The 123,505-nt window shown below is 36.5% G+C and overlaps 2 protein-coding genes across 7 annotated transcripts in view; both read right to left on the minus strand.

The window, feature by feature from the left end:
* Nucleotides 1-29,501: 29,501 nt before the first annotated feature.
* On the minus strand, nucleotides 29,502-119,641 carry LOC102683710 (solute carrier organic anion transporter family member 3A1-like). Its single transcript, XM_069187272.1, has 11 exons — nucleotides 119,025-119,641; nucleotides 118,366-118,607; nucleotides 116,945-117,398; nucleotides 68,768-68,866; nucleotides 66,844-67,107; nucleotides 63,138-63,302; nucleotides 61,544-61,742; nucleotides 50,333-50,471; nucleotides 38,376-38,551; nucleotides 33,448-33,512; nucleotides 29,502-32,790 (listed from the first exon to the last, which is right to left on the minus strand). The coding sequence occupies exons 2-11, from the start codon at nucleotides 118,498-118,500 to the stop codon at nucleotides 32,411-32,413; spliced, it is 2,076 nt and encodes a 691-aa protein (XP_069043373.1). The 5' UTR covers nucleotides 118,501-118,607; nucleotides 119,025-119,641; the 3' UTR covers nucleotides 29,502-32,410.
* Nucleotides 119,642-122,578: 2,937 nt separating this feature from the next.
* Nucleotides 122,579-123,505, minus strand: part of LOC102683910 (solute carrier organic anion transporter family member 4C1) — a 22,929-nt gene continuing 22,002 nt past the window's right edge. For all 6 annotated transcript variants that reach the window (XR_001480625.2, XR_001480623.2, XR_011189093.1 and 3 more), the window contains one exon: nucleotides 122,579-123,505. This exon is cut by the window's right edge. The gene's annotated coding sequence lies outside the window, so the exon portion shown is untranslated.

The following is a 123,505-nucleotide window of genomic DNA, read 5'->3' on the forward strand; positions in this document are numbered from 1 at the left end:
GTGGTTTAGAATTTAATCTAATACTATTCTAAATATATAGAGACATTACTCAGAAATACCTATTTCCGGGCATAATATTGCATGCTACAGTTTGTAATTACAAAATGTATCATTTGTAATTGCTTTACAAAATCATGTATACAATACATTTTGTGCCTAGTTATTCCCAAGGTTGCCAAGCAACATTACCTCATATATTCTACATAATTCTTAACTTCTGAATGAATTTTTTTCACCAAAGCAGTCTCATCTTCTTAGCTGGTCTACAATTTAGTGCCCCAATTCCTTTTTCTTGAATGTAACTAACCTAGAAGAACACAGCAAACACAAACTTTCTTGGTGTTGAAAATGATTTAAAAAATTCAAGACAGTAGGGCAAGAGGCCAAAAAGGCATCACAATAATTGTGGCAGAAGAAAGACTGGCAGTGGTTCAGCCACCTACTGTAGCTTTAGTTGAGCCTGACAACCTGGCCGGCACACTCTCCAGGAGGTGTAGTGAGTAGAGCCAAAACACTTCGTTAAGACTCACCTGAAGATAGAGCGAGACACAAGCACCAAAAGCCATCTGCTGTAGGTATGTAAATTAACAAAAGAACAAACTAGCAAAAATGCAGAACATACAAGTTTAATTTCAAGTAAAATATTGCTAAAAGGTAATGGTAAAAACCTGATTTTCTAGGCCTGGTGTAAACTGTGTAGAATTTGTTTTGTACTGTGTTTAGACATGGTACTGTCTTTTACATTAGTGAATTAAGAAAGATGAGCACTGTATACTTTTGTTTTGTTTTTAATATTTTGGCTCCTTTAATTGTGAAAAGCCCTACAGAAACAGCAGCAGAATTACCATCTTGTAGCCTGATCATATCAGAACTCAAAAGCTAATCAAGGCTGAGCTGATGAGAATTGGGATGAGACATTGTAAAAGAGTGCTGCTGAAGGGTGGTGCTGTACATGTTGTTGGTGGATCAGTAGCTTGCTTTCCTATAAATCACATTTTCCAAACCAACACCCCAATTATGGGGTCAGAGACACTGTGGTGTAACACCTGTCTGACTAAATACTAACTTGTATTTAACATCAACATTAGTTGGTTTTGTATAATCCAGTCTAATTAAGGTTTCCCCTGGTGCTACTGGTGTATAATGCTCACTTTAAGCCTAGCAGCCACTCACAGATCTTTATGCTTTACCAGCCGCGTTGAGTGGTTTATATGCAGGCATCCCCAAAGCCACATTGCCACAAGTAGGGATCTCCCATACAATGTGATGATGTGATTAAGCGTTACTTTGTTTTACCACAGTGATTTTTTTTTGTTTTGATACCAACAGGATGCAGCTTTCATAAGCCTCCAGGTTTATTTCCAAAGCACCGTGAGATTCAACATAACATGGTTTGATTCTTCTAAGTAGTCTATATCTAGCAGCACTGCTCTGATTTAATGTGAAATTTGCATCCGAAAGATTTATCTCTATAAGAAACCAACAGTATTAAAACAAAATCTACATTCTCTTTCAAGATGTTATTAGTATGTGAAAATCTTTCCGAAATGTTGCATCCTCTATGGCCCTTGAAGTAATTAGTATATTTATATTTACTGTTGGTTCTTCAGTATATCGATGAAGGCTGAAAAAAGCTTTGTTTTTTAGCTATGGCTAATTTAAGTACAACCTGTGCACCTCTGAATACAACACTTATAATGGGTTATTTCTAAGAACATGCATGGTAGGTTTGTGATTTACCATGGTTTTCCAAGCTTATACATACAGTAGTGTAACTCACAGGCTTCCCATGCATCAGTTTGCTTTTATCTTGATTGCACTGTGATTGATAACCCCTTCCTGTACTTTCCCCTGGGCACACCCAGATAAAGTACAGAGAAAAAGTAAAAGGGAAAATATTGTTGAATTAAACAAAATGCAGACATTCTGAAAAATAGTTATAAAATGTAGAGTAGTTTACAAAGCATGGTTAACTTACAGGCAACTGAACCAATGAAACAATGAACAAATGACACACAAACACACACAGCAGAATCCATAATTCTCAAATTTATATGAAAATTAGCTCCTAAAGGAAGTATATATTTTACGTAAAATATTTTAAAACAGTTTATTTCGTTCAAACCTGACTATCAACCTGTGGAGTTAAATTCATTGTTGATGCATTGATGCATAGAATATAAAGAAACAAGCTTTATTAGGCTTTTTGAAATGAATTTAAATTGAGGGGAAATTAAGGCTGGGCAGTGGGACAGTGGTTAACAGTGCTTCCTTACAGCAATGGGGCTTGGGGTTCAATTCCTGGGATGTTTTCTGCTTGGAAATCATATGTTCTCTCCGTGTTTGTGTACATTCCCTTTGGGTGCTAAGGTTCCTCCCACAGTTTTTCTCTATCAAAATAAACTGTATTTCCAATACAACATCTCACAATAGCAAACATTCTTACAATCAGTAAACCAGGTATGAACCTAATCATGCAATAAAAACTTTCAGAATGTGGTGATTGTCCATTATTAATCTTTGCAAGTGGATGATGGAACTGAAGAGTCCCTCCAAGCCCTTCCACTTGCTTTTGTCCATTAGTACAGGGCCCCCTGTCCTTTCCAGTGCTCCCTTGCCCTAGAGAAACCCCATTTGGCGACGTCCCCATATCCTCTCCTCCAGCCCCCTCAATCCCCATTCTGCGTTGTGCTGGATGAGAGTGTTCCTCGCGTTTCACAGGCCTTGTTTTGTTAGGGACAGCAGCAGATATACCGTTAGGTTAACGGACTTCTGAGAAAATTGGCCCCGGTGTGAGTGTGTGTGTGTGTATTTGTGTCTGTGTGTGCCTTGAGATTGAGTGTCTACCCATCCAGGGTGTATCCTGCCTTGTGCAGATTGCTTGTTGGGATAGACTTCAGCATTCCTGCCAACCTGTATTGGATGAAACATTTAGAAAATGGATGGTTGAATACTGAGGATAAGTTATTTGGTCACATGAGCAAAAATAAAATCTTTACAGTAGGGACTAATAAGCCCCAGGCAAAGGCAGGAGTGGGATACATTATACAGAACCTTGATAAGGACATGACAAAGGAAAGCGCAAATCTAATCAATACAGCTTTTGAGACAAATGAATGAGCAAGATAAAGGCAAATTACTCATTCCAATAGAAATCTGATTTGATGGGACTTTTTTTTTTTACTGGAAATACTGTTGAAAAAACATTACAAGTCTTAAGTGTGTATACGTTTTGTCATCATCAATTTCATATTGATCTTTAAAAAAAAGAAACATTGGCATAAACATTCACTTAAGCAAAAAATAAGAACTCTTTCAGTCTATGTTTGGGCTAGGCATTGTATCCTAAACATTACATATGACCTTGTAAATAAAACTTACAAGCAAATAACTTTTAATAATAAGGGTTATTATTGCAGTGATGCATTTTGTGAATGGAGGAACATGCTTTGGAAATGACTCCTATAAACATTACTTTTACAAGATAGACTAGTTAATACGGTATATGTTTGTTTGAGGCTGGTTTAATAAAGTCAATCCATCCATCTTCTACCCGTTTTATCCAAAACAGAGTTGCAGGGGACCTGGAGCCTATCCTGGAAGGCAACAGGTGCAAGACAGGATAAACCTTGGATGGGATACCAGTCCATCTCAGAACATACAGACACAAACATGCATAGACTTCCGCCTATCCAATGTTCCCAGCTAATTAACCTTCTAGTACATGTACTGTATGTCTTTGGACTGTGGGAGAATGGAATGCCTGAAGGAAACTCATGCTTAAATAGGGAGAACATACAAACTCGGCTCACTAATGCATATTTGCAAGTTAACATTTCAAACTGTTGTATGCATCTTTGTTTAGCTTACTATTGTTATATAAGGTTGTACCCATTATGCAATTTGTTTAAAATTAATTTCAGTTTTATTTTTTTAGCACTGAACAGGTTAATAGAAAAGATATCTGCTAAATCATCCTTCAGTCATCAGTCAAAGACATGGTGCGAAAAGTAAGAACATTACTGAAATGAAGCAAATACAATCAATCTGACAGGCTTGAAATCTAGTTGAATCCAATAAGTAACAAGCTGGTAGGAGTTGTAACTGTTTCAGTGTTGCTCAGATTCAATAAAAACATGGTTTTTATTGCTGTTCTATGTTTGATTCAAGGGATTTTCTTGTCTCCAAATGCGGCTGTTAAGAACATTAGACGTCTTAAAAATCAAAGTATGCCATTTTTTCCATTTGGCCCTTTTGCTTGCTAGAATCTAATCGATTTAAGATCCAATCTAGCAATTTCTATAAATGTCTTTTTTCAGCTGAGCCTGTTATTCAGTACATTCTTTTTCTATTTTTGAATCTTGGTCCTGTTGTGCAGTCTGCAGAGAGCTCTCTGCACCTTTTTACTTTTCCTTAATTTCTACATTAAACCAGGCCGTTTATTATATATTATGAATTAATTGGTTTAGAGATGAATGCATTTTAAACCTTGAACTTTTTGTTTCTGAAGTAAGCATACTATTTAGTATGAGCTTGTTTTACTGACTCTAGATCCAGTCGTTCCTAGCTTTTTGTAAGCTCTGCCTTTTTCCTGCATAATTTTCTTTTGTGGAAAAAAAATGTAGGTTTCTAAGTATGTTGTGCAAATAAATGTTTGTTCGTTAAGAAAACGGCCCCAAGCAGTGCTAATTGCTCAGCTGTTTCAGTAGAAAATGTATATGTCCTTATCGCCTTTTACGGATACATAAACAGGAAGAAAGATAAGTATAAAAGAATCCGTCCATTACAAATGACAAATAAATTGATTTAAAAGTACTTACACTATGTATTTTCTATAACATAGGACATAATGGAATGTGTTCCTTGAGAAGTCTCATTTTGTCCATCTGTTGCCGTCAGGAACATTTCAAACCATGTTGATGTGTGGGAGAGTGCAGAGTGGGAGGAGTCGCGCGAGCACTGCTAAAAAGTCAACACGCCTAACTGAGGGACGGATGCACTGGTGTGACCAAAAATAACCCAAAAAGCGTGAAACCAAAATAAAGGTGTACCGCCGTGCATCGCGACCTCCAGGCTGGGCTTACCCTATTTAACGGGGTCCAGCCCGAGAAAAAGAAGAACCGCTACAGTAGCACAGCGGCGACCGGACTGGACTTACCCAATGTACCGGTGTCCAGTCTGGTACAGCAGGGCACGTAAGGCAGAAACACAACAAAAACGTGAAAAAAGGTGTGCCTGCCACAGTGAAAATACATGACCGAACAGACAAAAAGAAAAGACAAAGCAAAATAACACCTTACGCAGGTACAATTCCCTCAGAAACTGTCGGTGTAAACATATTAAGTAGGAATGGCCCTACTTGTCTCTTCGGGGCATGTCCAGTGTGCCTTTATAGGACCTGTACAGCTGCAGCTCATCATCTAGAAGCCAGGACAGCTGGGACTCCAAAGGTGAGGCTCCGCCTCCACACTGGGAACATCGCCGCATCATGCCACAATGTCTAACTGTAAAAAGCATGACAAAAGTTGAAAACATCCTTCCAAGTAGGCAAATATATATCCTAAAGTGAAATTCAGAGTTTTTGCACACAGCTTGCTTGATGCTAAATTTCTTGAACACAGGCTTGCAAGCAGATACTTATCATAGTGGCAGTTTCATCACAGCATTGTCCACAAGAAATGATTAACCTGAGTAAAGTATTATTAAATCACATAGAATAATGTCTGTGAATCTGAGCATGCACTTCTGCAAGAAATTCTTCATGTCTATCCAGTGCATTGATCTCATATCATAGGTAGAAGCTTAGTTTGTCATGCTGTGGAAGACTCTCCTTTTCATCTCCCACATTATTTTTTTATGCTTTTTCCATCGCAAAACAATCGCTCACAAGATGTCGTTGTCGTGTAGAATGTTATTACAAAACATCAAGTGATACCAGTTTGAATTGATTTTTGTTCTTGGCAGACTCTTATCCCAATTCTGTAGATTTAATAGCCATACACCGTGAAACCATGTTAAGACTGTGGGGTTGTTAAAAAGACTGTGCCTGTTGAAGCAGCCAGAAGAATATCATGTATTGTATCATCTATTTCATGTAATGGTTCCAAAACTGAAAGTTGATATTAACACTGTTAGAAGTCTGATATTGAGATGTTGCTTCCCTGCAGCACATCATCCCCAGTAATAAGAGCCCATCAGATGTTTTTTTTTTAAAATCTTAACATACTCCGCTTCTAGAGGTGCCAAACATGAGTACTGTATTAGATCAGGTTTGAAGCTGCGTCAGCCTGCGTAGGCTGCAAAGGAACAAGTAATAGGTTTATTCCATGCTGAAAAAAAGAAGGGAGAAAAAACAACATTTCGGCCATGGATCCTTCTTCAGGTGTAGAAAAACAAAACAGACACCTGAAGAAGGCTCCTAGGCCGAAACGTTGTGTTTTTTCCTCTCTTCTTTTTTTCAGCATGGAATAAACCTATTACTTGTTCATTAGTACTGTATGTTGTACTCCTGTAAGTCTTTTCCTCAGAGTGAAGTCCAGATTTGTTTTACGTTTTAATGAGAGTGAGTCTGTGTTGACAGTATCATCAACATCTTCACTTGCTTAAGGTCTAAAATTTCAGGAAATGTCTTTAATGCAGCCTGGCTAACTGCATGGAAGACAATGGCAAGGTAAAATCAAAGTTTTATGAGGTATTGTTTTTTCCATGGCGTCTGGAATGCACTTATTATTAAAATAATTAAGGAAACAGTACCAAAAGCTAAATCATCATACATTAAATACATAGGGTGTTATTTTTATTCAAATTAATTATAGTCATGTCTTCACATGGTTAGAGTCATTACAAAGAGCTGACAGCATCACTGAAGATTTGTTATTAATGAAGTAGTATTTAATCCCCTCACATAAGCCTTATTTTTGGAATTTCATGCCTTCAAAATAAGTGCCAAAAGATCCTTTACTCCAGCTTATTTTCCATTTAAATAGAAAAAATTTAGAAAGTTAAAAGGGTGTGTATTAGGAGGGTAGATTGATGAAAGTTAATGTTTTGCATTCTTCATAGGGAAACACCAAGATAAGACTTGACTTACATATTTAAAATTTTTAGGGGATTAAATAAGGATTGCTTGTTAGTTCAAAATGGAACATAAATGGAAACTTGCTGAAAGTATATTTTCGACTGATAATACTTTTTTTAAATAGATAATTATTAATGCATGGAATAAATTACTAGGCCACATTGAGGAGTCAAACATGATGTGATCTTTCAAAATTAAACTTGACGTTATAATAGAATCTCTAACTGTATATGTAAAAAGACAAGCTGTTATGGGATCAATGCCCTGTTCCCATCATGCAGTGTTCCTATATTCTTTGCTCTTAAATTTATCCTCAATCGTGTGGTTGCTGTTTACATGTGTGCCTTTCAAGAGCTTGGCTTTCACTGCAGCTGAGGATAAAGGATCTTTTTAAAAATATTTAACTATAGCTAGTAGCACTGATTTCCGTAACTGAACTATGTAATGATATATAATGTGAAAAAGCTTTGCTTTTTTATAATATTATAAATCCTTAGATTAACAATTGGTTAAAAGGCTAAAACAATTGGTGTGTTTTTCAGTTTATTTTAACAAAATATTTCACCTTTGTGGGGAAGAGGGAATAACTGGAGATTAATTATGAGTTTGCATTAACACATCACTTTGATCCCAGGCCATAAAATGGAACAGAGTACATGTTATATATTTGCCTCATTTCATTGGGGAATAACAAAAACAACAACTTTATTTAATTCACTTTAAAATAGATTTATCTTTAGCAATTTTGTTTACAGCATTTGCCTGAGAGTATATAGTCCACTGATATGAGATTTTGCATCTTACTTTTGTAATGTTAATTCCTTAATTAGTTCCTTGCACTTACACAGAACACTGGACACTCCATTCAAAACATGTTACAGGTAATGGGGACCCCTCCACAACCACCGATGTGCTGCTAAAGTTTGAAGTTAATGCAGATGCTTTAACTGCAGTTGTAGATCTACAGTTGATTCTGAAGTTAAGTACAGTTAAGTTCTTTGTTGTCATGTCATGACATTTACCAAACCGCTTTCTACCATACGGTGTCGTGGGAAACTGCAGCCTACCCAGCAAGCAACAAGTGCAAGGCAGGGTAAACCCTGGATGGGACGCCAGTCCATCAACTTCATGGAACTGGCTGCTGGCTACAGAATTTTTTAGTTTTTCCATACAAATTTTAAATCTATCACAACATAAAGCAAAATAAAACAATTCACACTCTGACTTCTTCAACGGATGAAAGAAAATTGGATACTACATGATTTTCAGTCATGTCAACAGTATTTCCACAAACTCCTGAGTGTTCAGGTAAGCACAAAAACCTAAACATGCCACTTAAAATTCCCTTCCATTATACCCATATAATTCAGCAGCAGAAGATTGAATACATTAGCATAGGAGAATACAAAAAAGAAATATAAATTCTTTAGGAAGCAGTTTGTGCTCTGGTCTTTAACATTGTCCTGCTAGAGCAAACAATTTTAAAAATACTAGATTTATTAAAAAATGCCTTGCCAGCTGATCTTTATTCCTTCCTTAACTAAATCTTTTTTCCTTTCCCTTATTCTCTGTGCATACCTTGGTAGGCACCGCAGTGTCATGGACTGCAGCTAGTCATCACTGCAAATAATCTGACTGTAAAACTGCCAGGTGGTGCAGTGAGTCCTTCAAGTACAGCAGCTCTGTGCGATTGTCAGACAAATCAAGATAGTCTTAAATATTTATTAAGGGCATCTTTATATTCCCTTACTCTCTGAGCGATCTGGAGATTGTTGGTCTTGTGTTCTTTTACATTCTAATAAACTTTATTTTATATAGTGCCTTTAAAGGTGGGTTCTCAAAGCACTTGACAGAATGACAACAACAATAAAAATAATACACAAGATATGCACGATGAGAACACAGTAGGAGCAGAGGGGTAAAGAACAGAACCCGTTAAGTAAAGGTTCTTCTAAAGAAGGTTTTGAGTTTGGATTTGAAGGAGATTAAAGAAGGTGACTTCAGAGCTTTAGGACATAACAGGAGAAGGTTGTGTCACCCATAGAGTGTAGATGGGTTTGGGGGACAGTTAGGAGACCAGAATTAGAAGAGCAAAGGTTGAGAGGTGGGACAATAGTAACTCAGATAGGTACTGAGGTGCAAAGCCATGCACCTAGATGATGGCCATGCAGAGCCTCATAGGTACATGCATATGTAAACTATTATACATTTTTTTATTCTTACACAAAATACTGCTATTTACACTTTTCAGTTTAGAAAACTGCTATCACTGTACTTGACAGTTTTCACTTGAGTTTACAGAAGCCATTATTTGCATGTTCAGCGTAATGTTTCTGATCTCACATAGGACTGTCTTGCACCTTGATGGTTGGATTGTCTCCTCGTAGTGGCGGGTAATGGGAATGGGCTGCACCTTGATGCATAAAGAAACAGAGACCAAAATCTGTTTGTGGTCTAAAACTTGCTTTATGGCTTTGGAGCAATTTGCAACCATTTTTATGGTCTACGGCAACAAATGCCACTTTGAGGTGTTACGGAAAATGAAACTGTCAATAAAACGAGTTAGCTCACAGCTCGATAGTCACTCTGTTTTCATTTTTTTTTAAACTTCAGCTGTGTTTGATCACAAAATCACTTAAAGATGTCAACATTTTGCTTTTTGGTAAATGTGATTTGTGCATTTTTTACAACCTTCACTTTATTATTAAAATGTCTGCTTATTTTTGACACAAATTTTCAGATGTCATTAACTTTGCAAACATACTGTCTTCAAACCACTGGCATTTTAAAGATTTTGATTTGTGTTTTTTTTACTTTTATGTATTATCTATGCAGTATTATGACATGCTAATTTAATGTTTTTTTAGGAAAATGCAATTGTTTTCTAATGCTACCTTTTTAAGGCTATACTGGCGACTCATGTGGTTAAATTCATAACAATAAGTGCTGGGAATAAAAGAGTAGAAATTTATTCCCATTTATTCCCAAGGGCGAAAAAAAAGAGGAAGGGAAGTGTTTTTCTAGGCTGTGAAACTTGCATGTGAATATTAACTATGGAGATTCGTCCTTGCAAACCAGTTATGAGCCCTGTTTTTCACTGTAACAACATAAAAAATATTTTTATCCTCACAACTTGCATGTTTTATTTATTAGAAATTACTAGGAATCAGATGTCAACTACAGTTGTAGTAGACAGCAATCATCTAGATGCAATTATTTACACCACTGTTTTGCAACAAATGATATAAACATATTTTGAGTGGTGTATACCTCAGCAATATAATTTAATATTATAATATAAACAAGTTCAGTTGTTTTGATAGTTTATAATCATTCAATGAAATTCCTTGTTTTCCAAGAATTTCCATGAAACCAGGCACATTAAACAAATGAGGTCAGGAGTTTTGAAGTGCACTCTAGATGGTTGCATATGTAGCTTTTTTTAAAGCTCTCACTTTATTTACTTCCTTTACTACATTACTTTACTTTAATGTTTTTTCGCAATATTGAACAACCGATTTTTGGGCTCATGTCAGCAGGCCTTGCTCTTGCACAGGGAAGATGAAGGCTGTACACATATCCCCAGAAACTTGTCAGTGTCACTAGTTTCCTGTGCTTTGCTATCCTTCCAGTGTCTCTCTCTCTGGGGCTATATATTTCTGGGTCTCTCATTCATCTTCGCTCAGCATTGATGTTCAGATGTCCTGAGACCCGCCTAGCATCCAGGTTGCCCCACGTCCGCTGCCTGAGGGCATTGTTTTCTATACGACTCTGGGACTGCTGAGCTCGGGCTAATTCCCCGTTCCGCCGTTATGCATATTGGTCTTTTTCCGCTCTCCTCCCTCTCCACGGTTCGTCCCTTCTGACATCCATGACAGAATGCTGAGCCTCCTACTGACCCCGCGAGTGACGCCTTTTGTTTTTCCGCAGTTTTTTTTTTCTCTGGGCTTTTTTGTTTCTCAACTCTCCTATTCATATCGCGGGATGCTTTTTCTGACTCCTGTGCCTGTGAGCGGGCTGCGGTCTGGCTTTCCTCAGGTTGTCTTTCCAGCATCCGTGATTGAATGTTAAGCTGGCCCTCCTATCCTCATTGCTGGATATCACTCTGGTCATCTGTGCCTGTAAGCAGGCCGTGTGCCTGGCTTTCCTCGGGTTGTCCACTCCGATATCAGTGATAGGGTGGTGAGCCTTTTTTCCTCTACCTTTCTAATTGCTGGATATCACCTTCCTGACATCTGTGTCTGTGAGCGAGCCTTGTCCACTCTGATATCAGTGATAGAATGTGAACGTGTCTTTTGCCCAGTCTGCGGTATTTTTCCCGGGCTTTTGTGTTTTTATTTTTGTTTTTTTGCTTGATGTTTTGATTTTTTTTCACTTCCTAGTTTCCCCTTCTCTCTGACAACCCTGACCCCTGTGTTGTGGAACTCTTGGTTCCTATCTGTTAATTGGGGTTTGTTACCCTGGTCTCCCAGGTTTATTTATGTTGTTGTTTGTGCTTGTGTACTTGTCTTTTTTTTTTGTTTTAAGTCTCCGGAGCTCTACCTGACCCCCCTTCCTCTACCCAATAAAGGTTTATACCCTGGAGGAGGGGGCAGCTTTCAGCTGTAGACTCCCGGAGGTTTCCTTTCAGTTAAATGAGGGTTTTCCTCCCCCCAGTGGTGTGCTGCTCACTTATTTGTATGGGCGTCAAGAGCCGACCCATGAAGGGGGGGGTACTGTCCTGCCTCTCCACGGTTTGTCCCTTCAGACAACTGTGACAGTCAGCCTGCCTGTCTCTCGTTCACGTTGTAAGTCCATCGCACCAACAAGAGAGTTTAATTTGAGCTCTTAGGGTAAATTATTCATATTTCATTGGTCATTGTGTTAGCAATTCAGAAAATGTTTAATGCTTGATTTAAAGGTTAATTCCCTTCAGTTCAGGGGCAACTTTAAAGTTCTCTCCTCAATGCTTCAGTGCCTTGGGGAAATGTGATTAGCAGCTTTATCTTAAATTTTCTTTAAGAATCTGTATCAATTCAAAATCTGTTAAAAGACATCCCTAGCAAGGTATTTGTTTGGTAGCTTCTTTGGATAACAGATGCTGAATCTGATACAGAGATTATACTGTGTTATTTCCACTATAATTTACATAAATCACACTTTTCCTCTCTATTAACCAGAATAACATAAAGCCCTTAGAAATTGTATCAAACCTCTTAATTAGCACAAATGTGCAGAATTCTCATCACAATAAGTTTGTTTTATTCATGTGTATAGAGATGATACTGTAGTTACAATAACACAATTTTAGTCTGTGTCTTTAATGCAAATTAAATACCATTAATTAATGTGCTGTATTTATGTATGGAAGAGAGATATACAACACATCCCTGTACACAGAATCAGAGGTTTCAGAACAGGTATATTATATATTTTCCAGTACATATTTCAATTTAATTAAGGCATAAAGGCAGCAAAGAACACCTGGTCTGAGACATAGCACCCAGCCCCCATCTAAATTGATTGCCTAGTTACATTTGAAAGTGTATGCTTACTCTCAAAGAAGATGCAGCCAAATTGTCAACTAATGTTACTGCTAATTTGTGTGATAAATCTGGTTTATGTTCACAAGACCATGTAAAGATAAACTAACCGGATGGTGCTAACCATTAACCAGATGGCAGAGAAAATGATAATGATAATTTTACTGTTTACTGCGTAAGATTGAACTGTGATGCTATCTATTTTAAGAAGTAAATCACAGTGCATACATACTTTAAAAAAAAAAATCTCAATTAGTTTTTCTTTTTCCATTGACGCTGCTTTTAAAAGTTTTTTTTTCTAAATGCTGGAAAATTAGGTTAAGAGGTAACAGGTTTAAACATAAAATGTTGTAATGTAAACATTTGTGTTCTCTTTCTTCTTTTTTTCAGCATGGAATAAACCTATTACTTGTTCCTTCGTAATGTAAACAATGTTTGACAAAATCACATTGTTTCTAAGCAGATGAGACTATGGCTTATGAAATGATTGAATTCATGAATAAGAATGAACAAAAAAGTCTCTGATAAAAGTAGTGAAAGTCAAGTAAACTTTTTTACACATTTTACATAGAACTAAGCTAGTATTAGGCACTGCGGGGTCATAGTCCGTTGTAAGTGAGTTGTATTTCCATATTTATGCAGATTTTAACTCTAGAATTTGTTTTAAATCTGTCAGGCAGAGTTTGTTACTTTGTTACTCTTTTTTGTTTGGATGTATTTTTTTAGTGATCAGAGGTTACCCTCTTTTAGTATCCTTTTAGAGGGCAGGAAGTCCTGTGGGGGACAATTTAGTTTTTCAAAGCAGTCTAGTGTATGCTTATAAAGATTTCAGTGCACTGCTGAGTGTATTGATGTGGTCAACCTTAAAAACCCTGTTGGACAGTAAACATTAGCTTGTACTAATTTGGATTTTTTTTTGTCTTGGGTTCGGCTGCTTAAAACATCTTTGTCTGGTATGCTACCATCTGTTTATTTCTCCATCACCAAACTAACACATAGACAATGAAAGAAACCACATGACCTCAGTCTGTACTCCCTGCAACAATATTATATAGTGGGATACTAGAGTTCAATATTTATTGATTGTACATTTTATTAATTAATGCTGGCAAATTCATTGTTATTTTAATTTGTTTCACCTACTGAACATTTAAGCAAATGAAGCTCAAATTTTGTTTATGTGGTGTATTGAATATAAACCAGAATATTAAATTTGAAACTGTAGAAAAAATAATCAATAGGCCAGATCACCAGAGAGTTGGAAGAAATGTTTTAATTAAATGTGTAATTTAATGTAAAATAATTTTAGAACATCTTACAAACCAAGCACTTCCTGTTTAAATTGTTTCTATGAAAGCAATATTAGTACCATAAACAATTGTGGGTATAAACTGTATTGCAAAAGATATATTTCAAAATATCTTCTCCTGAACACAGAGTATAATAATTAGGTATATGTAGCAGGAACCATGTTACCTTGACTAATCATCACAGTACTGAAAGTTGAGAAGAAAAACTACAGTATGTGAATTGACTATATTACTATTATACCTTTGATACATGTGTGCTAAAAATAGCATTAGCCCAAGTATAAGCATATGATTTTAACCAATAGATTCAGCTTTCTATTTCAGTTCTATAGTGCTTAATTTTGTTTTTCAAAATATATACTTTTCATATCAGGTCTCCAAACTAACAGTGATTAACCTACAGACAACAGTGAATAACAGTTCATGATGCTGTAAGTGAAAATATTCTTGTCATCGCAAAAATGAAAGCAAGAACTATCTTTGACTTCCTAATAAGAAACTTGGAACTTGCTTTATGTCTACCACAGCAGTTGCTCACAGAATATACCATATATATTTTTGCTTAGGTTTTCAAAAATCAGTAGTGTCTTCAGCTTTTGAAGAGTTGTTTGTAAGAGTTTTTAAACTCTTTATTGTGAAGAGTAAAGGCTTTCTCAAACCTTGTTTCTTCCTTGAACACTGAAGTGAAACACTCAGCATCTAGTGTCAGGAACAAAAGTAATAATCTTTTGTATTCCTAATTTTTTTTTTTAGAAAAAAAGGCCTCTCTTCTGCTGCAACATAAGGTATTGCAGACTAGATTCTCAGCAGTTTCACAAAGCTAGTAATAAAAGCTACTGGCGCTACAAAACCTTATTGTACAGTATGTTACATCAACAGGACTCCCACTTAATTTCCATGCCAAATCCGAAGTTATTTTGGAAGTGTTCAGCAGGATATGCATTATTAGCAAAACTGTTTTATGAACATCTCCTAATGAACTGGAGTTCGGAAAATACGCTAAATTTATTTTTTATCCTGAGCCATCTATGAACAGGTTATGAGGCTGATTTGCCGCAGCATATATTAAGTGGCTCAAGTATCCCGAACACATTCGAAACTCACAATGAGCATAATAATATTACAGAAGCGCTGGAGCTGCCAGCGCCCGCAGTTTTGTTCATTTGAGACCCTTTATATACCAAGCCTACTATCCATCTCACAAATGCGAGAATTCTAACGCATTCCACACGAACCCTTATTCCCACGCGCTCGCATTCCACGCATTCCCACATATCCACGCGCACCCGCTTCCACAAACGCTCACGCCGTAAGTGATTAGCCTATCACCTTTCCTTGCCTTCGCTAATTTAGTTCCCCTCTTCTCTGCTCATTATTGTGGTTAATCTCCCTGAGTTACTGTAGTTCCCCTATTTCTCCAACGCCTTTCTTTTAAAGATGGTTACTGAGCGTGCCTGTTTCCTGGTTTTTCGGATTTGTTTGCCTCGTTCTACTGCCCTCTACCGGTTTTTGGACTTTTGCTCGAGCTTTGGGGGGGATTTGGGATGTTTGCCTAGTGTTTTTGGACCTTGCTTCAGAGTTGGCGATTTCCCGTTCAGCCCAGTACACGGCCTTTTTACTCTGCCATTCCTGACAAGAATGCGCAATTCTAAACACTACACTAGTGATCTCCTCAATTACCTGATCATCTCCCAATTTCTATTGGCAGTGATTTGAGGCTTTAAATGGCACCTTATGGAAGATCAGCTGTAATATGTCTTGTCTGACATGGCCTGCCACTGTGGTAAATGTATATTCATGGCAGTGGGACGTATGGCATCTCATTGTACAGTACATCACTACATAATTCAACAGTTTTTATTGGCCAAAATGCTTTGGTACCACTGTAAAAGGTGTATAGGTGTTTTAAGTGTTGGAGTCTGTTTGAATGCTGCACAACCACTCTCTCACAAAGAAACTGAAGTCACCAAGTAATTTTAAAATGTCAACTTCAGAGTAACTTCTTCACAGCTGTGAAGAGAATGCAGTCTGCAAGGTATTAGATCCAGGGTACAGGACTGGTAAAACTGCACACCCCTAAATATAATTAGATTTCTTTGTTTAACTCTACACTTTTCTTTTCATCATTATCATGAAGCAGAAAAAAAGTTCACTGGCTGGGCTGCATAAAAGGTCATTTCGGTGACATTTGCCGGTGTAAATGTATAAAAAGTCCCACTGATCGTGGTAATGGGGAATTGGTTCTGAGGATTAGATGAAGAATCAAACCCAAAGAGAATTCCCATTTTTAAAATACTTAAGACATTGCCTTGATTTTTTTTTTTGTCTGGCAGGGAGATTGAGTGGCATCATTAATGCTCTGGTCTCGTGTTCCAAGGTGAAACTAGTTATGATTAATGGTAATAATGAAACGAAGGAATGTATTCACGTCCCGTCAGAAGGTAGAAATAACTCACTGCAGGTGTCCACTTTCTCATGTAGTGATCTTAATAGACTTGCACTAATCATTAGGTCGCTTGTATGCTGAATTTTAATTTATCTGTCTGCGCAAAAGTATGCTCAACTTACTCAATGCAGCATTCACTGACATACTGTACTCACAGTTACAGACCTTAAAATGTCATTAAAGCCAATTTGTCATTTTTTATTGATTTAAAGAAACTGTTGGGCAAAACTCTTTCTTTTATGTTTAATGTTTAAACTTTTCAAACGTTTTTCATTCTTTTGTGACTGTTTGCAGTCATCTTAATCTGTTTTGTGAAGAACATCAATAGCCCGTGCACGAGTATTCTTTTCATGTCCAATGCCATTTTGATATGGAAACCAAAGCTCTCTGTTGACTGAAATGGCAATTACAGCTCGTCACCTTAAGAAATCACTATTTCGAATTCGTAGTTGCTTTCACATAATAATGATCCTTTATATAAATAAAGGATGAATCTCAAATAAACCTCGTATGTCAACTTTTTAAGCTAATGCAAATTTAGTTGTAGCTTAACATCACAAGAAATCAAATACAACCTGTTTCAAGCCATATTTTATTCACAGATGTATTCATTGAACTTGGAGCTGAGTGGCAACAGTGGTAACAACCACATCACCGTTGCCCTTTAGAAGTCTTTATCTCTATTATTTTACTTAAACTTGTATATAATCTTTTCCTTTCAAAAATTAACATATTACAAATAAAAGCTTTACTAATGCAGTTTTCAATCAGGGTGTTTAAACAACTATGTTGGAAAAATAACACCTGAGGAAAGTTGGTACCATTTGTTTCGTTTTCTAGTACTGCAATGAGTAAAAAGAATGTTTGCAAGCTTAAATCATGCATGAAAGAGAGACATACAGTACTACTTGATGAACATGCAAGGTCCAAATTAAAACTTGCTGTAGGCCAGTAAGAATTTCCTCAAAGTTGCTTACTACAATCCTACATAATTCAATTCTAAATTCCCTCCAAAACTTCTTATGCATGCTTCATTTAAACTGGCAGTTCCAAACTATTTAATCAAAACCTACTCTATGGGGCACAGCATGTCACTGAAATAACCAACTCAGAAATCAAGAATTGTAGACTAATTGATTGGTTCTAACAACATCTAACTCAATTTCACATTATGACAAATTGTGCTTCATTAATGAAAAATCCACATGTTCTCTTCATCTTGGAATAAGTATTTTAAATTGATTTAATTTAGCTCACTAGTCATGTATACAGTACAGTATGTTATATATTTAGGTATGTATAGACATCGCTTTCATTTGATATGTGAGATTTTAACAAGAGATTTTGATAAGGTATGAGAAGGTATAAGACATATTTAATATTAAATGTATAAAAATGTTTAATATACATTACATTTGAAAATAGTGAAGTCAATTATTAAAAAGTGAAAGGTAGCCAGACACTCCCTAGATCAGACTGTTCCTCCAACCTGAGCAGCTGGCAAGCAGGAAGCAGGAAACAGGTGAGGAGATGCCACGGTGAGGCCAAAAGCACTGAAAGGGTTCGTTAGTGGTGGTGATGGGGGTAAAATTCAATAGATTAACAATATCCCGCTCAGCCCACAATAGGGGGTCGTAGGAAACTGGAAACACTTTGGTATACTGTATATGCAAAGTGTTATATCTGATGCAAAACCAACATAGAACATCACTCAATCAACACCATCTGTACTGTGAGGCATGCTGTTATACTGTACATCTGCTTTCCATCAACAGTTACTGGAAAGCTTGTAAAGACTAATGTGAACATAGATGGAGCAAACTACTGGTACAGTAAATCTTAAAGGAAGTCCTGCTTCACACCTAAAACTGGGACATAAATTCACCTTTCAGCAGGACAATTATCTAAAGCACATTCAATGTCCTTGAGTATCCCAGTCAAAGTTATGACTTGTAATCTATTGAGCATATTTGGAAAGATATGAAAACTGCTGCTCATGAGCTATCCCCAAGTAACTTGAGAGAGCTTGAACAAAATGAACAGAATCGGGCAAATGGGAAAGTGACACCAAGCCAGTGAGCAATATTTGTAGAGACTTACTAAAAAGATTTGTGGATGTAATTGTTTCCATAGATGCATCCATAAAAAGTTGAGCTCATATGTCTATTTAAGCATCACCAATCACACAACAATACAAACATCCTGACCATTTTCTCTGAAAATCCAATTAACAAATTGAACATACTGTACTTGTACTTGCAACAATATCCTAAATCCCAATAGAGTAATTAAATGTAAGTTGCATTCTACAAAAAAAGTCATCATAAACTACATTGAGCAATAATCAATAGTTTACAACAATGCTCACGCTTACCAAAATTTAAATTTGATCTTAATTGGTCAAATGGCCTAACACATATAAATGATCATTCTAGAATTCTATTATGCATTGATGTGCATATTGCATGCCGAGCCACACAATATAGGACTATCAGTATCATTATCAGCAGACTGTAATTTACAACAATCATGTTCATTTCTTAATAAACTGGAAATAAATTAAGAAGTTAAGGACATGTATTAAAAATGTGTTTGTGTGAAAAATCTGGGGTAGATTTTTCGCTTTTAATGCATATTCCATTCCACAGCCGAGTTAATGGAACACTAAGATTATTATGACCAGTAGGAAGGATTTAGTCAAATCCTGCTATTGTGCTGTATATTCACACACATTAAACATGTTTTTTTTCTGTTTAAAAGCAGTTTTCTTAGTACAATTTCACATGGATAGGAAAGGATTCTGCCATCAATGGGCACCAAGAAATACAGAGCTTGAAGAATGTTTCAGGTTGATTTGTGTTTTTCTCACAATTAGTCATATGCTGTGCAACACGTTTGCAGCTGCTTAATTGAATATTGAATTACTGGTTTCTTAATTAGTGCCTAGCTTGTTTTCATGGAAGTCCCTTGTGTGTTCTGTGATTTACCTTCGCAAACCCTGTCATTAAGCCTGCTGTATTAGTCAGTGTCTGTATATCCTCAGCTTTCACATCAATAGGTCATATTTCACATCTTGTTTGTTGGTCTTAAAGATGTGTGATTATCTATAAGTAATATTTCAATAATGTTTGCCACCTTGGTAAATAGTAGTTTTCTCCAGAGCATCTCACAAAAGCTGTGGGGGGCTTCATGAGGTAAGCACCTGTCTTGATTTCATTATGTGAGTATGTAACAACATTATTTTATCATTATAATTAAGAGCAACGAAAATTAAATCCCACCGTTTTCTTTCTAGCAGTGTTTAAAATTGTAATTTCTCTTTTCTAAGAAAAAGATAAGAGTAAACCTGAAATTATTCCTCCATAAGCAAGAATCTAATTAGTGCTTCTAGTTTCAAAGGTCATTACTTAATGCATTGCTAATAACACTATCCCCTTTCAGTTCTAAAGAAACAAAATGCAGAAGAATGAAGTCTCATGTGGCTTCACCAGTAATGATATACTTACATCTGCAGCACAGTTTGAGCCCTTTAGTCCACACATCACCATAAAGTATCAAGCCTGTCTATGTCATTCACCAGCTGTGATCAGTCTTTTCTCCAAAGGGTGGCACAACCCATTGTTTTGTGGATTTGAACCTGTCATGGTATCCTTTATATTCTACAAATCAGCAGCCCAATTTACTTGTTACTAGCCCCTGTATTACCTGCCCTCCTTCTGTGAGGTGTAGAATGTTAAAATAGGCAGACAGCTGAATTGCACAGAAAATATACAGGATAAGTATTTGAAAGTATCTAGTATGTCTTTGGGCATCATGTATGAGGGTTATAGCAGGAAGTCAAGTTCAAATTCAGTTTGAGTTAACATTCCAAATTCAAAGGTTTGATAAGAAATTTGCACGTTAGAAATTTAAAATAAAACATAGCTTTGTGACACTGTCTTCTTTTGTCAGTATCATCACGCACATCAGTGCACGAAAGTTATGGGATTTACACATTCATTCCAAGAGCAGGTCAAAGGTGGGAATATAGTGGCTCAGATGGCTTAATAAAAGAAAAATACATGGCAAAAGAAAGAACTTTATTAAAAAGATTTTAAAAGAGCTGATATAAATATTTTTTGCATTTTGCATTTTTACACAGCAAAATAAATTAAGTGTCTCAGAGATAAGAATACAGAAGTAAAAATACAAATGGCTAAAAAATGAATCTTTTACTCATATTTACTAAGGAAACCATTGATGACATAGCTCTAAATGAGCTAAGACATATTTCTGAATTGAATAGGAAAGAAGAGGCAGAAGTACTGTATTTCAGCTACTAGGAGCACTTAAAATAAGCAAATCTCCAGGGCTCTACCAATTGTATATAATAACATAAGATGTTATTCATAGGCTGTTAGTACAACTCTTCCAGCAGTCACTCAAGACAAGGGGTAAAACCCAGACTGGAAAATTGCTAATATAGCCCCCATTCATGAAAACAATGAGGAAATCGAACATAATGATTATAGATCAGTATATCTTATTGCTATTCCATGGAAATACTATTCCATTAAAGACATATAATTAGAAGTACACTAAGAAGTACAGGATTATCTGTATGGCAAAATGAGGCTACGGGTTAATCAGCATGGATTTTTAAAAGAAATCTAGGTAGAATCCTTTGAACAAGTAACAGCTGCGCAGGGTGCAAACCATATGATCTGTTTAATTTACTGTAATTTCACAAGCCTTTAAATTATGTTACTCATAAAAGATTAATGTTAATGCATGTCTTTGGACTGGGAAATTGTCAATTTCTGAGTGCTCAAATTTATGTCATGTAATTAGTGGTGTGCCACAGAGATCTGTCAGTGGTCTTAATCTGGTATAGTTACTGAACTAGTTATTAGATTATACCAAAATAGGAAAATTGGCAAGCACTGTAGAAGCTGATAAGGAAAATCACAATATTTAAACAACGTCAAGACTGACAAAAGACCTGGAAGATAATATTTAATTTAAAGTTCAGGATTTTATGTGCGGGTAGCAAAAACATTACCTACAGATATAAGGTGAAAAACACTGATTTACAGTATATGAAAGACCTTAATGTCTATGTGAATATATTGTTTTTGTCTTCTCCAGACAATATGGAAGAAAGGTAAATAGAATGTTGGGATATACAGTATAGTTTAAAAGTGTGGAATTCAAATCAAGAAATGTAATGTTAAAATTGTACAATACACTATGACCATGAAGACTTCAATCAGAATGTTGTACACAATTCATTAACATTACAACATTTAAAGATATTTCTGTCCTATTCTGACAGGTTAATTAATAATAATTATAATTATTGTGTTTATATAACATGCATATAACATCCCACATTTTTTTCAAACTGCTTCACATATATGAGGAGACCCAATTCAAGCAGCACAGGACTGTGACCACCTGGGTGATGTCATTATGCAACAGCAGCACAGATCATGTGAAAAAAATGGAAAAACTTTTTCACCCACTGAATTAAGTGGCAACATTAATTAGGCCAGATTACGAAAGACCAGGGTGCTAATTTAGCTAGAACATGCAGGTACCCATATATTTACAAACGGTGCCCATAACCTTGGTCTAACACATTCTACAGTACAACACCTAGCACAGCACCAAGTAACCCATTGCGATGTTGCTTTTTGGTCCACCAACAAAATATATAGCAGCAACCTGATTTTCCTTGTACCAGAAATCCTGACTACTGACAAAGTCTAATCTTGCTCAGGTTCTGATATTTGGCAATGCTAGAATGTCATCGTTCAACTCGAAAATTTAGTATTGACAAGAGAAGAACATGAGAGGACCTGATTCTCTCTGAAATTTTCACAATCTTCAAAGGCATTGAGAGTCAACCCAATACAGTTCTTGAGAATTCATGATGAAACATGAGGCAACGGGCAGCTGTGGAAACTAGAAAAAAAGGGTATTAAAACACAGAACAAGATGCCCTATTTATAAACAAAAGGATTGTTTAAGACTGAAACACAGTGGGAGAAAGGAAAAAAAATCAACTTTTCCTCATAAAAAAGTCCAAATCTAGCTCCCTCTTTGGGGCACTAAGTGCACATACTGTACAAACCTTGCAACCACTATAAATACTTACTCTAAGTTATTCCAGAAAAAATGAAAACAAGAAAAACAGATTTGCAAACCTTTCAAACAAAAAAAAGCAAGTAACCTGTCTCTGCAACACCCTTTTAAATCCCGAGAAGGATACCCAACGTGGCTTTGACAGCAAATGAGCTGTCAATTATCCCTTTGTCTCTCTGCAAATACTGTATAGTCCCCTGCTTGCAAAAGGGGAAATAATATTATAATATTTGAAAGAGACTGGATTATAAAGGGTAGAGGCTTCTAAAGACTCTAGGCCCAAAGTATACTCCCACTATAGCCCAGCCCCAACTTTTGTCACACCAATAACAAAGATGAAGTAGATATCCTTGCTTCCTTCATGACATGTTTGAATATGATCCCCAGATCACATAGCTTATAGCAAGCAAACAAACTAGATGAGTAGAATTACCCTCATTTGTGTTCTTCCTTATTGTCTTTCAAAATAGCCTTTATATTTCTGTAGTACATTATGGTGGGTCTAACTGGTATATACAGTATGGGCATTAATTGTTAAATCGAACAATCATTTAAAGCACAAATGTAGCATTTATTCTTAAACCATAGAAGTACAGTCTCATTTTTTTGCAATTTGTTATTTTATTATTGTCTATGATTCCGCCGTGTAAATGTCAGCTGTTGAAGAATTAATGGCATGCCCCTCTACAGATAGCAAGACAGTTATGTGCAATGTTTTGTCTTGGCTGAAAAGCACTTGGAGCAGAATGTGTTCTGACCTCTGGAGCACTGGAAGAGGGCCTTTAGAAGAAAGCTGTCATTTTACAAGACAGCTAAAGAGATAAAAGATACATTAAATCCTTCCTAGAAACACTAGATACATTTTGTAGTATACTGTAGCTACACAGAAAGGTACACTTACAGTGTATATTTTATCTTCAAATTTAAAGTATCTGAACTACCCTTCCCTATTCTGTATGAATACTGTACACTACTTGTCCTGGAAGGTCAAAAGCTCCTAAGAGCTGATTCTACAGCACCCTGATGTATTGCAACTTTTGAGCACCACGGTCCTCTACACAAGGTTTTATGTCTGATAAACAGAAGTTCTACATGTACTGTACATCTCTAGAACTGCTAATTACAGATTGAACACTTTGTTGACATCCTATGTTTTTTTGTTAGATAAGATATGCTTATTTTCATAAGCAATTCAAATAATAATTCTACAAAATAGGAGCACAGACAATATTTTTGATTGGCAACTGATTAGAAGCCAAGACCAGGACCCATAGTGACTGAATTAGCCACCCTACACACCATGTGAAGTACCTCTTGAGCTACAGTATCTTAGCAACAAACAACAGTCATTCATCTACAGTAATTCTTTTAACTATTTTTGGTGTACAACTGTTTAAATAGGCTGTTCTTCAATAAAACAACTTATTGAACATTTTTGTGGTGCCAAGAAGATTTTTAGTTATGCTTTATTTCAATTATTTCTATTGCATATTTCCCTTCCCTCTCATAAGCGTCACATTTCAGCAGATATTATGTTCTTTGTCAAGATATCATTTTATTTTGTTTGAAATGCTGATGACAGAATTACAATTCAATTTCAGATTTTAAAGCTATAAAGATGTATATATGAAACATGTTTTCACATTTTTTCCCTTAAACTTAATAAAGTCATATTTAAAGTATTATGTTAGGGCGGGAAAAATAGCTGAACACTATGCAGGTTTTAAAAGAGAAAAATCTGGAGGCAAAAACAAGTCCAATGAAGAGGTATGCAAAATCATAGTCAAACAGGTGCTTAGGTCGTCACGAGAGTCACAAAAGGCTTTCCAGTCAGGGAAAGTTGCTAGGAGGCAAGAGCTCAGGCAGAGGAATACTTCTCTAATACTGAGAATGGAATGTTGTGTGGAGAGGGTTGAAATAGTAAAGGAAGGCGTGTGGTGAAGTAGTAGGTTAATTGCTGCTGGCTGGATCCGTAACAATTAAAGTATTGAAATTGTACGAGCAGAGACTTCCCTTAAAAAGTCTGTTACTCAACGTACTCAATTTACCGTTATTTTATCAAGTTTAATGTACTTTTTTCTTATCAACTGATCAATATATACTGAAATAAGAGTTTTGAATAATACACGTGAACTGAATACCATGAAGATATTTGTCAATGGACATCCACCAGAATTTCTTTTCATAATTGCAGTGGCATACTAATCAGTCTGTGGCTTTTGAACTTTATCTTTGAGGTGGATTACCTGATTAAATTCTGATTGGACATTGCTCTGGATTAAGATCAATTCTTAGAATTAGTAATTCTGTTACTGGTGCAAACTTTGAAAACTTGTTTGCAGTGTAAAGACCTGAGTATGCTACAGTACAGTATATGGGTAGTGTGTAAAAGATTACAAGAAAGGGTCTTCAGATACACTCTAAACAAAAAAGAAACATATTAGACAAGGTTTAAACCTTAATTAAACCTTCTTTAATTATTATAATTTTCTACATGTGGTATACATATACCACAGTATATACTGAGAGATTACTGAAAATTATTATTGGAACCTACAGTTATAGCATTTGTTACATTTAAATGCTTCTTAGTCTTTAAGAGAAACATGGTAAATACAATATATAAAATTCACTGCTTTTTACATTTTTTAATCAACTGTTTATTTTATACTGTAAATGCACATTTACATAACTCTAAGATTATTTTTTCACTTTTACTCACCATGGGAAGGAAAAAAGAATTCAAATTCATTTTATGGCTTCTCAGTATATGTAACAGGTGTGGTTTCTACAAGTTATAATAGGATTTGCGTATTGCTGCCTGGCAGGTTAATGTTCACAGTCCTATCCATGGTTTTGTGTAGAATTAATATTGAGAATGCATATGGGTTAATTATCTCTTTTCTAGCCTCCTCTGAGTACCTGTAATTAAAAGTCCACCCTTTGGCTCTGTATCTCTTTCTATTTCAAATAATGATAGAAGTTATGCATTGCGTATCAGAATAAAATTAAAATGACAGTAATTCATATGATTTGATTAGCTAAAAAGACTATCTGTAAATCCTTCATGCTTCTGTTTTTTTTTGGGTTTAGCTGTTTATATTGTAAATTCCATACTGCTTATATTATAGTTAAATATCATTTACAATTCTGGTATAATGCATAATATAATTCCACAATTTCTATTGAGTGTCTATATGGAGATAAAAGCACACTAAACCGGATAATTAGTGTATAAAGCAGAACCTTCATTTCAATAGGCAGAAACGAACAATTCACACTCTTTCCCACACAATACAATTAGAAGAACAAGATGTGTCATGTGTCCCATGTACAGTATATTTGGGTAGCTTAAACTCAAGCATATTTCAGCATCTTAAAGTACAGGAGCACTCCCTGTACTGTCCATGCAATGTGTGTAATTACAGCTTGTTGGATACACCACATAATATTCCAATATGTTCAGAGATACCTGTAGACACACTTGAGTTGATTAAGACAAGGAGTTGAAAGTTAGAAAGCAGAAAAGTGAGCACATATACAGGTTTACTCACTTTGAATGTTGCATTTATTGTAAATAAGATGACTATGAAAGCACCAGAGTCACCCATTTTGTTATATTTATTATTTTTATTTAAGGACTAGGAAGGATATCATTTGGTAATGTCTTTGATTAAAGAAAAAAGACATTGCTTTTCAGTAATAATGAGCATTTAAATGAGGTAGTGAAGAACACGTGTTAACACAGACAATGCTAACAATACAGTCACAATTTGCTTAACTATAAAAATACAATACCATTTATTTTGAAAATGTAAACTGCATGTGGTTGTTTTATGCAGAATATTTGGTCTGTGAAATGTTTTTTTTCTGGGACAAAGGATTCATAGTGCCTTTACCTAGAAAAACAGCCTCCACTGCCCTCTGCTGGAAGTGTCGTCTCTGTCCATTACATTCTGTTTGTTGTGTGATTGTAAATTTACTGTATAGCTGTGGGAGAGGCTTTAGTGCTTTGATTTAATCAGAACTGTCAGGTTTAATAAGTGCATCATGTAGAAGCACACTACTCTACACACAGGGCGTATCTGATTTATTGGTAATTAGACTTCATCTTTATTAAACAGGCATTTTTTAATTAACATGAAATATGCAGTAAACAGCGTCTTGTGTTTCGGTAGTTTTGTTTTTATTAAATTCTACCTTCCATTGTAAAATATTTAATTTATACTGTATGTCAAAATATTACCTTTATAAATGTAATAACTGCCAATAGGTTGATGTAATTGTAAAATCTATCTTCAAAAGTATTGTGATGTGAGAAAACTAGATTTTTGTAGAAGTTGTATTGCATATTGTGAAATATTCAAAACCATAAAATTAGGCATATGTTTAAAATTGTACACAACAATTTGTAGTGAGATGCAATCTTGTGTGTTTTAGAATTTGTAAAAAAAAACAGCTTAATCTCATTCCTTTAACATGAACTAAAGCATCTCGCAAAAGACCGTATGGTTTTGTTTTGGTATGGTAACTATATTTGTGTGCACTACATACAGTATATACCCCAAAGTTAAACAATAAAGGACTCCTTCAAACTGACACTGTGACTACAAGAAGCCAGGAAGAAACTCGGTCAAGGCTGGAGAAAATCATTTCCCACTGCCTTTAGCAGACCTACAATACTGTGCAAATGTTTTATGTTCAGTTTTATAAATTCTCTCTGATTTTTTCCAATGACATAACCATCCAAAATACTCTGCTAAGACAGTCAAAAGGTATCTAGAAACCTTCGGAGGACTCTGGTGTGAGGGGCCATGTGGGATTTCTATCAGATGTACACTCATGAAATATTTTATATTTGTCCTATTTCAGTTGTGCACTGGAACAATAGTGAATAACAGACCTATTTTATAACACCTACTTGCACTTTGTTCACTTCATGTCTTTTATTTCATTGCAATAAACCAAACATCTGCACAATTCCATGGACGTTCTTCTGTTGTGATAGACATAGAACTGGATAAAGATGCCTGTAGCTGGGTAGGTTCATATGTGAACAGTGTAATTTTTGATTGGCTGTACAATAGTTACCCCTATAATAATAAGCCCTAGAGCTTGCAACGCATCTACATACTTTCTGGATTTTCAGTACAGGATGGATCAGTCCTCTATCTAATTTATCGGTCTACTGTTGATGCTTGAAGATCTGACAAGCGCTTTAGTTTTACTTAAATAATTTATTATGTTTGAATATGAGCTTCTTATACAGTATATAATCCATATAGTACGATTTTTGTTCATTTTTTTACCTTTCTCAAAAAATAAGAAACTGTTAATTAAACAACAACAAACACATGCACAGAGTTTATGCATGTGTTCATCATGTCTCTCATGTCAGCTCAAAAAGTGAGACGAATTTATTTTGACATTAGCAATTTGGTATTCCGCCCAAAATTGCAGCATAAAAAAAAAACTGGTAAGTCACAAACAAATTCTCACACCGTTTTGCATGTTACCCTCCTGCTAGTATTGCACATACATTTTTGATACACTTTTTCAGCATCTAGTTATTGATAAAGCGTCCTGAAAAAGCTATAGTATGGGTTAACTGAGTGTATAATAATTGTATGTTAAATAGAAAGATGTGATCCATCATCGTGCAATCCAGTTATTAAAAAAAAACCAATGACTCGAACCGGAAGCATAAAATGTGGTTTAGATTTGCCAGGCTTGAAATGTGCACAAAATGACATTAACTAGAATCATCATTAATATTTAAACGTTTCTGCGTGGATCATGTCTTTGAACTGAGTCAATTAAAGTGCACTGAATGTGTAGATTTGTTCACTTGTGACAGACCTTTATAGAGGCATGAAATTGTTAATAATGGCTAATGCTGAAGTTTATTCAATGCTTCAAGTCTTGTCTTAAATCTCATCAGAAATACTTTTACATCTCCTGAACTGCTTTGGCCCAACTCATTGGTGCAATGTTAAATGTAGTCAAAGAAACAGAAAAACATGTTTGCCTCTGTGGAATATTTTGCAGGAATTTTCCAAAGTCTTGAAATAATAATGAAGAGTATACAGAATAATTAATATTAATTAATTCCACTGGGTGTAAAAAAGAAGCCTTTGGCAAACAAAATGTTGTCATCAGGATTAAGTTTTGCAATTTGCAAATTGTAGGTAGGCGAGAGTTATGATTTAAATTAATCTGAATCATTAGAAAGGTCATCTTAATAACAACAACAGTAATAATTTCTGCCTGGAGATTCTCTGTTCTCCTCGTGTTAATGTTGGTTTCCTCCAGGTGCTCTGGTTTCCTCCCACAATCCAAAAATATACCGGTACGTTAATTTGGGAATTTGGGAAAATTGGCACTAATGTGAGTGTGTATTTCTGTGTCTTTGTTTGCCTGCAATGGACTGGCGTCCTGCCCAGGGTGTATCCTGCCTTATGTCCATTGCTTGCTGGGGTAGACACCTGCTCACCCCACGACCTTGAATTGGAAGCAGTGGATGGATGGATTATTATAATCTGGATTTTCTCCAGCACCTTTGATAGTACATCATTTTATGTTTTGAGTCTGTAACATTGTTTTCAAAACACTGAGACAAACAATATCCCTACACCACAAATTCAAAGAAACTAATTTTATTCTTTGATACTTGGGTACATATTTTGTTAGAAATATGATATAACATTATTAATATGCGTATTGAACTACATATTCACCTTCATAAATGGGAGCTGACAAAATCTTTCTCCACCAAACAGTTTTCCACCAAAGAGTGGGATTCTACAGGACTTTTACCTTCATACTGTGTTATCAAAAGTGTGGCGTAAGGTTACTCACCCAGAAAAAGAGATCTCCATCAGTACAAACCATTATTCTGTTTTCACTGAACACATGCCTTCAGGCTTTCTCCACTTTGTTCCACATTAAAAGGGAAACAACTTTCACGTTTACATGATTAATATCCATTGATTTGCACACAGAAGCACACGACAAAACCAAAGGTTTTGCTGCATCTTCGAAACAGCAAACTGTCATGTTTAATTCATTACAATGCTACATTTCACATTGACAATACAAACTATAGCAGAGCTACAGTCTTTTATCCACTGATCTTAAAACACGCAGATGCAAAATATAAAATCGACCACAGGAATATAACAGAATTAAACTGTAAACAGATGGTAATGCCTTCCTGTAGGCATTCACATTATACAATATATTCTCCAATACAATGAAGTAAAATAATGCACTGTATTTCCACAGGCAATGGAAGTAACGTTATTGTACTTGTAAACATATCTTTAGTAATTGTAAAAATGAGAATAAATTCATTATCCTCAATATTGCTAAAAATGTCTTATTTCAAAACATTTTCATGTGTTTCATGACTTTCAAAACAGTTTATCATTCCACATACTGTACACAATATCAAAAGTCATCAGCTTTGTTTACCATGTAATTAAAAGTGCCTGTTGTTAAACTATTGCAGTGCATGGATTTCCACTCAGCCAAGCTTTGCGATAAATAAAGCAAACCTTAAAATATCTAGAAATGACATTAGAATATGTCAGCAGGGGCTGTGTTGAGCTAAATATCATGGTGAGTCACGCATCTCAAAAGAAGTGCTCCCTGACAGATGTTTTTACAGCAGCATGTGTCTAATTTCCGATTAGTCGTAGGTGGTAAGTGGTCATGATAGGACATTTAGCCATTGTTGTTGTACTCTGCATGATTCTATTAGGTGTTATTTGCCAGACTAAGAAGTACATTCACATCCTAGTTGTACAATTGTTTATACCTCTTATAAAGAGTTTGGTGTGCTTTGAACATCTTAAAATGCACTCAATGTACAGTATAACACCTGTATGTTACAGCCATTCTGTTACTGTAGCTCACAATTTGTACAAAATTAAGCTTTGCTTGCACATGACTTGTCAACAGCATTTAATAATCAACAGAGTAGAAAGTTATCTGACAACTGCAAACCAGTCTCACCAGAACAAAGAATCTATACCAACAAGCAATTGTAATCAATTGATATTGGAATTCCACTCTGGAGACAGATTTACAGTATATAGCTGATTTATGTGTTTAATAATCAATGTATTAATTCCCTGTAAAGGAATATAGGAATGCACACAGTATATAATCAGCTCCTTAACATTAGTTTCTTTTTTTTTTTCTTTTATAGAAAAGTGTAATGATCAACCTTCCATTTCCAATGTGCAATCAAGGACACTGTTGAAACTAAAAAGCTGTTGCATACATGGAATACACAGCACCTTTTGTTTCTTTTTGGGTTTTGCTCATGTTTATGTATACTATTAATATACAGTACTATTACTTACATACTTGTAGTGACAATAACATGGAAATGCAAACAGAAAAACAAATAAAATTAGAGTTTTACAGTACTTCAAGATTACAATATGATTGGCATGTATTTCATGTTTTGATGGCATTTACTTGATTGTAAATAAACATTTCCCCTCTTTCTTCTTATGAAAAAATAAGCTGATACAAATAAATTACTACACCTCTGAGTAACGGATTTGCCAAATAATCATGATGGGTTTTAAGTAGGAAATGTGAAACACTTCAACATGCAAGCATACAGTTAGTGTTGCTTATGGGATCTCTACGCATTTAGACATTCCTGACAGTGCTGACACATAGATTTGGTCAGCCTCTGAATGGTGCTGTAAGATGTCACACAATTCTGTCAGCTGGTAGTTGTCTGCTTTTGATGGTGTTGCAACTTGGTCCCACAAGTGTTGTACTGGACTCAGATCAGGAGAAAGATTCACCAACTATAGGATTCCAAACATTCTTCTCTGATGTACTGCCAATATAATATAATAACACAATAGTGGCCTTGGATTTTTCAACTGGAATATCAATTCTTATGAGCCGGCTTGCAGAAATGGTTTGATTCAAGACCTTTGTCAATATATCACTGAGTAGTAAGGTTGCACCCCACCTACACCAAAGGTGTATTCAGTGAATAAAACATTTCAGAATACTCTTTGCTTCCACCTCAGATTTTATCTGGCCCATAGAATACATTTAATTCCTCAATTGCTCCTGTAACTGTAATTGTAATGTTTCTCCTGAATGTCCTCCAATAATTTTAGTGCAGATTAAATTAAAAATCATTTTATGTACATGACAATCTGCAGCCACTCTGATAATGTGTGTGTGTTACTGGAATGTCTCGTGCTGTAGTCATTGAAATTTGAAAACAATTAAGCAGATGGATCAGACAGGCTTGTGTGGTGACCTACTGCTTTCCATGATGTAGCCTGTCCCTCACAAATCTGATTTCATTGATTCTGTCTACTGACTGTTGGGACAGGACATCTTATTTTCTAGACAGCTACTGACAGAAACCTACATCATTCTGACAGGAATAAGGCTAAATTTTATGCTAAAGTAGGAGATGATAGTACAGTATATTGTACTGCTCTTATGTTAAATAGAATACTATTTTTAATAATGTCTGTTTATGCAGATTGTAATCAACTCATTACAGCACATTTGGCTTTAATGAGCACTTACAGTTACTTACTTAGTTTTTCTGAAATCACATGGCTTGAAATAATTATTTCTTGAGAAAAATCGCGAAACCTATCTGCCAATGAACTATTGGTGGAAAACTGTTGCATCTTCATTGTGCAACAGTATACATTGATATACACATTATCAATGATATGCCTTTTAGTCCCACACAGATGCTTTTAGTGTGAGGAATATGTTATCATGAGTATCAAAAGAAATTCTCTAAGAAAGTCTTTGGACTAAATTCCAGTCACAGATGGAATTTACCGAACTCAGAGAATCCCTTCAGTGTTCATTTTTTACTACGTTATTGTCCAAATTTGGTATAGTTCAATGTTCTATCTCATTTTCAAAGGACAGACTCTATGTTCTCACACATTTCATTGTCTCCTAGGTGGTAAATAAATGTAGTCCTTGCGGCAGCTGATTTTGTAGCTCCTACTGTGTCCAATGCCAAGGTAGACGCAAACAATTCTGTGGGAGTCAGTTTTTCAGTGCTGTCCTCGTCTCCCTGAAGATATTTCTTGGGGTTGCTTTTAATGCATTGACCAGCCATTGTCATCAGAATGAAAGCTGCAGTCTTCAGTCCCACACAGATGCTGAAGTAGAGATATCTGTATGTTTCGTTGTTGTACACAGAGCAAGTTCTACGCTTCCCACAGGATTCTGACCACACAAGGCAGGTGGAGTCAATTGCTGCACCAAACACTAGAGGCATTGGGATAAAGGCTGTGGGAAAATAAAGATGAGATTAAGAAATGTGAGAAAGGCAATCTATTCTTAACCACACCACTGACTAAACTACTGGTAATCTTCTTATTTATTGAGAAAAGAAAATGAATTTAATGTACTAGAATAAACATGAAATGTGTTACTAGTATATGTTTCACTATACTGTATATTCTTATAATGAACAATGTTCACTATCTTTTTTTATACAGAATCTATTTATGCAATTAACAAGCTTATATAAGGTTTCTAACTAAGTGATGCCTGACTGTAAAAGCTATAGAATGTGTGAGTGGGGAACTGAGTCAGCATGCATTGGCTGCAAAGGAACAAGCAAAGCTTAATTCTACGCTGAGAAATAGAAAGGAGACACTGTTGAGCCTTCTTCAGGAGTGGAGAATAAGGCTAAAGAAGTCTCTACATCTGAAACTTTGTGTTTACTCTTTTTTGTTCAGCATGGAATTAACCTTTACTTGTTCCATCACAAAATAAAATGATTAAAAGATGGACTATTGAAAAGTCCCTTCGTATTAATTAAGGTTTATGTGTATATGTTTAATTAAAAAAATGAATTATATTTGTTGTCAAAACATACATAACCAACAACATTGAATTACAAAATTGTGAAACCGTTCAAAGACTACAAAGAAATCTCACCAAGAACCCTGAGCAACAGAAACTGGATTCCAAGTGCGTATGACTTCAAATGGGGATGCACAGCCCTGAAAGAACAAATAGAGGTATTTCTGAGAAGGGTACTGAATCTCTAGTGAACTGTGTTAAGAATGAAATGATAAGGCAAAAGATAACTTCAAACCTAAGCTCATGAAACACCACTGCTGTATGTGCCAAAGGAGAGAAATTGGAATTTAAACTGGTGGTAATCCCTCCATCCTTCTCCAGAAAGTCACTTATGTTGATGAGGGCTAGGGTGCTACAAGGAGAAGATGATATAATTGCTTCTTTCAAGTAATAGCTGGATGAGTTCCTCGGATTACATAAAATCCAAACAAGTTGAATAATCTGTTTTTGGAAACTTTCTTAGCCATGTTAGATTTACTGAGCTTGTTATATCAGATTATTTATTATCAGATCTTTGTGAAGGTCACTGCAGACGTACTGCATTTCAGCATGGCTATTAGAGTCTTAAGATGTATTAGGAAAAGTTACTTTAAGGAAGTAATCACTTTTAATAAGGGATTACCTTTTAAAAATTAACAAGAAGCTGGGGGAAAATAATTTTAGAAGTGTATCAGTAAAAACGATCTATGAAATAGGTTAATACTACACAAATACATGACTTTTTTCACATCTTTTATACATCTAAAAAACAATTTCCCCCGAATTCTTCTTCATTTTAAAAACACATGTAACTTGTGTTTAAAGATGACTGCCCTCAATACGTCTTCAGTGAAATTGACCAAACAAATACATCAGAAAATAATATGTAAACAACTAGATAATTATCAATGTAAATATACTCTAAGAATGAAGGATAGTTATGAAATTTCTGCAATGAATTAATTTAAAGATAAAGGTTTGGACTAGGCCACCCCAGTTCTTGAGTGTCTGTCTCCTGCAGGTTTTAATGGCACTTTCAAATTAGCACCTGATTAAGACCCAGAACACTCAGCTGAATGTGCTTCTTATCCACGTAATTACTTCAATTAACTTATTAAGGTCTGAGATTGAATGAAAACCAGAATCAAATGCAGCAGACTAGGACTGGGTTTGCCTACCCCAGCTAAAGCACAATTCAAGACTTACATAACATAATCTGCATGAAGTAGACTTCTGTTTGTACCTAGTGGACAGTATCTATTATGCAATGGGTATGTAATGTGTGGTTCAGTGGGTCTACATTTTAATTAACTAGTTCTTCAGTCCAGTCCAGTATAAATGCCTTTGTTGACAGACTACCCATTGAAAGTATCAAATGGGCTGCATGGACCAAATGACTTCTTCTTGTTTGTAACTTTTATATTCTTAAGTACTTAATACTTTAAATCAATCAACTTTTACTATCAGCATTAACTGAAAGTTAAGTCAGTTAATTTTCAGTTAAGGAGGAGGTATATTATTTTATGAAACCTAATAAGTATTTTATACAATACTGAAGACTAAAAAAATGACATCCAGATGAAAGATGTTGATATATACTGTATATAAAAACTTTGAAAATGTCTTTACAAAAAATATGATTGTTCAGTCTATTACAAGACAGGAATGTTTACAACTGCTGACCCACCCATCTGATAATCAACAGGACGTTTTCTAAGAAAATTATTTCTACATCACTGATAAGCCACTTTTGTATTTTAAATACAATTGAACAAGTCCATCCTGTTTTAAAATATGTTGTAAGGTAGAAAAGTAGGATGCCATTTTGTTTATGCACAAAAGAAATAAGCTGTGCTTTCTGCATGGCCATGTTTTGAGGGAAAGGGGAGCATTTTCACACTATATCTCAGAAGTTCCCATTTCTGTCATTGAAATCACATTGTTAGGGTTAGGTTTATGGAACTATAAAAATATTAGGTGTTGTTCCCTAATGTGTGAGAGTGAGACTGTATGCTCCTGAACCAGACTTAGACTCTGAAAGTTGTTTTTACAATAGATAAACACCCTCTGAAATTCTCCCATTTGCACACAGCTTGTTTTTTGTTTTGTGCACATTTTTAGACACATTGTTTATTCTTAGGGATTAATTTTATTAGGTACTTTTATCCCTGTGTACCCTTCATGCTTAATTCAGTTATACTGTACAGTATAACACTTTTCCAAAGATATCAATGATCATGTATGGTTTGGAAAATATCTGGTGTAATCATATGTGAATGTAAATTGATCACTTCATTATATGGATGTGCAAAGATTAATAATAACATATCCACTCTGTTCTGCTTTCCAAATTCTAGAACCTCATTTTTATATTTACCATAAATGAATTCATGGTTGGCATGGTTGCACTACAAAGATGCACAATGTTCATTTTGTACACCTTGAATTGGGTGTGTTACAGTACATTGGTGTCACATAATGATACAGAATATTACATGATTAAATTTACATTTATGTTACTCTTATATAATTGAAATATTAAAATTGTAATCTTTCATTTCCATCTGGACATTTTTATATTTGAAATATATACTGATGGGAAAAAGAAATGCAACACCTCCTCCTCCACATTCTGGCCCTCCCGTCTGCGTGCAACAGGCTGAAGAGTGACTCATCCGTGAAGAGGACCTGATGCCACTGCGTCCATCGCTACCTCTGTCTGGCCCAAGCCAGTCAGGTGTGAGCAGAGGGCCTCTGACAGATCGCCTTGCTCTAAGTTCAGCAGCATGGAGCCTCACTGTCCTGTCACTGATGCGGGCATTGTGTCTGCCGGAAGTTTCAGCAGCAGTACAAGTGGCAGATGTGAAACGATCTCTCAGATGGACCATTCTTATGGGTCGGTTCTGCTCTGGTGTGGTCACTTGAGGGTGACCGGATCTTGGATGGTCATCTGTCCTGACAGTTTGCTGAAACCTTCTCTGCAGTCAGGACACAGTGGAGCGGCTTACTCCATAGTGTCTGGCAACGCTGGCACATGACATGCCTGTCTGCAGCATGCCAATGGCCCTCTCCCTTGCTTCTGGTGACATTCAAGGAATTATGGAATGCACAGAAAACTGACTAAGTGTGGCCTTTTTCTTGCAGTGACCTAAGCTTTGAATTAAAGCCTTCTTAAAGGTGACCTGATCAGGCATTGTACCACCTGGACCTCGTTGGGTAAAAGTGCACCTAACGAGCTTTCATGTGATTGGCAAGTTTCAGTGCTTCACTGCACAAGCTGTATAGCTGGTCCCAGGGCTTAAAACAAATTGACAACTTTTATGAAAGCACATAAACTATAACTACAGTATTTGTATTCTAGAAAATGTTGTGTTTCTTTTTTCCATCAGTATATATGTTCTAAAAACAGTGCATGTTTTAAGATTTTAAAGTGGCACAGATATAAAGTTATGAATTCAAAACATGAAAAGGAGAACAGGTTTCAGTACAAGGAGAAGGCAAAACTGGAATGTCTTTAATTTTAAAGTCAAGTCTTCAATGCTTAATGCTGAATTTAATTCTCATAACAATTAAAATAAAAATATATCAGAGCTCACAGCAGGCAGGAGAAAACAGGGAATAACTATGTGTTCACTTACTGGAGTTCCCTAAGTAGGCAAGAACTACAAAAGAACTGCTAGATTTATGGTGTCTTATTTAAGTTAATGCTGTTTGGAGCCTTTGCAAGAGGGTTTTTAAGGGATAATTGCATTTTATGAATAGTCATGTACAGTAAGAAGATTATGAAGGAGACTTTCTAAAAGGTGATAATTTGAATTTAATTCTACCTGGCAAATGAAAATCAATCAGTGTGATTATTCCGTGTCTAAAACTGTATTTACCAAACTAAATTGAAAAAAAAAACAATCTTTATCCAGATATTGTATGGTAATTACATTGATGTGTACTCAGAGCTGATGAAGGTTGGAACAAGGATTTGTAGACTATGTGTTAAGGGAAGGAAAAATAAAAGTGACATTTCTGTGGTAATGAAGTTCTGTAGTCGCTCATTAAAGTATGTTTACACTAGTTAATCAAAGTAATGAAAAATAAAATACTTCTATATTCATAACTGTGATACTTTGATACACTTCAAAATTAGAGAAACAACTTACAAGAAGATGAGAATAGGTCCACACATACAGTATATCACAACTCACTGATACCAAAGATATAAAACCACATACAAGAAAAAGCACTTGACTGTATCCTCTTAGTTTTTTTTTTGTTAAGTAAGACAAATATCTAACAGGTCATTATGAGGTAGTCTTCAATAATACATTGAAAATTAGGTGGTGGTGGCAGTACTCTATGCTGAACAACCTGTACAATATAATAGACAGCACTTGTCTTTTAGTGGAACATCCACTGCCATCAGTTAGTAAACAAGCTCCTAAAGATCTTTTCCAAACTGCTGTCTTCAAACATGAGCTGCAATAATATTAGCACTTCCCATGGGCCTGAAAAAATTGCACTATGCAATCCTACACTGAGTTCACGTTTTTAGGACTGAAGGCCCCCAAATCTGTAGAACACGGTTCTGCAAATTTTCATCTTTGTCGTCACTATATGACATAAACTGTACATGTCTTAAAGATGCTGCAGCTCTGGAGTCAGTCCACAGAAGAGCAGCTATTTCTGTGTTTAACACTCACAGGATAAAAGAACTGAATCTTTTACATAATGAACAGAGTAGACGGAGAAGGGACAGTTCAAGTATTTAAAATCTTTAAGGGCACGTCAATCAACTGGATTCTATAGAGAATTGCATTTAAAACAAAGAATGGGAGGAGTGTTTATACAGAGAGGGCAGTGGGTGTCTGAAACAAGTGGCAGTTGGACGAGATCCTCTAAACACTTAACTGCTAGCAACCAGATGAGCTACAGTAGATTAGCTAAATGGCCTCCTCTAGTTTGTGACTTTTCTTAAGTCATTAACTGTCCATAACTAGGGATTAGTGGATGAGTGGATAAAGGGATCTTACCTAATGAGAATAACTACTGTTGGAGTGTGTCCCATGGCTCCAATGAAGCATCCAGCACAAAATACAGTAAAAAACACATGAAAAGTACTTTGGCAGCCAGAGCTTGGACATTGTCCTGGAATGGCAGTAGAATGTAAAGCAACTCCAGAATGTATACAGGCACAGGATGTGAAGTTCTGAAAGAGATAATCCACAGACACAGTCACAGATGGGCTAGGCATTTACACATTTTATTTCTTCCTCATGCATTTTGCATTTAAATATTTAGCTTAAAATGTCTCAGTCATTTTCATTTCTCAGCTAAAGCTCAAACAAGATAATGATAATTTGTATCTCATAAACTATTTTTAAAGCAGTTAATCTTACTGCCCGTATCTTGAAAGAAAGACACCAGACTAGATTGTAATGTTCCTCACAACAGTTGTATCAGGCAGTGCAAAAATTTCAGCAAAGCAACATCCTAACACAGAGCCATCATTCCTGGTCCTAGAGAGACACAGGGTGTTCTAGTTTTCAACCCGACATTTACTTTGACATAATTTAGTTTGATTATCATAAACCTATTTGGTTTGAGTTACCACTGTAGTCTCTAGTCGCTGTGGAATTTGAGATGGAAGCAATAAAAATGTTCTGAAATGCAGATATTTCATTAAACTGTGGAAATTCACTTAATGGGAATTATGCCATTTTAACACAGACCAGTTAATACTTTCACCATTTCAGTCTTGAAAAGAGGAGACTATATAGAGACCTGGTACAAATTAATTAATTAAAAATTAATTACATAAATTGCTGTAAAAGAATGATATGAGGACACAAAAGGAAATTAAGAAAAGAGGTGCTTCAGTCCAAAAGGCACCAGGTATGTTGTTAAAGCATTTTCCTTGGGATCGTTCAAGAAAAGATTGGTTTAGATCTTTGGATGAATAAGCTACAGGCAGCCTAGCAAGCAACATGAGTCAAATGTTTTTGTGTTTCATCGTTTTGGGACCTTTCTTTTGCTCTTTCATTCAATTTTACATTACTTAGATATCAGTAAAGTCTGCAGATTTTCTAGACCTCTTTAAATCAGCAGCAACTGAGGTTCTGGGATACGTTGGTAAATGAAATAAGTCAATGCCAATCTGATTCAGACCACTGAGTGCTGGGTTTGAATGAAATTAAGACTGGAGCTAGTCCTGCCTGACATAGACCACTGACAGATTTAGTCCTTGAGGTCCTGAGAAACCTCTGGTTTTCATTCTACTCTTGATCTTAATTACTTAATTGCAGGAATTACTTTGGATACATCAAATCATCCAACCATTATCAAACTGCTTTATCCAATACAGTGTCTCATGGGAACCAGAACGTATCCCAGCAAGCAATGGGCGCAAGGCAGAATACACCCCATTTAACCCTAACCCTAACCCTAAAACCCTAACGCCAGTCCATCACTAGATACAAACACATACACACACTCGCACAAGGACCAGTTTTTATGGTGGGAGGAAACTGAAACACCCATTGGGAACCCATCCAAACACAGAGAGATAAGTCGAATCACTAGAATTGAAAAAAAGAACTCAAGGTGACAACCACAACCATTTCTTGAACTAACGATTACCTGTTACTTCTTTGGTTCTTTTAGAATTTTCTGTCAGAATGTTAAAAATGGAAAAGAATTTGGTTGATGAAAAAAATATAAAAAATGTCTCTCAACAAATACAGATTACCTTTAGTCCAACATACAATATATGATGTGTTGTAATAGATTTGCCACTTCATTTCAAGTACTTTGCTCAGAAAAAGACATTCAGTAAGCAATGGCATAAGTGTGTAATACTATCATAGTATCAAATGCCATGGCAACAACTATTCATACACAAAAGAACTCAGGATGCATGTTCTTTTTCAGCATTATTGTTTCATTTACGTTTTTAATTAAAAATAAATCTAAAGTCAATGGTTACCTTAAAATTCATGATTAAGAGAACTCCATCTCTGCTTCTCATTTTTAACAATGTGATAATTATATTGTGCTTAAAAGCTAACCTCTGGGTCAGATTGCATTTATCTGTACTTTAAAGCCAGAGGACAGTGGAAATTGAAGAGGTATTTTAAAAAAAAAACATATTTGTATCCATTTACATACTGTAATCTGACCTGAATTACTATTATGTTCAGTAATTACGTTCAAAATTAATAAAACAAAGATTCCAAGGAGAAGGTCTTATATTAAAGGGAAAAGTGAAATTGACATTTTTAATTCAATTATATTATTAGTTTTAGAAATAAGTTCCTCTACAGGATCTAATGACGGGCGCCTACATATAATCCGGAGTACATGTGCCGTGGAAGGTTTAAAAGGTGTGTGTGTGGGGTGAATTTGTTCAAAGTCAATAAAAACATGACTCTGTGAATGAGATTATTATGTGACATCATGAAGGTTCTTCTGGCAAATGCATTGCTTGGCTGATTATATCGGTGCTGGTGGTAGAGGAAGTAACTGTAGTTCTAACTAATATGGATTAATTGGGATGTAAAAGATACAATGAAAACACCTGGGGGCCTAGAAAGGGCTGTGACCACCTTTCACACATGAGCTTAAAGTTTAGAAAGAAATGTTTATACTGCATGTGTTCTTGGTAGTGGAGAGTGCTTTATCATATTGGAAAATAAACTATCTGCATCTGGAAGGTGATATTAACAATTTAAGGAAGCTTGGTCAGAAAATATTGTCAACAGAGCTTTGTGCAGTGAACCTACCCTGTACAACAACTCCCCCCAACCCATTGTGTGAGAAAGCACCTACTGTTCTCAGTTTTAAAGACACTACACTTTTTTGCTTCCATTTGAGTTCTCAGTCTGTATTTCATTGTTGATTCTGAAAAAGTCCATTGGGTTGACTTTCTCAATACCCAGGAGAAGTTTGAAATTCCCTGTGGGTGCAATAGCAAAACTGCCTCATACCACCAATGGGTTGACTGCTCCAGGGTGAGTATTTGTCTCCTTTTTTTTTGTCAGTGGTGTTTGTCTGAGTGAGAGATGCAGGGACAGCTTGTACATATCCAATAGGTATACCAGGTGGTTAAATGAGATGCTTGATTTGAGGAAATTTTTTTTAAAAAAATCTATTAAGAAATTTGAAAGATTTAATAAATACAAGTAAAATAAGAAAGATATAATTATATAAATTTACCTGTGTGTAAGGAACTAATATGAATTACAATTTATTTATCGCTATTTCTGATGTGTCAAATACTTTTACAATACTGTAAAATATTCATTTCAGTCTCACCGTGTTCTTTGTATGCTCCGAAAAGGTACACCACTATTGCTATTCACACTGCTACCTGTGTTATTGTTAGCGAGTTACTATCTTTAAGATTTCTAAATCCAGAATGTGAGTATCTTTAAGCATTATTAAACTTTATCTATATTGGGTTGTATTATAATGAACTTATCTTTCTTATAACTGGCCTCTGTATAAGAAATAAAGGTTTAAAGATGCTTTTGTCATTTACTTGGCGGGATAATTTTGTGTCTATTTTAATTGATCATATTATTATTACTTAAGAAATCATACTGGTTGATCTGAATTGAAGGATAAACATTTAAGACACACAGAAAGACATCATAAGAGAAAAGTCAGAGAGTAGAGATGAAGACAGAGAGAGAGAATTAATGGCATTAAATCTGGTCTTGGATTTGGTCATGCATTTTAGTCACAAAAGTTTTCAAATAGATTTATACCCTACAGAGAAATATTATTATAACATAACATTAAAAATGTTAATTGCATTTTTATTACAAATCCAAAATCATCACAAACTAGTGTTCTTAAACTGCCAACGTCATGAAAATCCAAATATAGAAAGAAAGCTCTTAGATTCCTTTTTAATGTGTTTTCACAGATCACATAATAAAAGAAACACATTCTTTGCTCTTAAAACATGATTTTTCCTGCCTTATATTGTAAGCTACTGGAGGTCTCAGTAAAGGGGATTGGACCCTATGCAGTGCTTGATACAAGATGTAAGAGAGAAAGAGATCTTAAGCGGATAAACAGAAGCCGTGTTTACTTAGCCAAGTCACGTAGCCAATATTCGTGGTCAAGAGGAAGCATGGGTCTTTCTCAAGACGTTTGTCAGGAGAAGAAGGTTAGCAAATGGAGCTCTGTGAGGATTAACTTAATACTGAGCGAGGAGGAGATGCAGGTGAGGAGCCCTTAAGTAGTGTGTTGCCTGGAGGTGTGGTGCAGGACGAGGGACGTGGTTGGGTAATTAGGATGTGTGATGGCGTTTGTGGGAAGTAGCAGGGGCTTGTGTCTGATTAGTGAAGGCCGTGCCACATATTTTGCAGACTTAGTCATTGGTTTATTTAGATCCAGTTTTCCAGCCATTCCATGTTCTACTGACATTGTGGCAAGTCCAACAAGTCTCTCTTGCATCATTGTTTGAACGCAGATCTGTATTTATTAGCTGATCTAGGAAATGGCGGCTGGAGAGATGGTTCACTTAGCACCAGCTGCTAGCAGCTAATCTAGGGCTGCACCTCGGGGGAGATGTTTTCAACAAGATGCTTTGGGGTGTGAGGATCATGATCAAGACAACCCCAGATGGAGGTTATACTGGTTATTCCATTTGCTTTACTTTGATACTGGGTTGACTATGGTAAGAAATTGTAATTCCCATAATTCTTTTGCAGCTTAACAAACCTTTACTCAGCACTGTATATTTAGACTGTCAGAAAGCTTTTGATAAATTTCCTCAAATCCTTAATACATGTTCATTTAAAATTGCAGGTACAGATGCAGCCATTCAAAATGCGCGGGCGATACCGCATTATTTTCCGGTACGCTGTACGCAGTCTACCGCAAGCTACCGGTAAATACCGCGAGTTACCGGTAAATGCCGCTAGTTACCGTAAATTCTCCTATAATACGACAAGCAAAATAATAGTATCCGGAATTTCCGCAAGGTGGAGCTAATAAAGCTAAACCTCTCATGTTTGAGCTGTGGCCATCAGTCTTTAACGAAGATATTACTAATAGTATTAATAATGAATGACCTTGGACAAGCTGTAAATGTAAACTCAAAGTATTGCCCTGGTCAACATTCTTTTTTTCATTGACCATCTTTGTAAAAGTAACACCACAGCATTTCGCAATCACGCATTTGTTTCCAATCATGCAAAGTACAGTGATTCACCATGCCTTTCACATGCTCATAAAAGAGATTGATTTAGGAACATAAACATATTACCGTATGCAAACTGTACTGTATACAGTATGTATATGTATATTTAATGTCTTAACTGTGCAAATTTAAGTATTGAATATTCATATCTAATTTTACCACTGAAGGGAAATCTTAGTAGCTGAGAATAGGAGCATACTGCAACGCGTGTGAAGGCCATAAACGATATTAATTTTGGAACATAAACAAACAGTATATAGCTGGTCTTGGTACTTTAAAGAAAAAAATACACACCAGTATTGCATTTCTCCCTAAACATTTTAAGCTTCGAAGTCTTTAACTAAAGTGATACCGGAGTCAACAAGCATACTTTTAGAATTTGATTAATAGGGAATATAATATGGAATCGCGTATCTCAAGAAATTAATAACGATATAATTATATTCATGTTGCAAAAGAACTGCAACGGACATAAAAACTCCTTTTAACAGAGCATTCCATAATTTCTAACTACGAAAATGATTTAAACTGCGACACTTATCATTCAACCAGAGCTTGAAATATCACAAGGATCCTCTAGAGCACAGCAAAGACTGTATTAAAAGAATTGCGTATCTCAAGAAATTAATAAGATATAATTATATTTGTGTAATTGGTATAATTATATAATCAGTTTCGATCAAGGTCTCTAAAACGAACAAGAAAAAGAGGATTTTCGGAGGGCAATTACGCTGTATTTATATAGAATAAGTGATTTATGAGCAATCGAATTTATTGTTCGTTTAAAACAGTGAAATGTCAGCTGCAAAAGATTGCACCAGAAACAGCACTCTCTCTGCCTGTCATAGACGTTCAGGAAAGGCTGAATGAAGTCATGTCAAGTACAATAATTCGGTGATCAATAATAACAGTTGTAGGACAAGAAACAAAAGATAGTGAAAACTTAATATTTTTAAGGCTAAAACTCAAATTCATTCTACAAATTAAGGCAAATGAAAATTCAGGACGTTAAAGTGCTAGAGGTGTAACAAATACAAAAATGCACATGAGCAAAAAGTTTTAGTGCAGAAGAGGGATGCAGGAACACTTGCTTAGATAAACAAAAAAATCACAAAAAGGTGTATGTTAAAAAAGAACATGCAAACATGTACATCAATTTCCCTTAGCGATCAATAGTCTTATCTATAAACATTAAACAGAGTGAGGAATCAGAAATTAGCATGCATACAAAACAGCAATTCTGTCAGTGAGCCCTAAATGAATTAATACCAACTATGGTTTCATGGAGGGCTTCTCAGATAGTTGGGCATTCAGGTAAACTGCCAGGTGAAAGGATTTGTAAACATACTTTGTTAAAGCAAGTCAGTTTTTTCCACAACACATAAAATACATTTTTCCAAGAAAGTTTAGCCTTTGTCACTAATGAAACCACTAAATAAAGACATAAATATAGAAATCATAAGATTTTTTTTATTCAATGTTGGATGCAGGATGAACTGTGCTGAGTGTATATTTTGTCGCAGAGTTGCTGCAAGATGTTAACAGTGAAAAAAGGTATTTAGAAATGAGTTATTTCAAGAAGAAAATTTTCAGAATAATTGCAAATCTAGCAGGATAGAGAAAGCACAGAAAACAGGCAGTTAGATTGATCAGATTAGTATGAAAAGTTATTTAGCAAAGGAAATGAGAAGAGTGACAAACTAGTATGCTTTAGATCTTTTTATCTGAACCAGGGAAAACTGATCATGTTTCTCTATAACAATAATAAAAAACTTTATTTTATATACTGTATCACCTTTAAAAGTGGCATCTCAAAGCAATACAGTAGATATAAAAACAGATAAAAGGACCACAGATTACAAAGTAAATACATATAAGAAAGACAAGCAGTTAGAGGTGCTACCAAAATTAGAAAATGAAGCAGATACAGACACTAAGTCTTCTGAAAAGAAAGGTTCTGAGGTTAGATTTAAATGCACTCAGGGTACGTGACTGATACTGGGAATACAAATTGAGAGCTCTGGGGTGCAGCTAGAGAAGACCCTGTCACCCACAGAATGTTCTTGAGGACAGCTAGAAGACCAGAGTCAGACGGACAAAGGTGGGGAGTAGACAGATAATAAGCCATATACTGTAGGTACTGAATGAGGATGAGGAATTTGAAGTTGACTCGAAACCTGATAGATAACCAATGCAAGGGCTTGAAAACAGGTGTAATGCATCCCTGATAGGATTCTCGCTGTCATATTCTGAACATATTGAAGATTGCTCAGTGTGGATTTAATTTCCCCAGTGAACAGGATGTGCATTTATTAATTCTAGAAAAAAAAGGCCTTTCTTGATTTCTCTAGTTCTTAGTTTCTCTAGTTCCCTTTAAAATAAACTATTATTTTACTATTATGGAACGCTCTGTTAAAAGCAAGGGAGTTTTTATGTCCGTTGCAGTTCTTTTGCAACATGAATATAATTCTATCGTTATTAATTTCTTGAGATACGCGATTCCATATTATATTCCCTTTTAATCAAATTCTAAAAGTATGCTTGTTGACTCCGGTATCACGTTAGTTAAAGACTTTGATGCTTAAAATGTTGAGGGAGAAATGGAATACTGGTGTGTATGTTTTCTTTAAAGTACCAAGACCAGCTATATACTGTATGTTTATGTTCCAAAATTAATATCGTTTATGGCCTTCACACGCGTTGCGGTATGCTCCTATTCTTTTTATGCTCAGGCACTAAGATTTCCCTTCTGCTTTGTGTAAGGATGGTATCAAAAGCAATCTTAAGTGGTGAGAAAGCTGTGCTCAATGTATTTAAGGGACTTAAAAGTAAAAGGAGATGCTTCATATTGCTTGACGAATTTTAAAAACTAAGTTATAAATGCAGACGCTCCCTCGGTGCGCTGCTCTGGTACGCCAGCTCTTACACAGTGCCTGTCTGCCGTAAGCGTTACAATATACATACCCAACACTGCTTGTACCCATCTGTCATGCAAATAAAACACCTTGAATTGAATTGAATTGAGGAAAGAGGGGGGGAATACTAAAGCCAATACTGGCTCAATACCCTCAATGGGCTTTGACGTGCTAATGCATTGGTTTAACAGTCCGGGTGTGGCAAGCTTCCAATGTCAACTCGACTCGATTGGAAGACAATGAACGTATTTTAGCCCTAAATGAATTAATAGCAAACATGGTTTACATAAAATACATTTTTCCAAGAAAGTTTATAATAATACGATCTATAGTTGAAATCTGAGCCTACTGTAAATATAAAGGAAAAGCATTTTCAGAGAGCAATCACGCTGTGTTTATGTAGAAAAAGCGATTAGGTTTATGAGCAATCTAATTACCTATTCGCTTAAAACGCTATATAAAATAAAGTTTATTTAGAAATGAATGATCAGTGTCGCAGTTTAAATAATTTTTGTAGGAGGGCTTGGACAGATTCCAAGTGCATTTTTGCAATTTACGTTCCATTGTCCAATGTTCTGTTGTAATACAGGCTAGAATACAGTTACAGTAGTCTAAGCTTTATCAGCCTATTTAAAATAATTTTTTTGAATCCCCGGCGGAACACACTCCATAGGAATCAGCGCTTTTATACAGTATATCGCCTTTAAACACATATATTTAAACACGCGTTTACGATTTAAATCAAAACGCGATTCAAATCAATATAAATGTATATTTTGTAACGCATAGGTGACTATTCATTGTTATTAAAAAGACTTAAATTCGATCATGTCGTGATATTTAGAAATATAAATTTGTTTGGTGCGAGTGAGGTTTTATTTAATCTCTGACCAAGGGAAACGTTTCATTTTTTCAAAGAAATGTTTGTTAAAAAATAAAGTCATAGTTCCATGGGATTCAATCACAGACCATGTGACATGGGAGTCAGGAAACTAACACACAGCACCACCGGATTTAATAACGCAATAAAAATGCTATAAAATAATGTGACTAGGCACAGAAAAAGTTTACAGCACAGTACAATAATAAATGCTGACCATGACTTTAGAAGCATAAATTACCTTACACTCAATTTAAACATAAGCTGTCTTTCTGTATGAACCTCTAAGCTGGTTCATACAGAAAATGTAGAAATGCATTAGCCTGATTATGATTAAAAAACACATAATTAAACACGCGTTTGCGATTTAAATCAGAACACGATTTAAATCAATATAAATGTTTATATTGTAACACATACTGTCCAGCCTCCATTTCTCTATAAAAATTTACTCTGTTGCACACAAACACACAATAGAAGCAGGAGCCGCTGTCAGAAGGGAAGATATGTTCAAAATATCGCAAATATCGATCATGTTGCGTTTTTTTGAAATATAAAAGTCAATTGATTGTCCATAATATCGCTATTCTATTTTTTCGAAGAAATGTTTGTTAAAAGAAAAGTCCAGCACCAGCTGGATTCGAACACACAACCTGTGCGTTGTTAGTCACACACCTAGACCAGTAGGCTACAAGACAACTTGCAGGAGGTGAAACAGCCTTACACAGCCCTGTCGCAGTACACAAATATAATCATACCGTTATTAAATTCTTTAGATACGCGATTCTATATTATATTCCCTTTTAATCAAATTCTAAAAGTATGCTTGTTGACTCCGGTATCATGTTAGTTAAAGACTTCGAAGCTTAAAATGTTTAGGGAGAAATGGAATACTGGTGTGTATTTTTTTCTTTAAAGTACCAAGACCAGCTATATACTGTATGTTTATGTTTCAAAATTAATATCGTTTATGGCCTTCACACGCGTTACAGTATGCTCCTATTCTTTTTATGCTCAGCTACTAAGATTTCCCTTCAGTGGTAAAATTCAATATCTACAATGGGCACAGTAAAGACGTTTACAGTAAGTCTTTCTACGACAGACCAACGGACCACGAGTGCCCCTGTCTGTCAACCAATCACGTACCGCGTCATCTTGCATCATGATACGCGATACCGCAGCCAATTACCTGCGGTACGTGTCTGTACCACGCACTTTGAATGGCTGCATCTGTAGTAGAAGCCAAATATGTGTATTTGGATTGAGAGTTAAAAAAAAACAAACAAGTGTACATACATGGGATGATTGTTCGAATTGAGGCAAAGTAATCAGAAAAGTATGCTAATAGTACTCTTTATAATTTAACTTAGTGATCTAGATTCTGTTGAAGCTTGCAGATGATACCAAAATAGGAGAAAAAGCAAACTCTATAGAAGCTAAAGGACAAATTCAAAAGATTTGTGTTTGTTACTCTGACTGAAAATTACAAATAAGTTCAATATATTTTATTTCTGGATGTTTTCATACAGTAGATACATTTACTAATATTAAATATTAATCAAAAAAGGTACTTGTGACTTCATTGACTATAGGTCACTATAGTAAAATGTGAAATTACTGAGTTTAATTTGGTCCTCTACATTATTCCATCAATACTTTTCTATAATGTGTCAAACTCTTGAGATTTTCTCAGTTGAAAAGTTGGAGAAATGTATGTAGGTGTGCTAGTTCAATGGCCAGGGCTACTTTGCCCTTTCCTCTATGATTGGTTTTAAATATTGCACTAATTTGATCTCTGAGATTCTAGAGCAATGGTAATTGGCCCAGATGAAGTCAGTGAGTCAAGATGTAAGCATGCAAGTGCTTTCCAAATAGGCTTTTCTATATAAAAATAGCTATGATGGTTAGAAATGGGCTAATAGATCAGTTTATCCAAATACAGGAATAACGACACTCAAGAATTAGGCTTATTAAAAGACTTATTGAGTGTTTTAAGTTACAATAATTTATCTTAACCTGCTTGGTCCTGGCTATAGGACGAGCACCCCATGCAGAGTGAGCGGAGATGGGGTGGGGATGGGATACCAAAGACATTAGCGAGGGAGAGAAGGGAATAATATATTGGATTTATAATATTTAGATGGGGAAATGACATCATGACATCATAATTGATTACAAATTACAGGCAGCTGAGGCTGATTGAAAGTGGCTGTTGTCATCCCTCCCGAACTTTCATTATAAACTCCATTAGTCATTCAGTTGCATCTACACTTCCTGCTCTGTATTATTTTTACAGGGTAATTTTCAAAGCTGTTTTCCCCCAGTTGAAAATTTAGCAAAAGATAATTAAGTAAGGAAATTGCTTTGAAGGCTTCCAGTTCATATTAATGGCACAAACTGAAGAATTTAATGTTTCACAGACTATATAAATACTATTGCGTTTTCAGCTGTAAATACATTCATTTCATTTTTTAGACAGTGATTTGCATATTTAATAAGCAATCAAATATTATGTTGAATGATATTATCAAAGGAAGCTTTCCTTCCAATCACACATAGAAAACAGAGTCATCACAATTCATTTCTGTAATTAGAAATGAACTTTTATAACATATAAATTTGTTTCACTACTTCAGATGATCAAAATGATGATTGACAGTAAAATGCTCTTTTTCTTATTTAGAAATATCCCCAGTAAGTAAGATTAAACTGTACTGTATGTGAGTAACTTTCTAAATTTGTGTGGTAGCCCAATTACCATTTAGTCTTCCAACTGTCAGCATAGTATCATTGGACATGTCAAACTATGAAATGAAAACAGTGTTTCTAATTAAATAAGTTTTCAATTCAGAAATCAAAGTTTGTATTTCAATGGGAAGCAACTATTCATATACAGTTTACATTTTCATACAAAACATGCATTAGCCAAGTGAATGTCACAAGCAGTTTACATTTGAAATGTATTACAAACACATGTCTTACTGCATCAATGCATCCTGCAAAACATGGAGAGAGATATGTAGTGCCATCAGAGCCACAGATAGGATTTAACGTCTCAAAATTGCACTGGCAGCCTTCATTGCATCTTGCTGTGAGATTCCTTGGAAGTTTCCATTCACTACTGAAAGAAAATAAAATTATTAATTCATTCCCTAAAGAAATTCCATTGCAATTCAAGAATTTGTTGTTATCACACACATTGAGATTTCCATTTAAAAACGTATCACAAAAGCAAACATGAGACAATTTAAAGAACATGGTGGGAGATCTGAACAGTAATTTATCCCTTCACTAAAAAAATGTAAAGCACGCCTTTTTTGTGTTTATCACAGTATTGACAGCGGAGCTATCGCTTTCTGGCCTGATCTCGTGTGATCTCAGAAATTAAATGATGCTGGGTCTGTACAGTACAGAGATGGGAGATTTAAGGAAAATAAAGTTGCAGCTTGGGTGTTGTATATTGGATGGTTTTGAAAAACCAGGATGTGCAACACTTCCCTCTGGATCAGAATTTCCAATACAACACCCCATTTACTTTGACTAGGACATTGTGCTGTAGGAGGTGCCATCCTTCAAACGAGAAATTAAACAGAGGTCCTGAATGTTTGGGCATTAAAAGTCCTACAGCACTGTTAATAACTGTAGTCTGTTGTCCTGTGAGTGAAATTCCACTTATACTGAACATTGCTCAATTTGGCCTCCCCTAATTCCTCCCTTAATTGCATTGGTGAAGTAATTTCTCACCTTTGTACCTCCTGAGTATTGGTGCTGCTGCCACATGAATTCTGCCATGCACCATCCATGTTGGTGCTGCAGTTCAGTGGTGGATGAAGTGGGTTCCCACTTATACAGTATGTAAAATGCTTTGTGATGAAGAGTGGTATATACAGTAGATGCAATCAAACCATAACAAGTAGGTACTAATGTGCTTCACCCATTTAGAATTTGCTTTCACTAAGCCTTAATAAGCTGCAAATGACAAAACTGCATGTCATTGGATATAATTAATTTAAAATCATAATACACATTTAGCCATTGAAAACAACCAAATGATCTTTAAAATTATCTGCACTTGCCATTCCAAGGCTAAATCTCAATGGAATATTATGGACAGATATATACTGCAAAGGCATTGTGTTAATTCATAGGTACTGAAGAAATCATTTACATAAGAACTACTGTGAATGTATAATGTATACCTTCTTCTAGAAAATCTTTCTGAATAGTGTATGAGTCACTGAATCTGTCAGTGGAGTGGAAAATTGGACAACACAAAGCTCTGCCATATGCTTTAAAGGTCAGATAGTTAAGATGCCCTTCTCACTTTAATCTGTAAAAAAAATAATGCTGTTTCTCCACATCTTATCTTACTTCTGACACTATACATAACCATTTCCTTCTTATTTCTTTGGTTAGAGTTTTTGTAAATAATTTAAAATATCAATTTAATGTAAATTCTCAGTTAAAAATAAAATTAGTCCTGGAATCAGCCTCAGATATGAGAGTAGTTTTGTTAAAATATTTTAGGTGTATATAGGATATTTTGTAACTTAGTAGTTTACCACTTGAATAAATATGGCAGTAAGAGCAACTAGGTGTATAGTCTGGGCCTTGTGTAACTCAATTCTCCTATTTTTATCAATGCAAACTTATCAATACTTTTTGTTCTATCCACATGATTTGAAATACTGAAGTTGTGTGTTTTTCATATCTGAGCTTACAGCTGCAATGCATTTCATTACATTTTTTCAGAGACTTTAGTCCAAGGTTATTTTGACTTTTATCATTTGAGTTGACTTCTATCATTTGTCAGAGACTTTTATCCAAAGCTACTTACAATCACATGCAGTCAAGATACAAAGGGTCAGGACGCAAAGGGTCAAACATCAGCATAACACAATGATAAAACTACAGCCACTATAAGTGTGGCATTAATTAAGTACTAACATGTTGCACTGTTCTAAGGAGTTTCAGAGCAGCTTGATAGACAGAAGTAGTGATATACTGTAGGGGTACAGTCAGGAAGGGTTAGTTATGGGATTCTGGGCTTCCTGAATAGATGAGTTTTCAGCTTCTTATGGAAGATGTGAAGTCAGAAACTTCTGACTGTGGCAACTAGGTCATTTCTGCACAGAGAACAGTTAGGCCCAGGAAATGCAGCATATCAGCACTGGCTTGAGGTACCCAATCTCAGTCCCTTGTGGGAAACTACAGCCTCTACATGGTCTGGAGGTATACAGTTGCAGTTACCTTAAAGTTTTGAATCTGGCATGGGCTGCTATTGGGAAGCGAATGTAGAGAGATGAGGAAAGAGGAAACATTAGTGTTTTGGCAGATTAAAGACTATGTTGGCTGCAGGGCTCCGTATGAGCCAGAGTAGTCAGACGCACAGGCTAAAAGGGATCAGCACGCTCAAGTGAGTGCCTTTAATGGCTCAGACTTTATTTTTTTACATTATCTACCAGGAACTTATCTTGAAAATGAAAACCCTCTCTACGGTCATTGAAGCCCAATTGTGGTCAGATGTTTCTCAGTTGAAGTAAAGCCCACCTGAACCACATGTTAATAAATCTGACCTGTCCTTCCTACTTTTCTGTCGGAAACATCAAGATATCAACTAAACTACTCCATGGACTTCTCCTAAAGAAAGATTTAGTAATCAATAATTTACTGTGGAATTAATAGGGAAAATATACCCTGATGAAAAATAACAACAAGAACCATTTTAAAAGAAAACGGGAAATTGGATATTATTGATTTACAATACAAAAGGCTTTTATTTGACATTACAAAGATTTAAAGAGTTCCTATAGTATACAGGTACACATATAAATAAATTATTAAATACCTTTATATACTTCTCAAGTTCCCCAAATGAAGTAGTATGATTCGACCAATTTGAAAACAATTGTCATTTCAGTGTGGAAAAGCAAATCCTCAAAGGAACACTACATGTCATTAAATAATTTGAGGATCCTGGAACATACAGTAAGAGAATGCATTTAATATTACTCAGCAGGTGCATATGAGCCCTTTAAGATATTTCAAGAGCTTGGACAATCCCAATTTAGATGAATAAGAAAGAAGTAAATAATTCTGATTTTTGTGTGGCTGAACCCATGTCCCTTGGGAAACTACCACATTGCTATAACGATAAGCCCTTCTGAATGCACCTCTAACTAGTATGAATGAAGGAACTGCTGCACAGATGGAGACTGCAGAGCAGGAGGGATGTGCAGCAAGAACACAAAATAGAAGTGTATACTGTAGGTGGTACTGGTATAGGTGAACAGAAATGAGTACAAATTTAGAGTTGGCCCTCCACCCTCCCCATGTTAAAAAGTCTTTTAGTTAAATATCTCTTCTATAACTCCATATGATTAACAAAACTAATAATGGAATATGGAGGTTTAAACAAAGAATCTGGAGAACATCAAACCCTAATCTCCCCCACATCTAAATATCACACCTTCAAATAAATATCACACTTCTTGCTTACTCACTTGTGTGTTTCATTTACACATCCCATCCCTCTCTTCACCACATCTTCACCCTTGCAGCAGTTCCCTGCTTTATCCTTCATTATCATCCTTAATTAAAGAGGGGAATTCCAAGAACCCCATCCTTATGGATCAGCTGTCATTTTCCTTTACCCTGCAAGAGCTTACTAATTTGAATCACGCCTTTTCTCTGTCTTAATTAGTCCAAACTACTGAAAGAGAACTTAAAGGAAATGGCATGGGAAAATATAGATATGGCAGCAGTAGAGAAGAATGGATTGCGACAGTGTAAAAGATTTTTTGCTTGAAGCACCGAGCAGATTTTAGCTAAGAGTAAATCATCGAAGAATTGAATCTGAGACCCTGCCTTCTTTCAAGAAACAACTACATGAAATCCTTAGATTGTTTACTATCAGTTCATTTTCACTTCTATCTCTCCACACCATTTTTACCCTTAGAGCATATCTCTGGTTCAATAGCAACTACTACTACTACTACTAATTATTATTATTATTATTATTATTATTATTATGGATGTATATTTTATAGAAATAATATTTACATAATTCCCAACAAAGTGAAAGAACAATGGGATTCAAAACTGAAATTGTTTAAATTTGCTGACAAATATCAGAGTGCAAAGTCCAGCTTGCATGATTGAGAAAGTGAGTGATACAGCTGCAAATTTGGCAATCAGTTATCCAAGTAGTACACTCAATTGCAAAAGAGAAACAAAACAGAAAAAAAATATTTTAAACTTTAACCACGTTTAACCATGTTTTGCTCATATGTGCTGCTTGTACATATCCAGAGCAGAGGCCTATAGACACAAACACATAATACATCATGAAACCTACTGTATGTACATTAAATAGTCTGGTAACAATTTTAGTGTCAATTGGAACCGTATTTTAGTTCCAATCAAGTGTTGTGCAAGTAGTGAAACCTTTTACTTTAGAGTTTTTTCCCTATAGATACATTACTTACATTCATGGTACTATATTGGCCACGTGTAATACCATAACAAATTATTTTGTAAGGTTTGTGTAACACATTTCACCTTTTCATTGGCGGTTGTTTGAATTCCTATTATCATTGTGCCTTAATGCTTTACTTTACCACAGCCCATACAAGAATACAACACCACCTACAGGAAAATTTAGTTTACTTGCAAACATTAAATCATAGAAATTCATTGCAGTTCTAAATAAAAATTTTAGAAATGAATGAATAAGAGAGCTAAAATATACTTTGACACTTCCCAGGTGATATTAAACATTATTTGTTTATTTGTTTAAAAGTATTTGTTAAGAAAATAATTAACAAATCTACATGTCAGGTTTTAATTTGTGTTAATAGTTTAGGACTATTTTTTCCAGGATCCATTTCATAGCTTTTGAATAAATTCAAGTTTAATGTGTGCAAAATGTGTATCAAGAGAGGTGAAGCAGCAAAAATGGATGAGAATGTTGTGAGAACATGGATGAGAACATGGTATGGATTCTGTTGCCAGAAAGACAGCAATGTTAAAAGAAGATGCTTAGACTAAAAGATACATTATAATTCTAAAGCAGCACAGATTATGGTAATATAAACAGTTTTCTGAGTCTAATGTGACAGTTTGTGGAATGATTTATTTTTCCAGAAGCTCAAAAAAGTGACAGTGATAATAATAATAAACTTTATTTTATATAGCACCTTTAAATTTGGCTTCTCAAAGTGCTTTATAGAATGACAACAGCAGCAACAATTAAAATAATAAAAATACACAAGATAAACACGATGAGAATACGCAGAGGAGACAGAAGATGGTGGTACTAAATACAGTAGGAGCAGAGGGGTAAAGAATGGAACTAGTTAAATAAAGGCTCTTCTAAAGAAGAAGGTTTTGAGTCTGTATCTGAAAGAATTTAGAAAAGGCAACTCTCTGATATCCTTGGGGAGAGAGTTCCAGAGCTTAGGGGCATAACTGGAGAAAGTCCTGTCACCTATAGGGTGTAGACGGGTTTTGGGGACAGTTAGGAGACCAGAATCAGAGGAGCAAAGGTTGCGAGATGGGGAGTAGGGCCTTTTAGGTAAATATGAGGATTTTGAAGTTGACACGAAACTCGACAGGAAGCCAGTGCAAGGACTACAGAATACGAGTAATGTAATCACTTGCACTAGGCCTGGTCAAGGTTCTGGCTGCCAAATTTTGGACATACTGGAGGTTGTTCAATGTGGATTTAGATACCCCAGCGAGTACAGTATTACAGTAGTCAATTCAGGAGAAGACAAATGTATTGATCAGCTTTTCAGCCACAGTTAGTGATAACATAGGGTGTAGTCTAGCGATGTTTCTGAGTTGAAAGAAGGATGTTTTACCAATTTGCTGGACATGTGGGTCGAATGTTAAGCCTGAATCAAATATCACCCCAAGGTTTTTCAATTTAGTTCAGGTGGGTAGCTGCGTCAGCATGTATAAGCGGCAAAGGAACAAGTAATGGGTTTATTCCATGCTGGAAAGAGAAGAAAGAAAACACAACGTTTCGGCCGTGGACCCTTCTTCAGGTGTTTTTCATTTTAGACTGATGCTCAAGTACAGTACCATCCATAGACAGGGTTACAGGATTGGCTTTACAGAGTTGATCAGCGGTGCCAGTAAGCATGACTTCAGTCTTGTCACAGTTAAGATGAAGGGAATTTTGGGTCATACAAGTTTTTATGTCAAAGATGCAATAAAATAGAATTGGGACAGCCACGTCAGTGTCAGGTTTGGTATGGATGTATATTTTAGTATCATCAGCATAGTATGATAACTGAGGCCTTGTGATCTTAAAAGCTGACCAAGTGGAACCATGTAAATGCTGAAAAGTAGGGGACCAAGTATTGAGCCCTGAGAAACACCAGACTTAACAAGACCAATTACAGACCGAAATCCAGCAAGAGAGACAAAGTGACAGAGTGAAAATAGAGAGAGAACCAGAATCAGAAGTTATTAGAAGATCATTAGTGACTTTGACCAGGGCAGTTTCTGTGCTGTGAAGTTGATGGAAGCCAGATTGGATGGGCTCGAAAAGGTTATTTACAATGAGTTGGTCATGTAATTGAAGTGTGATAGCAAGTTCTAGAATTTTTGCAAGAAAGGGTAGGTTAGAGATAGGGCAGAAATTGTTTAGCTTGTCCAGAGCCATGTTAGGCGTTTTTGGCATGGGGGTAATGGCAACAGTTTTGAGGACCGTTGGTACAACACCAGTGCTCAAGGATTCATTTATTATATTGAGGACAAGGGGGCAGAGATAAGTGAAATAGGAATGAAATAAAGTGGTGGGAACAGGATCTAATATAGAGGTGGTGAATTTCATGTGTGAAACTAGTTTAATGAGGGATGCAGAGTCAAGAAGAGAGAAGTTGGAGAGAAGGGAACCAGAAAAGTAAGAGAAGCTGGGAGGAGGGGGAATGATATGCGTTATGGAGAGAATGTGATGCCAGATGTTGTCAATCGTGGGGCTAAAGAAATCTAAAAATGTGTTGCAAAGTTGCAATGAGGGAGGTAATGTGATGGGGCAGCTTGGCTTTAGCAGTCTGTTGATAGTGGAGAAAAGATGTCTGGGGTTGTTATGGTTATTTTCAATGACGTGAGAGAAGGTGGATCTGGCAGACTCATATCCTTATATTCAGACAAGTAATCTTTCTTAGCCTGATAATGTTACACTCAGGTTTCCGGGAGAATGCCTTCATGGATCGCAGGTGGTCAGTGTACCAGGGGGCTGAGTGAGAAAAAGAGATGGTGCGTGTTTATAGAGAAGTAAAGGTGTCAAGGGTAGATAAAAGAGCGCTACTAAGCAAAAGTATTTTATCCTCTAGATAGAATATCAGAGGACGAGAAACAAGATAAGGAGGACAGAACAGAATTTGCAAACCTAGGCTGATCAATCGCCAGTTGTGGAAATTTACAGAGCGTGAGGGGGAACTGTTAGAAACAGGTAATTCCAGATTGAAAAGAATAGCTAAGTGGTCAGAGAGTCCTAGATCAATGGAAGAGAAGCGGGAAACAAAAGAGTGACTTGCAATGATTTAGTCTAGAGTTTGCCTTTTGTTATGTGTAGGGTTACGCAAAAAACTGAGTTAGATTAAAACATCCCAACAGAGCTAGAAAATCCTTAGCCAAACTGGAAGACCTTGAGTCAATGTGTATATCAAAGTCCCCAAGAATAATGATCCTCTTAAATCTGGGGCATAAAATTAAAAGTAAATCAACATACTCGCCTAAAAAGGTTTTGTTAGGTTCGGGTGGTCTATAAACTGTGGCAATGATAGTAGAATGGTGAACAGAGACATTTAAAACAAGACACTCAAAAGAAGAGGGAAGAGGTACAGTAATGAGACTTAAATTGAAAAGAAGATTGTAAATAACAATGATGCCCCCACCTCTGCCTGAGAGACAATTCAAACAAACTGAACACAAAGCGGAGATAACAGGCTTCTCATGTCTCATTAAAAGTGTTTTCTTCTTGTCTTACGAAACTGTGTAAAATATTCACATTTGATGTCTGATAAAAATGTTAAAAATAATACAAACAACATTCAGTTAGCAGCCTTCACTTTGCAGTTGCTGTTACTTCTGTTTTTCCCAGTAGGAATCCATAAAATGAAAGATGTGAAAATACAAGGGGTTTATTTTGCCATTTTGTAGTAAAATAAAAACATATTTTTATGAAACATTTTTTGTAAAATCATGTACTATACTGTAGATTTTCATAATTTTCATATATAGTACAAAATATCTTTCCCAAGTAGTACAATACAATCATGAATTTAAGCAAGTGTTTTGTGCTTAAGTGTTTAAGCACTTAATCCACCACTGAACTGAAACACCCAGCTGGGCAGTTCATGGCAATGAACCTGCTCCAGCAGCACTACTATACAATTGATCAGAAGGAGAAACAAGACATTACTTCATCACTGAATTAAAGACGTCAGCCAAGCAAATAATAAATGGTAAACTGATGTAGGCCAGGATGAGCAAATCCAGAGTGGAATTTAACAATATTGCCAAAGTTATAACCTTATTTTTACAAGTAGAGCCATTGAGGATCTTTAAGATTCATGTAGTCTAGTCTAGAGGCAATAACACAGTGGTTCACTATTACACCTCCATTAAAGGAGCATACCTCCCCATTTCACTGCCGTATTTTGGGAAGTTTGACCACGCTGCCGTGTTCCTTCTTCCTGTTTATGAACAGAAGCTAAAGAACTCGCCACCTGTCAGAGGCTGCTGAGAAAAGAACTCGCAGAGTTTTGAAATGCCTGATTAGTGTGTATTCAAAGATTTTTCCATTGATCTAAATGAGTATACAAAGGTGGTCACATCCTACGTCAACTACTGTGTGGATAGATGTGTTCCTACCAGGAAGATCCGGATATATCCCAGTCAGAAGCCCTGGATGAACAAAGACATTTTTGCAGCAAACTCAAAGTGGGGTCTGCTGCCTTCCAATCAGGCGACAGAGAACTGTACCAAAAATCAAGGTACGACCTGGGAGAAAGCTATTAAACTGGCAAAACAGTAATACTAGGACAAATTAGAAAAACAGCTTGGAGGCGACTCAAGGCGCATGTGGCAAGCCTTTCAGGCTGTCATGAACTAAAAAGGCAACACCAGCTGTATTTCCTTCACTGAAGCATCTCTACCAGATAAGCTGAATACTTTTTGCTCCCATTTTGAGGCTATCAGGGCTCCCAGTGAATCAGGGGACTTTGTGATTCAGCTCTCTAAGCATGAGGTGTGTAGAGCCTTTAAGAGAGTGAAAACCTCTAAAGCAGCAGGCCCAGATGGTCCTTAAAACCTAATGCAGACCAGTTACAGTATCTCCTGTGTATACAGATATTTGTTACCTATCTCTGTCCCAGTCAGTTGTACCAGAGTGCTTTAAGAAAACCACAAATGTGCCACATTAATATATAACTTGTCATATATACAGTAAATTGCTCTATCCCAGACTCCCTTGACCCACTTCAGCTTGCTTCCCGCCCGAATAGGTTAGTTGATGATGCCCTATCTCTAGCACTACATACTGCCCTAGAACATGTAGACAGGCGGGGCACCTATGTTAGGATACTGTTTATAAATTACAGCTCGGCCTTCAACACAATTATTCCCGCTATCCTGGTTCCAAAACTCAGGAATCTGGGCTTAAGTTACTCTTTCTGCAACTGGATATTGGATTTCCTGATGGGCAGACCTCAGGCAACAATAACTCCTCTATAGCGATCCTAAACACTGAAGCTCCCCAAGGCTGCTGTCTCAGTCCTAGGTTGTACTCTTGTTCACCTACAACTGTACAGCCACTTACAGCAACAACCACATCATTAAGTTTGCAGATGACACCACTATTATTGGGCTGATCAACAACGATGAGTCAACATACAGGATGAGGTGGAGCAAGATGGTGCCTTGACAAAAATCTGGCCCTGAATGTCAAAATGACAAAAGAACTCATTGTGGACTTCAGGAGAAACCAGATGGAGCCGCGCCCCAATCAGCTTTGATGGCACAGCAGTGGAAACTGTCAGCTGCTTCAGGATCCTCGGCCTGCAGATCTCCACTGACTTGTCTTGGTCTCACACCACTGTAACCAGTCTGAAAAAGGCACAACAGCACTTGTACTTTCTGCAATGCTTAAAGAAATGCTGTATGAGAAAGCAATTCCTCATGAACTTTTACTGCAGCACCACAGAAAGCGTCCTCACTAGTGTGGTACAGCAAAAGTACAATGCATGACATTGATGCACTACAAAAGGTTTGTGACAACGGCACAGAGGATTACAGGATGTGATTTACCATCAATGGTGAGATCCACACCATCCGCTGTTGCAATAAAGCCCAATTCAACATTCAGGATCCCAACAGTCCCAGCCACAAACTGTTCTCCCCCCTGCGCTCTGGTGAGCGGTACCACACTATTAAAGCAATGACCACTGACTCAAGAGCAGCTTCTGTCCCACTGCAGTAACCATCCTCATACTGCACTGCAGTGCCTAAAATACAGTATATATCTGCACTATGCACTTTTTTGTTTCACTACTACATATTTATTGTTCCACAGCATATTTACTGTTCCTATTGTCTACATTGTGTGTATGTGTATGTACCGAGAGATCAATGTGATTAGGAATTCCAATGTACGTGTACATATGATAGACTCTACTCTACTTTACTCAGGACCTCAGTTTATTCTCCCCTTTGAAGTATGGCATGTTCTACAGTGACACCTTATTTGGGCATCAATCTGGAAATTCTGGTGCAGAGGTAAGAGTGCCATCTACTGGTCAATGAAATCTGTTACCAGCATCAACCAAGTTTTCCTTAGAAGTCTCTCGTTCCAGTATGTAGAAATACTGTACCAGCCTTGCTTAGTTTCTCGGAACAAGTGAAATCAGGTTACAAGATGGCAGAAGTCCTAACCAGAATTGTGCAAAAAATAGTGAATCTGACCTGTGTTATTCATTGTTTCAATTTTTTTCTGTAACAGTTCTGTGCACCTTCCACTCTCACACATTTTTTTTTAATTGAAGGACTGAAAAGAATAAGCCTTAAGAGTCAATGTGACACACAGGGCACAAAAAAATTTAAAAGTAATAAGGGAAAGAGGACCTGGGCCTGGCTTTTCCTAAGCAACATACATTACATGCATTAAACACTGTTATTTACCCATTGCTGTAGTCAGCAGTTACTCCTGCCACTGGTCCAGTTTCACACCCAAGAAAGAGCAAGAACACAAATGCAGCAGAGCACAGTATGTTGGCAGTCATTCCAAGCTTAACAATCCCCACAGGGGTAAGGTTATACTTTTTCACCAAGTATCCACCAAGGAGCATCCCTAGGCACACACAGGGAATGGCTGCAATTCCTTTACAGAAAGGGATAAATATAACAAATGAGTCTCTCATGCCTCTAACAAATCTGTTCTCTTTACAGCATATTTTCAACAGGAGCCCTCCAGCACTTTTTCTGTGGTTTTAACAAGCATAGATCATGTCTTTATTAGCAATTGATCCCATTGTTTTACCATGTTTTATTGTCTCACTGTCTCATTCCTATTAGCCTGTTCCTTACCCATGATGTCACCATGCTTTACTTTATTTTTATGATGATATAAAAGCTTTAAAAGGGAGATTTCACACAAATTCAGTCATAACTATGAGAACAGCTGGACATTATTAAGAAAACAAGAATCAGAATAACATTATTAATTTATGTAAATTAAACATTCATCCCTAAAGGAAATACCATTGAGGACATTTTGCTGGGATATCACTGACAAGTCATTCTCATTACAGTATATTTTAATATTCTGAAAACTAAGTGAATCATAGTGATCATGTTTCTTTGTTACATTTGTGATTCTCATTTATGTTTATTCATTTTTGTTAACTGGTAAACTTTATAACTACAGTACTGAAGAATTTCAATGAAATTAAACTAATGGGATCATCAAAAAAACTTTGTATCATTTTTAAATATTAGAATTATAATTTCCTAAAGAATTGTCAGAAAATGTTCTCAATGTTCCACAAGTTATACATCAATAAAACAAAACCTTTTAAAAATATCAGGACCATGTGCCATCTTAATTAGATTAGATTTTATCAAATCAATTAGCAAATCAATTACCAGCGCAGACATATTTAAAACCAGCTTTTCCTGAGGTTATATCTGAAATGTATAAATTTATCCTCAAATGCTGTTTTGTAAAATATAATACATATGGAGATACATGGATATTTCCACTGACCTCTAGAGCTAAAGACAAAAAGTATATGCCTTTCATCATACTGAAAAAAATTCATTGCGTAACAAGGATAATGATCGACGTGTAGATGGAAATATACAGTATCACATTTTTATTGATGCTTTCACTTTGCAAAGCGATAATCTATCTGCTATCTATTGTAATGACATTTTGAGATTTGTTCATCAATAAAGTACAGTATATACATTAGCTGACATTGAACTACAGGAGTGTGTCAACATTGAGTTTAATAGAATAAAACAAAAATAAAAATACTTAATGCAGAAAAGTGTTCCTCTTTACATAACAGCATGCAGAAAACACAGTTCGGTGGATGAACCTGAAAGCATGCAAGATTGTACAGTGCGAATTCAACTCCCTGGTGACACCTCACTTATTTACCTCACACAATGAGATACAGTATGCACTGTATCTGTCAAGGGGAATGCACAGTGAAATAATAAACAAGCCGACTGCACACATCACAGATCAAAAAGAAAGTTTTTAGCATACCTATGAGTTGATTAGCATAAGAGGCATTTAATCCAAACTGAGACTCCAGATATTTTCCCAGAAATGCTGACATCCCTCCAATGGCGGCAAGTCCCATACAGGCAGCCAGTACAATACATGTGAATACTGGGTTCTTGAACAGCTGCTTAGTTACATTCAATATGGCTGAGGAGAAGAAGAAAGGGATGTCACAAAGCAATATAACATTTCCATTAGGTGTGCGTTATTAGTACTTCTTTCTATAATTTGTGTCTGAGATCCTTTACAATTTCAATAACAGCCGTAAATTTTGTAGAACCATTTTAAGTTGGTAAATTTAGATTTGTTTACTGCCATTTCAGTTGCTGGGCTGGTGAAGAACTGAAATTGTTTTAAATTTATGAATTGCCATACCCATATAGTCTTTGGAAATATAGAAATTGAATGCTCACAGAAAATAAAGAAGCATGAAAGAGCATCAACATTCTTTCAACTAGTGCTTGCCTGGAGCAATTCCCATTGCAATGCTGCTACTGTACATTACACACAGTCAATTGCTGGAATACACAGTGGTGTTTATCAATAAGTCAGATTTATGCTTTATGTTTGAGCAAAGACAGGACTACAGTAATGTATGTTTAAACGCAAATAAATTAAAGCCTAGGACAACTGATTACCATTAGGAAAGCAATTTTCAGCATTAGCAGTTGGTTCTGAACATTTATTCATGAGCCTTATGTACTCCTAGTTTTGAAGGAGTTACTGTAAGTAAAACATCTAAATCAAATGCAGTTAAGCTGAATTCAACAGGGGATAAATATCACAGCACTGGAAAATATGTTACAGCTAATTTTAATATAAAATAGATTATATGGACATAAAAATTAATGCTAATGAACTGTTTTATGACAAACATATCAATTATACTTGTTTTTCAATAATTTAATCTTAATATACTCTATAATTAATATGACATTTGCTTATTTATTGCTGCCATTCTTGCCTCAATTGATAATCACAAACTCAAATACTTAAAGGTATTTTTGCACACAAAAATTAGACGATGATTCACAAATTTAAAGTGGTCACCTTTTTATATCTTTTGGGAGTGTACAGTGTTTGTAAAGTTCTTGAAAAAAAATATCTTCCTTTTTGTGTGTTATTCTTAACAGTATCTATTATCTATTCACATTCACTTAACAATAGTCTTGCTGGACAATGACTTACAACAGAGGAAATGTTTTATTGTATTTTATTATATTTGGTGAGATTTTTTCATTCATTTGTCCCAAAAGATAAAAGGGAAACTGAAATGAGAAACACATTAAACGTGAGGAAATAATCAGAAGTGGAACTAAGTTTTAACAAAGGTTCCCTGGATGTATACTAGTTTACTTACTAATATAATATACATATTGTATACAATACACAAATATGCACATTTATATTTGTATATATATAGTTTATAATATACAAAGAAAAAATCAATATTGAGATGTTAAAACTGGCTTTCATCTTCTGAAAAAGACATCATGTACATGAAAAATGTCAAAACGGTTGAAATATGACCTAGGTATATTTCATTGAAATGATGTGTAGCTTAGTTCTTAGAATCATGACATGCTACAATGCACTTATCAAAATAAATCCTTACTTCTGTGTGTGCTTAAACACTTGATTGTACCTTTTTTAGAAATCCAAGCATGTATTTTAAAAGTAAAACTAACAAGTTATGAAAACAAATTGATTTTGAACATTGTTAACATAAATATTAATCTCATATTTAAATATTAAGGAAGTATTTTGTTTTTCTGCTTACAGAGATTAATTAAGTCTTACCAAATACAAACATACTGTACAGTATTGCTCACATTCTGTGAAGTACACTGTAAGTGCTAATGTTATACCAGAAGGTGGCATCATGGTACAAATTTAAAATTTTCTATGTAGTACATAAATGTACATACAGAAAAGCTGCAATTTACCAAGATATTTAACATTACCTAAGACTAGGACCCACGTGTTATCACTGTGAAGTAACTGTAAAATTCTACTCCATATTCTAACATCTGAAAGGTAAATTGTGTGCATTGCAAAAGAAGGAATGTTTTCAACTAGGATAATTTTACTCCCACATAGAAGATTCATGTTGGCTACTTCATCTCTACATATTTAGTTGTTGAATTCACCTTCTAATCACAATCATTTACAAGTATCTTTGGACCCTTAGAAGCTTTCCAGATTCATATAATGCTACACTGGACTAAAACAAAATGTAATGTAACCTTGGAGGACCTACAGTACACCTTTGCAGTATATTAAACTGATGATAGTAGTTCAGGTGGGTAGCTGCGTCAGCATGTGTAGGCTACAAAGGAACAAGTAATAGGTTTATTCCATGCTGAAAAAAAGAAGAAAGAGAACACAACGCTCCACGGCCGAAACGCTGTGTTTTCTTTCTTCTTTTTTTCAGCATGGAATAAACCTATTACTTGTTCCTTAAACTGATAATTTTATCATTTTACATTGCTTGAACAATTTGTTTTTTTCAAAATAAAAAAAAACTAAATTTACAGTACAATATACAGTAGAGTTAATGTACAGTATACATCTGAATTTCATACATCTCTCCATCAAAAGACCAATGGGATATGTATCCACTGACAATCCCCCAAAATTCCTAAGATGAAAAAAGGTAACAGCTGAACATTTTTGAGACAATACTATTATTATATTATTAATTATTTATGCTTATGTGGCACAGCGGTGCAGTAGTAAGCATTGTTGCCTCACAGCACTGGGGCCCTGTGTTCATTTCCTGACCTGGGGTGCTATCTGTGTTTAGTTTGTATGTTCTTCCTGTGTTTGCGCGGGTTTCCTCCAGATGCTCCAGTTTCCTCTTAAAGTTATAAAATAAATACTGGTAGGTGAATTTGTTTCAGGGAAAATCGGCCCGGGTGCGAGTGTGTGTGTATTTGTTTTGAGTGTCTGTGTGTGCCCTGCGATGGACTGGCATCCCATCCAGGGTGTGCCCTGCCTTGTAGCTATTGCTAGCGAAGATTGGCCCTGGCTTCCCCCACATCCAGAACAGGAGGAACACGTTAGAAAATGGATGGGTGACATTATTTTATTTAATTAAAATTAACATTATTATTGTAGATAAATTATAAATGACTATATATAATTAGGCACTCATATATATTACAATATAATTATTATACATTAACTAAGATAATTACATTCGCATTCACTATGTTACATTCACTGTAATAATAAGAGTAGTCATTATTATCATTTACAGTGAAGTTATTCCAATAACATAATATTTTAAATATAATTATATTTTATATTAATACCCTCCAGGTAATATGCAGTAAAAGGTACCAGTGTCTAGATTCCATATAGATGGACAATTTCCTTGAATAACGAGAGCCATGTATACAAATGACTGATGAAGATGAAGACTAGCTGGATGACAGTATCTACTGTAGGTTACATTTCCTAGTCCACACCTTTATCCCCACCTGGTGGATGCGACTGCGTACGATAGCAATACAGTCCTACGAGTGTTCTGTAGATCAGACTGATCAGACTGTAGATCAAAAGGAAGCATGGTAAACAAAGGTATTGGAGAATTTTAATAAAGATAGCTCTATTGCTTAACTGTATAAGGCTATTCATTTGAATATATTCAGTAATTTGGTTTAGTATAAGACAAATATTGTACCGATGGAATGGTGACAGCAGGCTTGACTTTCTCTGTTCTCCTTCGGCCTGTTTTGTTCAGACACAGGGTTTCCTGGTTGCTGGGGCCCCATGCTAGGAAGCAAAAGCTTGGAGAGCCTTGTCTCTGGGTAGTGCTTCAGGGGCATGGCTCGGGGGAAGCCGAACATCAGCAAGGAAGAGAAGAACAGCAGGGCAGCACAGACCAGGAAGCCAGCCCACCAGGCACCTATCCATCGGGGATCATCCGTCGTGATGTTGAGCTTCTCTACAAGAATAGGGATAGAATTAAAATGAGACAAATTCTTACACGTACAGCCCCCACACCCTCATCAAGAGATAAACTCCCAATAAGCCTTTACCTGAATATTATTTTCCATAATATAATACACTGTCTAAGATGCAGTATTTCCCTGTTTTTCATTCAAATGGAAAGGATTAACACTTTAACTCCATCAACAGCAAGTCAACCAACTTACTGTACCAACCAGTTTATTTCTGCCTAGATCAAGTAACATATAAAAACAGATGTGAATATACAGTATATGAAAACTGTTTTCTTTAATTACTTGAATATAATGTGCGTGGGGGTGTTCTCAATATAGTTATTGATCAAGACACTTTATTTAATAAAGCACAATACAGTAACTTTGGTTCTCCGTTTGGCTGAACAAACATCTGACCTCTGTGCTGCTGTACCATATGTTCATAAGAATGAACAAAATGTCAATGGAATGAAAAGGAGAGCAGTAGAGACCCTATGCGTAGTGGCAAAAGGGGCAACACGGAGGTTAGCCCAGGCTCAGGGGGTCAGACGATGTCGGGGTAGAAACATATGCCCTCAGGACACAGAAGAGGCGACCTGGTGCTAGGCGGGTCTCAAGACATCCGAACCCTCAATGCTGAGCCAGGAGCAGAGCAGACACAGGAAGTAAATAGGGTACACAACAGGACACACTGGAAAGACATGAATAATCACAAGGATCTAGGAACAGGACCCTCTAGGTGTACAGGGCGTGACACAAAACAGGAATGGCAGCGTCCTTTAAATAACCTTTTAAACCCTTTAAATAAGAGACCTTTTCATACAAAAGTCACTATTCATTATAAATCAAAGGTCAGTACACATATGAATGTGAGGGGTGGAGAACCACAAGACATTTTCATTCCATGAAATTAATAATAATAATTAATAATTGCTTACACCTATATAGCACTTTCTGGACACTCCACTCAAAGAGCTTTACAGATAATGGTGACTCCCCTCCACCAACACCAATGTGCAGCCCCACCTGGATGACACAACAGGAGCCATAGTGCACCAGTATACTCCCCACACACCAGCTCTCAGTGGGAAGGAGAACAGACTAATGAAGCCAGTTCATAGATGGGGATTATTAGGAGCCCATGATTGGTAAGGGCCAATCATGGGCTCCATGAAGGGCCAGGACACCAGGGTTACACCCCTACTCTTTTCGAGATTTTTAAATGACCACAGGGAGTCAGGACCTCAGTTTTACATCTCATCTGAAGGACAGCTCCTTTTTACAGTACAGTGTCCCCATCACTATACTGGGGCATTAGGACACACACAGACCACAGGGTGAGCGCCCCCTGCTGGCCCCACTAACACCTCTTCCAGCAGCAACCTTAGTTTTTTCCAGGAGGTCTCCCATCCAGGTACTGACCAGGCTTACACCTGCTTAGCTTCAGTGGGTTACCAGTTGTAAGTAGCAGAGTGATATGGCTGCTGGCTCTAAACTAATATTTATATTATTTGAGTCAAATATGGAAATTAATCAAACATGATAAAAGTAATCATTCGCTTAGTGTAGTCAATATATACATTTTTCTCATGATGGCATGTACAGAAACAGAGAGACAACCAAAAATGTAGAGATGTGAGAATCAAAATGTGTCATACGAACCGGTATCAATGAATATTGCATCAACATAAACCTTGGTAAACATAGCACCCATTAGGAATCCCAGAAGCGGACCAAACAACGTTGTGGTGAGAATTATACCTGAAAGGCAAGAGAAAACATCATGTTAACATTTAAGTACAGTATTCAGTTTTGACTCTCTTGAAGGCAATCTTTCATGAGTATGAGCGAAAATTTAAGAGCAAAATTAAATCTCTTTTACTGGGATGTACTACAATGGAACTGGTGCCAAATAAAGTTAAACTGTGGGAACTGTATGGAATAATCTAGAGTTTCTTATAAAGAAAAGCCAGATTGCGTATTACATTTTGCAAAAACCTTCTTTACTCACAAAGTAATAGAAGGATACTTTGAAATTGCCTGTCTTTTGCAGATATAACAAATTGAAGATTTATATTAACAGCCTTGTCCCTGAAGATGATGATCATGACATGCCCTCTCCAAAAGTGTTTAACCTAGACCCAAAATTCATTTTTGAAATTGCCTTCAAATAATCTGATGGGACACACTCTGCCCATGTTTAATAATGAGAAGGAAGGATAGCTGTTCTACAGCTATAAATAGTTACAGTTTGTAAATCACTATCTAAAGGGAATATTGATAGGCTTGCATTGCCATGTAATGAAAAGTAGATAAAGTAACACATTCTGCACCCTTAGTCCCCAGAAACACTGCAGTAATCTCCATAAAATAATATGATTTAGGAGGATAGATTGAATCTTGGAATAGGTTTTAAAGGGTATTTCGTTCACACCATCTTTTCCAAGTGTTGATTTACTTTTGGAAAAACTGTGGTGAAAATAAAAAAATATATATCTGAACGCTCAATACATTTCACAATTTTTGACAAGGCAGTCGAATGAGTCATTTTGGAACCCAAAAAATAATTTCCCTGGGTACACCACATTAAATTGCAAGTATAACAATGAAATTATGCAGTTTACAAGTGAGCACTATCACAAGTGTATCAATTCAAGCTTTTCAAGGTTCTATCAGTTGTTCTTACTGTTAACTGCCAAGCAAGAGGAACAGGACATAGAGGTACAATTATAAATAGGTACAAAACTGTTCAGGAGGAAACAATGGTGATAAATATAAAAAGAGGTAGAGATATTATACTGTACAGGATTTAACAATAATGTAGATAATATTATTGCTACAATAAACACAACACTATACAAGGCTGTCGGTGCAGATACAATTTAAGTAACATCTTGATGAAGCTTTGAGATTAAAAAGCAAGTACTGTAGTAACCAGAATACCGGGATTGGTCAATTAACCCAGTTAGTTAGTACACAGGCTTGTGAAGAAAGTTGACAAGGTGTAATACAGTAAGACTTACAGAAAAATATTAAGTAATGCAACAAGACATGTACTGTACCTGGTACCTCAGGGTTCCTGTATTTTCAAGGATGAATCTCTGTGTCTCTCAGGTGACTCAGCTAATACATGTACTAGTTAAAGTAGTTGATGTCTAGAAATCGATGAATGATGCCATTGGATGAGTGTGACTAGTATCCACAAAGCAGTGGTGTACAAGAGGCAGAGCACTGCCAGGTTTGTTTCAGCTTGAATCAACCACATTACTCCTGGCTGGCTGGGCACCCGTGAGCTTACAGTGTAATTACAGTGTCATTTGGGGCGTTGCGGTGGCTCTGTGGCTAAGGATCTGCACCTGTGGCTGGAAGGTTACTGGTTCAAATCTCAGAGCTGGCAGAAGAATCCTACTCTATTGGGCTCTTGAGCAAGGCCCTTAACCCTAACTGCTCCAGGGGCACTGTACAATGGCAGACCCTGCGCTCTGGCCCCAGGCTCTCTCCCTGTCTGTGTGTCTCACGGAGAGCAGGCTGGGGTATGCAAAAAGATAATTCCTAATGCCAGAAATTGTAAAGAATTAATAAAGTGATGTGATGATGATTAATGAGAGATACATCATTCATTCTTTGGAGATCTTCCAAATTAAAAGGACATAAACAGATAGTTCTAAAGTATGAAAATAGTTATTTTTCATACCTAGAATGCTTTCCTGACACAAAAAGATATATATTGAGAATAAACTCCTTACTTGTTCTGTAAAATAAGGGGTGTGCTTCAGACAGTGCACTCTGCTGTTTTTATCTTGTTAGACAGTATTGACTGGGGGATTGGTAGCTCTCACATATCTGGCAAGTCTTAAGGATTCTTAACTTAACTTGAAGCAAAATGGGCCTAGCATTGTAAAAAGAGGTAGGCAACTCAATAATGCATGTTTTGGTAGATGTGTTCTCATGTGTACGAGCATCAGAGCAAGCTGGAAATTTAGTCAACTTTAGGAGTCTATCCACTATAGATAGTGCACATAATAAAAATTATCTCATGTTTTTGTTTGGCTTTTTATTGTAAAGGTGATCTGCAGATACTTTACACACCACAAGAACAAGTGCTGATGCTGTGTCACAGGGGGTTGGAGCAGCTTTACCTAGGGGAATTAGAGCACCTACTAACAGAAATAAGCTTTACTTGATCCTGCTTTTTGAAAGATGACATGCTGATTCAGTCCAGAATATGAGGCCCCCCGTACTACTTTTGCATACAGTATAAGAACAGTTACAAATGGTAGGAGGCCCTTCAGCCCATGTAGGCTATTTCATTGCTAGTAGGTAATTGATCCAAGCGTCACGATTGGCATTCCTCCTAAGGGCGCTCCGACTCTTTCATATTTTCGTTGATTATGTGCACCTGCCTTCTGTTTTGTTTCACTATTTAAGCCTGGCGCTCTCGCTATTCCTGGATCAGCATTGGGAGATGGATGCCCGGAAGCCCGCCTACCAGTGGGTCCAAGAGAGGCCGGACAGCATAGGCTTCATTATGGCATCCTGACCATCTGAGTCTGGGGCTCGGAGCGCCTGGCATCGTTATCTTGGTTTTATTCCCTGTCCCTGTTCCGGATCCCGTTCCGGATTTTAACTGTGTTTGTCTCATCTTGGATGGATCCCCCGGTTTTGGACTTCGGACTGCGCCCCAGATTCCCCCTTTTGGACTCTCTGGACCTGTTTGCCGTTTCCATGCCCCCCCAAGCACCGGATCACCATCGTCACACCCTCCTTGTCTGTCTACATGTACAAACCTACTGTACCTTCCCCGGATGTCCTTCTCAACTTATTTCCGGATTATACCGTCTGCATAGGGTCCTGAACTACGCTTCGCGGGAGCCTGGACCGGCTCCCGTAACACCAAGGATATCATCCAGACATTTCTTGAAAAAATCAAAAGTATTGGCTTCCTTGTTCCTTGCTCCCACCACCATTGTATGAAGAAGTGTCTCTTTTTGGTTTCGAAAGCCTAGTTTCCACTTAATCTGGTGTTATGTTTCACTGTTCATACTGTACTTTCCTTTGAAAATTTTCAATCCAAGGGTCAGTTACCCTTGTAATCTCGTTCAAGATTTAAAAAGTATAATTCTTTCACCTTGTCAGTGTAGATGATTCCTTTAAGCTGCAAAATATATCTGTTCACTCTTTTCTGGATTGATTCCAGATACACAATATCTTTTTTAAAACTATGTGACCAACTAGTTATAAAACCGTCTTAGTCTATGGGGGGGGGTATTTGCAGAGGGTGTTTCCTGGACTCATTTAATTATCACTGTGGGTATTAAAGGGGGATACTGTTGGTGTGCTTGGAGTTTTTGCCTCGTCTTTATCTGTAGTATACTTTCTTGTTCTGCAAAATAAAGGGCACACACTGTTCTAAAGAAAGTACTGTACATTCTGAAGAGCATAAGCATAATCCTACATTAAGTCTTTTTCCTCAGAACCCATATCAGAAGCTTAGCAGCACTACAATAAAACTGTCTATGCTATTCAATCTGTACAATTTTTTTTTCATTTATAGTATTATATTTTTGTTTTTTTTATCTTATACTATGTGTTCTGTCTCAGTTCTATAAATTCAGAAAGGACTAGGGCAACGTATAGTGACAATCATAAAAAGATCTAATATATCACTGGAACTCTGTACTATAACTCAGTAATCATGGGGCATGACATAAAAGTTAAAATAGTTCACTTTTGATTTTTATATCTTACCTATTCCCATCAAAAAGTAGCTGTTTGTTTTAACCCAGGGGAGCCAATTGCATTAAGTCATGTCTGTTTGAATTATGTGCATTAATTTATGTGGTACTGACAAAACTGAGAAATGCTTTAATAACATATGGCAGTAACCATTAGGAAGCCATTTGGTCGACTTTATTTGTCTGTTTGCTAGTAGCTGATCCTTTAACGTCATCAAGACGTTTCTTACACAGTCTTTGATTACCAATTTAGTTGTACACCTCAGATGTTTTGAGGCTTTCCTTTTAAAAAGTGAACAGATTGCATACAGTGCAAAAGTATTTCTTGATTTTAATGTGAACAAAAGTGACTGGGCATATCACAAAAATACTTCTACATCATACCACCATATGGCATATTCTGTGTTAGATAAAAGTGATCTTAATTTTCTATCAAGCACGCAGATAATTAACTTTCAAAGTTTCAACACAAAATGAAAAGAAATTCTTCACTTTACTAATGTGATCCTCAAAAGAAGCTTGAACTTCAAAAAATCATTTCAAATTTGGACACAACATCTGTTTCAGACACATTAATATATGTATGTGGATGAAAGCCCAACAGGAGAATGTTGAAGATCCTCAGAGTATAGCACTAAATCTAATTACGACATGAAACAAACTCAGGTATAATGCAATTTGAACTCTAAATTGCATCCAACTATTCTTTCCATTCTTGTTTTAAAAAAAAACAGTTGCAAAAAATTAACAGTTAACTGTGTTGTCATTATTCAAATGATCAGCTACACTATAGCATGTTTCAGACTGAGACCGTACTGTAGATATCAAGTATATACCGTAGTATTTTTTTAAAGAATCTTTTTAATCAAAAAAAGATCTGTTATGCATTACCTCTGGTATACATTTCTGAGATTATTATCATTTTTCATCTATAATTTGGTGATACAACCTAGTTGTTGTGAAGGCATTATGAGTTATTTTCCGCTCCTACATTCAGTCACCACAAAAATGAGAAGTGGAAAATGTCAGTGTCATTATAACACTATTGTTATTAATTATCTTTTATATTCTCTGTGGAGGCGGATGTGCGTGATTATTCAATGTTCCTCCTACAGACTTAAAAAACAACACTATGGTTACAAACCCCTGTATATCATTTTCATCATAATTTTAGGGTTCAATCAAAAACACATCTTTCTAAGGTTAAATTGCAGTAAAAGGTCTTTTTTCATGTTAACAAAATATTTGCTGCTCTCTCAATATCAGTCCTTTTCAATCCACTGCTAGCTGAAGCCCCCAAGATCCCTCTACAGATCTCAAGATTCATCTCTTTGCATGCACGTCAGTCCAGTGAAACATACATTTTTTATCTTCCCTGAGGCCTTCTTCATGGTCTAATATTTTTCTCTTGGGATCCAGTTTAGAATTTCTTTTGTCTGCCATTGATCAATTCTTCTTGCTGTGTCTCTAACTTATTGCCATTCTTCAATTCAGTTCTTCACTTTTCCAAAACTATCACAAACTCTTCTTTGCCTTTTCATTTCTATTTCACTCCAATCTTTTTTTGTATTATTAGCTTGTCATGGTTTTACACAGGGAGCTGGCACTGGTGGAGAAATGGTTTTTAGTCTCTCCTTTATATTTCACATTTCTGGTTTTCGTTTGGAAATAATAATTGTTCTAAATGTGTACTGCATACACATCTATGTGTCTTGTTAGTACAGGCAGCGCACACTGGTCAAAAGTACAAAGATTGTTTGAGTTACAATGGCAATTTCACCATTAGACTGATGCTCCATTGTTGCAGGTGCACCAGCACAAGTGACAGTCTATTTATTAACTTTGCAAGTCAAAAAGCTTTTCCTCAGCAACCTGAAGACAGTTGCTATTTATAGTCCTGAGTACTCCTTGAGGCACATAGCTGAAGGATAAAGAAGCAAAAATTGAGTGTTGTGGGTACATGCTTATTATCAGTTTAAAACAGGAACCCTTTATGAAAAAACACTTCAAGTTGTTCATTATGTACAGAACTTTAAATGCAAGTCCTTTTTACTTTTCTTTACCTTATATAGAAAAGATATCGGACAGGACACCTTAATTAATGAGACTATGAATTAAAAAAAGGGTAACTCCTTTTGTCAAATGTACAATTTTAAAATTCTGTGTGTGCATATTAGGTATAAAAACAGTCAACTGTGTTTTTAGTGTAAGAAAATAGGTATATCACAATATAATTGTATAAGCAATCGATCACGAACAGATTAAATACACTGCATTTACCCTGTACGACTATTTTGTATATTTTATCTCCTGTGCCAATGTATACCTGTCAACATTGTTTTTTATTTTACAAGCATGCAGTTTATTTGGTATTCAATTTCATTTTGTTTTCCATTTCTTTCAGCCTTTTGCTGAAAGAAAACGATATGCTTTAAAGATATACAGGACATCATTGTGCACCCTTAATCCAAATAGGTTGTAACCAGACCATTTTATCTCCACTGTCATGGTGTTGATTGTAAATTCTAGACCCACTGGTAAAAATGTAATAAGTATGCTGCCACTCAGCCTCCAAACAGATTGCTGTAAATGATAATATCTAGATACTACCAACAAAAACTACAAAAGCATGCAAGGATTCATTAAGCATACAGCTGTGAAAAACTGATAATGGTGCAATTAATGCCTGAGCAGCAGGCTGTTCCTCAATCTCTGCAATCCATACCCTTATTTATTTCTTCATTCTAGACTTAAAGCAATAGACCAACAACTTAATATTGCCTGTTTTGAACTCATTGGTTATTAACTTTTAAAACCATGAAAAAAGGAGATAAAAGGAAATTGTTTTTGTAAAGAACTTTTCAGTTTTTCCGGTAAGTTAATAACAACTACGTCTCACAAATTTGCAGTTTTGTTATCCCTTCTGCTCTACAAAGACTGATCATCTGCTATAAAGATGATAGAAGACAATAATACTGTAAGAGTGAACTTACATAGCATGTATTTCCCATACCAGTGCAATTAAATTTAAAAATAAGTTAGAGAAGCACTGCAGAATATTAGAAAGGCAATGAACAATATTGTTCTTATTATTAGTACACAGACTTTTTGAAACATATATACTGAATATTATTTATAATCTCCAAAATTATCTTTAATCTTTCTCAAAAACCCAATTTGCTACAGTGGAGATGTTTCAATAAAGAATCCGTGTATGTTTAGTTTCAAGTTGCGCCCTCTTGTCAGTGCCTTATTGCTTTCTGCTTCTTGAAATAAAGTAAAAGCTTTTGGAAAGCACAACCCCCACACCATATCCTCTTTAATCTCCATGAACCACTTTGTGGCGTGACACTGTATCCTTTAAGTACAGATTTGTGTGTGTTTGCATAAAATAATCTAAATTATCATAAAAAATCAGTTTTATCCATTAATGTTATGAAAGCTTAAATGTTTCTAATAAAACTTAAGGGATTTAGTGAAGGTGATTCATTATTTCTGTTTTCTAATTATTTCCTTTAAATTAGACAAGGTTCAACTCAGAGTGAACCTCAGGTGAATATGCATAAAAAAGAGCATCAGAGGTCTACCAAAACCTAAAAAACATCTATTTCAGTAGTGTGCTTAGGTTCTAATGAATGAAAGAGATGGATATGTATAAAGGATTTGGTATGACTCACCTACAGTAAATGAGGATAGGCTGCCCAAAACCTCCCTTCCCATCCTCACTATTGAGAGGACTGAGTTAGGGAGTTTGCTGCAAGGATGTACTGTATATAGGGAGGCAGGGAGGATGTGAGAGAGATATGCGAAAGGAAGTCCTAGATGCAAGACCTTTCCAGTATATGCAGGTGAGAGGAAATGTACAAGATTAGGATCTATCCTGAACTTCTGTTATAAACTGTGTTTATAACTTCTGTGACAGACAGTGATTTTGATCAAAGATGAGGATGGAGTCACACTTCATAGCAGAGGTTTCTGAGACATAAAATTCTATTCTGCTACAAAAATTGTTCTGAAGTGTAATTTATACCTAAAGTAATTTTATTTATTAAATACTGATCAGAGTTACCAAAAGAGTGGAGCAGAACAGATCATAAAAAGAACCTCACATTTTAGGTAGGTATTGTAGGTTAGGTCCCCTGTTCAGGCCATAAAGGCCCATGGGGGAATGGGGAGCAAGGGCCACCATTTTTCTCAACCATCCAACACTATAGGTGGAGGTGATGTGGTCAGCATCATGCTCCAGTCAGCCTATTACCCCCAGAAGGATTAACCCCCAGTACTCATTTGGAAAGCAGGCTGAGTGGACCTGGGAGCCATCTGGAAGGAATTAGAGCAAGCTACATCATGTGCTTGTACCTGGGATTGAACCCAGGACCCTCCAGTCAGGAGCTAGATGCCCTTCCTTTCTGAGGTACCATGGCTCCCAGTGACATTTTACATCTGCCAAAATGCACTTCTGCTTCTACACAGGTGCTTCACAACCAGCTGTAAATGACTACTCCATGACAGATCATAAAGTGGAGATTCCAGATATATTTGCACTTTTGCTGAAGGAGGTAGAGATACCTGTGTGTAGCACATTTTATTGTGCAAAAATCTTTGTGGACCAGCTGGTACGGACATCTTGACATACAGTAATATAATAACCTGGAGATCAAGACAAATGGACATCTACTTGTGCTACAACCTTTGTCTTCCAAAAGAAAGGTTGAGATAATTCTTGGTGGTACAGTACATATTTCTTCACCTTTTCTGCCACTGAGACCTTGGATGCCAGAGATCTGTGTATGTAGGAGGCAAGAATATTATCAGACCTTCACAGTAACCAAAGTAGCTCCATGACAGAACAAGTCCTTTCAAACTTCACCCCTTGCTGCTCACTTACAGTATATTACATGCTGTTACATTACATGTTCCACTGTGAATATGAGGTGATAGACATTGTAACCCTGTATATTGTATGTACTTGAGGAATAATGTTTTTTGTATAAAGTCTTTTATATAATTGATCTATATCACAAGTTTAAAGTCTCCTGTCTTTGTCTCTCTGTGCCTCTCCTGCTGTTTCTGTCTTCGTATGGCGTCGCCCTGTCTCTCTCAGTGCAATGTGCCACCCTGACTGTGCAATCTGCTCCCTGGCAGGTGCTATCCACAAAAACACTGTGTGTGTTGTGCCCTGTGTGCTAATTTGAGGCTATTTGGGTCAATTGAGTTGGTACGGAACTGCTTATTAAGCTCCATGCTACCGTGTATGGCATTATCTCCAGATCACCCTCAGCTCAAGTGCAACAGAACAACCCGCAGAGCAAAGTTGGAAACCGGCTAAACCTGTTCTAAGCTGCAAGTATTGTTGTTATTTCAAACAAATTGGACTTTGGATCAGAATATTTTTATAATTTTGTTTTACAATGGTATAAGCTATTACTTTAAAGTTTTGGCCCTCTCCATAATACGTTGTAGTAATATGTTTTTATTGTATACATATTTGTAAGACTTTGTCACATGTACAGTGCATTGCAAAAATATTCAGACTCATACTTTGCTGCTTTGCTGCTTTTTGCTGCATTCATGATATTTTGAGCTTTTTAAAATAAATATTATTTATTTAAAATGTAACTGTTATTTGTCAAATAAGGTTAGCTTCATTGACTATTAGGACTTTGTGAGGACTAATCGAATATAATATGTCTATTAAATCATCAAATCTTTTGGGAAGGAGGGGATGTTTTCACCGCTCTGTAAATATTCAAACCATTTTCTTAAATTAATTCATGTGTTTATTAATAACCGTAACGAGCCACACAATTAGTCTATGGTCTCTGTCTATAAGCAAGAGAGGTTCTCATGATTTCAGAATAAAAACAACTGTTATGTTCCAAGTGCTTCAGGGTTTTTGGCAGTTGCAACTTTAGTACAACAGCATGATCAATTTATGTTTCCACTGGTTGCTATGGTGAGGGGAGTTCGTGAGTAATGGAATCAGTAAAACATGCTCGCAGTGACACAGCACTGTCTTGTTTAATAAATGGGTATTTTTTAGACACCTCACACTGTGACACATTTTCTGTAATGTTCCTTGGTTAGGTAGATCATTTCAAGCAAAGATCTATCATAAGGTCCAATCAGCATTCAAACCACAGAAGGGATAACGTAATTGACAAACACAGGCCAGGAGATCTGATCTGTGAATATCACCGTGAGCACAGTATACTCAACCATCAAGAAATGGTGCATTTTACCACCCAGACACTGACTAAAGCAGGCCATCCCTTCAAACAGAGCAGAAGAACAAGACGAAAAGTGTACATACAGTATGAGTTACACATGTAACTCCTTTCAACAAGATACAGAGTTCAGTGGCCAAGATGGAAGAAATTGTCGATGGGTCAATAATATCCCAGTCACTCCCCAAAGAGGGCTTCCATAAAAAAGTGGAATCTTGCAACAGGCTAGGACAAAATAGGATCAGTATCTATCCAATGATTGACAAATTAGATGTCTTTTCTTGCTTAAAAAGGTAAAAAAATGTTATACACTAATCTTAAAAGTAATAGCATGGCAAATAGCAGCACCAAGTTAATAAAGTGATATTATTATTATTAGATCCAGCTATTTCTCCCATATCATTGAGAATAACCAAAACAACCCTGAATACCTATTCTCCATCATGATTGCTAAAGCCTAACTGCCCTAATACATTACCTGCTTCATCCCAACTTTGCAGTACTTTCTTAGTTTTTTATTGATTTTCAAGATTTACAACATCTGGCATCACATTCTCTCCAGCATGCATTGTACTACTACACCCCCTCCTTACATTCCCATTTTTGCTGGTTCTCCTCTTTCTAGTTTCTCTCAGCTTGACACTGCATGCCCTAGTAAATCGTTATTGCATCCTAAATCCACCACCTGTTTATTAGATCTCATTCCCACTGCTTTATTTCAATCTTGTTTACCTGCTCTGCTGTTCTCAACATTATTAAATTAGTCCTTGAGCACTGGAGTGTGACCAATGGGGTTTAAAATGGCTGCAGTTACTCCTGTGCCTAAAGAAACAAATATGGCTCTGGACGATCTGAACTACTTTTGCCCTATATCCAACCTACCTTTTGTTGCACAAATTTTAGAACATGCTGTTGAAATTCAATTAAACAACGATCTCTTTGCAGATAACCTCTTTGAACCATTCCATCCTCCAAGCTCATGTACATTCAATGAGTGACTAGGCCTTCTCTTGTTATGCCCTAAAGCTCTGGAATGCTATCCCCAAGGATATCTGAGAGTCACCTACACTAAGCACATTCAAATCCAGACTCAAAATATTCTTCCTCTTAAAGGCTTTTTAATTTTAATTTAATTGGTGACTGTCCATTGCTTGCATCTTCTACTGCATTTCTAATCCCATGTGTTTATGTGTGCTAATTTTATCTCCTACCTTTGTTAACTGTTTGCTTTTCTTGTACAGCACTTTGAGAAGCGACTTTCAAAGGCACTGTGTAAAATAGTTTATTATTTCACTCTGAATTAGACCCCAGGCCATCACAGGGCTCACACCGACACATACAAACACGCACATACCAGGGCCAATTTTCCTAGAAGCCATTAATTTACTGATATATTTTTGGATTGTTTGAGTAAACGAGCACCCAACAAAAGCCCACATGAACACAGGTGGATGATATAAACTCCAAGTAGATAGCAACCTAGGTCTAGAAATGAACCCAGGGCCCCAGAGCAGCAATGTTAACCACTTCACCACTGTGACGTTCATCATCTTTTTATTTCTGTGAAATTTCTGTTTGAATTTAAAGTATGCTTCTTCATGAAATTAATTGACTATACTGGTGATACAACACATACCATTTACTAGAAACAAGACATTAGATGAAGAAAAACAAAAAGCTGTCTTTATACCGTTTTTCTACGTGCATCAATGGTGGCTTTTTCAAGACCTGCAGTAAATTACAGATTAAAACCTAAGAAACTGGAAGGATCAAAAGCATAGAAATCATACAGATGATTCCTAGTTTTCAAATATTCATTACAAATAAGACAATTCAATTAAAAGTGTTATTTGAAGGTTAATGTAATTTATTAAGGGAACAGAGAGATCAAACCCGGCTTTCTTCCAAAACCTGTTTTAATGTACATAATAATCAGTCTGCTTCAAGACAAACATTGGAGACACTGCATAGATACTCACCCATCATGTCCAGGCATGACTGGGTGGAATACATTGTGCTGTAATTCAAAAAGTGTTTAAATTAAAAAGACAGTGTAAAGGGGAAAAGAACGCCCACAGCTGTATGATTCACAAAGAGGTCTATATCATAACCTGAGTCTTTACTGATTCCAAGAATCTGAATAATTTAAATAGTGTTTTATTTTAAAAATGAATTGCTCTGTTAAAAGTTAAAAGGGTTCTATATCAAAGATGTTTTAATTCCATGGTATGGAAAGATAACAAATGCTTTTACATTGCAAACCTCCTGATAATATATATATATAGGTTATATTATGTTTGGTCAGATATCACAGAGTACACTATAGTATGCAAATTTACCCTGTGAAGTGATTTCATATGATACAGTATATTGAAGGCTTCACAGCTGAAATGTTTTCTCTCTTCTTTTTTCAGCATGGAATAAACCTATTTCTTGTTCCATTATACAATTAATATGTGCAGTTATTTATGTGATTAATAGGTACGTACTGTACAAACAATTTTGCAAGAAAGATGGTTTAATATTAAATTTCATTGGCGTTCAAATAACTTTTTAAATGTTATCTCTAAATCCTTAATGGACATTTGAAAACTGGGAATCATTTGCATTATTTTTTGCCTTTTAAGACAAATTTAGCTATATTACTACAAAACAGGTAATTAGTGCCAAAATATACATCTATTAATTTAAGAAGCAATTAAACCAATGCAAATTCTTAATGTAAACCACGTGAAGTTTATTATTATTATTATTATTATTATTATTATTATTATTATTATTATTATTATTATTATTATTATTATTGTTGTTGTTGTACTCCACAATAATTACCTTCTTGTGCAGAATTTTTTAATCAGACCTAAACTAAAATACTTTAAACTCTGAATTCGTTTCTTATTTACATATTTCTGTAGTTTAAGGTAACATATCTTTGCAAAATGAGAGAACTGCTGCGGAACATGGTGAAAATAAATCTTTCATAACGTAAAAACAACAAACTGTATGACTGTAATTGGGCTATAATTGCTGATTGAAGTTAAGCTGTTTTCAAAACAAAATTATAATTGTTCAGGCTGCTTTAAAATCTGCTACACAGTAGTAACATTGCTGCCTTGCAGCCTGGTCTCAGAAGATCTGGGCCTGGTCAGTACTGGGGTTTGACACCTCCAGAGGTCCAGGTTATTACTACTAGTGGTGTTGGTAATGTTTCCATCCCAACATTATCCATTAATGGCAGATGAGATACTTTTTAGAAAAATGTGTTAAGCCTGGTTTTCTTTCTAAATTACACCCCTGTCTTGCATATCTGTTGCTTCTTAATTCTATTGGAAAAGTTATTTATAATATCTTATTCTGAGAATAATGGCTGCATTATGGCTAATGCATCACCCCAGTTGGGCTGCATGTCAGTGGTCAAGGAAACGGGTCCCCTCCTACTGTAAGTGTAAAGCACTTTGGGATCATTTGTGCTGAATTGTTTATACCTCTGTTGTAACACATTATTGAAATCAAAACTGCAACAGAAATTATTTTAACCAATAAGCATCTATTTTCATTTTTTTACTAAAATACAATTTAAAAGTTCATACTGTATTATGAAAACTTTTACCTGGATTTATTTCTGTAATTTTACATCATGTGTCTGGTTTGAAATCTTAAATAAGCAAATATTTTCATATTTGTTTATATTTTACAGTATAGGTTAAAAATAATGTTTTTAATATTTATACTTTTGTCATGAATTTAATGTGTACAACATGTAAGCACTCATAAGAGGACATTATAACACCTGAAGAAGGCTCCACGGCCGAAATGTTGTGTTCTCTTTCTTCTTTTTTTCAGCATGGAATAAACCTATTATAACAGAGGACAACTATATTCCAAGGAGTAAAGATATTCATACTTTGCAAAAAGAAACAGCATATTATACAAATGAAGGAGTAACCATACAATCTGCATTTGATTATATTTCTTACAAAAGAGACACATTTAATCAAAACCAGGACTTTCCTCAGAGCTGAGGAATAGTTTATCTACTCGCGTATGTCTGAGGAAGACTCTGCCTTGTACTGACTAAAAGGTCACTCATACATTTAATTCAGATTAAGGTGATGAGCTCCCCCCCCCCTTTAGACAAATTATAGTAAGAACATTTTAATTGTCAATTCCTATAATGTAACTAACTACTTAGAATCTCCTTTAACAGTTACAGTGTGATAATGAACATTGGTCCCTTATCTTGTGAAAGTTAACTGACCCATGCATGGTGCCTGTTATGGTGGGAACTCGAGGACCCACACAGACGAAGGAAAGCCTTCTGTGCATTGCTTGTTGGGGGGGGGGGGGTCTCCAGATTTGGCTAAAAGGTTCCGACAGGCAAGGAGGGCTGCAGTGGTGGTGGTCACTAAAGTGAAGGCATGGATAAGGGAGGAGTTTGGAGTGGCCATGAAAAATGACTGTCAGGTGTCCTTGAAGAAGTTCTGGCAAACCTTTCCCTCCAGAGTTATCGAATGGTAGAATGTGGCCCAGGCTGTTCTCGGACTTGGTGATTGTGGCACACATGGGCCTTATGGTCTTCGGCAATTATGACTAGGTCTCTACTTGGTTGCGAATCTAGGGGTTTCTGGAGCTGTGAGTAGAATGATTCTTTGACGTCATCTGTACTCACCTCTGTGCATACTGTAGACTGCAACCATGTGCGTTCAAATGGTCCCCGCTATGGTCAGGACTGCCAGCCTGCTCAAAATTGGCTGGAATAAGAGGATACTGTTGACTGCTTTGGGATCGACCGCAAAACCAACACCTTCGATGTGTTGGTCACTACCAGAGTAAAATAGGAGCATCCAATCATCACTATCCAGGACTCGCATGCGCATGTTTCCTGAACCAGTTAGTCTCAATTCAGTCGTAGGAGCTCACAGATGATTATTTCTTTTTGCCCTATGTGGTGTCCAGTTCGAACATTCCATGTTGCCAACTTTAACTGGCGTTTTGGGTTGACGAGTTGGTTTGTCGTCGTCGTTGGTCCCGGCTAATTGTATAGTTTTCATTGGTGCCTTGGCCCCGGTTTTCCACCAGCACCAAGGCGTCAGTTAAAGCCCAGTCTGCGGTCCCTTGACAGTGGACTGACCCTCCTCCTTTATCCAAGCTTCGGCTTTAGTTACCCACAGGCGAGTTTGGATTGGCGCAGCAGCTACAGTAATGCTGACACTTTACCAAAACATGTTGATGAAGCAGGAGCTGGGTTTTCCAGTCAATCTGCATTCTCCTCGCCAATGGTAAGAGGCTTTGGGTAGAGACCAAGAGAATAAGATCACAGGTACGAGAGACAGAAATGAGGTGTCTTCATTGGGGAACTGGGCTTACTCTCTGTGACAGGGTGAAAGTTTGGCAGTCTGATGACGATGTCTTTTTCTTTTTGAAAATGAAAGAATTGCTTGGAAATTATCAAGCCTGCTGGTGGAAGCTTTGGTAGAATCATGCTACATGCATGCTTCTCAAGAGCACGGACTGTGAAGTTAGAATTGAAGGAAAACTGGATTCCTTTATAAGATAAATGTAAATTTGTCATAATCACCTTGTATTTGTCAGTTAATAGGAATTGCAGTCAATGCATACCAAAACCCATAGAAAGAAAGTGAGTGACAGTGGTCAGATGCAAAGCACTGACCCAAGGAAATCATGCCCATGCTCAGCCACCTGGCTTCAGTGGAGACCGTTTTACTTTTCTCCCTCTGATCGACCACACACTGTGGCATGCAGCTCCAGACAAAATACATTCATGCACCACATCAGTGGCTGTGCTAGTTACCAGGAATTTTTTCAGCTCAGCTGTACACAAACTGTAGATCATTTATACTTTACCTTGAGCAGATATTAGATGATGGAATAAAACTGCATAACACTTAGTTATGAGCTGCATAAGTGGTGCTCTTGTGTAGAATGATTATTGATTATTATATCTTAACCATACATGTCTCCACTATCTTTTTAAATTTTGCTAATTTAAACAAACTACAATTGATAACTGGGTTCTTCCAAATTGGAAGAGTCTGATGCCATGTAATTGAGAACAGAATAATTGAGACAGGTGCAAGTAGTAATGGTTAAAAACAGCAGATATCTTTGTATAATGACGGTAAAATATATCTGTTTTTACACTGATGCAGGATGAAATGTTCTGGGTTCAGTTCCAAAGTGGGGTGACCTCTGGGTGGAGTTTCCCCATGTTCAAATTGAATTTTTCCAGATGTTCTGTTTTCCACCAGCTTTGTCCTTGTGTGCATGTCTACAGTATGTGTATGCTGCAATGGATGTGTCCCATTGTGTTGCCCAATGGTTGTCATGTCCCTTAAAAGGAATAAGCAGGTTTCTGCTAATGTATGGACAGATATTGTGCAGATAAGCTTTGATTTTTTGAATAGCACTGTTTCTTGGGATAACAGAATCATGAGCTCAAGTGACATTATTTCATAAAAACCGCAGGGACTCAGTTTTGTATTTTTTAGCTGCAATAAAAATACTATTTTGAACATATGAACAGCTACAAATGAGAGGAGGCCATTGGACCTATCTTACCTGTTCAGTAGTCAGTAGCTAATAATTTATAAAGTCTTTTTCACATATAGTCTTTCCTATCTCCTTGTTTCCTTTTTTTAATATTTGATTTTTGCTCAGTGCATGGAAAACCCTGCAGTTGTTTATATAATCTTCCAGCTTTGTGTCCAGTCTTGAATTTTATCTACATGTCTGAATTTGATTTGCTGCTTCTACACTATAAGCAACACTTCCAAATCTGACTAGTTGATTAACTAGACCAGAATCTGGATCATTGATAAAGTAGGAAAAGTTGTGGGCTTATTACAGTTCTGTGTGGTACTCTACTAGTTTCATAACCCAGATCTGAGCATATATCTGTTTATTACATTATCAATCCAAATAAACATCTCCATAAATGCTTAACCCCTGAAGTGTTTGAGAATATATCTTTTATGATGAACTTTAACAAAAGCCTTATGAAAATCTAAATATGCTTTATTACATACTCTATTTGTATCCATTACTGTTTCTATACTGCTCGTCACTGCTAAGTGTTAAAAGAAGTGCTCATAGAGCTTACTGTAGATTCCTTGTGACTGGAGCAGTTTTTATGGTTCGGGACTCAAAACACTTCAGTAAAGCAACAGTGTATTGTCCAACAAGGTTATGGGTGTTTGCAGTAGAGCCATTTTTGCATGCACCAGTAAAAGGTAAAGGTTTACTCCATGCTGAAAGGAAAAGAAACACAATGACTTGACTGTGGAGCCTTCTTCAGGTGTGGGGCACTGTATCACTACACCTTCGTGGATACTAGCAGTTGCTGGAGGATAGACAAAGACCACGTTGAAGTTGTGCACTGAAAATTGAATGTTAAATATTATTATACTATCAGAAAAATGTGAACATTTTTTCAAAACAACAGACAACAAACTGTGCTGGTTGATGGTTCAGAAGAATAAAATATGCAATATGTGAAACAGAGTGGGTGGAAATGTTATAGTTTGAAATGGTTCAAGTTTATGGGTTTCTGCAGCAGCTAGGCCCATAAATGCTCACATTTACTATATTTCTGTCAGGCCGCCATATCCCAAAGACAATGTGATCAGCTCAGAAGTAGAGTGTGGGCTACAAACAAGATTAGTGCATGTAGTGTACAGTAGAAGAACAAAATGTACAGAGATTGCTTTTGGATAAGGTGGTACAATACAATACAAATATTCTGTTTCTGAACTGAATATCCTTAAGAATGAATGAAGATTTCTGAGCGTCAATATGTTCAATCCAAAAAGCATTTATACTGTATGTTCACAAAGTTTCTCTTTCAAAGCATTGTACAACCTTTCATCTAGATTATCCATCTTCCCAGAGAAATATATACATTATAGAGTTACAGTTAATGGAACATTCCACAGGATTGGCAAATTGGGATATAACAACAGTCAGGGGGACAGAGTGTTTCCTGAAGTTCAGACAGAGAGAGTCAAGAGATGTCTGAACTGTAGAGAGTTTGGTAGCACAGTGTCACGCCCTCTGCAGCCAGAGGGCGCTCCTTCTCTGTCCTGTCCCTAGTTTCCGATCTGCTGTCCTTCCTGTCCCTCTCTTTCCCTTGGGCTATATATTTCCGGGTCTTGTACTCTGTCCTCGCTCAGCATTGATGTTCGGATGTCCTGAGACCCGCCTAGCACCAGGGCGCCCCACGTCCGCTCCCTGAGGGCATAGGTTTCTATACGGCATTCCTGAACTCTTTGCACTAATGAGCCCGGGCCTTTTTCCCATCTCGCCGCTACGCATATGGGTCTTTTTCTGCTCTCCTGCTCCCCACGGTTAGTCCCTTTGGACGTCCGTGACACTTTTGACCTGACAGAAACAATGGAAAAATTCCTCACTTGGTCAAACCCATTTGGTCACTCCCCCCGTTAACCATCTTCCTTCTTAACCAATGGCTAGCATGGCTACGACCTAGGCTGTTACTAAGATTACAAAGAGATCGTTATTTTAACTTAAACTGTAAGTATTAGATCTTTCTTACCAATGTTGCAAGTGGTCTCACCCTGAGATATTGGTGTGTCACTGTCAGGATGACTTGTGATGGTCTGACAGCAACCCCCTTCCTGTCTGCATTCACAAATGCAACTAGTTCCTTAATTTGTTCATGAGAATGCTGCATATAGAATGTCTCATCACCACCTTTTGGAGGTTCCACACTCTTTTCACCTAACAAATCTGGCGGCCCTGTTACACCGTGCAAATATTTCTCAAGGTTCCTCCCACAGTCTGAAGACTTACTGGGAGGTTAATTAGATTCTGGTAAAACTGGCCCTGGTGTGAGTGTGTGTGTCTGTGTGTGCCCTGTGATGGACTGGCATCTTGTGCCTATTGCTTGCCAGGATAGGCACGAGGTCCCCCATGACCTTGCATTGGACAAAGTGAATACAGTAAGTACATGAAGTCATTACTCACTCAGAAGATTCTCTTCAGCCCTCATCGTTATCATTCCTGACTGGAACAGACAGGTATACTAATGCCACTTGTACATGATGTACAGCTTTATAAAAAAAAATCCAAATGCAGCTATTCTCAAATGTATTAACAAACCTCATCAATTCTGCCCACAAGCTTTATTTCCTTGTAAGACAAATGTAACTATGTAGTCTTAGGAACAATTCATTGTTTTTTTTTAATTATTTCAGAAGCTCTACAAACCAAATACATTTAGCACTTAAGAAAACGGTTTAATTTTTCCATAATGGCAAATGTGAACTGCAAAAAAATGAGGAAAAACAAAACTGATCATCATAGCAAAAAAATCACCATAGCAACAGTCCATTAAGTATTTATCTTAAGAGTGCTTGCAGAAGTTGCATAAGGCATACCATGATATAATTTATGACATATAAATCCATGCCAATTCTTATATAATTGGTATAATTGGGGGGTGAGTGATTTGGTACACAAGAGAAATTTGCTGCACAAAGAAATGGCCTTTCCCATTACAGTATGATTTTGATACATAAAACCTTTGTCTCCTCTAATGGTATGTGAAAATATAGTGGAATCAGCAACCAGATGGAAAAAAGAAAATACTGGAATTAAATATTTACAACATTTCAAAAAGGGATGTTTTTTTTAACACCCTCATGCTTTCAAATTCTACAAGCCACTCGGATTATAAGTGCAGCTAGTCCGTGTACCACCATTTTATTTTATGAAGCACTATAGGCCAATCTGATATTTAAGAAGACAGCTGCCTTCTCTTCAAGTAAGGTCAAATCTCTACATGACAATGGGTGGGTAAGAGCCACTCTGCAATTTGCAGATTAAATACATTTATTGGTATTTGAAGATACTTTTTCGTATTAACCATCTTGTAAATGTAACTGTGAAGATTTAATTCTTTGGAAGTAATAGTAGTTAAATCTTCAAAAAATATCTAGTTAGTTAATAATCTTTTGAGGGAAAATACCCAAGAAAAACGAATGTGCATTTAGTATCTGAAGGCAGACAATCTCAAGTAAATTGTAATTTGTACTTTCTTGTAAAATCAAATGATGAAGAAAATAATTGTTTTTCCAATGCAGTTGCTTAGGGCTTTTTTGTATCTGTATTTTGTAATAAATGGTTTCTATACATGATTCTGTACTTAACTGTGCTAAAGGATGGATATACAGTAACAGATAACCCTGCAAACTCACAGGTACCTCATGAAGCACAGTGACCACTGCAACATACTGTAGCTAGCTAAAGATGGCCAAACAAAACCAACACCAGTTGAAGGTAGCACTTTCTATAGCTGAGTTAATAATACAAGTCTGATAAAGGCTTCAACGGGGAGCAACTAATTTAGAGTGCAGGTTTAACTCCATAATTCCAGATCATAGGGGATTGAAGACTACAGTACTTTTCTGTATGTAATAAGCCAGCAGTGAATGCGAGTACCTATTGGACAGTGTCAATCTAGCCATTGTTGGGTGGATTTGTTCTACCAAATCAAACCCTGAAACCTGCCAGGTTCCTGCACACTTGCAGTGCTATTAATACAAGACAGCTCTCCTTGCTCCTGTAATGAACTGTGGAGTCTGTCAGATGGCAAGCGGCCATCTGTGTGTGTTTCAGCAGTGCATGCATGAGCATGCACAAGTTCTTAATTCCCCCTTGTACATTCAAAAGATGTAGTGGCAAGCTAAGTTAAAAAAGCCTCCTTCTTTAGTTTTTAAATCTAAAGAAATATATATAAAAGGTCATTCTAAACCTCCAAGTCAGTTTGGAAGGCAGATTTACAAGCAAGCACCAATCTACCTATGTTTTGGGTTGACAGGGCAATTTATTTTTGTATAGGACTAGTGTGTGATATGGAATACACTTCACCATGTTTGGGATTATCTGGTGTAGAAATAAAAACTGGAAAAAATCTGGCAAGTTTTAATTGAACGAACGTATTAGTTCCCAGGACAAAGGCAGTTTGAAATTAATGAGCAAAAAAGGTGATCAGGCGGCCATTGTGCTTATACAGGGACACCATTTCATTACATATTAACTGTATTGTCACTGAAATTATGCCAACCTTGAGATAAAATTAGCCAAACGGGGTTTGAAATATTGTTAACAATAAAAATTGTTGCAACTTGTGAAGTGCAAACCAGAAGCTCTGCTTTGGTTACTAGTGAAAATTTTAATTCATTCAGTGCAGAGGTTCCCAAGACAAAGTGAGTTGGAATTCTGATCATTCAATCATCTCAGTGCATGCAGGAAGACCAGTGAATCACATTGCTAACTGAATGCTAACAAATTAACTGTGCCTAAATATAAGAGTATTAATAAAGTTTTTTTATTAGTCTTCCTCATTTAGAAATATCTTTGTTCAAATTGGTACTTGTTACTATTACTGGTGACATACTGAATGTCTTAACTTAAGACTATAAAAAGGTTACTCACAAATAGAAAAGTCCAGTACTCATAACTAGTATGTACATGTACTGTGCTTGCATAATACAAGTGAAGCAAGCTAAATATTTTTTTCTTCTCGGGGGTTATTAAGCAACAGGAAATTGTGGTATCAAAACAGTGTAATCTTATACTGTATCACGCAGTTACAGTCTCTAGACAACAATCAATAGAATACAATACAATGAATCAAAGAATACAAATAAATTATGTCACTTGATGGAAAAAATAGGCAGGCATCTCATCTTCTTTGATAAAATTATCTTTATGCTTTAGGCTTTGATTTGATTTGAATTTGATACGTTCAAAAGAAAATCACTGGAGAATGTTTTGAATTTGAAATATTCTTGGGCATTTTGTTGTCAGGCAAGATGGTATTTGTCTAGAATGTTTAGGAATAATAACATTTTTAATTAACTGAAAAATATTGTACCCAAAACTTTGAATTTTAACCTCACTTCACTTTTGACTATATACCAAGTGCAAATGAAAGACTTTACCATAATTATAGAATATCCCCACTAATTCAACTATTTTCTACAACCTTAAATTCTAAAGTGGCATAAAGCACTAATTTTCTACTAAAAAAACACCTAAATAAACAGATACCAGAAATATGAAAAAATATGTTTAAATTACAGTGACTTAATAAAGAACTTAATAAATAATAATTTTAATTCCAAATTAATTTAAAAATGATAATTAAATGTACTGGTATATGAATTCAAACCAAAACACCTAAATTTAAAAATGATAAAGTAATTACTTTTCCAAGTAGACATTCAAGTACAGTCTATATGTAAGTAATGTTTTAAGAAAAGAAAAAAAATTGTACAGTATCTCATCTCTTTTCAGGAACATAAGTAAGCTACTTAATGTGTAAAAGACATACTGTACAGTACTGTATGTAATGACAAGAATTTGCAATTATATGAATAATGTCCTCATTAATATATAGAGGAAGATGCCTGTATAAGGGAAAAAAAGATAAGAAGGTTAATAATTGTTTTTTAGTTTTGATCTCTGAATTAATTACCTGGTTATTAATTACCTGGTTATTATGGATGTGTCTGCTATCTGCTATTTTGCTAGGTGTCTCACATTCCAAAGGCGTAATGATACTGTAGGTTAATTAGTTTCTGGAAAAATTTGCCCAAGTGTGATTGTCTGATTGTGTCTGTCTGTTCTGTATGAAGTGGTGTCCCATCAAGGCTGTACCCTGCCTTGTGCCTGTTGCTTACTGGGGTAGGCTCCCCCATGACTCTCAATAGGATGATACGGTTAGAAAAATGATGGATGGATTTATGCTGTTTTTGTTTAGTTTTATGCAGCCACTATGCTGTTTACCTTAATGCATTCACAATTATTTTCATTTCCTCTGTATTTCTGTCAATTTTAGTCATTTACAGACTTTGCTTTCCCTTTAGGGGTAATCGCTTTCTCATCCTAGTCTTGCAGGCTCACAATGGTAGTCTGATGGAAGGGAGGTCCCATGCTGTGCCTAACTACACAGACATCACTCAAAGTTTGAAATGTTTATGCTAAAAAAAACTTAACACACTTGCGGGAATCCCACAATATGGACAATTATTAGTACCATGAAGCTGCCATGACTTTGATTTTCTGACATATCATGGAATTGTAATTCAAGGAATAATTTAAAAATATGAACACTAGCATGTTCCCTCTCATCATTAAGACACTATGAACATGGCCTTTCTTAATTGAACTAAAATTAATTTAAATCAAAATACTTGAATATGCCTTTGATACTTAAGTATTAGAATCTGTTGCTGTAATTTAGAGTTTTTGAACAAAAAAGTTTCGGGACCAAAATGAACCAAAGAGTTAACTTCATACATTATTCCAAAGATTAGATCTGTTTTTGTTATTTAGCATTATTAATTTCCATTTTTACACCTTGCAAAAAACAGGGTTTTAAGGGGTACCTCAATTCAGAAGCCAACTCTCTTGGCAAGCAACAAGTTTGATTAATATTTAATGTAAAATCCACGATAACATGTCGTTTTGGAGGTCATCTGTGCTCTGGATGACATTAAAAATACAGTACTTCTTTTAGGACATTTTCTGATGAAGAGCTGCTACATTTCACTTACATTTTTTGTAATGAGTAGCAGGGGACAGTAAAGTGCAGAAAAGTAGCTCCTGGAACAGTGCTGGGTATGCTGGGAACCCAAGTGGTCCTAATAGGGTGGTTGGTCAGAAGCCTCTGGGTCATGTAAACATGAACACCCCTGACTCACTGACAATCACTGGACAGGGGCTGTCTCATGACTGGGAGCTCGGCCTTCAGAGGATAGAAAGGAGGAGATAGATCCATTTACTCGCTGAGAGTCGTTTTTAGGCACTGCCTCCTGAGGGATTCATTCCCAGTCGAGAAGGAAAGAGAAAGAGACCCCCTTGACTGGAGGAATCACTTTGAGAGGTGCTGCCCCAGGGGTGGAGAATGAAGAGAAAGAGCTGCTTGAGAAGGAAGTGGAAGAAGTCCCCTGATTCGCTGAGAGTCACTTTGGAGGTGCTGTCTGGCAACTGGGCTAGGCCCTCAGGGCACTGAGAGGAGGAGAATTAGCAAGTTAGAGTGGCTTGAGAACAGTGAGGTCAGGGGTCCCCTCTGGCTCATCCTGTGAGGGCGCTGCCAACCTTAGGTCGGGGAAGAGAGCTTCACTTACCCCACAGGGGGAACCCGAATGCAAAGGCAACACTAAGGAAAGAGGTGGAGGGAACTCAAAAAGTTGGACGTGAGTGTTTGTGTGTATATGGTTTAAATCGAAAAAAAGAAAATTCAATCATAGAATAATGGGGGGGGGGATTAAAGAACTGTACGATACATGTAGCAACACATATCGAAAAAGGACTCCTCAAAGCATTAAATATGTTTGTTGGAAATGGAGCTTAATCTATACGGTGCTCATACTGTATATTTGGTTAAACATTGACAATAATCTGTAATTAGTTGACGGTGAGAGGGATTCTTAACTGAATTAATTATATTTACAACTTGTGTAAAGGATTACATTTCTAAATATGAAGTTGGAAAAAATCTTTTTAGTTGTTGATTGCTTTTTAAAAGTAGTTTTAAAAAAGTAGAACTAAGAGTTCTTTTCTCCTCTTGTAATAGTACACATTTTTATGTAGCCTAATGGGGTCGGATGGGTTTCAGTCAGGGGGTATTTCCAGTTTACTTTTAAAGAAAGTCCCCTGTAATTTGTTGGGCATCTCTGAGCTTCATCTGTGAGACACACTAAACTTATACTAACCCTACTTTTCTTCTGTACAGACAATAAATACTGTCACTAGTCAGAGGGTACAGAAGGAGTGTGTTGACTTAGGGCATTAATTGTATGTCTTGCCCCTTTACATGAGGATGTGTTAATGAACACACCTGCCACATCGAAATGCAATAGATGCCTGCAGAAGTAAATCTCATCACGAGTCATCCTGCATCCAGGCATAAAGTTAGATGGATAGAATGCTTCAACAATAACAGAAATTCCATGTCAGAAAGCTTGAATGAATCCCTGACCAGCCTTGTTGTATGATATTGTGCACAACCTGAACGCTTACGATAAAATATGTTCATTGCCCAAAAGTAAAACAGGATGTATTAGTTGTTTGCTTATATACTCATTTGACAAGTGAAGAAACTATTGAGGCGTGTATTCCTACAACTGTAACTATTCTTCATAAAAGAAAAGAAGTCATTAAAATGTGATTTTAATCATTTTGTAATGGTCCTATGATGATTACATGCATTTACTGTAATATATGACTCATTAGTGCAGCTTCATCACCCTGAGAAACAGATGGAATTATGAGAATATTAGACTCATATGTACATGTTCACCATCTAAAGGAGAGCTGGGAAAACTACAGCCCCAGGACCGCATCTGGCCTGTGTAATTTTTTCATCCTCCAGCACCAGCTATTTTAAATTGTAACACTTAGTTAAATAGCCAATTACTAAAAATATAAAAAGATGAAACTTTAAAAAAATATATATTTTCCACAATTATAGGTATATATCTTCATGCGTATTAGAATTGATTAGAAGTACACTCAGTGGCCACTTTATTAGGTACACCTATCTAGTACCGGGTAGGACCCCCTTTTGCCTCCAGAACAGCCTGAAATCTTCGTGGCATGGGTTCAACAAGGTGCTGGAAACATTCCTAAGGGATTTTGGTCCGTGCTGACTTGATAGCATTAAGCAGTTTCTGCAGATTTTGTCGGCCACACATTCATGCCACGAACTTCCCATTCCACCTCTTCCCAAAAGTGCTCAATTGGAATGAGATCTGGGGACTGTGCAGGCCATTGGAGTAAACTGAAGTCACTGTCATGTTCGTGGAACCAGCCTGAGATGATGCGTGCTTTGTGATATGGTGCATTTTCCTGCTGGAACTATCCATTTGAAAACAGGTAGTCAGTGGCCATAAAGGAATGCACATGGTCGGCAACAATGCTTAGGTACGCTGTGGCATTCAAATGATACTCAATTGGTATTAAGGAGCCTAATGTGTGCCAAGAAAACATTCCCCACATCACCACAACCAGCCTGTACCATTGACAAAACGCAGGATGGATTCATGCTATTTACGCCAAATTCTGACCTACCATCTGCATGTCCCAGCAGAAATCGACTCTGGCCATTCTCCTCTGACCTCTCTCATTAACAAGGTGTTTTTGCCCACAGAACAGCCACTCACTGGATGTTTTTTGTTTATTGTACCATTCTCTATAAACTCTGGAGACCGGGTGTCCTCTGAAACCAAGTATCCTGGGAGAGAAGAGAACTAGTCAGGGAATCCGCCAAGAGGCCTGTGACAACACTAGAGGAATTACAATCTTCCTTAACTGAGGTGGGAGAAACTATGCATGTGGCAAACAATTGCTCGTGCTTCACAAATGTAGGCTCCATGACAGAGTGGCAAAACTAAGGCCATTGTTGAAAACGCTCACATCAGATCATGACTACAGTTTGCTAGAAGGCATGTAGAAGACTCTGAGACCAAATGAAAGAAGATTTGGCTGATGAGGCTAAATGCAATGTTTCCTCAACAGGAAGCATGGTGGTGGCAGCATCATGCTATGGGGATGCTTCACTGCATCGGGACCTGGAAGACTTTTGAAGCTAGAAGACAAAATGAGGCAATGCTGCAAAGTACAGAGAAGTCATAGAGGACAACCTGCTGAAATGTGTCTGGAGACTTAGGGAGATGTTTAGTCTTCCAGCAGGACAATGACTCAGAACATACAGCCAAAACCACACTGGAGTGGCTTAAAAACACAAAACTCAATGTTCTGGAGTGGGGTAGTCAAAGCCTGAACCTCAATCCAATCGAGAATCTGTGACACTGTTTTATATTTATAATTAATTCAGAAGTATCTGTAAAATAGTTTTCCTTTTAAATTAAATTTTGTGTTGCTCAATGGCAAAAATTCCCAATTAAATACATTTCATATTGTAAAAAGAAAATATGTGCAAAAATCCAAAGGAGGAGGTGAACATAATTCAGTAATTTCCCTTCTTGAAGACACTGAGCACCAGGATTTAATTTACCCCACAAATGTCAGTTGACTCAGTTTAGGAAAGATTTTGCAGCAAGAGTGGCAGATAAGAGAAAACGTTTGTGTTTTTCTTGAAGTGCAGGGGACAAGAAATGATTATCCTGAATGAAGCATTTTAAGATCCATGTATGACTTTGCTTTTGATGTGGATATCTTGACATATCTGAATGAACTAAATATGAACTGCAAGACAAAGATGTGTCTGTACACAAACTATATGAGCAGCAAAGCTTTCAAAGTTAAACTTAGTGTTTTATTTTCAGTTAAAATGAAGAGCAGTGTTCACTCATTTTTCAAAGCTCAGGAACTTGAAAGTCCACACAATAGAATGCAGATACATACAGCACATTTGCAATGATTTACACTGTGATCTTTTTTCAGCAATTCTCTGACTTTCAAAAGATAGAGATGCTTCTGGAGCTGGTATCATGCCCTCTCTCATTTGACTGTAAGAAAACTCAATGATCTTTAGTTTGACTTCACCAGGAAAGACAAGCTCAGCTCTGAAGAACTGGATACATTTTATGCATCTTTGAATAAAAGAAATTTTCAAATAGCTGCCAGGTGGCACAAAAAGCCTTTTTTGGTTTGGCCCCACCTACAGTATGTAAACTAACATTTTCATTCTTCAGTTACAACAAATATTGATTCCACTTAACTGACCAGCATTTCAGCTTCATAATGCATTTTACAAAAACATGAATAAAACCAACTATTGTATATGAGGGTAAACAATTATATTAATTTCATTAATCAAAAAGATGTCCAAATTCAGTAATAATGTCTAAGAGGCGATATGTGACTATTTAATAACAAAGTGAAATATCTAATACTTTCACCAGTATATATTTCTATACATATATAAATATATATTTCAATATTATTGAAATATTTCAATTTGTTTGATGATCTGAAACATTTCAGTGTGACAAACATGCAAGAAAATAAGAAATCAGGAAAGGGGCAAACACTTTTTCACACCACTGTACTATATATTTATAAAACAGACAGTATATAGTATATTTCTTATCCATTCATCCATTTTAGAATCCATTTGTCCTGGTGTGAGTCACAATGAGATCAATGAGTTATAACACATTAATGTCTCACTCAATTGAAACAGTACCCTAATAGATATTTTTAAAATCACAGGAGCTATTATGAATATAAATATAAATATAAGTAGACATTCACTGAGCTAGAATATTGTACCAATATGATCCTTAAGCTCAGTAATCTTCACTAAATCTAAAGAACAAAGGTTGAATGGACATATTTCAGAGTCATTGCTTATTACTCTAGTGCTGCTAGATCGTAGAGGGAAATGTGTTTTAAACCTGAGATATCAGTCTTGTTAAAAATTGTAATTATAATAATTGCTTACACTTATACAGCGCTTTTCCGGACACTCCACTCAAAGCGCTTTACAGGTAATGGGGACTCCCCTCCACCAATGTGCAGCATCCACCTGGATGATGTGACGGCAGCCATAGTGCCTCACTCACCACACATCAGCTATCAGTGGGGAGGAGAGCAGAGTAATGAAACCAATTCATAGGTACCATAGGTATTTTGGCCAGGACGCCAGGGTTACACCCTTCCTCTTTTCAAGAAACACCCTGGGGTTTTTAATGACCACAGAGAGTCAGGACCTCGGTTTTACGTCTCATCCGAAGGACGGCGCCTGTTTTACGGTATAGTGTCCCCATCACTATACTAGGGCATTAGGACCCACATGGACCGCAGGGTGAGCGCCTCCTGCTGGCCCCACTAACACCTCTTCCAGGAGCAACCTTAGTTTTTCCCAGGGGGTCTCCCATCCAGGTGCTGACCAGGCTCACACCTGCTTAGCTTCAGTGGGTTGCCAGTTGTGAGTTGCAGGGTGATTATGACTAGACACTAAATAAAAATACTGATTAAAACTCTGATTTGACATTCTGAATATTAAAATGATGCAATTATCTTTCTTGTCTTTAAATATGAGAGGCATTTCATATAAAGGGGGAGTATTCTTGTAAAATTTGAATTAATGTTGAAGTTCATATACAGATTAATGTGCAATTTAATACATTTAAAGTAATTTTGCATAAGTTAAAGAAAAAATGAAATACTTAAATAACTGACAAGTTAAGTTAGTAACAATATATATGATATCAAACATGATTAAAATTTCAAAAATCAAGGACTTTGTACTCTGAGAAAACATAATATTTGTCATCTTACCCAATATTATATTGCAGTAGAAATCATTTTTCCACTCATTTTAGATAAGTTTAATCCTACTGATGAGTTCTCTAACCAAGACCTTGCTCTCTAGGGATGTTTCACTTGCTCAAAATAAAGCACAAGTAAAATGCATATGCATGAAGTTGAATCCCACTGAAATTAAGATGTCTCAGCTCCTAAGACTAAAATAAATCCAAATATACTCACGGCCCATCCATTTCTCTCTTGAGTTTCGAAGACCCACCAGGAATGAAATCAGACAGCAAGTGGGGTTTTACAAGAAAAATTAGTATGGATACAATGATGTAGCTGCACATAGAGGTATGTTGCCATGTAGCTACTCGACTAAGTTTGAATAAGTAAATTAGTCTCCACTGGATAGGCCTTTGTTTTTCATTTAAAATTTTCTTTGTGCATGGTCGAGATTAATTTCCAATGAATCTTGGGAGAAGGGAATAGAAAGAAAATGTTATGAGATTACACTTTCCTTACCAATGTGTTGTAAGTACAGCAGCACCACAAATGTCATTGGTTAATTCTTTACCCTTTTGCAAATACAGTATGTGAAAACAACCATCTCTGATTTGGGAATGGTAAAGGAAGAGCTACAGAGAGCTTAGAGATCAAACAATAGCTGTTCCCATTATGAAAGGTGGAGAATATCAAATCATTGTTTAAATCAGTAGTACGTGATATGTAAATATATACAGTACGTCTGTCATCCATAGCTGTGAGAGCTTTGATAAACCAGAATCTAACACAACAGGACACAAGGCAGAACTTGACCCCAGACATGATGCCAGTCTGTTGTGGGACACGCACACATCTACACCTACAGGGATATTTTATAGATACCATGTAATCTAAGTCAGAATATCTTTGGAAGGTGGAACGATACTAAAGCACCTACATGTAGGGAAAACCCTTGAAACAAGGAAATCTGCTAGCCAGCAGTACTGTACCATCTTATATACAGTATGTAATATGCATTTATATACAGTATGAGCACACCTGAAGAAGGCTCCACGGCCGAAACGTTGTGTTCTCTTTCTTCTTTTTTTCAGCATGGAATAAACCTATTACTTGTTCCTTTGCAGCCTACGCATGCTGACGCAGCTACCCACCTGAACTATATACAGTATATGTGTGCTGCATAGTTGTTCTCTCAGCTGCTGTTGTCTGAATGGACGATTCAAACGGCTATCTTTTATCCAACAATTACACAAGCGTAACACTGCTGAAACAATCTGAAAAATTGTTTAAATTTGTCAGAATCATCCTTATTGTATAAAGTCACTTTCGTCACATTTTTTCAAGGTACTTTTATCCTTTCTAGTATTACTTTTTATCTTTTCTACATGTCATATTTTCCTATGCCATTTTTATTTCCCTATATTCCAATGATTAAATTACTATATTTTCTACCTTGTATAATTCTTTCTCCCGTGATTCTTTTGTATTTTTACTTTTAGGTTTTTCTGTTTTTTAGTACTGTACATTTATTGCATGTTCACTGGGTTGTTTGGTCTTTTCCTCATTATTATTGTTTCCTAGGCTTTCCTTTGAGTGGACAATGTGCATATGTCTATTAATGTGATGAAAAGCATATATGCCTAATAATACATCATGGTGACATGTCAGGTTTTGATAGGTGGACTTGGATCACATGATCTCTTGTTGATAAACTCACCTACACCTCCTATGCCTTGGGCAAGAGAGAAAAAAGCAGAGACACAGCAGAAGACAAGTCTACAGCCACAGGGCAATCACTTGCCGGCCTTGGGGAAACTCCAGAAATGCTTCATCTGCTTTACGGGGAAAACCGGGCACAAAATCTTATTTTAACATTTTCTATGGAGTCTTAATTTTCCTGTCATATTGCTGTCAAAACAGAATTTGCCTACTATTTAGTTTTGGAATCCAGGAAAGTATTAAAGTATTGAAAACCAGGCAAATAAGAGGTTTGAGTACGTAAATTAATTACAAGCTGTTATCATGTAACAGGCAATTAATAATTAATAATTCATTGCATTTATTTCGATCTTTTCCATTACCTTTGCTTCTCTACTAATTCCATAGGCATTTCCTGTCCTTTTCTATGTCTCATGAACTCTGTACAAATATAAAAGTGTGAAATATTTGTTTTGTGTCTATTTTCGCCCCAAATGGGACTTTGATTTGATTTGAGTGGAATAATGGATACAAACCTGAATGACTGACAATAGGAATTCCATACAAATACATAATATGAATATAAACAGGTGTGTGAGTGTTTATCATAAACTTACAGCTGCCTCAAATCAATTTAGTCATAAGAACATAAGAAGAACTTTTCTAAACAAGAGGAGGCCATTCAGCGCATTTAAAGGGCTTTGAAAATGTGGGGGAGGTTTGATATAGAATGGTTGTGCTCTTTTTAAAAGGTTTCTGTACATTTAAAATGGAAGAACTGAACTTGATGTTCTGGTTGAATGCTACTAAAAAAAAAAGGCAACGACACTTAAAGACAGAAACCACTCTTCATATAAAACTTTGATAGGGTTTAAGATGTTAAATACCTTCAATACACAAAACTTACACATTTATCAGAAACAATTAATTGATTTTTTTTCATTCAATTATAAAGGTATGAATGTTCTAAAGACAGGTCAAGCCTTACATTTTATGTACATCTCCAGCATTTGAGGATGTTTTAGTAAAAGGCACAGGCATATGTGATTTTAACTTCTTTTATGTTTCTCTAAATGCGCCTTTAAGTTTGGCTTGTTCATTGTATTCGTGTAAGATTCTTATATCGCCCGAAATGTGGAAAACTATACATCACAGTGTCAGAGAAGTGGCATCAATCAAAGTGGCTCACACCCAAGTGTTAAAGTATTACAAAGAAACGCTGGAGACACTGCAAACAGGTGCTGTAGAGGAATCTTTAGCAACATGCAGCTGTTAAAGACATTTCTTTATCAGAGCAGCGGAGAAAGACAATATGCTGTGGATGAATAGTGTGAGTCTGCCTTGCCTTTCAGGGTGCAGCAGAAAAGGGGGTGGGGGCAACAGGGCTCATAACACTCAAACAATACCATTACGTGAGGCAGATGCCCCTTTTTATGGTTTATATGGGATTCATCAGAGCTCGTGAGGTACATGTCTCACGCATAGGAATGTGGCAGGAGACCTAGAGTGTATGACATTGGAATGAAAACTCCAGTAGTGACGATCAGGAAGTCCGTTAAGAAAGCTTTGATTTTCTTATATTTGTTCTAGAGACCATACCTTGTGTAAAATGAAGACAGAACATTCTTGATCACCCCCAAAATTTTTTGAGGGTCCGGTTACTGTAATACTGGTATAACAGCAGAATCAATGTTAGCAGCAGTGTTCGGGAGACTGTAGGACAATAATGATGCTGAATACAGGTCGAATAATACTAGAGGAAAGGCTTGAGCATGTGGTAACTATAAATGAATGTGACTGACAATGTCTTAGTGTTAGGCTATATCAGCCTAACATTATTCAGCTGAGGTTCATTTGCATTATATGCTCATGCATCTGGGGTCCATATACTATATATGTCAGAAATGCTTGACCAAAATACATTCCAGTTACAGTTGTTTTTTTCATCTTCATACTTAAAAGCTTCCAGGATCGAAAAAACAACTTTTATCATGCCATAAAAAGAAGTATAGTGTAAAAAGCAGGTACTGTATATATTAGCAATGTGAAGAGATTGCTGAAGACATTAATTACTTTTCCATTTGTGGTGTTTATTTTTGAATATATTCATTTTTGAAAATCATTCTTCATAGGTGTACAGTTGCCCATACATTGAACACAGTGCCAAAGTCAGTGATCTGATAAGAATGAAGATTTCTGAGCGTCAATATGTTCAATCCAAAAAGCATTTATACTGTATGTTCACAAAGTTTCTCTTTCAAAGCATTGTACAACCTTTCATCTAGATTATCCATCTTCCCAGAGAAATATACATTATAAAGTTACAGTTAATGGAACATTCCACAGGATTGGCAAATTGGGATATAACAACAGTCAGGGGGACAGAGTGTTTCCTGAAGTTCAGACAGAGAGAGTCAAGAGATGTCTGAACTGTAGAGAGTTTGGTAGCACAGGTATTGAACTTTTACTCTTGTGCTTAAACATCAGCAGCCAGTCAGCAGTTCTGTATCCAGATTAAGTTTGAAGGATCTATGAGTTATGGAAAAAGGGACTTGCAAATGTTTTGTTATGGAGTGGAATTAGTTGATAAAAGATAGATCCAGAGTAAATTTAGCATTTTGTCTCTACCGCATACAGTAAACCTGGATTTAGCTTGAATTCTGTATACTCTCTGTAGAGTTGAGTAGTACTGATTACAGTTAGAGACTGGGTGTTGAAGGTTACACCATGTAAGGTGTAACATACTGTATACTGTATCTTCTTATAAAAGGGGAAGCCTGGCCATTTATGGAGGGGTGAGTCCAGTTTAGTTTGTTGGGTGTTCCTGGGTGTGTTATAATTACTTTTAAAGAAAAGGAATGGAGTTTTTTTGGGCTGTTCTAGACGGAAGAATTTATCCACAGGAGGAGAGGAACAGAACATAGTTTAACTGATCCCTTCTGATGGACTGGTTTTTGGGATTGAGCAGGCTTTTCTAAAAGGGAACCACAGGTACATCATAGGAGCCTGGAGGGGTTCCACAAGCCAAGAATGTGACGGACCAGTGAAATGTGCACTCCTTATCTGGTGATGCGTGTCGTCTCTGAGTTACATGTTGTGGCTTGGGGGTTGCCATTCACCACAAATGAGTGCAAATGTCTCGACACAAGTAAAACATACTTGTTTGCTCTTAAAAATATGTGGGGAAGAAGCGATACAGCAGCTATTAATTATTTTAATATCCATTATTTGTAGGTTACGTTTTTGTTTTTTAACTTCCATTTTGTTCGGACAATCTTTTTAACCGGTTTGACTGATAGCTGGGTCATGCATTAGTACAAAGAAACCATGCAGTCTTCCACTAGTGGTGGACTAGGGTATTGCAGTGTAAATTTCCTCCAGTGTTGTGACACAATTCATTTTAAATCCACACCAATGATAGTTAAACATAGAGAAAGGAAGAACGACTTTGCACTCTTGATTTGAATTGGCATCTGCCAGTTAGAAACCCCAGGCTTTAAGGTCACAAACCATTACAGGAGAAGGATGCACAACTCAACAGCACAGCTCATCACAACTTCATTTTGTTTTATTTCACTTGAGTCAAGCAGCTCCTATAATGGGGCACAGTTATCTGCAAAATAGTTTCCCTGTTGTGTTTTGGATGGATTTTCACTGCACTTCATTACTCTTTTAAGGGACTAATTCCTCAGGCAAATAAGTGTATAATGGAAGCAATTTGGCAAACGCAGTACAGTAGATCACTTCCTGATTACTACTATTCATATCCAAATAAGTTCATATTATATCACTTAGGATGGGAACTGGTTTTCCATCTAAAGTTTCCAGAAAACACAAATCTTATCAATATTTCCTATACAATGAGCAATGTGCTGTTAGAAGTCTGACTTGCATGAATACATAAGGTACCAAATTAAGTAGTGAATAGCTTGGTATTTCATTGATCTGGAATTCACATCTTTTGGTATGAATTTATTTCGTTCTTTCAGTATCACTGGCCCTGTTTACAGCTGAATTCACTCTGCAGAGGTATCTGACATTCCTGAATTTTAGATCGTACTCTCTAAATCTCAGCAGCTGCTATGGAAAAGAAGAAAAAATAAGGCAAGCTGACAGCACTGCCCCGTCAACATGAATTACTTGCCCTTTCTAAAGAAAGCAATCAAACTTTATGCTTGGTGGCATTAAACGTTTCTCTGCAGGCAGGGATTCAGCCATTGTTCGGTGTGAGAAAGGATGAGAGAATATTTCAGGTAAGCAGTGGATCAACCTTACTCTTTCAAGAAGCTTGGTTTAATTCTGCTGAGAAACAAAACTATCGAAATGCATCGAACTGTGAGATTTGTGAGATTCCTCCAACTTTTGTCAAATTACTTTCACACTAGAAGACAGAGTCTGCAAGCAAAGCTAAAAATAGCACCAGACAGATATATAGGTTCACAGTTACACATTGCTGTGCATACTGTATACTGTATTTATATATGATTCTTTTTTCAATTCAGAATAGCACCTGTATAACCGACTTTCCATATTGTTGTATATAAACTGAAGTTCTTTAGAAAATAAGCACATTTTCATACCTTATTACTTGTTATAAACTATTGATTTATCTATTTAGGTATTAAAGAAGGTGTGATACTGTATGTCTAAAGAAAACATTTGAGTTCACATCCTCTTTCTGCACTCATTTCCACCTGTATATGAAAGGCCAAAAGGATTCACATTTGAGTATTTGAGTGGTAGGAAATGTGTGATTAGGAGGTTTTATGAGCAAAGATGTTTGGACACAGATTGTTCCAGTTATAATCCTATTACAATAATGCCAAGCCTTAGCGAAAGAGAAAGAATTAACTCTGTGAGTACTCTTGGCAGGAACAAAACAACATGAAGTCACCACAAATTTCTGATACTAAATGTGTAAAAGTTTTATGAACTAGAACTAAACTGGACATTTTGCAAGATGGGGTATTAACAGGATGTGATAAATCAGATTACATTCACCAGGGTCCTCCACAATGGTAAACTCATCATGACTTGGTGTCCTCAGCTGCATGATTGTTGTTTATTAATGTATATTATTAATCACCACCTGGTTATCAATTGGCAAGGGGTATTTTCTTCTGATGAATCCTAGTTTTGTATTTCATTTGGTTACAGAGTATGCAAATTCAAGAAAAACTATAGTACAAAAGGTTTGAATAGGTCTATGTTGGGGACTATTTAACATATTCCAAATTCCAAATATAACCAGAGGTCACACAAAACATACATTCATCCATTTTCTAACCACTGGCACAAGCTTAACCTGGCGCAGGGAAAACTCAAACATTGCCACACTCATAGCAGGGCCCATTTTCCCAGAAGCCAATTAATCTACCTACAGTATACTGTACAGGACCCTATACAGTATACTGTACAGGACCCATAGTCCTTGGACTATGGGAGGAAACTGGTACACCTGGAGCAAATCTACACAAACACAAGGAGAACAAACTCCACACAGACAGCACCCATAGTGCCCTAGGACACGAACCCAGGGCCCCAGCACTGCGAGGCAGCAATGTGTGAGGCACCAAGCTGCCCTCACACAAACATTTAACAGAAAAAATGTAAAGAAGTTGTGATAAAAATAATATAATTTTAATCCAATTATAATACAATATGTGCAAATTTAAATTTGTATAAAGCCCAGTGATCTGGGCTGAGCAGACTCATTTGTTTTTCCAAATACAACTTCTAAGTGCATATTTTCATTTGGTTCTCCACTTTGACTGGTTTTCCAGAATTCACTTTTAAGAAAAAAAATGATTTTCCTCCTCTCCTTATCGATGCTGATCCTGAACTCTCCAAACGTTTGTTCATTTTTGTTTTCTTCACAGTTTTGTTTACAGGCCTTTCATGTTCAGCACCTAAAGTTCTCACATTGGGTTCATTACCCCAATGATGTTATATACAGTATGTTTATATTTTTCAATGGACAAAACACAAATCTTTTTCTTTCCTGACAGAAAGCCGTGGTATGTCGCAAGATAAGAAGCAGATACCAAAAGTAACTCCGGGTACTGCTTTTCGCCCACCTTCCCCATGACAGAGGTGCACATAATTCTTGACAAGAGATTTTGAAATGAATACTTAAAGAGTGGCTTAGTATGCAACTTGTTACTCTCATCTGCCTTCCATTGTCAGCACAGACAGGTCTGTATCACACATGCCACACATCACTTCACATCTTTCCTATTCTTTCACATTACAAACTATTTTGCTACGGTGCTTTATATCGGTGAGTAACACACAGCTCCCAGAGTTTAATTCGGCTTCTGTCACAAGTAAGCAAGGCAAGCAATCTCAAAGTTTACCTTCATTTCAACAAGTTTTTCATAAGTGCGGATCACTTTGGAAGGGACAAATTTAGGTGTGTGTGGGCTGCAGAAAGAATGGCACTGGAATAAGAAACAATTTGGTGGGGTTACCAGCGTGGGAAGCTAATAATGGCAATATTCGATGTCAGCTTCTAAGTTTACGTTTCTTTATCTACGATACACAACCAAACATTTTTCTAATTAATTTTAATCATTTTGACTGAAAATGTTGTGTTATTTACACCTATTTCTTCTGTTTTGTACAATACATAAGCAAATATAATTCCCAGGACAAATCAAAATACTCTTCAAATGAACTTTGTTTCTTCTGTTCTATTTTCGTTTACCACTTAAAACATATGTACAGTACATAAAACCCAAGGGTAAGTTTTGTTAGGGAATAAAATTACAAAAAGTAAGAACCTACTGTTCATAATGTTTTGTTAATATCCTTTCTTCTCTTAATCTGACCCTAGCTACCTCAGGGGGTCTAATGAGTCATGCTTTGCCACTCTGCCAAAGACCAAGATCCACACAATAGGCAACAAAGACTATGTGCAGTGGCATGTGCAACTTTATACAGTATGTATATAAATTATGTATTTCACATATACCTGTAGTGTATATAAAAAGTGGTATTTTTATCATCTCTATCTTGTTCTACAGTTCAGCGTGGGTTTAACTACTAATTACTAATAATAACTAGTACTAGTTCTAAGTATTATCATCTGACTCAATTCTCTTCTCCATCTTGGCATATTGACTCCCAGATATGTGTGCACATCACCCTGCTCAAAATTCTTGATATCTATCCTATGATCCATTGTGATGTTTTTCCTAAACAGGGGATACCTTTCCTGACAGCGACATTCATGCAGTTGTTTAAGCAAAATGCAATCTAATACCACTAAATGGATGTCTTTAGGATGCATCATTCTAGTGTACACTTCCTTGCTGACTGAATATACCCAACCTTATATATTATAAAGGAACAAGTAATAGGTTTATTCCATGCTGAAAAAAAGAAGAAAGAAAACACAATGTTTTGGCCGTGGAGCCTTCTTCAAGTGTGAGAAAGCCTTCCGTGTTCATTAAGGTGCTGTATTTGAAGACTCTTTGGGTAAGAAATCAGATATTGTCTCTCAATTTTGTAACAGTTCTGCTGTGAGCAAAATCTTAATGCTACAGTAGAAGCTATCGCTTGGTATGTTTTTTTTTCTTCATTCTTGATCCATGATGCCCCCTATTTTTGCAGTTCTGGGTCTTCTGAGATTTAAGCCCAGAAAGCTTTAATGCTGTCTTTAAAAGGTGCATCCATGGCCTTATTTATTTTTTGCCGATCTCAAGCTAGAATTATTTGCATTTGTTTTCAAATACTTCTAAGCCTATGGGGTTTGTCAAGGAGCTTCATTTTGACTGTTCCAGCTCATCTACTGTATGTAGCTCACAGTCACTATTGTAGACTTAACAATTTGGTGATTTGTTTTTCTCTTTGCAGCCTCTTTTTGTCATTAGTCAACATTCCACAAACCCTGGGGGACATACGTTTCATGGAGTTGAACACACCTGTTTCACCAGAATTGACATCTGTACTATTGGCTACCTACACTTAATGCCTTGGGGTTAGGTAAATTCTCTCTCCTCAGAGGATTTAGTAACTATCAGCTGATGTGGGGGTGAAAAACCCAAAATCAAACACTGATTTATCTACAGTTTGTTTATCTTTTAAATAAGAAGAATAAAACTGTACTTTTACCATGAACAAAGACTCCAGGCAAGGCAGAAGTACTCTTATTTGCAATAAAAAAACAACTGAAAATAGTGGAGCCAGGGGCAAAATTATGCTAATAGTCTTCTTCAAGGTACATACTGTAGCAGTTGAAAGCCAGCCCTTGTGGTGATACAGTAAGAAGCTCGCCTGCGGTACAATCCTTTTTGAAAACCTCTCCTGACTGCCCCCCTCCACACTCATTGTTGCGAAGTTCATGTTTTTAGAGTATTGCATAAGTTTTCTTTTTAGAAGCGTGAGTGATTTTAGAGGAGTAGTTCATATTCTCTCCATGTCCTTGTTCTTGACTTTCTTGATTACTTGATTATACGTGTTCTGCACTTTTCAGTTCTCACTAAATCCCCGCAAATTTCTACAGAAAGCAAATCTTTGCTCTATACTCTGAAGCAGATTGAAGCATTTCGGCAGCCTGTTTTGTTTAAAGTTGCCACGCTTGCTAATCTAGTGCTCTTATTTTACACAGCCTCTTTAAAAACAGCATTTGTCAAAAAAGTAAACATGCACTTGTGACTTTAAATCAATTAGATATGAGGATACAGGTTAAATGAGCTGAATGGCCTCCTCTTACTTGTAATTTTTCTTGTGTTCTGAGATAAGATTGTTAATTAGATTATAATCAGAACTCCTAACTGTGTTTAAATTTACTGCAGTAGGCAGGTAACTTTTTAGTATAGTGGATTTGGGTAGGTTCTGACATGCAGAGGGTCGGAATGCACGTGTTACATGTGGGTCCAGTACCTGGCTCACTCAGACTGATGCATATTGGTTAATGAGGGTGCGACAGGGAGTGTCACATGTGACGCCTGCACCTGGGATCTGTTTGCTACCTCCCAGGTTTCTCCCCAAGTCACATAATTCACAAGCAGTGAGTTCCACTATGTCAAAAAGCCTGCCAATTGCTGAGGAGACGTTCTCTGTCCTTGGAAGTGACTTCACTGTAACAGTTTCATAAAAGGGTGGGGGTCTGACAGAGAGAGTGTAAAGGTCCCATGTTGTAAATGTGATGTGTGATGATGGGGGTTTGAAATTAAGACCTCTGTGACACATTCATGAGCATCAACAGAGAGGGGCTGTAGTTTTGTTGTCAAAGAGGCAACTCAGGTAAACCTGCAGAATAAAAGTAGATCAAACACAAACAAAATACATAAAAGGTGCTAAATAATAAAATATTACTGGCTGCAGTATTATTATCAAAATAGTTCAGGTGGGTAGCTGCATCAGCATGCGTAGGCTGCAAAGGAACAAGTAATAGGTTTATTCCATGCTGAAAAGAGAAGAAAGAAAACACAACATTTTGGCGCTGGAGCCCTCTTCACACCTGAAGAAGGCTCCACGGCCGAAACGTTGTGTTCTCTTTCTTCTTTTTTTCAGCATGGAATAAACCTATTACTTGTTCCTTATTATCAAAATGCTGCAAATGAAACATGTTGATGATTTTTTGCGGGTTTGTTTTAAAAGGCTACATATTTTGTCCTTCTTTAATACAAAAGCAGTGTGCTAATCAATGTTCAAAAAATCAAAATGTTATAGTTTTTGAAAACCAAAAATGCCAACTTGTATTCAGATGAAGTAGAACGATTTTGTAATTTATGAACTTATTACATTTAGTAACTGCCATGTATATACTACATTTATTAACTTATTATGTTTAGTAACTGTCATGTATATGCTACATAAAAAGTAACTGCAGAATATTATTATATTCCAGAATATCTCAAATGTAACCTTTCATCAGAGGAAAATGTAAAACCTTCCAGCAAAGTGTTGTACATTTTTATATAGCATAATGCACTTTTGTTCTTTGTTCTTAACCTTCTACAAAAATTGAGTCTCACAATTCACCTTGCCAACTAGCTCTTACTTATGGGAAATTATTACTGCTAGCTAGAGCTTCCAACAGGAATCTGAGGAAAGATATCAAGTAACTGAGCCATTTGCTTATAACAAAAGTACAGTCTGAATGAATTGCTCAAGGCATTTTCCAATTCCATCAGCTGCTTGTTAGTAACTGTGAATTATAAAGCCAAAATAACATACTGTAGATGGTAAAAATAGCACAATATTGTTTTCATTCCTTGCCACATACTGTTTTGTATTATACTTGGTTAAGGAATAACAGTAATAAGTGATGATAGGCTGAAATTAATTATTTTTTCCACTCAGTTCTGCACACTTCAAGTCTCACTCCTTTGTCCCTTGAACAGGCAAAAGGATTATTGCTGATGTATCTTCGGTCCCAGACTTTCAGGCAAATTTACTTTGAAGGGTTTCCTTAGTAGTTCATTTTTAATTCATTCAACCCATAAGGAAGCTCAAGAATTGGTATCTTATTAATATTCCTTGCATTTAATTAAGATGAAAAAATGTTGCTGTTTTAGCTTGAAGGGTAACAATGGTTTTTGAGATCACAAACCGTGATTTTACAATGTTATTCCCCCATTTTGTAAAAACTGCTTTGTTTCATCTTCTCATTTATCATTTAATTTATATTCGTAGGGTATACTTCTTCCTCTTATTAATTCTGACACTTAAACTAGATTGAATGTTTTTTTTTCCCAGAAAACAACAACAAGGTTAAATTCCAAGGCAAAAATAAAAGATTTTGGTAGAAACAGATGTTTGACAGTTGACATAATTTTAAAAAATTTTAAAAATATTTTTCTGGCCCAAGCTGAGAAACTAAAGAATGGCATATTGTTTTTAAGAGAATGTATATACTTGGGGACCCAGTTACCAGAGCAGATATGATAACAGAAAGAGAAAAGGGTTATACAGTACAATGATTGAATCTTTGCTCAGATATTGCAATAACCAGTCCTGCGTACTCTTGCCTGCCAAAAGAAGAAAAAACAAAAATGCACTTATTTAACAAAATTCCTTTGGGGAAAAGTCAGATCCTTGAAAAACGTGCTCCTTCACAGCAAGTCTGAGAACAGGCAAATAAAGATAAAATTACCTGCCTTTAAGCAATTATAAAACATATTGCTCAATTAAGACCTGCATTGGTCACAAAAGGTTACAATACTTTCCCTACATTACAACTTACAGAAGGTACAAGTCAATACACTTGACACTATAACCAATTACCAAAAACCCTTCAGGCAGACCTTAATGGTATCCATCTATCTCTTTCCATCCTCTGGTAATTTTCTTCTGGGTCTACTGCCACCTGTCTCTTTGTTCCCACACAGCATATGTGCCATCTGTTACAATGCTTAATGCAATAGATTTATCCACAGGTATTTTAGTGAGAAAACACTAACAGCTTAAAACCCATAGCAGACTCTTTCAAGCCTAATTAACTCACACTGCAAACCTAAAGCTAAGAGGTTAACAGCCTTTGATAATGAACAACTCCGTTCAATGCATTTCTCCTTCTGATAGTCCTAAATTTACAATGTTCCAATTAAATTTCACAAAAAACCTTGCCCCCCACTGGTACTTGTCCAGCAATTATTGATAACAAAAAGATGTTAGAATTGTGCAAGAGTGTCTATTTTCAGCTTACAATTTGGCAGAGGTTAACTAGTTACATCTTCAAAGCTCAGTGCACAAAGGAACAGAAACAGGAATCTTCAAGCAGATCATTGTCTTTTAGATGCTCCTAACTTACTGGTTAATACTGAACAATCCTCAGAAGGCTAAATGGCTCCTCTCTTTAGTAACCTGTGTCTTTCTTGGCTTCAAAATTGTAACTCAGTAACAATGCTGATATACTGTACAACTATACTAAAGTTTATTAAAACCATGGTACAGTATAAAGTGACTTGCTGAAAAGTACATTTATAACTGCAGGTTGTGCTACAGCCAATGTATCATACTGCTCAGATGCTAATTCCTTATATGTTAAAGCCTATTAATTATTCATGTACTTTAAAAAAATAGCAGCTGTTAATTCAGTAAAATTGTAAATGACAAGGAGACCTACTAATTGCTGTCAAATTTATTAGAAATGTCTATGCTATGATGGACTATCTTGCATCTTCCTGTTCATTAACATTTGTGCCCTATGAGACAAACATGGTGTCTCAAACATATCATTCTAGACATTATTCTCCATGTTTGCTTGCAATACGCATACATTTATATTCTGCAGAATGAAAGAATAACTGAGCACCCCCAATAAAACCAATGTAAATGACTTCCACTAATGAATGAAATGTAGAAGATTTCTTTTCCTGAAAATGTTTATTATTTTGATTATGTGAAGGACAAGGAAAGCCATTAAAATACTTGAATAACAACAAGAAAATACAAATGAAAATACATTATTAATAATAATTTTAACTATTTAAAAATATAAACAAATCATGATGATATTTCCACATAAATATAATCTTTAAGTGAAAATGCTAATATAGTGTATGCATCCCATCCTCAATCAAGATTTGATTGCTGTCTTCTGAGAATTTCACTATGCCCAAATGCCACTGGGAGTCTTAGGGGATTAAATCACTGTAAGATACTCACATTTCTGGAAAACCATCACACTGATGTTTGGGAAGAACATATAAATTCACATTTTAAAGAATACTACTGTGGCTAATGAGTACAAGAAATTAGAACTTATGTGAATTTTAATAATAGGCAATACGCATTTGGAGATGTGCTCATCCAGCCCACTGCAGCTTTGACCCCAGCAATATCTTTTTTTTTATCTCATTCCCTTCCTCAACCCTCTCTTTCCACTGTGCCCATAGGAGCCCTTCCAGCCAGTGCTGCTCACTCTGCCCCCTCTGCAGTCCAAGCACACAACATCAGTCTGCATTGGGTGTGGGCTTCTCATGCAGCCTTCGCCACCCCTCATCCCTGACTTCCTTCCCCAAAATAGGGCTGGGTGATAATTCGATAACGATAATTATCACAATATAATTTTCCTCTATATAATTTTAACAAAAGTTCAATAAATGTTCGATATATGTTTATGCTTTGCGCATAATATGCGCATGCGCACAAAATACTGCGCGAGTGCGAGTGCGTGTTGCAGACCAGGCAGCTAACATGGTGTTGTTTACCCACACGGTGGTGGCTGACAGGACTGTAGTTAGAGAGGAGAAATAAGCGACACTGAAGCAAATGTAGTGCTGCCAACAACCAGCTCGAAGGATGATGACATCGTCGACAGAAAAGGTCATTCAACTTCGGTAATTTGGAGATATTTTGGCTTTTTACGATCAGACATAAAACAGAGCACTTAAAACTTTGCAGTCTGTCTGAGCCATCTTCTACAGTATGTGTGTTTTATCACACTGTATTTAATTTTTCTATTAAGATATTTATTTTGTAAATTTTACTCATGCATATTTTGACATAAAAAAGACTTGAATACTCTCTACCTCAGATTTGTTCATGTTTCTGCTGTTTGGCAAGTGTTTGTTGTGTTCTTAAAATAAAGAGTTGTTTAATTTACCAATTAACTGTCTGGTTTCTTCAACTTTCACTCAGGAGAAAAAATCTGCCTTTAAACTTGAAAGAAATAATGATTTGACATTTATCGTGATAATTATCGATATCGACTGATATGAACATTTTTATCATGATAATGTTTTGGGCCATATCGCCCAGCCCTACCCCAAAACATATCGCACATGGACACAGCAGTCACATCTTTTTTCCCCAGCCCACCAGATTCCTGCTTCCCTTCAGCGCCTCCTCTCCACAGCCCCAGCTAGACTGCATCTATTACACCTTCTCATTGTCTGCTCACCAAGGACTATATCCTTGTTCCTTCATGCATCAAACCCAGACCACACCATACCGGCCACCCCTCAGCGGCTCCTCTACACAGCCCCTACCTTTATCATGGGCCACCACCCCCCTGCATCAATGGAATCACTACACACCTCTTTCCCTTATTCCGAAAGAGCCTGCCTGCTGCCTGCTTTCCCTGACATCCTTTTCCATTCTGCCCCCTTCTCGTTCAGGATTAGCCCTTTAAGCGTAGCCACCACCACCCCTCACCTCCCCGTATTCTAGTTAAAGGAAACTGATCATTTTTGACCTCTCCAATTCTTAACTTCCCTGCACCTGGTATTAACAGTTTACTCCCTAGTTTCATCTTTATTTTATGTTATCATCAACAGCGCTATACCTGATCAAAGCAACAGAACAAACTGCTTAGCTCATGACAACCATCACTAAGGCCTTTAAATGTATGCCTATCGACCCTCACATTCTAGGGACCATCTTTAGTTCTAATGGTTTCACTCTTTGTTGCTACAAGACAAGCTTGGCTTGCTCTTAAACCTCCCCGTCACTAAACAAAGCTACAGTATGTGTATCGTATCTCAGGGACATCTCTATCACAACCAGCTGCCATAAACAATCCTTTCGAACTGCTCTATTTCTGCTACCTGTTACACTCATCTTAGACTGCAATCCCTTTTGCTACACTACTCTTCAGCTGATCTACCATTATTGATGTTCCTACAGCACATTCTTGCATTAACTAGGCAGGATGTAGCACCATAGGCTTTCTGTCCTTTCCTTGGAAGGGATTGCAGCGTCCCGTTTGCCATGTTTTAATCCATTGAGAGATGGCCCTCTGAAGTTCTGAATCTTACACTAAATCCAAACCCAGTCCAAGCACGCCATATTCCCCAATCAAGGATTCTGCTTCAGTGTTACGGGGTTCTTTTTTGTTCCCTTTTTTCACTCTCAAGTTATGTCTTTCTGTGGTCGATGTGGAAATGCTACTAAAGGTTCCTCCGGACCTTTCATTTCTCTAAAAGGCATTTGATCTCCTAGCAATATCCTTGTTCATCAACATTAAGGGGTTCCTCTTATTTCTTTTGAGGATTCCAACAATCCGGTCCTCATAGATGGGTAATTTTCCTCATCCAGGTAAGTTACCCCAGTAAAGCCCAGTATTCAAATCACACCTCTTCTCTGTCTTTAACTATCATTCCACCAAACTACTGAAATGTACAGTACTTTTATTTACAGAAACAATTTAAGTGGAGCCTCAGCTACTTACAACAGCTTTGTTGTTCATCCAGCTTAGTTTTGATGAGATCTTTAATTCTCATCGATCACTGACTCTTCAAAACTTTGATTGCAACAACTCAAAGTGAACTATCCATGTACATAAAAATGTACAACATGAAATTTTGCAGAAGGTAGTCCATCATATTTACCATCCAGTTGTTTTCAGCAACGTCTTAGCCCAATACTTGGTTGTAGTGAGCCAGAGTGCATGCTGATGACTAGTGGGCACAAAGCAGGGAACACTCAGGACAGAAGACCAGTCCAGTGACGGGCAAACTCACACATAAGTGTAAGCTGTGGGAAGAACTAGGAGTACTGGGTACAAACCCATATAGTCACAGTGAGAAACATAAAATTCCACACAGAAGGCGTCCCAGGCTGGAATTGAATTAAGGACCCAGGGCAATGAGACAGCAATGTCACTGAACTAATCCATTATATATCACTTTACATTTATGGCTTATTAGGCATTCCTCATCATTGATATAATTTGTTCCTCCCTACACTTCCATAGGGCTAAAAGGCTACTAATCTATCGATCGAGTCAAAAATACTGATATATCAAATTTACCAGTAAACTTAAAAATGAAATGGCTGAAACGTCAGTAAAAGATAACCGAACACCGTGTTTCTGCAAAAAGAATGCACCATACTAGCTGGAAAGTAGAAATGTGCAAAATAACTCTTGCATAGCAATTGTATGCTTTACTACCTTCACCCTTGGTGACTTTAAATAATTTTACATAAGAAAACACAATACACAACTGCAGTCTGAGATCAATATTTGATGTTTTTTAGTAAATATTCTTCCTTAGTCATTTAATTTGGCATGTTTAACAGTACGTAAATGAGAAAAGTTCAGTCTATCCATAGATTTCCATTTTAATTTCAATTTATTTTAGTTATATGCAAAATCTGGGATGGAAATTGTTTTGTTTTCATTGTTTCAGACAGTGTCAGAAAATATCCTGTACTCCAAATGGATTGAACAGACTGAAGTTCTCCTTCCTCACCCAATCACAAGAATCTTCCATAGGGTAGCCGTAAGATATACTTCTCAGGGAAAGTAGGAAAGTGTAAAACTGAGAGAAATTATTACAGACGCCACAAAGGACAAAAGTAAAGAAGGTATTATAAAAAAAATGATGCTAGGAAAATAAATTACGCTCCAAAAAACCCTGTAGTACAGCTAAGCAAAATTTACAAATAAGTTGGATGTGGTTTTGAAAATTCTCAATCAAAAGTGATTCTTTAGCAGCTTTAATTATGACTGCTAAACAGAAACAAAATTAACTGTACTGTACTGTATAACTCAAATCTATTGACAGACTATATACAGTATATATTATGGTCAGTGCTCATAATACAATATCATATACTAGATTACCTTCTTCTAGAATGGTGCCCTGTTTATTCGGTTTAGCATCCTTCTTGTGTTGAATTTTGTCTTCCCATCAGAGTTGTCCATTGGAGTGGTATTAGTTAGAATGTACGACACCATTCAAGGAGTTAAACTGAGGCAAAGACACGTGTCCTGCATATTCTTGAAATATACCTAGAATACATGCAGGTTGTGACCCCTTTAGGACTGAGTTGGTCATTAAATACAATAAATCAAGGAACCTTAAAGTAACACGGTAAAAAAAAAACACTCAAATCCACAAAAAAGGAAAAGATAATATCATATTATTCTTGTGAATTCTTACGTAAACCAGAGAATAGCAGTCATTTATATAACAAGTGTTGCACAACTGTAGAATTTCTTTTATACATACCTAAGTAAAGAGAAGAATCTTTTCTTTTGACATGGTCATCCATATAGGAAACACCCAGAGGCTGAACTGATGAGGCCCCGATGCCAACTAAAACTTGAGCTATAACGACCAGCAAGTACAATGTATTTGTTGACCGTGTCTCCTCACAACTCCCTGTTTCAGCATCTTTTTCCACAGCTGATTTGCCAACAGAGCAGGTGTCTCGTGAGGTGGATATTTTCACCTTCTGGTAGTCATACTGATGGCTCACAAACTCAGGCAGCGCACAAAGAAGTGAACCTAGAGCCATAACAATTCCACCACAGCCTATAAGTCTTGGTCTGTGACCCTTTCCACCAAAGTAGCTCACTAAAAGGATCACCAAAAGGTTGCCAATCTCAAACCCACTGGCAATTAAACCAAGCTCCGTGGTCCTCAGACTGAATCTCTTTTCAAGGGTACTTAGCATGCTGATCTGTCAAAAAAATGAAACAAAAACAGAGCTTTCTTAGTTCAGTGAATGTATGTACACGTAAAGGTACTACTACAGTATATCTTTAATATCTTATTTTAAAAATTACTAGAAAATTCTGTTCCACAAGATGCATAGATGCATAATTTTCTTCTACCCTATGCTTTGAAACATAAATAAGGGACTTCATTTCACAGATGTAACCATGAGGTTTCATGTTGTTTTTATCAAAGTACAGTACATTACAATAAATTACAGAGATAAAAAAGATTGTTTTCCTGGAATGTAATCTAGCACGTGGCTACTATTAAATCACATCAGAGGGTTTTTGTTGAGCAGCATGTGTAGTTTTAGAAAGCCTTATCTGCCATTTGTTAAAGCATCACAGTACAGTATGATTAAAGAGTGTTGTACAGGAAGCGATTAATCACTTTGAAGAAGAAGCACCCTTGTATGCTAGCAGTGAAATACAATCTGGTGTATTGAATAACAATAGCAAAAGTGCTGTACTGTACATGCTTAGTATTCTAAACTGAACTACAGGAGTCCTGAAGAAGATTGTGGTTTATGATTTCTTGTTGATAAAAACATTGATGGCAAGGAAATTATTTGTGCTAACACAAGTTGCAATTTATCCTCATGTTCCCTTCTATTTTTTTCCCTAGTCCTTTTCATTTAGTAAAGATTATAGAAGGATACAATATAAATACAATATATACAGTACTGTAGCAATAATGCACAAAACGCGCGTCAATCATCTTGCTTAAATTGTGGGTATTGTGTTCGAAACATCAACACGACCGCTGCCCCTGGTGTACTTTCAATACACTTGCTGTTTTGAACGAATTTAGCAGGACTGGCAGATGATATTACTGATAACTCTTAGATTACGTGTATAATTTTAGATTTTCTTTCAAAAAGAAAAAAAAAATCTATCAAAAACCGCTTTTGTTAAAATTCTAACACTTACCAGATACGCATTGCCAATGCTGTTAGCACTAAGTATTAAACAAAGAGTTGCAACAAATGCTCTTATATCCCCAAAGCAGGGTCTGCTTGGTTTCGTTCCCACAGCCGTCTGAGTATCTTGTGGATTGCTTGCCATTCCGACTGAGACGCCGCAACTTTAGTTTTTAGTCGGTGTCCTGCATTTCACAACATGCCACCCTTACTTCAGCATGGGTACAAACCGGGTTTCGTTTTTCATGTAACCTAAAATATGAAGAACACACGTCAGGAAAACTGCTGGAGATTCTTCCAAAAAGTTAGATAAGGTAGACACTGGAAAGAAATAATAGGATAGCCTCCTCTAACTAAAACATAAAAAAATGTATGATTCAAAATGAAAATACAAGGAATTAAACGTGATAAGAATGATTGATAATATCGAATACAATCAAAGTTTATCTTGCTTCCTTACCAGGTTACCAGGTAATTACATTATCACGTTACTGTTTATAACTACCGTGCCCATAAAGATCCAGCATGTCTAGTAACATTGTTTAGAATTAGTGATCAGATAACCGCATTTATTAGCTAAGCACAATAAACTGACCTCAAAGACACGCAATCATGATATATGAAATATTATGCATTACAACAAAGAAACATGAAAGACGGGGCACCAACCTGTCTGAACAAAGGAACTTCGCAAATATCAGGTACTTAAAAGTATGTAAAAAATGTCTTCTCTCAACTTGCAGGTGTTTTCATATTTGCACATTTTAACGCCTTTCCAGCAGCTCTTGACTTAGTTTTACCGTATATATGTAAGTTTTAATTTAAAAAAAAATATGAGGCGGTCCTCTTAAGGATTTCTATAGTGTGCCATGAAGTAAAACAAATTGGCACCCGCTGCTCCTGAAATTGAAGCCCGTATGAAGCGGCTGTCCGCTTAGGGTGCCTCACACGCTGCCGACGGAGTAGTAGTGAGGTGTTCCGAAGGGGGTAAACTGTCTAGTTTCCATGTTTACATATATGCTAACGCCATCTTGTGGCCACAGTAAATGTCATCGTGCATAATTCCAAATAATACTCTGAAAAAAATCCTTCCGCGATATAGTAATAGCAATACAGTAATATAGTAATAATATAGTAAATACATATAAAATGTGCAATCAGTTAAAATGAACATGTGTAAAATTAGCTGCAACCTATTACACTATAGCGTTGCTCATAGGGAAGACACCTGTGTAGTCAGGAAAATTACACCCTGTAACAGTATCCAATGTAACTAATTATCTCATAGTTTATCATCCTTAGACGTGTTAATAATTTACGAAGAAGCAATGTGATACTGTTTCTAGAAAATGTACAGACATGTTGCCTAAAATAGTTAAATACAAATAATATATATAAGACTAATAATAATAAATGTCTCTACAATACGTATCCACAGCACTGAGCTGAAGAATCAAACTCTCGTATTTTTAACTGCCCCTCCTGTGGTAATTTTAAGGAAAACCAAACATGGCAGTGGGTGACAGGCACACAATTTACCGTCTGGAAAATGAGATAATTTTTTTTTTTCCAGTATTTGAGGAAGCTGTTGGATTTGCGGCTCTGCGAGCACAGCCAAGAACGCTGCGACCCTTGGCAGCACCAGCTGCTGCGAGGTGCCTCCGAGCCTGCGTGAGAAGATCATCCTCGGCTTATGAAGACGGAGCTCAATCTCCAGGTTTACAGCAACCTGAGCATTACATTATAAAAAAAAAACTGGGTCAGCAAAGTTAGTTGTAGCCTGACCTACTTTTGAGCGAATTGTCCCTTTCGCGGGGTTTTGTGGTAACTGACCTATAGTCTAAATCCCCGAGAGGTGAAGCACCTACTGACCTTTGACGAACTACCCACAGCCCAAATGAAATGCCTCAGATGCTTTGAAAAGAGGAACCTGTGTGACCGTTAAAAAAATCAGCCTACTACGGCTTTTGATACTGAAACAAGGAAGGGGCGTTAAATGGCAGCACAAAAGGGGGTGTGTTCTTTAAAATTGTAAACTTTGATGCAGAAATGATGCATTTGAGCTGATATCAGAGATGCAAACTTTGAGATCTTAAATCAAAATGGTATTGATAATGTACATGCAAGACCTGCACGTATAGCTGAAGTACATGCAGAGGTAGCTAAAATTTTAAAATGTGCTACCATAAACAGCACCATTTGCATAATGTGGGTTGTATTTTTATACTGAACTGCAGTATGTACAGTAAAAGCTGTTAAAACTATATCTAGAAAAAAACATGTTTCATTTTGTAAGATTGATAAACCTACATCTAGTGCTTTTTGAAGACAGTCTATTAATTTACTGTCCGTGCTTATGATTTTCTGCATAATCCTTTGTCTTTTTACTGTCCTAGAGTGGGACATACGGTATAGTATTCTATTGCTGTTCAATATGAAGATGTGCAGCTATTCCCTGTACACCTTTTTTCTAGCAATTATATTCAGATAAATGGTGTTAAAAAAATTGTAGAAACAGGCCAAATTTCTAATTTCATCCACATCCACTCTCCTACACATGAATATCTTGGAACTAAGCACCACCTTTGTGCATGTTTCTCACCCCCCTCCACCCTATCTTCACCTCTGCAGCAGCTCCCTGGCTGATTCATCATGTGAGAGGAAGGGGTCCCTTTGGACTCATTCTCATGGGAAGGCTGCCATTTGCTCAGGTAAATGAGGCCAGATAACATGTTTTAAAAATATTTCATCTCATCTCATCTTAATTAGTATTTGGCCAAACCACTGATTTTACCAGCAAGTTTCGACTTGTAATGTTTTTGATTGTGTGCTCTGTTTTAACTTGTGTTGTTTATGATTGTACATAGAATGAAAGTGTTGTACCCATACTTTTTTGTAAAGTATTACAGTACCTCAGCTATCATAGTATTACATCCGAAAACAAATCTAGCATCTAGAGTTCTGGCTAGCTGTACCTTTATGAAACAATCTAATAGCAGTAGCAATGTGGGCAAGAGATTTTAGGGCTGGTTCTCATTCAAAGATCCCGCTGTGACACAGTAAAATCTGTCTTATCATTTTCCAGGAGGTTTGCTGCCCAGGGTGTATCCAGACATCATGCTTTTGACACACAACTGTCCAACTTCCTTTAGTTCTATGGGGACTTATTCACTGCTGTGCTGAAAGAATGAGAAACCGTTTGTGGCTTGTTTAATCATATTCTTTCATACAGCAATATGTTCCGGAGCTGTGTGCCAATGTCATCATCCTCTTGGCACAATAGGGTTTTTGCTATTTCTTTGTCAGTGGAGCATAGACTACATGTGTTCACTGTGATCTGTAATTTGAGTTGTGTGACTGCAATCACACTGTCTTTTCTCTGTACTTTTATGGAGGAAGTGTGCACATGATCTTCTTGATGTCCTAATACTGCAGGTGGTATTGTAGCGTATTTCAGGAATGTCAGAGTCAAGAGGTGCATTATTTGGATCTTGCAAAGGTGTTTATTTATTGCATATGTGTATGTGCCATAAATGTGTATCACAACAAATTTTGCTTGAAGCACAAAATAAATGTAATACAACAGTAGCAAAATCAGTATCAATAATAGTTGGGCGCATAACATAGGATAAATATAAGGAAAATAAATCTGTTCATAAAATGATTTAATGAGGACTCCTGACATCACCCAGCAAGAAGATACGTTTAGTAATATTTATTGAGGAATTAAGCAAACAAAATTATGGCTTAATCCAATTGGCTGAGGGTCAACTACCTCTACATTAACACACCCATACAGAGAGACATGTTACCAAGAGATACAGTAGCTGAAAAGCTGGAGATGGGGTGGAGGAGTGATGCAGAAAGATGAATGCGAGCAAGAGAGAGCAGCTTTCTACGGTATTTGCAGTTTTTTTGAGACGTGGCATCATGAAGAATTACAAGTTAGAGTAATAGAGACCTCTGTTGTTGTCATCCTTCCCACTGAATTGCAGGCAGTGGTAACAAAAAGGATATTAGCAATGTCAAGAGAGAGATGTAAAGGACTATTGCAATGAAGGTTACAATAAACAATAAAATATATTTTTCAGCACTATAGCAGCAAAAGAATTGTAAAGGAAGAGGTCAAATGTATATGGGACAAGAATAGGAAATGGTTGATGTACTAAATGTATATTTTACTCTGGTGTTCACTAAGAAAGAAGTCAACAAAATACCTCAGGCTGTGGGCAGACAGTGTTCTTTATTAAAAAAATATTAACATACTGTAGAAGTGAAAGTGTTTCAGGTACCAGAAGCACTCAACATAAATTAAATTCCAGGGCTCGATGGTTTCCTAACAATTGTACTTAAAGAAACAAGAAGTATTATCTGTAAGCCAGCGATAAAACGTTTTTTAATAGTAGCTCAAGACAAAGTAGTACCCTTTGACTGGAGAATTGTTAATGTAGTACCCATCCATAAGGGGTGACAGAAATGAAACAAGTGATTGTTAACCAATAACCCTGACTTCATTTACATGTAAGATAACATTAACAGTTACAACTAAGCATTAATTAAAAGGACACTAGATCTTAGAGTAGGGCCAACATTAATCTCTTTTAAGTAACTCGTTAGAATTATTTGAACAAACACACACAGATGCAGACACACACATACAATATGTTGTATTTATTCTACAGTAGGTATTTGGGAAATATATGTGTTTGGATTGAGAACTGGTTGAAAGAAAAAAGCATTAAGGTAAAGGGTGCTTGCTCAGAGTGGAGTGATGTGATCAGTGGAGTACCACAGGAATCTGTACTACGACAGCTGTGGCTGGATGTCAGGTCTTGGGGCTTTCTGGGTCTTAGAATTACAATGACTTTGGCTTGCTTCTATATTTTTAAGATTTTGTGTGTTTTATATGATGAAAAAGCTTTATGTACATATTTGCTCTTTACAGCATGCATAGTAGTTTCATTTTGAAAACCTGAGACACAGGCCATCATACTGTACCTTATAAACTTGTTGAATTTTGTGGCATTGAGCCTGTGTGTACTGTATGTTAGCAAAGGTGTACAGTCTTGCTAGATGTTGCTTGCAGTAGTCTTTTTTGTCCACTTTTTAGACAATGGTACTGTAATGTGGTTCCAGATTGCTTGATTAAT

The sequence above is a fragment of the Lepisosteus oculatus genome, chromosome 3 (assembly GCF_040954835.1).
Source record: "Lepisosteus oculatus isolate fLepOcu1 chromosome 3, fLepOcu1.hap2, whole genome shotgun sequence".
Lineage (NCBI taxonomy): Eukaryota > Metazoa > Chordata > Actinopteri > Semionotiformes > Lepisosteidae > Lepisosteus > Lepisosteus oculatus.

Coding starts and splice junctions, on each gene's coding strand:
- LOC102683710 (XM_069187272.1), bottom strand. CDS start 118,500: ATGGCAAGCAATCCACAAGATACTCAGACGGCTGTGGGAACGAAACCA. Junction 117,399..118,365: donor GCATTGGCAATGCGTATCTG/GTAAGTGTTAGA, acceptor TTTTTTTGACAG/ATCAGCATGCTAAGTACCCT. Junction 68,867..116,944: donor AGATTCTTCTCTTTACTTAG/GTATGTATAAAA, acceptor CTTGCCTTTCAG/GTATAATTCTCACCACAACG.